At 39.6% G+C, this 138985-nt stretch overlaps 2 protein-coding genes across 3 annotated transcripts; both read right to left on the bottom strand.

Moving 5' to 3' along the window:
- Positions 1-1032: 1032 nt before the first annotated feature.
- On the bottom strand, positions 1033-35024 carry LOC101174684 (solute carrier organic anion transporter family member 1C1). 2 transcript variants are annotated; one of them, XM_020708308.2, is made up of 15 exons: positions 34584-35024; positions 28018-28190; positions 18027-18168; positions 16121-16253; positions 15218-15339; positions 14991-15137; positions 14296-14394; positions 12031-12279; positions 11613-11777; positions 10531-10726; positions 8761-8926; positions 6898-7070; positions 3948-4012; positions 3692-3809; positions 1033-3266 (listed from the first exon to the last, which is right to left on the bottom strand). In XM_020708308.2, the coding sequence occupies exons 2-15, from the start codon at positions 28111-28113 to the stop codon at positions 3032-3034; spliced, it is 2106 nt and encodes a 701-aa protein (XP_020563967.1). In that variant the 5' UTR covers positions 28114-28190; positions 34584-35024; the 3' UTR covers positions 1033-3031. The 2 variants fall into 2 exon arrangements, with proteins under 2 accessions (XP_020563967.1, XP_011480919.1); XM_011482617.3 differs by having other exon boundaries at positions 34635-35023.
- Positions 35025-46941: 11917 nt separating this feature from the next.
- On the bottom strand, positions 46942-131539 carry LOC101174445 (cGMP-inhibited 3',5'-cyclic phosphodiesterase A). Its single transcript, XM_011482616.3, has 15 exons — positions 130557-131539; positions 68929-69174; positions 66026-66171; positions 65829-65944; positions 65325-65568; positions 65045-65121; positions 64728-64924; positions 64450-64587; positions 64095-64206; positions 63707-63814; positions 63230-63429; positions 61593-61796; positions 61307-61468; positions 54023-54284; positions 46942-51127 (listed from the first exon to the last, which is right to left on the bottom strand). Exons 1-15 carry the CDS (start codon positions 131475-131477, stop codon positions 50847-50849), a joined length of 3414 nt encoding a protein of 1137 aa, XP_011480918.1. The 5' UTR covers positions 131478-131539; the 3' UTR covers positions 46942-50846.
- Positions 131540-138985: the final 7446 nt, after the last annotated feature.

The raw sequence follows: 138985 nt of genomic DNA, 5'->3' as shown, positions 1-138985 counted from the left end.
CTCATAAACACATGCATGTGTTCTGACCTTTGATAAGTGTTTTGTTTGGTGTCTTCACTGTTGCAGGTATAATCATGTGACTTTTCTTTTTAGAGCCAAACTGGGAATTTTCCCCTGCTCAATTCAAACCACCAAACTAATATACAGTGGGGGGAAAAAGGATTTAGTCAGTGACAGCTGCAAAACATCTCTGCTCTAGAGGAGATCTGCGTGGAAGAATGGGCCAAAATACCACCAACAGTTTGTGGAAACTATTTGAAGACTTCCAGAAAATGTTTGTCATTGCCAATGGGGTATATAACAAAGTATAGAGTTGAACTTTTGTTATTGACCAAAATTTATTTTCCACAATAATTTACAAATGCATTCTTTTAAAACAGTATGATTTTCTGGATTTTGTCTTTCATAGTTGAGGTATATCTACGAAGACCTCTCATCTTTTTAAGTGGAAAACCTACACAATTGGTGGCTGACTAAATACTTTTCTGCCCCACGTTAACTAAATGAACAGTTACTGACGAAGCTCACAATTATTTTTCCTTTGCAAACTCTCTTCTTAATGGTTTCTTCTTTTGGTAACATTCACTTTTCATTACTGTGATTGATTAAAACATTGCAGGAAATTTTTTTTTAGGATTTGTCATTAATTCTTGTTTACTTGTTTGCTTGTACACATGTTTAATTTACACTTTATTAATTTGTAAGAAATACAAAAAATCTGGAAAACGTCACTGTTCATTACCCAGGTAACCCTTGTGCTATCCTAGGCACTTTAACATTGGGAGTTGGGTCATCTAGACCCACTAGACAGTGCTCTGAACCTTTTTTCTTCAATGATTTGTGATCTTCACTGGTGTCCCTGGATTACATGAAATCTTTCCACCTTTATCCACCTTTGTCATGGTAGGGAGAACATGTCAATGTAAGGGTGGGGTCATAGGATAGCACAAGGGTTAACATGGTTTTTTCAGATTTATGTTAATGTATCTTTAAAGTATCTTTCACATATTTACACACAAAATGGCTCTTATAGTATTTCTTTTAAATTTATTTGATATAAAGACCTTAAATACCCCACCAAAAAAGATACAATTCCAGATCAATCACAGTCTTTGCAGTTACATATTAAGAACAAGTAACACTTAACTGTTGTCACTTTTTTTTCTTTCCAAAAGTTGACAGCTTCCTGAGGTATTAATGAAAAGTGTGTGACATATTTTTGAAGACCCACATAAAAACAGTAAAAAAGCACCTTTTACAACCACATTTTTACACTTCTGTTCACAGCAACACTTCAGCAGGGTGCCCCAAGAGAAATGACAGCGGATTTGAATATGTGGCAAAATTTAAAGTGTAAACTGTACCCAGTGACGTATTGATAAAGGTTTTTGCATTCTTTTGAACTGTCAAATATAGCATTACAAGCACATGATCTCGACATGTCCCCTTTAATGTAAATATGTTTGCATTAAAAAAAAAAATTGCACTAGCAAAGCTGGATCAACATTTTACTGCTTTGTCTTCGAGTGTTTCTGAAACTGAAGTGAATGGATTAATAAAAACTGCATTTACAAGTTTTAATCAAACAAGATTAAGTGTCAGGGATTGATTGGATTCAGATTTACATACAAGAGTTAAGCAAGACAATCAGGATTTTTACATTTTCCCTCTAGTTCAACATGTTACCCTGAATCATGTCTTAAAAAATTAAGATTTAATTCTTTTTTGTTCTGTCACTTATTTCAAATTAATGATTTGATAATAGGGCAATTCTAATTTGGTACCAATCTTCACATGAGAATCAAGATGACAGCAAAACGGGAAGGAAAAACAAAGTGATTGTGAATTTTGGCACCACTGACTTCTATCACGTAAGAAAAACATAACATTGCAAAAAAGCCTCCCAAAAACAACTGACAGGCAACGTAAAACACTAGTGGAAGCAGATTGTACAGACTTACTTACAAAGCAGCAACAGCGCTTCCTGTGCAACACTTCACAAAGAATGACATCTTTCCAAGGACTCATAGAGATGTTACAACAACTTGCATTGTGGCAAAAACACAAACGGTGCACCTTGAAAGGCACAACAATAGTAAGTAACCAATGATGGGTAACAAACATGTCTGAATATCAATTGAATGCAAAAGCTTAACATTCTGTGTTCTTATAAGACATTTCTTTCAATATCATTTCAAGATAATAAATTTGTGCGACCGGTGATTATTTTTTATTTTTCAATTGTGATGCCTCATTTGAGATTACATCAGCCTACTCATGTGTAACACTTAATCACAGCTCTCTTTTTTTTTAAAAGTTATGCCAAAATTCACATCCAGAACCACGTGACATAAATAGTAACACAATCAGGCCCAGATTTTGACTTCCAGGCAAATTTAAGATCATAGATTGATTTTTTTCATCACACTATTACAAGGAATAACAGTGAGAGATCAGAAAATGGAAAAAAATATATTTGAAAAAAAAAAAAACTCATGTCAGCAAACATGGGTTGCACACAGAAATGGTTGTGGGTCCTTTAAAACTCTTTGAGCACATATTTGGGCATGTGACCCATGAAAAAAAAAAAAAACAACAAATAAAACTAGTTCTACAAAAACCCAACCTTCTCATTTTTTTTTTCCTGTAGTGCCTCTGCTTTATAAGGCCACTTTTCCTCAGTTATGCAGAGGCAGATGAATGAATGCTGGTGTTTATAAATGTAACCTTTTGTAGAAGGTTGCCTAATCTCTTAGCCACAGTTACAGCTATAAAGCATTACAAATAAAGGAAAATAAACAGAGCATATACATTCTTGAAATATATCAAATTTGTATACTGTGAGAAAACCTCTACACACCCAGTAGTACAAATATAAATTTTCTGTCTTACACAAGACAACTTTGATTCCCTGCAATTTTCATTAGTGTTTGAGCATCTGCACAGTGTCACTTTGTACATACTTTGGGTGTAGATCTGTAAGTGATAAGCACATGCCGGCCCAACAGGGGGAGCCAGTTCTGCTGGCTGGTCACAGCCGGGTGTGCCGATCTGTGCTGTTTTCAGGTGTATGCAGTGGTTGGTCCGAGTTCAAAATCACACACTCTTCCTTCCTGAGTGCCTCCAGTTCAGTTCCGCCGTTAGACAAAGCATGAATGGCGTCCTGTTCCTCTTTCTTTAGCTGTCGACCTAGCAGGATGAAGCCAGGGATGCAGATGATAAATGAAACTGTTCGCAGGCTCAGAGTCAGTCCCAGGTATGCTATCCTGAGAGGAAAGAAGATGGGGGGAAAAAAAGAATTCATTTAAATAAATCCAATTTAAAATCAAATTTTGACTTTTTTCTTGATCATTCAAAGGATAAATCTGTTACCAACATCTGGTCATGAAAGGGTCTTTGAGTTAATTAATGAGCTTTATAACCAGCTTCAATATTGGCTTTGTTTTTTTAAATCAGCAACTGCTACCTTTGAAAAAAATGATTACATCCAACTCCTATGTTATTCCACCAAAAATAAAAAAAAAGGATCAGCAATTCTGTGTCCAGTAAGTTTGGTACACAAGACAACAAGGGAACTAGGTTCCCCTTTCCCCCCGAACATAAACTCTGTAGATCTCACTGAGTGATAAAAAACGTGAAGAAATCAAACAAGAAATGCTGCAGGACCACCGAATTGGGATGCAATTATTACCTGTAGGCGGTGGTGTTGTAGATTCTGCAGGCTCCTATGCCTCCACACTTTTTCTGACCCCATTTAAGACACGTAGTGTCAATGATTGCTCCAAAGTAGATAGGTGCTGGGATTCCCGCTGTTCAGCCAAAGCATAATTGCACAATTATACATCATTGGAAAAAAAAAACATATTTGGAGCAGTCAGAATAAATGTAGCAATTTAAAAAACAATGAAACTGAGGGTAAGATGACAGACAAGATTATGGGAACTTACCAAGGGTGCGCGTTGCCAAAGCATGAAAACCCAACGCCAAAGACTTCAACTCTGGTTTAATACACCTGCGTGAAGAACAGTTGAAAAGAATTATAAAAAAGAAAAATAAATGCAAATACAGACCTATAGGTCTTATGTATGTGTGGCAGATGGAAAGCTCAGTGGGCTGCATGTAGGACTGGCGCATGGCAAGCCAGGGTTAGTTTCCCAGGGGGTGAGATGAGATTAATGGGTACTTGGGCAATACCATTCACGCTACTGCCTAACTATGTAGCCACAAGGTGCCCAAGTCTGGGTCTTCCTGTGCCAGTCCCGAGCCTGGATAAAACACAGGACTGTGTAAGGAAGGGCATCCGGCGTAAAAATCTCTGCCAAACCAAATGTGTCAATCGGTGGAAGCTGATTCGCTGGGGAGACCCCTGAAGAGATGTGTTGTGTAATATAAAGTCAAATGAGAGATGAGTGGTCTTAAAGTAAAAAGCTGGCAATGAATAAAATAACACAAGTAAATCTGTACAAAGGATGTCTAAAACTGGAAAACAAGGATTGTTGAAATTTTTTGTTCAATGTTTGGATCTCAAGCCAATTGAAATGCCTTTCTAATTTTTGCACTACAAAAACTCAGATTTACTGTGGTTAAAGCTAAGGCACTAGCCTCGAAGTAATATTCTGGACTGATGAACAATAAAGTTAGAACTACAAAGTACTATGATAACAAACAGAAAGTATAAACTGTTTCCAAAGTTAGTTTGGAAAGCACATCTCAGAGCCTCTTTTTTTGTGAAACTTAACTACATTAAGTAGTTTTTCATCTTTTTTAGTTCATTATTATTTATAGACTGCAGCATAAATGTTAAAATCTGACACCCCTAAATAAATAGTTCTTGCTCAGTGAGCAAAGTCTTTTAAATTGTAGAGTTCACCACCAGAGTGCACTGGACTGCACAATAACTGCTATCTATATGCAGACAAGGCCAGTCGGTTGTAAATTCTGTTTGCTTTTTAATGCACACATAAAGTCAAAACATTATTTAGCTCTGATAAAACCCTTTAATGAATGAATATCTTCTGCTAAAAGCTATAAATGATAGGTTCTATGAATTTTGTCGTCAAAAAACCGCTCGCTAAACATTTTCAGCTTCAGCTGGTAAGTCTTAATACCCTCTAACTAAATTCTAAACAGCCAAATTAGGCCACTTCCAGGTGGATTTCCTGCTTTGCTCTGTACGTTTTCCTTTAGGAAACTCATATTAATGCCTCAGTGAGTCATGCAGAATACTCAGCCTTGCGGCCATTCATCTAATTCTTATCTCCAACTCGTCCTGCAACTCAAGCACCAACTATAATGAATGCTGTATTTGTTATAATGAATTACTGTTTTACTATATGCAGATTTTATTTGATTTTTTTTTACATCTGTGATGAATACTGTACATTACCATCAAAAGGTTTTTGTAAAAAAAATGTGTCAATAAAGACCATGTAGACCTCAATCATCTGAAGTTCCACTTCAATCATCTTTTGATCTATTGTAAAAGTGTTCCCAGTGGTCTTTTAATTATCAGAAAACCTGTGTCATTTTATAGGACAAAGCTTGTCCAGAGTGGTAGGAGTAAGCCTCCACTGATGTCCCATTATCCCTGTGTTTGCACCCTTGTCTCCTAACGCCTCACAGCTCTAAGCAAACATTAGCGATGCAAAATGGCGAGTGATATTTGAGGTATCCAGCCGTACAATTATGAGCCAGATGGCAGCTCAGACGAGGAAAATTAAGACGTTAATGGATCTATATGTCTGCAAGTGCATCAGAATAGAGCAGAGCGAGGAGACTTTGGCCTGCCCATTTCAGTTGGTGCGTCACAAAAGAGAGCTTTCTCAAATTACATTGTTTCATCTGCTCCTGATATGTCCCGATTTGAATACAGAAAAAGTTACTACCGGTATGCAAATTGTATTTATGTGCCAAAAAAAGATACAAATTTTTATTTTTCAGATAAACTCATGGATGATATTGTGTTTCACGGATCTTTGGATCACTGGCTTCAATCTCAGACACCTGTGATAATTAGTTTGCCAGGTATGTTCAATTAAAGGAAAAACTACTAAAGAAGGACGTTCCACATTTTTAATCAGACCAACATTTTCAAGCAATATAGAAAATAAAAAAAGGATCTCTCTGCTGAAAAGTGTGAAATATTTAAATGCCTCGGAGAAGTTATGAAAACTTTGGATATTTCACGAAAACTTAAGCGTGATCATCGTACCAATAAGAGATTTGTGGCTGATTCAGAGCACACAAGTTCTTGCAGATAAAGGTAGAATGAGGAAGGTTTCTGTCAGACAAATACATCAGATTAAGAGAGCAGCTTCTATAATTCCATTACAAAGCAAAAAGCACATATTGGAAGCTGCTGGTGTCTCTGGATTCCCACGAACATCAAGGTGTAGGATCCTCCAGAGGCTTGCAATTATACATAAACCTTCCATTCAACAACACTCTCAAGCAGAAACAGCTGCAAGGGGCCCAGAAATGCACGAAGACTCATTTTTAAACAGTCTTCTTCACTGAAGAGTGCCGTGCAACCCCGGATGGTCCAGATAGAGAAATGGGTTGGTTGAATACCATGTCCCAACAAGGCTCCAATGTCAGCATGGAGCTGGCGGAGTCATGTTTTGGGCCGAAATTAAGGATAGAGAGCCGTTCGGCCCCTTCAGGGTCCCTGAAGATGTGCAAATCTCCCCATCTCCTTTCCTTGCATTGTAAGTGTGATGGGTAAAGACCCAAGGACATGAGTCAAGGGTGTATCGATTGGGAAACTTGAGGGAATTGTGTATAATGTCAGGACAGTTCTATTCTGTCCAAGCAACACTTGATGGGCCACCAGAAACTAATGTGGAAATAATGAGTTTCAAGCAAAGATTCTCTTAGTTAAACATCCTTTAAACCCACCTGATGAGAAGCATGTAGCCTGGAGTTCCCCCAAGAGAGATGATGAAAGAGGAGATGACAGAGAGAGCGAGGAAGTAAGGAAACATTGAGTCGCAGTCGTCTTTCTCGTGGCATTGACCGGTGTTGGCTGTAAGGTTACCGCCCACCCCAATGCAGCTGCAGTTAGAGAAGACCTACACAGACAAGAACAGATCTTGACAAATTTTGGCATAACTGAATATTGTAATGGTTCCCATTCAGCTGCCAAGTTGTCCTGACCAATCAAGGGATGAACTCCAGTTGACCCCTGAAGGTGTGTTGTGATATCTGCAACTAGTATCCAACACTTCAGGACATTCCACAGACACAAACACAAATCTGAAAATCCATCTGAAATCCATTTTGCTCTGAGGCAGGGGGTATTATAGTGCTAAAAGAGGCCACAACCACCAGAGAACATGGCCTGAAACAATGCTCCAGTGTGTGGTACAGTAACATCTAAAAGCACGGCTGGCCCAAAGGTTTCCGAGTAGAACATTACCAACTCAAAATATTAGCTACACTGGCTTGACTTCCCGGTGCCTCTAGCTGCTGTGCATAAGACACACATCCAGCCATTTAAGAAATTAGTAAGAACCAACTTGATCAGATCACCTCCTTCTGTTACTACATGTGATGCTATTTGTTCGAGCTTTGCAGGTAGGGGCTGTATGGGCAGCACGAATGTTCTACAACTATGTGCTACAGTGGCTTTTCTTTTAGAGTGGACCACGTAGCCCTGCCTTCTCTTCCAACAAGCCTCCCTTACTTCATGACCATAGTGCTGGTTCAACACTGCTCACTCTTTTTGCTCTTTATGACCAAGAACATCTCAAATGGGTTGCAGTTTTGGAGATGCTACCTAGTCATTAAGCTTTCACTGTTTGAGTCATGCCAAACTCACCAAAATCTGTTAACATGCCAATTTTCCCTGCTATTAACATGTCACATTTGAAGATTATATTTACAGATATTGTTTAAGCATATTCCACCCACTAAAAGGTGCTTTGATAAAGAGGTAGTCATACATGTTTTTTTCTTGTCACAATGGCATGCCTGATCACAATAAATGTAAATAGAAAATGGAAATGATTTATTTCTGTGTAAATGTGAACTTGGTGCAGGGATTTATAATTCAATTAAGGCAGAAACTCAAATACTGCAGCAAAGTAGGATATTTTCATCTTTTTGCATGAACTAAATAGATTCCTTCCTGTCTTTTACAATTTTCAAGTAAAAAAATATAGCATTAATGATTAAAACACTACTTTATCAATGATTTTCTATCACCCATGACATAAATAATAGATGGAACTAACTTTGTGGACCAGAGGAAAACATAGCCTGATTTAAGTCTTTGAGCCACATCTGGTTTCCTGTTTTCTTCATCCGTTTCATATCCAGTTAACCCTTGTGCTATCCTATGACCCCACCCTTACATCGACATGTTATCCCTACCATGACAAAGGTGGATAAAGGTGAAGAGGATTTCATGTAATCCATGGACACCAGTGAAGATCACAAATCATTGAAGAAAAAAGGTTTAGAGCACTGTCTAGTGGGTCTAGATGACCCAACTCCCAATGTTAAAGTGCCTAGGATAGCACAAGGGTTACAAACATCTAAGTGTTTACAAGTAATGATACCTTGTTGGAATGTACTTCTTTTATCCTCCTTAACATTAGTGGTTCTTAGTGGCCCTCCTTTCTTTACAGTTATCTGACATTTCTTTATTTCTATTGAATAATATGATTTGGGTTTTACCTGGGGGTTACACCTAAAACATAAACTAAACACTGGCAACAATTGAATGTGCTTCTTTGATTGCTTCTCATGCCAACTTACTGTGTTTTTTCTCAATCCTGCAGAGGTGCTGCAGCCAGCAAGACATGGGGAAAGATATGTGATGCCATTCTCCCCACAAACTGGGTCCCACTCGTTTGAAGAACAAACACAGTCTCTGTTGCAGGCCGTGAACAACGAGTGTTTATCATAGGAGATCTCATCAATTCTGAAAAAATAAAAAAAAAGGTGTGACTTAAAGACATTTTTTTTCTGCTAACATCTACTGATATATTAATTTAATACGGTCAAAGAATAAAAAAATAGAATTATCTTTATTGGCTTTATTTTCAGTCATCAACTACATGAACAAATAAAGAGAAAAGGAATAACAACACATTTGAACGAAAAAACAACAAAATAAACATTTACTTTCAAGGTTAACACAAGTGAACAGTTACAATTCTGTATTTGACCTTTGTTTTTTAAATCAAGAAAAATTACAGAAAATTTTTTGATAGGAATGTAACTTTCGCCAACTCTTCAAAAATTAAATTCAACAGTAGATTTTTCTAATAAAACATAAAAGATTTTCTCATCACTGAGTGTTCACCATCTGTTCAGCTAATACTTTTTTTTGGTCAAATGTATTGTTTGGATTAGCATCTAATTGCCCCAAAACAGTGGAGGAGCTAGAACATTTGATTTGGGGGGTGACTTCCAAAGGACTTTGGAAGGGTGGCAAATAAGAACCACTAGAGTGGAAGGCCCTTGCAAATGAAAGGATTAAAACATAATTATTTCAAACATTTTCTTATTGTTATAAATATTGAACAGCTGAGGTACTATTACTAATGTAAAGCAGTAGCAAAAAAAAAAAAAAAAAAAAAGTGTAAAAGTTCTTGAAAGCCCAGATGGGTAAGAAGACACCTTACAGGGGCATGGCTTTTATTTTGAAGGGCTTGAGATTTCATCTAAAAATATTGTGTTATATGTTATTATTGCAATGCATTGAGAAGCTTGTATTGATGAGTTCTTAATCTTTGTCACTAATGACACTAATATTAACTCAAAAATTGGGGAGGCAGTTGCCCCCTACCCCAAAATAGATGTCAGTAAAATGCTTTATAACAACGTCACTTCTTTAATAAGCATTTTGAAGAGGTTAAAAGACAGTAAAACAAGTTTAGGCGAATGTACCTGATATGAGAGAAAAGCTGTAGATGTTTAAAGTGATGTGAGAGGTGTGAAACAGTTAAGTCCATACAACAAAACGAGTTCAAGTACACTCAAAGAAAACGCACAATTCTCCATTAACTTATAAGGAGTATGCTTCATTTGTGCTTTTTTATGTTTGTTGTTTTTTTATTTTATTTACCTTGATGCTTCATTAATGTTCTTGTCATACACAGTGAAACTTTATTTTTTTCTCCCAGCCACAAATGAATGAAAACACAAAAAGAATCGTGAGGGAATTGCTGGTGAAGATGTATGTATAGAGTCTAAAGTTTGAGGTCTTTTAGTTGAGTTTTCTTTGTGCCTATTCCTCAGGTTATATAGGTCATGTCCTCGGGTTATGTTCAGTTTTTAGGATTTGTCTTTTAGATTCTCCCTGTAAACACCCGTTTTCTATTTTTGAGCTAATCAACTCCTTTATAGCTTAATAACCTAAGTGTTTTTCATTTTGTCTTTTTTTCCCCCTACTTTTTTGTTGATTTCTGCTTCAAGTTAATGTAAGAAGCTTTAACTGTTTTGAACTGTTCTCAGATTCTGTTCTCTGCATTTGGACTATTCCAACACCAACATTCAAGACATACGCTCTTGATCACTCACTTGTCGTATGAAAGCGTCACCCCGGCCACCTTGGCGTTCTCGCAGCTCATAGCAAAGAAGAACATTGACAGGACGTAACCGATCAGGGAAGTGCTGAAGGCAAACTTGGCTGCTCCCATGATGTTTAGTTTAAACCTCTTCATCAGCAACCCACCGGAAAACATGCCCAGTGCCACAGCTGGAATATTGATCACTCCTAAAAAATAAATTAAAAAACCAGCAAAATCAATTATTTAAAATCAACTTCTCCATTAGGATGACAAGTTAACTGGATTTTCAACAGTTGAGAACAAATTAACGAAATAAACTGCTAATTGTTTTAAAAAAAACCTTTTCACCTTTATCTATTTTTTGTTTCAACAGTTCTAATTAGCATCAATGTGGACCCTGTCTTTGATCCATACGTGCATCATCAACTCTGGTCGCTAATATTGTATTCTCTTTCATATGCAGCAAGAGCAGGAATCTTGCTTAATGAGACCACATGATTCTGCACTGTTAACATCATTCCATATTTCACTTCATGTGCAAAACGGCTCTAAAATTCACAAAGCCTCTTCAGTCTTGGCATGTAAGGGAATGATTAGACTAAACTCAAACAATTCGTTGACAACATTCGTTCTCTCAAGCTTTTGTTTTAATTGCAGCTGCAAAAAAAACAAAACTTTTGGGATTTAAAGAAACTATAAAAAAACTATTTCTGAGCATAACACAAAGGTAACTTTATGCTGTGTTTAAAAGCAGAAATGTTTTCTTTCCATCAGACTGTCAGTTGATGAAACTATTTTTACATTTTTGTAGAAAAAAAAAACATTTCTATTGATATATTTTTACATAGTTTGACCTTTTTAAATAATTCAATTGATTTTCAATTAAGATCCGGAGACTCCCTCACTGTCATTAGTTTGAATATTAATGCTGGAGTGTGAACAAACCGAGCAGGCATAGGAAATCCTTCTGCAGCTCGGATGGAGATGGGGAAGAGAGCTTCCTGTGGTCTTTCCTTCCTGGTGATTTCCCTTAATGTACCGTACAAATAATTCATGGGATACAGGGAAATAATTGTGAAACATGCAGCATACCCATAAGAAAGTTAGCCTTGGAGGCAGATTGCCTGAAGTGCTGCTCTATGTACTTGGGTTTGTAAGTGACCATGCCGATGAGAGAGTTCAGCTGGATGACAGTCACACACAGGTAGATCAGATACACGGGGTGCGCCAGCAGAGTTCGCAAAGTTGGAATAAAGTCTGTGGAGGGACAAGGGCAGTTTGAAAGCCACCAGAATTAATTAATGTCCAAATTCAGCAGCAGCTACATTACAGCTAAAAGATACAAAGTTGATGTACAAAGGAGGAAACTCAAATATTTAGCTTGTTTGTTCTTCACACCTCCATTAGACAGGCTTAATAGACCGACTTTATCGTGCTTGAATACAAACTAATATGAGTTTAAAAATATTAGTATTAATCATGCAATGATTAATACTTCATCAAACCTTACCTTTAGCCATCTCTATAAAACTAGTATGTTCATCTGCTGTATATTTGTTTTTCATATGAGGGTGGTCCTTAATGAAGCCTTTCTGCTCATCACTGTCCTTCCGTTGAAATTGGGGCCCAGGGACGGGAAGAGAACGAGGCAAAAACCAGAAAGGGATGGCAGAAAGCAGAGTGATGACTCCAGCTATGAGATAACCCAGCCACCATGCACCCACCCAGCGGGAATCAGCTGGAGTGATGGTGATGGTCTCTGCACCAGGGATACAAGTGACACAGTTTCTAGTTAGCCATGTCGATAAAACTGACTTTGTTACAAATATCAAGCACATGAACATTCAAAAAGTTTTTCCCAAATTAAATACTTTTAACTAGAATAGTGATCTAAATCATCCATCCTGCTTTCTTCTAAATCTGCACATCTTTAATTTTTTAAAAGATTCCACCTACATGGTTGCATATTTTGAGTTCTTTTTTCCTATTTATTTCTCCCTCTTTTCTCTCTCCCACTGCACCTTATTTGATTATAGCTGTCAGATAGCTTTGTCCTTCATCTGTCTCAGCTGGTCTTCTTCATTAGCTGATGGATGTTAATCCTTTGCAGCTGTCTGGAGGACTGAGTAGGCACCTGCTAACTGTGATCCACTTGCAAATGAAAAAACACACTGTTTTCCTCCCATTTTGATCTGGTGATGGTAGTAAAATAGATACATGATGTGTTTTGAGGGTTCTCAAGATACACACCACCAAGCATGCAGGGCACACATGTATAAAATTCTTTGGGCAAAGAGTTTCCCCAGAAAATTGCAGTAATTCATAGCTAAGATAAAAGTAATTTGAAAAGTCCAGCTGGTGCTATGAGGCAACAAACACTTTAAATAAAGTGCAATGAAGACTCTGTTTCTCTAGAGCAAAGATGAAGCTGGATGGAAATCGCACCGATTCATCATGTGCAAGTTTTACATGTTGTAACTTATTTAATCACAAACATGTTCAGGTCTCTAACATTATTTCAAATAATGTCGAAGTAACAGAAATTAAGGTAACCATAACACCAGCTGCGTCTCTGCTGTCCAGATGATGTGGGTCTGTCATAGCGTTAGTGTAGGGAAACCACATAAACAATCAGATCCCCTATAAAACCCCAAATTTGATCACAATTAGTTTACTTCCCACCTTACACATTCAGAGACCATTTACAACAGCAGTAGGTCCTGTTGATGTGAAAGCATTTCTCCTACATCTATATTTACCAAATCTGAATTACAGCTAATTTCTTTCTTCTTCATTTTTGTTTTACAAGGCAATTTAATCTAAAATCCCAGCATAGGTTACATCAATCAATATCTCTGTTAAATGTCAAAATATGATAAAACAAAAGAAAAAAATACTGTCAGTTTTCAGGCAGTAAAGGCCATGTCACACAGCCACTATGTACATTCTGCTGAAAATTGGTTATACATTAATATACCTGATAAAAGTGAGAAACGTTGTGGTCTTTTATATGAAACTTTCACAGATGTATCATGAACCACATATGTTGAAACCAAGCAAGAAGTACAAATAAACTACGTAAAGAACACGTGGCACATGAACCATGTGGGATCATATATCAATTGTATTTGCAATTTCTTAGTGATTTGTGCTGCAATTACGTCATTTGAACATGATATGTGTGCTGTATACACGATATTAAAGTTATACATTGGTGGTACATTCGTGAAAAGTCCGTTAGACATACAGTACAGACCAAAAGTTTGGACAAACCTTCCCATTCATTTGAATGAGAAGGTGTGTCCAAACTTTGGTCTGTACTGTACATGAACATACATTAAACGATCGTGGAAAGACACAAAATTGTGTACACATGTTGCAACACTTAAGCACAATTGTGTAAGACTTACGTAATTATTGGGTATAAACTACACAAAATACGCATTAACTGGGTAATTCTCAACTGACCAAAGTTTTTGGATAGCTCAAAACCAAATTCACGTGAAGACCCATCGGCCGAAACTCTTGACAGACATTTGGACACGTCGATGAATGACAAACTCAAGAGACACTTATGAATTACGTATATCACGCATCTTTCATGAAAGACTGAAATCTACGTGGAAAATGCAAAAAATGTACAAAGTGGCTGTGTGACACCGGCCTTAACATCTTCCTAAAAGTTTCAGCCATGTCTCCAAACAAATCATTTTCAGCAAGGATTGAAATGAATTTAAGATTGCTTATGTATGTTAACAAAGCGCAGCAAACATACCCATTTTCACAAATCCAATGTCCACATAGATCTTGGCACAGAGGGAACCAAGTAGATATCCAAACACGGGGCCAACAACAGAGATAGTCTGGACACAGCCTTGGGTTTAAACAACACAGAAAAATACATTAGCAAAACAAAAAAGTCTGTTTTTTCAATAATAGTCAATATTAAACCCTCAGTTATTACTTAATATTAAAGCTCTAGCAAGCAGAGCAAAATTCAAGGGAAAACTGACTCATTAAATGAGGTCAAAAGTTTTTTATTGTATGCATTTATGTCTACATATCATTGTGTGCGCATCCTGGAGTTTATGGGAAAAGAGCTGGAATCATAGATGAGATGAAAGTCCATTCCATTAAAAAACAGCTGTTGGTTTAGGGTCACTAAAGGACAGAAAACCCCAGCTATAGACTTTAAAGGTTTTTAGAACATTACACACTCCATATACATCTCACAGACAAAATCTACTGACCTATAGCAGCATGGCGACGGGCCATGAATAGTACTCGCTACCATGACAACCTTTGTGATGCTTAACAGCTTCAACTTCCCTTACGTTTTGTAAGATTATTTTTATTATTTATGCCATGCAGACTGGATCTGTCCACATCTACATGCGAGAAAAATAACATCCATAATACACACTGTTTTATTTTAAAAATCATTTAGATATACAATGGGTTGGTTCTTACCAATGTACAGTGCAGCATTCTCCTCAGTAGTAAAGTCATCTATGTAGGAGATCCCCAAAGGCTGAACAGGTGTCTCTCCAATCCCCCTCAAGACATTTCCCAGGAGTACATATATCCACATTGACAGATTAGACTCACTTTCACAGTCTGCAGGGGAGAGTGTGAAGAATCATCTTTCCATCCGAGTGCAAAGACTCGGAATTTGTTGCCTGTGTGCAAACAGTCACCTGTGGATTGTTCTTGAGGCCGTTTGCCGTCTTGTGTCAGCTCTGCTGGCAAACCCGCCCGACAAGGAGCAGGGCTAAGTGTTGAATTCTCAACCCACCGCACTGACGTTTCATATTCATAGCTGCACAACAACAACACAAAAGGTTTATAGCCAAAGAAGTGAAAGTAATAACCCTATGAGGCTATGTAATGACCTCCGTGGAGCCTTTCCTGAAGTCATCTGTCAGCTTTAAGTTCTGGATGAGGCCACATAAGCATCTATCACAAGAGTAGGCAAACTTTTGACTTGTGGGCCACAAAAAGTTCTAAAATTTGACAGAAGAGCTGGACCAGGAGCAGATGAATGGATTGCTTTTTTTAAACAACTCATAAGATAAAAAACATCTAGGGAATCTGGATGAAAACATGCCTTTATTTAGATTAAAAATTAATATACAGTATATATTTTGAAACAGAACATTTTGGAGTTTTTATTACAAAATTGTGGGTTTTGTTATCATTTTAGAGCCAATTGCACCAATGACATTAAATCAGAGAAATGTTGCGTTCAGGTGGTGGTGAAATAATTGGAAAAAATTTCTATTGGAAAACACACAAACATCAGAAAATCTTTCGACACCACATCACCACACCAAAAATAACTTTCTTCACCTAAACAAAGGTTTAGTATTTGTAGTGCATAATTTATGGGTAGACGCCAGAACTACAGGGAAAATTTTATATTAAAAAGGATTATCAAAAATGATTTTTTCCAGTTTGGTGGGCCAGATTAAATTGTTTAACGGGCCGCTGACGGCCTTCAGTTTACCCACCCCTGATCTCTCATGATCCTCAAACCTACTGTGCATGTACAATATACTTACTATGTTTATGAAGAATTAAAAACTAGACAATTTACTCACCGTCCAATCATAAAGTGGGGCAGAGCGATGATGAAGGTTCCAATCGACATCAGTACACAACCCATAGCAATGATCTTTGGTCTGTGGAGTTTGGCGCCAAAATAACTCACAAAAGCTATCACCAGCAGATTGCCTGCAGGGATGAAACCACCAAAAGTTTTCATTAAATATGTTTCTGATCTTTTATCATTGCTAATGGAGAAACTCACAGCAAATAAGCAAAATAAAAAAAATTGGCCTTGGTAAAAGACTTTGTTTATCATGAAATTTCACCGTGTTCCATTCATATTATGTGCTTTTTTCAATGGAATGACATCAAACCTTCCCAAAATCCTTCAACAAACAAAGGCATGTGCGTAAGCACTATTGAGCAGGAAACCGGCAGACAACTCTATGTGATCACATATGTACATGTGAGATTGAAGCTGGCTTCCAGCAGCTGTTTAAATATTTAAAAAACTGATATTCTGGCTTTGATTTTTGCTTTGCAGTGGAATGTCTACTCCTCTAAACCCAGACAGCCTTCCCTCTATTTAAGCAAACACCCTCTATAATCACAAGTACATCGAGGGCAGTGTCTGCTAGATGTCATGTTAGGAACTGAGGATCCACCCGACCTTCTGATCCACAGCCGCCGCCGTTTCGTCCGACAGACGTAATCTCTTTAATGTTAAGCATACGTCTTTGTAACTCCTCCCACTTCATTATCTCTCATTTCTCTCGTCGCCTATCCTTTTCTTCTCCAATTTCTTACACTTTCCTTTCCCTCTTCGTGCTGCCCTGTGCTGCCTCTATGTTACCCTGGCAACAGTCCTATGGAAAAAGCTTGTTGCCTAGGCCACGTGAGAGAAACAGTCTTCACAAGGGATGAAGTGATGGAGCTACAGAGGCTCACCACATTCAGCTGAGCCAAGGCATCACCTCCATATTGTCCTCTAGCACATAACACCGAAACATAAAACATGAAAGGCTATTGAGACTGATAGTAGATGATTGCTTCCATAAACCATGAGTCTAATCTCATCTTGAAACCTGAAAATGATTAGTGTCAGGAGAAAAATCCCTGCTCTACAAAGTCAACAGAGAACATTGGATTACAAACCCTTGGCTCAGTAACAGTAGTAATACTGACTGCAAGATCAACAGACAAACAAAGGATTTATTCAAATTAGTTTCTATGGAGCATTTTTTACCCTTTTCACCACACTTTCAACATCCTGTTACAATACCTGAACACTGATTTGTTCAGCTGCTTGAGTGGTCTATAAAAAGAAATCCTCCATTAATCCTCCTTTACTTTCATGGTCAATGTTCAAGCTGCAACCCTGCTACAAAATTCCATCAGTGGATCAACATTTATGTAAATGTCTGGACTAAGTCTGGGATAAATTAAAATTATTTTGTAAGAATGGGAAAAAAACACAGATAGTCCTAACACATTTTCACTATGTTTTGTTCTTACCAGTTATGTAGTACACTAAACAAGTCCAGAATAAAACCCTTAAGACAGGAGGACAAACTTAGACTTAGTTGCCCAAGGAATTTGAAAGTTGTTTTTAGGCAATTTGCTTATGAAGACAAAAGCATGTCAGATGACAGACACAGATATATTATTGGGGAAAGCAGGGATTAAGGTAATATGAAGAATAAAGTCTGGGGTCTGACTGCCCACAGATTTTAGGCTTCTGTGTGTCCTTTCTCAACATTGTGACTCATCTCATCTCAACACAAACACACCCCTCTGTCCTCTTCTTTGAAGCCTGGTGAGTCCTTTATCCGTATCCTGACCACCGTATCAATGACCCATTCATGTTTTCTCCCAAAGATAGAAAGAAAAAATGAAGGCAGGCTCAGAGGCAACAAACAGAACAAGAGAATGACACCGGTGATTGGTGGGTCTCCTCACCTATCTCGAAGCTACCGTCAATGACTCCTATAAGGTAACTGGGGATGTCAAAGCGTCTCTCCAGCTGAGTTATTGTGCTCTTCATGTAGCTTCCTGACAAAGCCTTTGCAAAATAAGCAAAGGACAACGCTACCAGAAATATCTGGAAAAAGACAGACATAAAAAGAAAGAGATTAACAGATTTAACATCAACATAGAAACAAGCCATAAAAACGATTAATTTATACAGCAGTATTCATTTTAAGTTTCATTTAAAACCATCGTCTGACACTGTTTCGCTAATTTCTCAGGACTTCAAACAAGTAAAAATCTGAGAGTAAAAATATTACTAGCCTCCTCTATTCTTTTGAAAGACTAGATCAAATAAGGAAGCTCATCTGCTCATGTCGGACAGTAAGATATCAAATGAGTTGTCCTGAGGCCCCCTTTAGGTTTTTTTGGTGGATTGGGTAGACACAAGCTAAATATATAAATGTAGTATACATTTCTCCTTTGCAGAAGTTCTCAACTGACTTGACCCGTTTTGCCCCAAGACTCACGGTATGTTTAAAAAAAATCAGTTCTATAATTAATCAGGGTAAACATGTTGTTCGTTTATAAAATTCTGCCGAACCTTTTTACCAAGAAAACACTTCAACACTTCTTTTAATATTTCATCCTTCCTGATAACATTTTAGAGTTTCCTATCACAAACCTGTGAAAAAAGAACAACTGTTATTTTAAAATAATCTCATGCCGAAGTATAACCAGATATTTTATAGATCCCTCAACATTTTCAAGGTTTGCCTTTTCATATTTATTTTGTAAGTAACAGCAAAAATATATTTGACAAGTCTGGGATGGTTAGTTATTGTGTCATTCACTTGATTGAATGTTAGCAGAGGCTTGCATTATTTACATTTTGCTGTTACTCTGCTGATCCCTCTTTTGTTTGACGCAGCAGGCAGAACCATAACAGCTTGTGCATGGACAAATTAGTGGTTAGCATCTCGAGAGTTGAAACTGCTGATCAACAAACACAAAATGTAAAAAAAAAAAGTTCAGTTTTGATGGTAAACTCAGTTTTTTATGTTTTTAATGAATAGTACATCAGCTAATCAACTATTTGTACTGCATCTCAAATGGGCGTTGGCCTCTATCCCTACATATTAAATGAACTAGACTTTTTGCCTTACACAGGACACGGATGGGTAGTATTCTTAAAACCCACAAATGCAGGATTTCAGAAAATTAGCTATCATGGAACTAAATACACTTGACTGTGATTATAATTTTTTGGAAAGGTTCTGTAAATCATTCCATTTATCGAAGAAAAATGTTTCTTGTTTCTTTTGAACAAGGTTGGAAATGTTCTTTCTGCTAGTTTTATTGTAACTATTTATATCAGCTTGCCCCATTCATATCACTTTTGCAATTTCTTAGCGAAAAGTTTAAAATAAATGAAAAATGTGATAAAACCCTAAAGTTATGAGAAACATCTCCACATACATTTTACATCTGAAATCTTCAAAGAAATATGACCTCTGTGTACACGCATGCACACACACACACACACACAAAAGGCAGTTGAACACCCATTCACACACACACAAACACACACCCACCCACATATACACAGCACTATCCTGCCTCTAACTGAGACCTTCTCCTCAGCAGACTGATTGCAGCATGAGACAAGTAAGTCACATGAGAGTCACGTAACACACACATGATCAGAAATACATGCTTTCCTCAAAGACAGACTGATATCTGAGATAAACATAAGTCCATGCAACAACACAGTGATGTCTTATTCTGTCAAATGGTAAAAGAAAAGATCCTTCCTTCTTCCAGTTCTAAGTTGTCACATTTCTGATTTGCTCTTTGGGCACTAACTTTTCAAATACAACTTTATTTAAGTTCACCTGTCAGAGCAAAAGAAAAAAATGAATGAACACAGCGAGGATAAACTTTCAGGGCACGGTTTAAATACTGCCACATGGAGACTTAGCTGCGCGTCTAGAAAACTCTGGCCTGCATGCAAAGTATTTGCTAAGCTCTGCAGTAAGAAATATTCCACAATGTTAAACTTGTGGATTTATTACATTGGGTTCCAACAGTCAAGAAAAGATGAAGGAGTAATTTAGCAAATTAACAGACTAAATGTTTCATATACACTCACTAGCCACTTTATTTGGCACACCTGTCCAGCTCGTTAACACAATTTTCCAATCAGCCAATCACATGGTAGCAACTCAATGCATTTAGGCATGTAGACATGGTCAAGACGATCTGCTGCAGTTTAAACCGTGTATCAGAATGGAGAAGAAAGGAGATTTAAGTGACTTTGAACGTGGTATGGTTGTTAGTGCCAGACGGGCTGGTCTGAGAATTTCAGAAACTGCTGATCTACTGGGATTTTCACCCACAGCAAACTCTAGAGTTGACAGAGAATGGTCTGAAAAAGAGAAAATATTCAGTGGGGGGCAGTTGTGTGGGAAGAAATGCCTTGTTGATGCCAGAGGTCAGAGGTCATCTTAGATGACCCCACCCTTACATTGACGTGTTCTCCCTACCATGACAAAGGCGGATAAAGGTGGAAAGATTTCATGTAATCCATGGACACCAGTGAAGATCACAAATCATTGATGAAAAAAGGTTCAGCGCACTGTCTAGTGGGTCTAGATGACCCAACTCCCAACCTTAAAGTGCCTAGGATAGCACAAGGGTTAAGTTACTGGAGAGTGTATATTGACTTGATAAACAAACTTTGAGGTTAAAATGTAACTCAAGTTCCATTGACTCAAGAATGCCTCATGACCAAATTGTCAAATTCCCGTGACTGAGTCCAAATAACTTTTATAATTGAAAATGATTAATCTTGTTTCATCAAAACCTAATAAAAAAGCCTCACATTTTTTTGCATTGTCTGACTTAACTAAATGAAAAGTAGTTTGAGGTCCATTCCATAATGTTTTAAGATACGTAAAGCAACTTTGTGACTATTTTGAGTGGAAAACTTCTCAAAATAGTAATAGGTAATAATTATGTTATTCCTAATTCCAGCAGCACAAACATCTTCAAAAAGACAATTTGAAAGTTAGCTGACTTGGAAGTTAATTTCTTGCCATATCTCATTATAACTGTTCATATAAATGTCTACTACTGTAAACACAAAAAGCATGATTATCCTGGATAGCTTTGTAGCCTTAGGATCCAAGCATCTTGCTGTCATTGAAAGATGGTTCATTTGATCTGGATCTAACTAACAAGTACAATCACTTTCTTTATTCATGTCAGAAATTACAGTAACAGCAAGTCTTTGTCCTCTGGTTCAAGCACGAGGTTCTTTTCCTCTTCAATAACCTTGCAGTCATTCTACCCATTATTGGCATCTTGTTATAGTGATTATTGATGTATTCTTTCAATGAGGATTTAACAGAAGATCTGTGTTCCGAGCTTTTGTTGGCTTTGAAATGTTCTGACAAAGATAATTTGGTGTTGTACAAGCAGTCTTAGATCCAACATTTGTCTTTTAAACAAAGTAGTGGTTGGAGAATCAAAAGCAGCTCACTGTTCTGTTGGTTTTGGTGAGACCACATTAACCAGGACAAGTGACTTGTGTCAGGATTTTTCTCACTACATTAAATAAAATAACAAGGGTTTGATGTTCTAAAACATGAACAGCGTTTCCAATATATACACATGGCAGAAGACATTCTTTTGTGATCCAACAACACAGGCTCCATTAGTGCAAAGAGGGCTTTGTTTGCATCGTTCCGACCATTAGTACTGGTTCTGGGGCTTTAACAATAGCAGCTCATCCCATGTGCATATCCCAGGGTGATTAAATTGCAAAAAATCATGCATACGCAACAGTTTTCCTGCTTTTTCGAAGCAAGGCTCCTTAGATTTGAGCAGATGCAGTTGGTCTTTATTCATGGCCTGTGGAAACTAATTACCAAATAGCCCTGCTAGTTCAGTTACAAAACTATATTTAATTACACCTCTAAATTGACAGGTTCATTCAGAGAGAATAAACCAAACCCTAATCTACAAATGAGAAATAACTTAATGGGTTAATTGGTTGTGCTTTTGTTTATGAAGAGGTAAGTTGACTGCTAGGACTACCACAGCTAACCTTCATAAAACCCAGTGAATCATTGTGAAGAACACAACTAATTGGATTAAAAGTTTGATTAAATACACAAAAGGGTAGAGGAAAACCTTTTCACCATATTTATGAGAACCTGCATAAAGGTACTTGCTACTGTATAATATATATATCTGTATATATAGATTTTTTTTTTTTTTTGAATGAAGCATTTAACCCTTTCAAATTCAGGGGCTTGATAGGCTGCAGTCGTCACAGTTGTCACTGTGCAAGAAAATCTCCAGGTCTCCTGTCAATCACAGAGTGAGACAACTTTTCAATCAACAACTGTGAAAAAAGAAACAACAAAAACACAAAAACCAAGCAGCCAGATGGAAGTACATGCAAAGTCAACATCCAACAACCCTCAACCAGAACTCAAACAGGGACGTCTTTGCTCTCAGTCATCAGCTTGAACCACATCATCAATTGTTTCAATCTTTAGAGGTCACATTTTTTTCTTTGCAATATGTAGAATAAAGCCCATAGAGGAATTATCTCTTAAATAATTAATTATTAAAAAAAATTCTTAACAAGAAATTGTAAAAAAAAGCTCTAGGATGATGATAAAAATATGTATTGATTTAATTGTTAAAATGACATAAATCTGTTTTTCAAGCAACCTTGACGGTTTAATTTCATGACAGAGTTCTTACCTGTCTAAATCTTGAACTTGCTTTTGTAATGCTGTTTAATTTTCACTTCTAAACCTGTCACCCTCTTCAGTGTGGATCAATGTAATGAAAACATAGCCGTTTTTGTGGCAGGGTTCTTGGGGGAGCCTTTAATTTTTTAACACATATTTTCTCTGTTATTGATCACTTTTGGTAAAAAAAGACAGAACAAAAATAAATTCTATTTTACATCGCTCTAAGGGTGATTTGGATTGTTAAAGACAAGAAGAAAAAAGTGAAATCCAGAACACAAACACACAGTGGAACCGGCGTTTTGCTGTTATTGCTAGAATTAACAAACAGCTGAGAATAATACTGAGCACCGGATTAGAGTCCAGACTGTGCCATATCCTACCAAACCACTCAAGGAAGCAAACAATTCTGAGAAAGAGTAAGTCTGTCCTGGCTCAGCAGTCTCTATTATGATAAGCTACTTGAACACCATTGTCTCACATTACTTTCATGTAGAAAAAAGCATGACAGCAAAACATTTGTATTTATTTTCTCTTTCAAAAGGTTGTTAAAAGAACCATAAGGAAAACCTAAGAACTTGAATAGATTTACAAAATGTTCTGCCCTGTTTTCAATCTTTCTTCAGATTTAAGTGAACATTCCTGCTTATTTTAGGTACGTAATAGAATGTTAGTAGTGCATTGTTTGTATTCATTATATAAGTTATCAGTGTATTACAACACTTTGAGACCGCCAATTCAATTACAGTTAAAAACAGAAATTTAGAAACTTTACATTTCTTGAAAAAACTAAGTCAGAGAGAAAGTATGAACCATGTATGTTTTACTGGGTGAACAGTTTTTTAAACCTACAAATCTTAATATTGTATGTCAGTGTTGGATGCATTTCATAGTTTGACTATTTAAATGGTTTCACTATTATTGTAAATAATTTATCAATTTACATTTAGGTTGTTTGTTTTTTAGTAAAATGTGTAGACTACTCTATTTACAGTCAAACTCTCACTTCTTTTTGTATTACCTGTCATTTCCCCTGTTGATGTTTTGTTTTTGGTGTTTGTTGTTGGCAAACCTGTATCTTGCCCACTAGGGACTACGGTTAGCTTTGCAGCTTCATGCAGCACATACACAGAAATGTTCATTAATGCACTGCCCTATTCAAATACATTAAAAAAATAGATAAACAAAATGAATAAAAGGTGGGTTTTCTCTAAGTTATGGCAAAACTGTATCTTATAAAGCGATCTTCCACTTGCCTTCTTGGTGCAGTTGTTAATAGCATAGGACATGCTGCATTTGAGAGTCTTGAGACCTGAGTTTTAACAGGACAAGGAAGTTTATCCCTTTGAAGACGGTAGAAACTTGTTTTAAAACTGGTGGCAACTTCTAACTGACGTGGTCTTTTACTTGACAGTTAAATGTCAAATCCTCACCCCTATCACACTTGTTTACCATGCCAACTTGCCCATTTTCTGAAAGACAGAGTTTTGAGAAGGCATTTTGTGTCACATTTGCCAGGACAATGTCATGATTTGAACTTGTCTTGTTTTTGGTCCTTGTTCTGTCTTGTTTCTGTTTCCTGTTTTATTTTGAAAGTCTCCTGTCTTGTCTGTTTTCTTGAGTTTTACTTCCTTTGGTCCCCATCAGCCCTGATCATGTCCACCTGTGTCTTGTCTGCCCTGTCTGTATTTAAGTCTTGTCTCTGCCTTCCTCCTGTGTTGGTCCATTAGTTATTCCTGTCCTGGTTGTCCTTGTCATGCCATGTTCCTCGTTTCTTGTTCCACGCCACAGTGAGTTTTGTTTAGTTTTGTCATCCTGCTCTGCAGCGCCTTTTGTTTGTTCATTAAACCCTCTAGACTCTGATCCTCATGCCTCCACCTCTGCGTCTGGGTCCAACCGGCTCTCGAGCCACCCTGCACCATGACAGACAATGGACCAAAAAAACCCCAACACAAAATGAGCTTTAAATGGTGTCAATACACACCAAAAGTTCATGTGACCACTTTCAAAACAGATGTTTTTCTCATCCTGATAATTCTTAAAGCATAGTCCCAACAGATGTAGACCCATTAAGGAAGATAGTGTTATTTAAAATGTACATTTTTTCCCTTACAGTAAATGGCATATACTTATATAGTGCTGTACTACCTTCTTAGGAAGGCCCAAAGCACTTTACAGTCACAGTCCCACTCACTCATGCATACACTGTAAAAGCTTTAACAAATTAATAATCGTAGTTTGAACCCAGCCAGAAATATATTGTAACACCCAGCATTAAATGAGAGTATTTACAAAAATGAATCACTGTTCTACTTTCTTTCTTAACTGTATGTGTTTGTTTCTTTTTATCGATTCACACCAAACAACTTCAACACAACAGAATGATGTTTCCCAGTTTCGTTGTTATTTTTGAAATGAAACATATATACAAAAAAACCTCACCCTTAGTTGAAACCACCACCCAAATACACCCAGTCTTTTTCTTGTTTACACAGTACTTTAAAGTTTCTTTGGCGTCTTTTGTCCCTTTGGACAAAGCAGTCTCAAAGTTGACAGGGCCTGTGATGGAGGACAATGGCCCTAAGACATGCATATCATGGATGATGGACATCTGGTCTTCCCTCTGATTCTTGGTCTGGATTTTCTCACAAAGACTGGAGCCATTCTTAATCTTGCCAAATCTAGCCTGAAACGGGCCGTGGATATGTATTTTATGCATTCATTCCTCTGAAAGACTCCCCCTTCTGAACATACCAACGCTAATCTTCATTCATTTCTGCCGGTAGTTCATCTTCACTATGCTTTGCAGCCTGATGGACTTCCTCCGTGTTGGACTGCTGCTAGTAATGCTGCAGCATCATCATTTGAAACAGAATATCCTGAATCACTCCAACAGTTAACCACAAAATGGTCAACAGTTTCTGGTAAAGTTTCCTCAGACTTGCCAGGAAACTTGTCTGATATTGCACAAGAACAAAACAAAGACCCTACAGTATGTGGCCTACGCCAGTCCCACCTTTATGTTTCTCCTCCAGACCGCAAAGGTTTCGAGTTCCATCAAGGAGTGTTGTATCGGAGAGCTCCACTGAAAGACCAAGTACCAGTTGGTGGTTCCAAAGTCCCTGAGAGCGGAGTTCCTCAGATACTTCCACGACAACCCTCTAGGGGGCCATCTGGGACTGTTAAAACCCCTGTTGCGAGTCTTGGAGGTCGCGTGGTGGCCTAGCATAAGGAAGCATGTGTGGGACTATACCAAGTCGTGTCACATGTGTAAAAGAATGTAGGCTGATAACACCAAACCAGCAGAATTATTGCAGTCCACATCGGTGCACAGTCCATGGGAGATGCTGGGAATCAACATCATGGATTTACCAAAAGCAAGAACTCCAATACTGTGTTGTTGGTGGTGGACTATTACACCAAATGGGTGGAAATTTTACCCTTGAAAGATGCTTAAAAACCTCGTCTAATCAAAATCCTGAGGGAGTAGATTTTTACCCACTGGGGGGTCCCGGAATATCTGGTCTCAGACCGGGGTCCCCAGTTCACAAATCATATCGTTAAAGAACTTTGTAACATCTGGGGGGTCATTCCTAAGTTGACCAATCACCCTCAAACCAATATCACATAACATTGCAATAAAAGCCATAAAGAGAATGATTGCCTCATTTGTCCGTCAGTATCACAACAGGTGGGACCATTGGATTCCAGAATTCCGATTTGCCATCAACACCGCACGTCAAGAAACCACCGGAAAAACACCTGCGGAGCTGGCATTAGGAAGAACTATTTATGTACCACTGGAGACTCATCCACAAGCCACCATTACCTGACCAGAGGTCAGCATACGCTCTGGTATGACTACAGTAGAAGATGGTGGAAGAGGTTAAAAGGAGAAGGAAGGAGAAACAAACTGGCTGGGGTGACACTTGACTGCCGCATGAAGGATGGATTAAAGCAACGGATGGTTTGATGGATTAAAAAGATGAGGAAAAACTGGAATTTTCTGCCACCCTTCCTAAGGTCCTCCTTTACCAGAAAGTTGCACAATTTCTGACACCGCTGATCCGGTAAGAAGTCGTTGACCACCGGAACGCGAACGGAGTGTCACAGGCCCCACTATCTTTGGGAATGCTTTGTCCAGAGAGACAAAAGACGCCAAAGAAACTTTAAAGTAAACTGTGTAAAAAATATTTAGTTTTGGTGTATTTTGGTGGTGGTTTCAACTAAGGGTGGTGTTTTTTTTGTATATATGTGTATATTTCATAATAACAAAGTAACTGGAAAACATCATTGATATGTGTTGGAGTTGTTGTATAAATAGAGATAAAGAAACAAGCACAGTAAAAGAAAGTAGAACCCTGATTATTTTTTGTAAATATAATATATCATTTAATGCTGAGTGCTACAATATGACACTAATTCTTTCATATATCGGAATAGAACTGCGAAAGGAAAAGTCTAGAGCAATATTCACAAGATTCGTACCGCTTCAACATTTCGCACCAAGCCTCTTCCAACTGTAGGTACATGCACTAGTATGGGGTAGTGACAGACCTGTATGAACACCGTACGCTACAAACCCACATACAGCATGTTCTTGAAAGCCCCACGCATACCTGGTGTGTAAGTAGCATAACACAGTAAAAGATATTGGTTTTGCCATTGCGTTATTTTTTTTATTCTGTTTTTATTGATAATAACCTTTGTTGAATTTCATACTTTATGTCCAGCACACTGAGACGACTTTATTTCCAAATATTAAAAAACATATCCATCAGCGTTTGTAGACTACAGGCTATTTTTTTTGCAAGAAATTAATATGTGGTGGGAAAGTGAATATTGTTTAATGCAAGTAATTCCCACAATATATTAAAGTTAATAATACAATATTTAGCTAATCTGTTATGAATAGGGTTTTATATGTTTTTTAATGACTTTTACTCATCTTTTGAGCATTTTAAACCTGTCATCCCTATAATTCCTTTTCCACTTTCAAAAGCGGCAGACTATCAGCTATGACAGGAAGACACAAAACAGTCTAAAGTAGATCAAATAGAAAGAAACCCACTAAACTGCTTCTGCAGTGAGGCTATAGTGCGACACACTCAACTGCACTCAGAAAATAAAGCATGTGACTCTTAAACCACAAGCACATACGCCAGAAGTGTTAGCTATGTAATCTTAGCATTCATGAAGAATGATTTGTGTACCCTCAGACTTGTGCAGGGAGTGGTGTGACTTTGCCTGTCTGTGCCATCACAGCCTCTGTTCTGCCGCGTGCGATCCTCTTCAGCTCGGTCCTCCATCCTCCAGATATGTCTTTGGGTTTCCTTCGCAGACGTCTCCTTCTGAATGCAGTTTCTTGGCACTGAGGCATGCAACCCTGCAAATGGATAATTCAAGCATGTGACCCAATTCTCATCCTTAGCAAAAAAAAAAGAAAATTTGAGAGAAGGAAAGAAACATGTTGTACAGGGAAGACAAACTGGAAAAAAAATTAAAACACCGGATTTGTTTGTGTTAAGACCACAGAATCAAAGAATTTCAAAGTCTGCATGGAGACAAAAGGAGTTTGTCTTAAGTAAACTATTCTAAGCTACGATACTGAACAGTGAACCGGGCTACACATACTCAGAAATCAAGCTCAATACCTTCTTGTGTTGTTTTGGCAGTGGCTGACATCATGAGACCAAATATAATGAAGCTTAAAGCATGGCTGTGAAGTCCGTCAAAACCCTAATCTTAAGAGCTTTACAGCACTCAAAAATACAAACAACGAGATTGATAAGGTGAGCTTTAATCAATTTAAATTAAACAAATATTGCTGTGAAAAAAATTGATCTTTAATAGTGTTTTTTAAAAAAGTTTCCAAATGTAGAAAAATAAAATACAGTATACCAAGTTTTTTGTTTACATAACGGGTATCAATTACCTACATCCAAACAGAAACAGAGATATTGGGTGTTTTTGTGCAAGAAGTTGCAGGAGTCTGAAATGCTACTATTAATTTTCATTTTTAAAACAGGCCTGTTTGTGAAAAAGAAAGCAACATAAGCACTAAACATTGACCCACTTTAAGTCTGTCATCCTGTTTAAACACAAATTAAATGCAGGAACTTTTTAAATATCCCATGCGGTGTTCATTAGATGGAAAAAGCATTAGTACTAGATGGATCAAACAAGAAAAAACAAGGTAAGAAAAAAATGATATGCAGTGTAGTGTTTGATGCCAACCTATGTCAAAGTGTGAATGAGTTGTTTTAGTTATGAAAAATATAAAGCAAGTCTAACATCTATTTTGATCTCTTTTTTTTATTTGTTTTTTGTATTTGTTCAGGTGTCCAAAATGAACATATGACTACACCTGATGTTTTCCATTAAATAAGATGACCTAACTCTGCTTCAACCGCCCGGCTTGTTTTCCAGGTATCCCTCTGATTAACACTGAACTAGCTGGATCAGGTGAGTTCAGTCAATCAAAACATAAAGAACCAAGTAGTACAGTTTGACCTGAACAAAAAGGCAGGTTAATAGGTATTGAGTGTTGGGCCACCCTGCCACATAGAGTCAAATACAAATAAATGTTGAAGTAGAACAGAGAAGCAGTTAGAGAGTCCACTGTAACAACACAAATCTGAATTTGAGAACTTTCTTGAGAGGGTTCTTACCTTTACTTGCTTCTGTACCTTAGGATCCACTATTTTAGAAAAGCGCATTTGCCACATTGTAAAGATGGCGGCCATGAACTGAATTGTTGCAAAAATATTCAATGTCTATTAACCCCTGTCTCAACAAAATGGGCAGTTCAAGCCCAAAATGCAGTCTTAAAATCTGAGGAATACCTACAGAAGACCATCATAAATCTTGAATTTTCTCATGGCTGATGTGCTTTTCAGAAAAAGGGGATTCTAAGGTAAATCCAAGCCAAATTTGGTGCTTCTCCCACAAAATGCACAATTATTTTTATAACCGGCTCAGTTTATAAACTGAATGCTGTAATGTCTTGCTTTATAAATTGAAAACAAAAAAAAAATAGTGATTTATACACAGTTTAGCTCCATTTACTTTTTACTGATGCCAACTCCAGTTGGCAAAGCATAAAAAAAGGGAATAAATACTTTTTCCAGGTCAACAAACAAACTGTGGCCCAGCAGCTGTAATGCAGTCACAAACACTTAAGTTGTTTGGAGTCAGCATAGCCAGCAGCAAAGTATGGGCTTTGGAGTCTTCATGCTTTGAGCATGCCTCTGGTCAGAATGGATCAATCCGCTAAATACATAGAACTTGAGGACAAGTGGATGGAAGTTTAACTTAAAGTTATCAAGAACAGGCTAGTGAGGTTTTTCTTTAAAATATTTACAACACTGCATTTTATTTTGAGTCAAACATTTGAACTCTTCCTTAACTCACTAAAGAGAAAGTTCTATAAAGACAGATACATGTCCTCTATTTAAAAAAAAAAAAAGTTGCTATACAAATGTCTTCATTTCTAAACCTGGTCCAGTCTTGTTTTTTCATTAAAATGCAGAGAATATATAAATGTGTATGCATTGCTAATTTAACACTTCTTCCCCTTCTCTTACTCATTTAAAAAAGTGAGTGTAACTAGAAAAAAGAGAAAATATTCGCACTTTCTGTCAGTCATACCCATAAGGCTACAAATATGAATGTAGACAGAAGCACAACAAAAAGATAAAGATTCATACAGCTCTCCTCATCGCCCTTTAAATGGCAAAACCAGATTATAATCTGTTTTTACAGATCATGTTAAAAAAACCTATTAGAGAAAGAGTGACTATTCTGATAAATAGAATGACTAATACAAAGTAATAACTACAAGACTGTGGGATTTTGACGTCTTGGAGGCAGCGGTTACTTCCTATATGGAATGAGACGGGGGAGGGGTCACTTAGTCCAGTTCTCTTATACAGTCAATGGTCACAACCACTGATGTCAACAGATGAAACTCAATTTATCATCCACACTTCATATTATATAAGCCAGTTACATAATCACTTTGTAAATAATAGATTAAAATAAATTGCTAATAATTCAATTTTGTTTTTCTGTCTCTTCGTATGCATTTAAAAGTCCCTTTTAAGATAAGATAATTAGTTAGGGTGGTATTTCTGCTCCAGCAAGTTCATTAAATTGTGAGGACTTAATTGTAACTTTTTTTTGGTTTCCGTTCTATCAACTAAAAACACAAATATCCATTGAGAAAGTCGGACAAGAATGTGAAGCAGAAAGTGAATCTGTTAGTACGTATCAATGAAAGAAAGCTAGGATATCAAATAGATGCTAGGATGATGCCCAATGATTGTTTACTTTCCTCTTTGTTTACTTTAGCTAGTTCCTGATAAAAAAAAGCAAAAAGTTGAGGAATTAAGAGTTGTTTCTGATATTTTTACTGGAGGGAGGGGGTAAAACATTTATTAAAGACATAAACCATATGCAGGCACACTAAACTATACTAACCATAAAAACCATCAACATGGAAAATGCAGGGGGACCTGTTGCACCAATTAATTTACAAAACTATGTTTAAAATAAGTAAAAATTTAGAGATCTTTTTATGATGTGTTGTGATGTAATTGAAAAAAAAAACATTTTAAAAATAATCTCGTCAAAAAAATTACCAATTGATGAGTGGAGAGCTAAATTGATCATTGCTGCTGCCCTATGCCTAGTTGCCTAGTTTAGCAGCAGCTTGTGACCAGAGGAGCTTCAATGACCTGTTCACAGGAAGATGAAACTTTAGAAGGGGTTTGCAGTAACCTCTGTGAGGGTAGAACCACATCCCCCTCCAGGACAATAAGGTGTTTACCTTACAATAATCCCTGGCCACTAATCGTCTGAAAGAGGTGACTTTTGTCAGAGAGAGAAGTTATAAGCAGTATGCAGAAAGTGTTCCAAAAGAAATACAAACAGCCAAACGAGGTCAACAGGAAAAGGCTGGACCTCTGACTTCAGCAGAACAACATGAAGGATGTTGTATGGAGTTTAAAAACAAACATCAAAAGCGTGGAGATCGTACTGCCAGAAGCCTCTGATCTCTGCATGCTTTTCAGGAAGTTACAGTACACGCTATTGTCCTATTTTTTCCCCCACTTACAGCGTTCTTCTGGACAAACACTTCACTATAACTGATTTACACCATTGTCCAATATTGTATCTCTCTAGGAATTATATCAGACACCTTCAGTCTTTCTTTTTTTTGCCTGAATCAGTGGCAAAAGGTAGAATATTTTATAGGTTTTCAAACCAGGTCCACTCTTACCAGCCATTAGCCCTCCGATTGAGCATCTTTTTATCGATTGTGTGGGCCCCTTGCCGCCCTCTAAGTCAGGTGCTTGTTATCTGTTGACAGTGATGTTTCTGAACACTCTGTACCCAGCTGCATATCCTTTGTGGAGTATTATGGATATATCTGTGGTACGTGCGTTGTCTCAGTTCCTCTCTGTTTTTGGTGTTCCATGGGTGATTCAGTCGGATACCTTATGCGGGATTCTGTGTCTGAGCCCGATCCACTTGTTGGATTATGTGAATGGTTTTAGACACATGTGGCTAGGGCCTTGGCTAGGGGGCGGCTGGGGGACACTCAGTCTAAAATGAAATCTAGTTTTGATCGGACAGCTGAGTACCGGGAATTTCTTCCTGGTGACCAGGTCTTGGCTTTATTACCTCTGGTTGGTTCTCCTGGGCCTCATTCTGTCGTTAAGAAACTTTCAGAGCTCGACTATTTGATCTCTGCACCTGACCGCAAGTTGAAGAATCAATGGTGTTGTCTGTTTTTATTTCTTTTTCTTATGCCTATTAAAGGTGCTAAGACCAGTTTTGTCTCCCCTCTCATTTGTTACGTTCCAGAGCAAATCTTAACAGGGGGGGCAAGAGGGGGGCAGAATACTTTAAAGGGTGGCAATTGAGATCAGCAGAGTGGACGACCATTACAAATAAAATAATCAAAAATGCATATTTCAAACAGCTTTATTATTGCTACTGTTTGTAGTCCCTAAACAGCAGTTCTTTTGGCTGAGGTGCTATTACTAATGTTTAAAGAAGCTTGTATTGATGATTTATTAATCTTTGTCAATATTTATACAAATATTTACTCAAAAATTGGGGGCAAGAGGGGAGGGCAAAGCTTTTTTTAAAGGGCAGCTGCCCTTCATTGCCCCCCTCTTAGCTCCGCCACTGGCCTGAACACATATTTGAAAACACCAAACATCTACACCCCGATCGTGTTTTGATTTATATTCAAAGTGTTTCCAGTGGTCTTTTAATCACGATGATGTCATTTTTAGCCAAAATCTCGTTTTTTAGGAAATAGTTTCAACAGAGCGGCAGGAGTTCATCGGAAATTTGCTTCTGCGTTGTGGGCGCCACTGATGGTGTGGAGTTTATACTCTCTCCTGCTATCTTACAGCCCCTTGTAACCCTTACATATCATTAGCAGTCCAATGAAAATGGCGAGCAGTATTGGAGCTTATCCATTCTTACATTTTTGAGCCGGACGCCAGCTCAAAAACAAATGCGTACATGGATCTATTTGTCTGCAAGGGAATGCATCAGAATGGAGCAGAGCAGGGAACTTGTGGCTTGCCAACTACAAGCTTTTTCAGACAGCATTTTAATGTCTGCTCCTAATTTATCTTAATTTGAATAAAGAAATACTCAGAAACGCAGTTTTTATCTTAATTTTGTTCAAGAACATGTTAAAAGCACCAAAAGAAATTAATTTTCATTGGAGTAGCTCTTTAAGGTCTCATGACAAACAACACCTGGCTGCAACTTAGCCCTAAATCAGAGCTATCCAGTTATGTTCATTTTTTTCCAAAGTAATAACATTGACATTGTAATATATATATATATATATATATATATATATATATATATATATATATATATATATATATATATATATATATATATATATATAGTCCTTCTTTGCCTTATGCTCAGCACAGCAAGGAACCAGTGACATTTACCCCATCCCCAAAACAGCAACAACATCAAACACATCATTAATATTGCAATGACAGCCAGGTGATAAAGAGTTGACAAACGTTTGACTCTACATAAAAAACAGACTGAGTGGAAAATGCCATGCTGTAAGCTGGCAGTGCCAGCAGTCAGTTACCTGATTGGTTAATTTTTATCTGAATACTTTCCTTTAGGTAATTATCACCATTGTGTCATCTTGGATGTTAATAATTCTTTGGATTCATTCAGTGTTTTTTTATTCCAATTTACAAATTAGTTGGTGAATGACCGGATTATTTGCTCTATCTCTTTGCCTTTGAGCTAATTTAAAAACCAGGGGCATGCGTTTCCTCCTGCAACATGCTCCATAGTCGCTGCATGTGATTGACCCAGTACATGCAAACACATGCTTACTCTTTTAAAATGTGTCATGTAAACACAAAGAGAGAGAGTTTTAAGTAAATTTAACATCATATCTCTTTCAACAATGGAAATAAAAGAAAAACTTTGTAGACGACAGAATATTGTGTTTCACTCTATGCTCACGTTTAGTAAGAAAAAGAATATAGGACTTAAAAAAGGTTTATATATTTATATAACAAGCCTAGGCTGTTTAACCCCTTTTCAAATATGATTTGTCCGAGATTAAATGAGCGCGACATGGTCAGACTGTGAAATGGCTCTATTTGAACCAAAGTATAGCAGACAACCCAAGAAGATGATGTGTAGTTTCATGTCATGATTTCTCTTTAATGTATGGATGTAGGCGCCCCGGCGCACTGATTTTTTTTACCTCCAGCTTGAATTCTTGCAAAGAGGCGAGTGGCGCTGATGGGGAACTCACCTCAGCCTCCGTCACAACAGCCGTGGAGTTGAACGAACCCGGCGGTTTCAGCAGCAGATCGGTCGGAACCTTAGCCAGCTCCTGACAAACTTCTCATGAGACGCCGAGTCTTTTACAGTGAATACGCTAAGCCCGACATGTCTCATCAGAGTTCATCTCCAGCTGACAAAACCTTTGAGGTTGAGTAGTCCAAACCGAATGGGGACTTTGGTCTCGTGACTCATGTCTGCTCGCGCGCAGCCCTGCGTTTTTGCGCAGCTTGGAGACGAGGAGCGTCTGATGCGCCGGCGGATGAGACTCCACACAGCCTCCCGATGACTGAGTGACTCCGCACGCAGACTGCCTTCGGTGCATCACAAGTAATAGAAGAGGCGGGCATTTCTCTCTCCATCGCTCTCTTTCTCTCTCTCCCTCCTGCCCTGTAATCCTTCCCTCCCTCCCCCTTCCACTATTTCAAATCTAAATCGTGTCACATTCATGCGTTTATCAGCCAGATGTCACAGGGCAGGCTGACATTTAGCAGACACAAAGCAACCCGGATTGAGACGTCAAGGGAATATGATTTTTATTATCATGGTTATGACGTATAATTTTCAAGATAACTTTATGATTGCATAGAAAGATTGTCATCGCAAAATATATATTTATCTCATATTGTAATACAGAAGAGGAGGGCTCTCACCAGGTTTATTTAGCCAGCTCCACTATGCGGTGCAGGTAGAAGGTCAAGAAGAACAGCCTTAGATTTTGGGGTGTCATATCCCTCCAAGGCCCGAAAATGCTTAGAAAACCATCCATGCCATCATCATGTGAGTTGATCTCTCCATATATTTATCTTCTCCTTTGTTGTATTTGATATTTCTTATAAATGTTATGTTTGAAAACTCTTATTGACACTACCCTCTGCATAAACTGAGCTTGGGACCACTGTGATGGCTTGGGTTTCTTTGCATTGGTTTTTGCTTTCCGTTTTGGTCACTGTCATGTTTGATTTTTGTTTCCTGTTTTATTTTGAAAGGTTTCCAGTTTTTTCATGTTCTTGAGTTTTACTTCCGCTGTCCCAATCTGCCCTGATAATGTTCACCTGTGTCTTGTCACTCCTTTTTGTATTTAAGTCTTGTCTCTGCCTTCCTCTTGTGCTGGTCCATTAACGTCTCTAACGTCCTAGCGTCTTATGTATTTCATGTCTCTTCGTCCCTACTGACATGTCCATGTTTCTTGCCACGCCACAGTAAGTTTTGTTCTTGTTTTGTTATTCCTGCTCAGGCAGCGCCTTTTGTTTTGCAATAAACCCTCTTGCCTCGGAACCGTTTGCCTCCCGCCTCTGCGTCTGGGTCCTACCTGCTCTCAAGCCCCCTCACCCTGACAACCACAGCATTTTTCTTCATGTTTTATTTTTCTTTTTTAATTTTCTTTTTTTAAAGATTTTTTTTCTCTTTAGTCAATAGTGAATTTTGTGACTAATCCCTCTTTTTCCCTTTTGGGTGTGTGTATGTGTGTTTGTGTGTGTGTCACAACATTTGCCCATGTTTTCAAACATACCGTGCTCTGGCATGTTCTAATTGGTTGGACACACCTGAACCAGGTAATCAGTCATAAGTAGGGCTTGGATATCTGGAAATCATGCGGGCACACTGACCCTCAAGGACTGGAGTTGCCCGTCCCTGAATGGGTAAATGGGGTATACATATACGGCGCTTTACCACCTTCTTAGAAGGCCTAAAGCTCTTTACAGTCACAGTCTCATCACATTCACACTGATCTGGCTCTGCTGCCTAACATTGGTGCCAACCTATAACCACCAGGAGCAATGTGGGGTTCAATGCCTTGCCCAAGGACATTTTGCAGAAATCAAACCTGCAACCTTCTGATCAGCAGTCAACCACTCTACCTCTACACCATGGCTGCCCCATCACTGATTTCCAACAAAAGTGTTTTTGTTGGATTTTTATGAATGCATTCTTTTAATGTATTATAAGAAATTAAACAACCTGCACAGACATTTATTTGTTCAGACTACTTTTGACAGGGAAATGTGAACAGTATAAATACCACATTGTTCAGTTAACCTCCTTGATCCTTGACTTTAAAATCACATATGCTTTTAAGTACAATTTGGGGGTCACATCTTTGTGTGATTGTCCTGTGTTTTCTGTTTTTAATAATTTTCATTTTTTTGACTATTTCATCTGTTTTTATGTTAAGCGCTTTTTTTTTTAACTGAAATGAAAGGCGCTAAAGTTTGAGTTTGTAAATATACTTTTTGTATATATATCCCAGCTGCTACATACTGTATATGTGTGTGCGTGCAGCCTAACAGCATTTTTTTTTTTTCACCAAGAAGACATCTGGTAAAAAAACTCATTTTTTTAAGCTATTCTCTGTAAAGTACCCAACTGAAAAAAAACCAACATTCACTGTTTCCCGGTATAAAAATCCATGGGAGCAACGTTACCATCCTCTGCAGCCTAAAGCAAACTTTTTTGGCATTTTGATAAATCAATCATGGTCTTTCTTCATTTACAAAGGATAACAGAAAAACTTACAAATGTCATTGTTTGAATCCTGAAATAATTCACCCGGTAGCATGCTTCTATATCACCCCCCTGTGGCAACTGATACAAAGCCCTACTAAAGAGAAACAGAAATTAATATGTAGAAAAATTAGAAACAGTTTACTGTAAATATAGAGATATTGAGCAGGATATTTGGTTAAAAATACAACAAATTTGTGATTGCTCTTTTTTTCAGTATCATGTCATATATTAGTTGGTGACATGTAACAAAGACTAAATTTGTTTTAAAACAAAAAAGTTGGCATAAGATCTTTTTTGTCAAGGATCCTCATCAGGCATGTCCAAAGTCTGGCCCATAGGAAAACTGAATTGAATTGAATTTAACTATATTTCACAGGGAGAAATTCACTCTTCAAGGCAGCTCAAAAAATACACAAAAAACAAGTGACAGCATAATTACAGCTCACTAAATATTAGATCAAACAAATAAGTAAACAGAAAACTAAATAATTTACATTCAAAATCCTACTGCCCACAGACTTTTGTCATAAAAGTAATAATATGCCGGCCCCAGCATTTTTGAACTACTATTTCTTCATTGTGACAGGATAAATTCAGTTTCAAGTTGGAAAAATTAAGGGCTGATTTTTTTTATTGTATTTCTACTCTTTAAATATGAAATTCACAGTAATTTTGTTAAAATATATTAAGATATATTTCTGTCCTCTGTGAAGTAATGGAAATTATTCCATTGGCAAAAATGTTTATAAAAACAGTTCATTTGCATTTAATTATACTACAAGAGATCAAAGACTGCAGGCTGATTGGTTGACCCAATTGCAAATATTCACATCATCAAATCTGGCCCTCTTTGCAAAACATGTGCACACCCCTGATTTTATATTATATAGACCATGCAGATAAAGACGCCATGGGCTTGATCCGTCTGTGTGCAGTTCATCTCTGTTTAAACTGTGCGTGTTTAAGGACAAATCAGGCACCCTAGACAGCAATGATGATGACACGAGTCAGATATTTTTAATTCAGAAAGAGAAAATTCTACCCCAATGAGATAAACAAACTAGAGTGTGAATGAAAAATATTCTTAATCGTATTAAAAACCGTTAAATTGTGATAGAAAATAAGATGCAATCCTTTCCTTTTTCCTTCTACCAAATGTTTGATTCAACTATACTTTCTCTGTACAAGGAGGTCAAGGAAAATAAGGAATTTTTATCTTACTTGTATTCTGTTACACATAATTTTCCATCTTTATTGGATTTCATAGAATTTACTTAACTTTACTGAATAAAGCTTACTATTACTTCAAATGGGGTGACCAACCCATACTTGGCAATAATTCAATACATCTCTTTCTGCAAGACATCACTTATTCAGCCAATTTTTATCTGCTACATTTTTCATCAGGGTGAGAGGGGTCTGCTAAAATCTATTCTACTGATAATAAGGCGAGAAGGTTTGTCACCAATATTGACTTTGATACTGGTCCCATCTGTCCTCGGGTCATTGAACAGTTTTCATTGTGTAATTCTTGTCTGTTTCCTCGCCTTTCTCAAGATCATTTGAACCCCACCTGGTGAGATCTTGCATGGAAACCCAGGTTAAGGGAGACTGTCAGTGGTCTTGTATTTAATCCATTTTCTAATAATTGCTCCAACAGTTTATCTTCTTACCAAAATACTTGCTTTATTGGATATTTGCTTATCACAGTCTGTTTCAGGTGTACAATCTTGTCCCTGGTGTCCGTAGATAACTTTTTGGTCAAGGCTATGGTGGGGACATTGTAGTCTGTCTGTTTAACCCTTGTGCTATCCTAGGCACTTTACCATTGGGAGTTGGGTCATCTAGACCCACTAGACAGTGCGCTGAACCTTTTTTCTTCAATGATTTGTGATCTTCACTGGTGTCCATGGATTACATGAAATCTTTCCACCTTTATCCACCTTTGTCATGTTAGGGACAACACGTCAATGTCAGGATGGGGTTATCTAAGATAGCACAAGGGTTAAAATACAACAAATACCCTTGTACCTTATTTTGAAACTTCTCTGTGTTCTTGGTTTCTTGTGAACAAAGTCCATGTCTGTCAGGAGTTCAGCCCTCCCTTGCATGAGGATAGATCCGGGTTGTTACATAAGCACTCAGAATGTGAACTGTAGGATATTTCCGTCCTGCTCTTCAAACACCTGCTCTGTCGTGTTAGGATTGCATTAACACTCTCAACTTTCAAATGGTGTGCATTACAAAAAGGATACAGACCAAAAGTGATGCCCTTGATTGTTCCGAAACTTTTGTTTTACACCTTGTGTTATGGCTGGCCGGTAGAAGAAAACCCCAGGGCAGGAAAGATTCAAACACATCCAGAGAATTCCAAATATTTGATAACATTAGAAGAAAATTAGTGAATCCTAATGAATGAATTCAAGGAAGCTGGGATTATCTCCAGGAGAACCAAAGAGTGGTGCTGCAAGGCTAGACACATAGGCATGTTTACACCCCTCAAACAAAGAAACAACAAAAAAAATAAAAATACAAAAAAAACCTTAAGGATGGACAGACAGATGGACAAATAGACAGACATAAAAATAAAAAATAAAGATAAGTGCAGCCACATGACACAAACCCTAGTCAAGCTTGTGCCTGTCCCAAGCCCCATAATGTTGGGAAGGGCGTTCAATATGAACCTTCAAAGCATAGAAATATGGATCATTGAATTGCTACGATGATATCAAAAACAAAAGAAAACCCCAAAGCCAAAACACAAGGGGCAATCCATAACAGGTTGGTAGATAATGTTATGCATAGTCAGTTTATTTCAATTTTTTTTAAAGCAAAAACAATCATGTGGTATGGTATTTACTGACATGCAACCAGTTCTCATGTCACCAAATTAAGACATGTATGAATGTCTCATCAAAGCATTCATGAAATGCCAATGCAACTTCTGCTGCAGATATGTCATTTCCAAGAACAATAACATAGAAAAAACTTTTTTCTTTCATCCAAGTGTCATTTATAGTTCAAGTATTAACGAGTTTACACAACAAGTAACACAAATTGAGCAATTAAAATGAACTTTTTAAACCTTGTAGAGGCAGTGGATCCCAGCAGTCCCTTGACAGTCAGTTTAGTATGACAGTAATGTGTATATGAAATGCTATGATCATGGTGAACTGCTTTAAGTGTATAAGAATTTTTCTTCTTTTCAGAAAAGAACTCAGATTAAAAAACATAATCTTTGACGTATGTGTTTGTGATTAAGCAGGACTTACAAAGGATCAATGCAATTCTGAGCAGCTTGGACTGCTTTTGCAATCCCTCTCAGAAATTGTAATGACCACACATGAGTAATGATATTATGGAGTTAGGAGGATTAAAACAAAGTTTATACAAACCTGTTATTTCCCCCCCCCCCCCCCCCCCCCCCCCCCTCAAGTTCACTGATATTTTGTATTAGGATGAATAGCTGCTCTGATATTTACATGTGACACATTTTTAGATGGACTGTGTCATTTTTACATGATGCAGTCACTTCGGTTCTCTGTGAATGTTTGCAAAAGCATAAAACGTGTTCTGGAAACTGCGATTTTCCTGGTCATAGGCGAGATCAGAATAAGCTTGATAGACTTACAAAATACTGCTTTAGTGGGTATTGTGCCTTAGGGCAATTATGCTCTTTTGACTATGCTGCTACTATACAAACTCAATAGTGTTTCACTGGTGATTCTGTGACACATTTTCAATCTGTGAATTTGCCAGATTTTAAGCTTCATCTAATCTTTGGCAGATAGGTTGACACATTTCCATGCCTATTTTTTTGACAGTTTCAAGCTCACATTAAAAATGTTGTACATTTTTTGTGTTAAAAATGTACAATACTTTTATTTTATGTAGCGTCATGTGTTCTTTAAAACATTTAAAAACTACAATATCATAGTTTTTTAGGGCATAAACTCATACGTCAAGCCTTTTAAAATACTATTTCTCTAATTCCCATATTGTCAATTGGCACATTTCAAAGGCTCACATAAAAGCCATCATACAGGAAGGATATAAAGAAAGGGGAGCACAAGTGAAAAACCAAATTATAAAAACAAACTGTGTTTTTTGGAATGAACAAAAACTCCATATTTCCAGAACAATTTACATCTGAAATAAAGCTCAAAACTGAAAGAGAGGTTTGATCGATTGCATTCAAAAGAGACAGCAAACACATAAAAATGTACCAGTATTTATTCCGTAGAATCATTCTGTCACTTGGTAAATTCATATTTTTCTACATTCAGAATCAAACTCTTAAGTCTGAGTTGACACTATTATTTTTTTCTTAGAATACATAACATGTTTAAAATTATTTTGTACTTCTGCAGAAGAGCATCTCTGAAGGAACAACACGTCCAACCTTCAGGCAGATGGGCTACAGCAGCAGAAGAAGACCACACCGGGTGTCACACCTGTTAGCTAAGAACAGGAAACTGAGGCTACATTTCCACAGACTCACCAAAATTGTAAAATAGAAGATTGGTAAAATGTTGCCTGGTCTGATAAATCTAGATTTCTGCTTTGGATTGTATAGGATCAGAATTTGGTGTCAGCAACATGAAAGCATGGATCCCTCCCGCCTTGTATAAACAGTTCAGGCTGGTGGTGGTGGTGTAATGATGTGGGGGATGTTTTCTTGGCAGACTTTGGGTCCCTTAGTGCCAACTAAGCATTGTTACAATGCCACAGCCTACCTGAGTATTGCTGCTGACCCCGTCCATCCCTTTTATGACCACAGTGCACCATCTTCTGATGGCTACTTCCAGCAGGATTTGGTACCATGTCATAAGGCTGGAATCATCTCAGACCAGTTTCTTGAGTTCACTGGACTCAAACTGCCTCCACAGTCACCAGATCTCAACCCAATAGATCACCTTTTGGATGTAGTGGAACGAGAGATTGACATCATGGATGTGCAGCTGACAAATCTGCAGCAACTGTGTGATGCTGTCATGTCAATATAGACCAAAGTCTGAGGAATGTTTCTAGTACCTTGTTGAATCTATGCCACAAAACATTAAGGCAGTTCTGAAGGCAAACGGAGTTGAAAGCAATATGTGTACCTAACAAAGTGACAGTTGAGTGTACATTAATGTTTTACTTGTGACTGTACTTTAGTGGGTGTTGCACTGGGTGCACCGCAAATCATCAGTTGCTTTTACTATCTGGCTGCCTTAGAATGGAGAGCTGATGTTGAATCAACTTAGCTCTGGAAACCCCCTAAAAATGGAAGGGGAAAAAAATCACTGCAAAAACAGCTGTTTATAAGAAACTTTGAATAAATTGCAAATATGAAGGTAAGATAATTTACTGTTGCAAACATGTCACCTTTATTTAAATTTGATGGCAGAAAATTACCTCTTAACAGGATGAGTTAATGTGAAGGGTTATGTAGCATCCCTTTACCTTTGATACCAGTCCTTCCACTTTCGGCTTCTCCCATCAGGGGTCGCCACAGCGAATAAGTCGCATGGTAAATTTGGCAATGTTTTACGCCGGATGCCCTTCCTGACGCAACCTTCTCAAACCGGGCTTGGAACCAGCAGAGGTAGAGAAGGGAACAGGGAGCAGCCCGGAGTCGAACCCTGGTTTCACGGACGGAAGGCGCCGCAAACCAGCACGAGCTAAACTGGCTCCTACCTTTGATACCAGTCCAAAGGAAGAAAAAAACACGCTTGACAGCTTTGGATCCTCTTTATTCATATGATGCTGCTGCCATAACAAGAATTTTTTTGATTGTTGAACTTTATATGGTGGCCCTAAAGTGAAAATCACTCCATCGAATCATTCAACACAAAAACATGTTAAAGATCACAACAATTGAAAAAGCAAAACAGTTGCCAAAAAAAAGCAGCATTACAGTTAAGAAATGAAAACAAAATTCCTGAAACCAAAACACAAGTCGAAAAAACAAAACAACAATAAATTCTTTTGGAAAACAAAAGCAATTTCTAGAAATCAAAATGAAATATTAAAAAACAAAACACACTAAGGAACCGTAAAATGTAGGTACTACGAGACATCACTGATTGGATGATGACATTTGAGTTTTTTCAAATGCGTCTTCAATGTCTGCAAACCTATAAAAGTTTAAGTATATATCCATATACTACATATGAAAAAACCTTGGTTTGAATGATGAACAAACATCATCATCCAATCACTGATGTCTCATCTTTTGTTTCATTTTTTTGTTTTCTGGAAATTACTTTTGTTTTCCCAAACAAACACATTTTCTTTCATTTTCTGTATTTTGGTTTCATTGAATTTTAATTTGGTTTCAAAAATTTTGTTTTCTATTATACTACTTGTTTATTATTATTTTTTTAATTTTCATTGTGACATTTGACATTTTTTCGTTGAATGATTTGTACCTCAGGGCCATCGTAGCTCTTCTATGACAAAGCGTTGCCTTTATTTTGCTCTTAAATCCAGATGTACTATTTTTCTTTACCATTGATGTTTACAGACTTCCCTCCTCTGCAAAGAAACTATTGCAATGTTTTCTGCTTATATTTGTTTAAATTCAACTGCTAACATTTAATAAATTGGACACTCTCTCTGGTGTAATGGTCATCTGACATCAAGAGTTTTTTAACTCTGCTCAGTGAGGAGACCACATAAGGCTGCTTTGCTATACAGCAGAGCTTTAATCTGCATGTTTGATTGTTCAGATCTGATTTGACCTAAAGGGCATTACTTGGACAAGCAACTGAATATACTGAAGGGTAGTTTTCATATGGAGAATACTGTTTGGGTTTCCTGGAAACCATGCAGTCATTTTCATTGTGGAATAAATACCAAGCCTGATTTAGCATCTTTCCTTCTTTGATATTTTCCTTCATATGCTGATTTAACTTACAACTAACATGCTAAAAAGGTACAATTGTGTGAAGAAAAAAAAAAGCTAAAGAACAAGCAGAACACAAACAGCATTTGGAAATCTTGTTATTCAACAAAGTTCACATTACAACATCAATAATGCTTTACTAGTGACAGGTTCTATAATCCCATATATTGTATAGTTACTTTGTAATATGTCATTGAGAGGCACTTCCAGTAAATCTGGCAATATAGGAGCTACAGTATTGTGTCTAAATTACAAAACAGTAAAAATAAATATTTTTCTAAAATGGTATTTTTTTCCGTCATAATATACTTTTAAATCTGTACAGCATATAATTTTTTTTATACAAATTCAAACAAAATCAAGAAATAAAATGTCAAATTACACTAAAATACTGGTGAATCGCACAATTTCCCCATTCCGTACGTATTGCTACATATGTTAAGTGCAAGATACTGGAGAGAACGGAAGAGCCCAGTTTGTGAAATCACTGCAACTGTGGTTAAAAAAGCACAAGCCTTGTATCTTAGAATGTGGTCCTAATTGTATTTGGTTTTCTTTAAAGAAAACAAGGAAAGCTGGCAGAAGAAGCATTCAGAAAGAGGTGCATACATAATAACATGCGGAAATGGCACAGCACATGAGCAAAGCTCCCTTAAACTGGTTAAAACAAAAAAGCAAAGCGCAGATAAAAGTATTTTTTAAAAGTAAACTATAAAGAAAACATCTTGAGAAGAATAGAGTGAATTATCCTGTAGTGCTACTGGTGCCTATTGACATGGCAGTGAAAGTATTTTGGACCTTGAAGCTGTGGACAATGCTGTGTACTATTATTTTCTACATAATATTTGCAGCAACCAATCTTGTTTGCAAAGCAATAAACAAAAGTGATGCATATGCAAGAATCTTCTGAGTCTGGAATCACAAGGGTTCATTTTGGACCAAACATGTAAAGGTAAAAAACGTCTTTGGTTTGCATAAGCAATTCCAGTGTGTAGTAGGTCCCTTCTTCTCATGGTTTTTAAGAAAGACTGAGTTTCACTGACTATTGTTTTGTGGCAACATAGAGTCTAAGTGAGGAACAGCAGATTTCATGAACTGTTTCCTCATTAAGTCCAAATTTGATGGTTGAGACAGAAAGTACTACTCAGGTTAGACAGTACTTTTTTTCATTTCCAAGTTTTCTCAAAATGTATGTGAGAAAAATCAACTACCTACTTTGGTCTTCTACAGTTGTATACAAATTGAAGTTATGTTATTTCAATACTTTAACAACAATTTATCTGACAAATTTCTACTCCTTTATAAAAAAATGTATTTGACTAAAATCCACATCAATTGTAAATTCTCTGCTGACTCCTCCCCCAATAAAAACTGAAGGATAGTTTTTTCCAATCATTTTTCTACATATGTTCAGCTTCTCTGAAGAAGATCGTCTGATCGTCTAGGTCAGTCTTGTTTCATACTGGATTGTGACAGCTTACTGGCAATTCAGATACTACAATATATATATATATAATGTCAATTATTCATGCAGCAAACATTTCAATTCAGATTTGCAGTAGTTTCAAAGATGAAAGTAACTAAAGTCATGAAACCTCTATTTTTTGTTCTATATTGTTTGTTTCTGCACATTTCTTGGATTATTAGAGGCATGATTTTATTTTATTAGCAGATCGCTGGGCCCATTAGTACTTCATTTTGTTCAACCTAATGTACCACTTTCAGCAAGCTGATGAGATGGGTGGAGCAAACTCTAATTAATATGGCTGTCCTATTCGTGGACTCATGTAAACAGTTCAGCATCCTTTTGAATGTTGAATGTGTTCAGAGATTGGAGTCAGTTCTGTTAAACTGACGGTGGCTAGTAATTTGTTATGGTAACCACCAAAGTACGAGCAAGCCAGCCTGGTTACAAAATTCTTAAAAAACTTTCTCTACTGTGGTTGACGTTCACATGTGAAGATAAATACTTGGTGATGTTTAAACCAAAAGAAAAAAGAATCATAATTTTATTTTTCTGGATTTTTCAAAACTTTTTCCTTTTTTTCAGAGGATACTTCTGTGATCTTTACACAGACCAGTGTAGGTACCACAACCAATCAGCCTGCAACAACCGTTCGGGGGCCTTCGACTAGTCACATTATGTGATTGGCTGTCAGTTGGTCCGATAATGTATCAGATAGTGATTGTTCTGGACAAATTACTATACTAGATATTATGCGGTCCGTTGTAAACAATAAGAGCTCCGACACAGAGAGAGATTATCTTCTAAACGTGCCTTTTTTTATTATGATCATTATTAAGTGCATTTGCAGCCAAACGGACTGCGGTCCAAACCCTTCTCTGGACCGCACACTATAACAAAGCACCTTCCCTGCCTGCGAACACAAAACTGCGAGACTCCAGCTGCTCTGATCAGAGACACGGTTCGCTTGTGTGGAGCAGCCGGTTCATTCTAACAGCCACAGATCTTTTTACAAAGTGGGTTGTGGCAAAATCTCTATAAACATTACAATCATTAATGTCAGACACAACTTATGAAGGAAAAGAACTTTAGGTTACAAAAGGAAACGTGAAATGAAAATATGTAGAGCCAGAGCAAATCTCCATGCTACGTAGCTTGTCCAAGTGGGAATACCGTAGTGTGACGTCATCCTCAGTCGAAAAAGACTCCGAACGATTATTGCAGGCCGAATGGTTATGGTACCTACACTGGCTGCTCAACAACTAATGATTTCTATTAAATGTGTTTCCATGATTTTTAAAAATGTGCTTAAACGGGGCTCAAAATAAACACGACACATCAGGTAGCTGTCCTTATCTAAAAATAAAAAAATATTTCTGCTCAGATGTGTTTTGCAGTTTCAGATCGTTTTTAATAGGAGCTGTGACTTTGCTCTGATCACAGCTTAGATTACTTCAAGTGTTTGAGCTGCAGAAAAGCTTTGAGGGAGGCGGGAAACTAATATAATCTAGTTTGATAGAGTTGATTCCACTCAGAGGTTTTCAAGGATTTTCTAGTCTGCTTTGTTTGAGCAGGTGGGAGGTACAGAACAGTGTGAATGCAAACAGAGAGAACCTAAGAACAGAAGAGAACGAAATAGAATGATGTGCATTTCCAAAATGAATACAGAAACAATTAAAACAGGCCACATTGCAAATCAAAAACCGGTATCGCAGAAAAAAAATAGAAAAATGTTTCATAGCTACACATGGTGTAGTGAGGAGGTTAAAGCAGTGATTATAATAAAAACAAAGGACGTAGCAATCTTCATGTTTTTCCTTATACCTGGAAGTTTATGCTTCTTTTGGATCGCTCTGAATAAATGTGCGACATTTTATGGCAGTCAGAACCAAGGCCAATGCACTATCCTTGTTTTGAATTTTCTAAAGTGAAGTTTAGAATGTGGCTGGAATTGAAATAGGGGATAAAAAAAATCCCAGAAGAGTAAGAAAACTCACAGTCGTGAAAGTGTGAGACATAAATTTGTATTTATCTAACAATTCAGTACTTAAAAACGTTGTAGTGCTGTACGGAGTGTATTTATAGGGCAGGGATTTTCCTTTTTTAATGAATAATTTCCGTTAAAAAGTTGTTTGTACAAAGGTTTAAAAATTTCTGACCAACAAACCTCAGTGAATTTCCTGACACTCTCCTGTATCAGAGCATTTTTACCTGCAACAGACAGAATTACCCTTAAAGACATCATGACGGAGGAAGGCGAGAAGAAGCCGCTGGAGAACCACAAGTACAAGCATGCATTTGCTTTTAGTCTGATTGGAATCTAGCTAAGATCATAAAACATGAATTATCATGTGTATTAGTCACATGAGACTGCTGTCTTTATTAAATACCTTAGATTTCCTTCTTTGACAATCTGAAGTTGCAACCAAGAGCTTGAAATTAAAACATGAATGTGGTTAGATGTTTTTGCAGCTCCACATGCATTGTCGAATGTTGCATCATTTTGTAAAACAGAAAAAAAGCAGTTAGCAGTCAAAGGCAATTATATGCAGCACAGCAGCTTAGCCCCACCAAAAGTCTATAAAAGTGAAACTAATGCAGCTGAGGATTGATATATCATCACAGCGGTAGTTATAAAATAGAGAAAATTGGCTACAGTGTTGCGGGTCCTGTTGTAGAACACAACTAACTTTTTTTTATTGGAAAATCCTGTTTTAATAAGACGTTTCAGAATAATCTTTTCTTGCATGGGGGTAGGATTGTGAGTCAACCCCATATTCATTTGTGTATTTGTATGTTAATTTCCTCAAATATTACCAACTTGTCTGCTTAATCAAACGGATTTCGCTACAACAGGCACACACATGAGTGTGACTACGACTACCGGTACAATGTTTTGCACTATGCCAACTTCAGTCATCCACAAGTCCTCTTAACTCAAATTTCTTCATTTCTAAAGAAATTCTAACAACTAAAACTGACTAAATCCTATAGAACTAAATCTGAAAGCCTTTCTTTTCAAATGTCAGATCAAAAACACCATCCATCTCTCTAATGTGTTGTGCAGGGTGGCAACATGGATCATTATATCCTTTTTGACTCCAAAAAAAGAAAAAGAAAAACTGGCTCATCATCAAAGAATGCTTTCTGACAGAATCTACAGGAACAAGAGAAAGATCTGACACTCCTCTGACCTTTCATGAGCCACGTTCTTCCTTCATTACTTTGCCCAATTTCTCTGTTTCACTTTATCTACAATCACCATCAATCTGAATGTGGAGGACATCAAAGCAGAGCGTCTGTTGAGCCGCATCTAAAGCGCCTCCAACCTATTCTGTTCGATATCACTAGGTACTGAATACACACATGAAATCAACAACAACTTCATATTAATGTTGTAGGAGATGGCAAACGTTAACCTGCAAGGAAACTGCGGATCTACTATTTAAATCCCAAATCATTGTCTTTGCGTTTCTATTGATGTTTTGTGGTCCCTTACATTTCTTCTTGCATGATCTGGAGCTGGGAGTCAGTTTTCGCCTTGTGGACTGATTCACTTTCAACAATGTTCCAACTTCAGATTTTATGTTAAATGACCCAATAAACAAAACAAAAAAAAATGAAACTTTAAAGTACATTTACTGTGGAAAAATACACATCTAAGACTGAGATAATACCACCTGAACAACACTGTCTCCCACCATGTTTTGGTATCAAGGTTGGCTCTAGGCATTAATTACAGGCAGGGGTCTGCAACCTTTAGCGCTAAAAGAACCACTTGGTCCAGTTTCTTACAGACCAAAACCCAGTGAGAGCCATAAAATCCCACTTTACTGTTTAGAAATATACCATTTATGTATATTTTTGTGGCCATTCATTCATAAAATGTAGCCTTCAAAATGTTTTTCTATTACTCACTTATAACAGTTTTACATTTGTAATGCTTTACTTTTCACAGCAGCACATGCAAGTCCTTTTTTCAAAATAAAATGCATCAGTGTCAAATAAGATCCTGCTGCAATATTACTAAAAGATCTTTGTCTCTGAACATCAACTAGATACTAGGTAAGAAGATTAGTTTAAGTTCTAATAATAAGCCACTTTGACATTGGATCAAACCGTCATTTTGGCAGGTATCTGACATGTATGCTTTTTGGACGATTGGTAAAGCTCTCAATGCCTCTTGCTCTAGTGTAATATCAGCAATAGTTGGAAAAATACAGTTAATTTGAATCTATTTTAATATTACTTCTATTTAAAAATACATAACAAAACCTAACTAACAAACATAATATTTATTCAAATCGTTGGTATTTTTCTTCAAAGCTAAAGAGCCACAATGAAGGGAGCCTCAGGTTGCAGACCCCTGATCATAGGGTACCCCCCCCCCCCTTCCTTTCATTATAGTTAAACAAATCAAAATTATTTGGGAACTAAAAAGAGGCCTATGACCAAAAAGCAAAAGCAGCTAAATGAAGAACGCAGATTAATTTGTGGTTTTGTTTTGCTACAGGATTTTATCTTCCTGAGTTGTGCAGCCTGGAAACATATAGGTTCATCTTTCTCACTGGCAAAGTGTCAGTGTGCAGACCACTAACTTTGTTTGATATATGGACAAAAGTAGTTTGCATTACTTTAGCTAGAATAAAGCTTTGTGGGAACAAAGTACATTAATCAACTTCTGATTACCTTAAGCTCAAATGCATGTGTGTAATAAACGGAACAACAGCTGTTTCTTTCAACAATCTCCTTCTAAACGCTACATGACTGAGACCATGTGGACTCATTTTTTTTCCCTGGTTGTCATCCATCGTCTTCAAGAAGAAGCTTGTTGCACATCCGTGGTCAGAATTGCAGCTTCTCAAAGAATGGATAGCGATTAAACAAAGTGAGGTCGAGGGGTGACGGAGTGCTACTCACTGGTGCAGCTAATCTGTAAATCAACATGTTTGGCCCAAAGTGCAAGATGGGCAATCTGGGAGAGGGCAGTGCACCAGATCGATCCTAAAACAAGAATAAAAACTGTCCATACTCAGGATTTGTATCTACTTTTTTCCCTCTTCTTCTGCTCATCCCGTGTTTCTCTTCTTGTTAGCTGGTTGTGTGTCGTCCCAGTCTTCAACCCTGTGTTTGTTAGGCACATTTTACCCAAAACGTCTTCTACAGTGTTGTGTCAAAGTGATGTGCTGGCTACAATATCAAGAGTTTAGTTAGGAAAGAAAAACTTTTTTTTGAAACAATGTTCAGATTCCTGGCATAAGAGTAACTTGAAGTTCATAATCTCATTTTGGTTCTTCCTCTGATTCTCCTAAAGGCTCCTATTGCGGAAGGATTTCCTCCTCCTCTTCCTCTATAGTCAGCACCTCTTCCCTTTCATCGCCTTCAGCAGCAGACTCCTCTTCCTTGCTCACTTGCTCCTCTTCTTCCTCGCATATTGCCGTGATCGGGTCAGTCGGACTGCTGATACAAATCGGCACCTCTGCTTGGGTTTCCTCTGGAGTTTCTGCAGCTATCAAACGTTTCCACATTTCATGGTTTTCCAAAAGATGCTGAGTGATCTGACAGAACACTTTCCTTTTGCTTTTAGCTTCATGTTGCTCTACAAAACAAAACAAACATAGTTAGACACAAGTAAGTACACGTTTGTTCAGACTTTAGTTTAGGAGCAGGAAAAAAAGCAGTCATTTGTGTTTTTTCCTTTAAAATACTCAGAATTGATTTAAAGTTTCATTTGTCCATGTGTTATTTTAGACACAGTTGTCGTCCAGCCCTTATCAATTCTTAAACGAGTTTATTAAACTTTTAGGTAAATAGCAACCAACAGTTGGTGAAAATAAGAAATCAATTAATTAAGCCCTTGACGCCTGAATTTATTTCACCTTTGAACAAAAAAATGTGACTCATGTTTTCGCTTTTAAGTAGATGCTAAATTTAGATAAAAAGGCATAAGGGGTTGAAAAAGAGAAGTAATAAGATTATTTCAATTTGGATTAACTACAGGCAGTAAATTTTAGCCCTTTATGCAAATTGACCCTGAGATTAGACTGGTGCTAACAACCCAGGAGAGTGTACAGAAAAGATGGAAGGAGTATTTTGAGGAGCTGATGAACGAGGAAAATGACAGGGAAAGAAGGGAGGAAGATGTGGTTGTTGTGGAGCAGGAAGTAGCAGAGATTGGAAAGGATGAGGTTAGGAAGGCTCTGAAAAGGATGAAGAGCGGAAAGGCCGTTGGTCCTGATGACGTACCTGTGGAGGTATGGAAGTGCCTAGGAGAGACAGCAGTGGAATTTCTAACAAGGTTGTTCAATAGGATTTTAGAGAGTGAGAAGATGCCTGAGGAATGGAGGAAAGCGTTCTGATCTCGATCTTTAAGAACAAGGGTGACACGCAGAACTGCAGCAACTATAGAGGAATAAAGTTGATGAGCCACACAATGAAGCTGTGGGAAAGAGTAGTGGAAGCCAGGCTTAGGAAGAAGGTGGAGATTTGTGAGCAGCAGTATGGTTTCATGCCCCGTAAGAGCACCACTGATGCCATTTTTGCTTTGAGAATGTTGATGGAAAAGTACAGAGAAGGTCAGAAGGAGCTGCATTGTGTGTTCGTAGATTTAGAGAAGGCGTATGACAGGGTGCCGAGGGAGGAGCTGTGGTACTGTATGAGGTCGTCTGGAGTGGCAGAGAAGTATGTCAGAGTAGTTCAGGACATGTATGAGAGAAGTATGACGGTGGTGAGATGTGCTGTAGGTCAGACAGAGGAGTTCAAGGTGGAGGTGGGACTACACCAAGGATCAGCTTTGAGTCCTTTTTTGTTTGCTATGCTGATGGACAGGCTGACAGACGAGGTAAGACAGGAATCTCCCTGGACAATGATGTTTGCGGATGACATTGTAATTTGCAGTGAGAGTAGAGAGCAGGTGGAGGAACAGCTAGAGAGGTGGAGGTTTGCTCTGGAAAGAAGAGGTATGAAGGTCAGTCGTAGTAAGACAGAATACATGTGTCTGAACGAGAGGGATCAAGGTGGAAGCATTAGGTTACAGAGGGCTGAGGTGAAGAAGGTGCAGGAGTTTAAGTACTTGGGGTCAACAGTTCAGTGTGATGGGGATTGTGGAAAAGAGGTGAAGAGGCGAGTGCAGGCAGGTTGGAGCGGTTGGAGGAAAGTGTCAGGAGTGTTGTGTGACAGAAAAGTGCCAGCAAGACTCAAAGGAAAGGTGTACAAGACAGTGGTGAGACCAGCTCTGCTCTATGGGTTAGAGACGGTAGCAGTGAGACAGAGACAAGAGGCTGAGATGGAGGTAGCAGAGATGAAGATGTTGAGGTTCTCCTTAGGAGTGACCAGGTTAGACAGGATAAGGAACGAATACATCAGAGGGACGGCTCATGTTGCCTGTGTTAGCGACAAAGTCAGAGAAGCCAGACTGAGATGGTTTGGACATGTTCAGAGGAGGGATAGTGGATATATTGGTAGAAGGATGTTGGAGATGGAGCTGCCTGGCCGGAGGGCAAGAGGACGGCCAAAGAGGAGATATATGGATGTCTTAACAGAGGACATGAAGTTGGCTAACGTTAGGGTAGAAGATGTTCATGATAGAGTGAGGTGGAAAAGGATGATTCGCTGTGGCGACCCCTGATGGGAAAAGCCGAAAGAGAAAGACCCTGAGATTAGGCTGTAAAAGGTTCTAAGTTAACATCAAACAACTCTGGAGCCTCAGCTCAAACCCTAAAGGCTGCTGTGGGTTTATAATTCAAGCAACAACTAAGTCCGGGAAGATTTCCTGAAGCATTATAAAAAAAATGTTGCCAATGGATTTTTAAATCAAAAGAGTTGGTAATATCTTTTTTTAGTCAACTCCAAAGAAAAGTATTTTGAAATATTAAGCCATTTTAGTAGAAGCTGCTGCCAAACGGTGACTCCCAAAAAAACTATATATATATTTTTTGGACTGGCAGTTTAATGGAAGTTTTAGGTTAATGCGTACCAGGATAGGTGCTCAATTTCACTTTGGGAAACAAACCATAACCCCTCAGTTCTGATGAACACTAATGGAATGCACCACCATCAAATCCCTTGACTAAAATGCTCTTGATTATTGCTGACTTTGTAGCAGCCTTGCCTGGTTGAGCATTTCATTTTGTCAGCTGCACAGAGACCCCACATCATGCACTTTACTGAGGAAGATTTAAGCTCTTGGTTAACCACCTGTAAAGGTTAGCATGTTGCCATCTTTGTGCGTTGAACCCACAGACAGATTAAAACAAACCAAATTTCAGTCATTTCTGTAGCTGTAGTTTCATTCAAAAATTTTATTGTTGTGTTTTTCCTTGTGATGTCTAACACACCCACACCTCAGAACTTTTATTTTTTTTACAAAATCTCCAAACATTTACTGAGAAATTGAGACAGGAATTGTGGGTAAGTCGTGACTGATGGAAAAAAAGCTACCCATATTAATGAACAAGATACTCTTTAAAGTACAGCTTCTAAGAGGTTGACGTACGGGACGTGTCGGAACCTGTTGACGCATCTTCGTCTGCTGTGTCCTCCTCCTCTGTGCCTTGGCCTTCCTTCACCATATCTATCTCCAAACCTCCTTCAGCCAGGTCCACCCATCTTCCTGGCATAAGCGCAGCATTGTCGTACGAGTGGCAAAGAGGTCCCACTATGTGTGTGATGAAAGACTCCTGCAGCTGGGCGAGCTGTGGGGCGGATCGGTCCATGAAGGGGCTGATGGGAAGACCAAGACTTGCTTCTTCATCTCCCTGGATAAGCAAAATTGCAGATGAGAATACATTTAAGATGTATTCCTCAGCTGAATCACAGGAATAATTTGGGTATTTCCTATGTTCATATTTAGGTCAGTGGCACCTGGGTCTAAAAAAGTGCTTCACCTTTCCTCCACCTTGCTTCTGAGTTACCATCAGGTGTTTTGTGACAATTTGACCAGACTTCCTAGCTTAAATCTTTTTGTTCAAAGAGTCTTCTGCCATTTAAAATTAATAAACTTACATGCCACCATTTTAACTTAGTTTTTCAACTCTCCCAAAAAGTGCCAGCTCGCCTTCCTGGAGGCAGGCATAGTGGGCGCCTGCCCTGTGACAGACTGGCAACCTGTCCTGGTTGTACTCCACCTTTGCCCAACAGAAAGGGAAGCGCTCCAGCAACCCCAGTGCCCCAAAAGGGATACAGTGGGTTAATAAATGGATGGATGGATGAACGGACGGACAGATGGAAGTTCAGGACGAGAACTTTTTCATTGATCCACCCTATTGGATGTGTATTTTACTCGCTGATCGAGTTACTTGTTACGGCTGTGGCCGTATTTGGTTTTGTTTTGTTTCTTCTGTGTTTTGTGTATTTGAATTTGTATCAGAATGGGACTTCTGTGTTTTTGTGCATCTTTGTCTGTCTGTTTGTCTGATTATTTTCAGGTGTGCTGGAAAGGGTGTGGCCTCCCATTGGACAAGCTGATGGAGGCAACCTTTAAAAGCACCACATGGACCTCTAGACTGTGAGAAGGGAGCCTTGCAGCAACAAGTCGCCACTGCAGCAACAAGTCGCCACTGCAGCAACAAGTCGCCACTGCAGCAAACAAGTCGCCACTGCAGCAAACAAGTCGCCACTGCAGCAACAAGTCGCCACTGCAGCAACAAGTCGCCACTGCAGCAACAAGTCGCCACTGCAGCAACAAGTCGCCACTGCAGCAAACAAGTCGCCACTGCAGCAACAAGTCGCCACTGCAGCAACAAGTCGCCACTGCAGCAACAAGTCGCCACTGCAGCAACAAGTCGCCACTGCAGCAACAAGTCGCCACTGCAGCAACAAGTCGCCACTGCAGCTTGGCCCTATTCTCCATTTCTTTTAGTTTGTGTTGCACTTTAGTGTTGTGTTTTAGTATTTTGTAGTTTTTGTGGTTTTGTGCCCACTCTGTTTTATTTCATTTATTTATTTATTTTTTTCTTAACCTGTTCTGGCCAACAGCAAACAGATTAGAGCTGAAGGCCTTTTGTGTTGGACAGGTTTTACTTTCACAAAAAGAGGTTATAGAACTTTAAAAATCAGAGTGTAGATATTTATAAACCCCTTTTTGTTGTATTATTTCTTATTTATTAGTTACATTGAGTGTGTGTGAGGAGGGAGAGTGGAAGAATGTAAGAGGGGGGGTGGAAGGGAGTAAAGGGAAGAGAGGTGAGAAAGTGGGGGATATAAGTACTGATTTGAATAAGTTATTATTTTGAGCTGTAACAGCTGTTTTCCCTTTTCCTTTGTACAGGTAAGAAAACAAGGTTTCAGTTAGGTGGGCTTTTGTTTGTTATTTTGGCTGTGGTTCACCCTGAAGCATTTTTGCTTCACTTTTAGTTATTGTTGGTTGTTGTTTGTTTATTTGTAAATAAATTTGTGTCATTTTTGTATGGAGACATTCTTCTGGTGTATTTGTTAATTTTAAATTAGTGGCCAAATCTTTACTTTTTTATGTTATGGCCCCCTAGGTACCCCTAGATGCAGAAGGGGGCGTAACATAATTGGGGGCTCGTCCGGGATTTAAATCCGCGACCTCTCACACCCCAAGCGAGAATCATACCCCTAGAAGAGGGCGAAACATTACTGAAAATGTCACATCCCCAAAGCTGAGTCCCTGATTGTTTGACGCGACTTGGCGACCAAAGTTCAGATATTTGAACTCTGGTCGTGCCGCCCAAATCATCGCGTTCCCAGTGAACGCAGCTTTAGTCTGAATTCAATAAGATGCTTAAAGAATTTCAGAAGTTCTGATTAAAGATTTTTTTTAAAAACAATTCTACACATTGTCTTTTGAATCTGTTTTAGTATTTTGTTGTTTGTTACTTGACAGAAACATGGTTTTGAAGGGTAATAGAGCAAAATACTAGTTAACACTGCAAACTAAAGTAAAGCATTTGCTTTATATATTATACTATTCTGGTCTTGAAATTACATTAAAAATGTAGTTATATGTTTGAGGCAAGTTTCCCACGTGAAGATAAACGTGGTATACTTTTCATATACATTTACTCTTTTCCATCTGCAGAAACATCTCAGGAAGGACAGAATTTCTAAATGAGTTCATGCACCCTCGTTCATTTTCCCGCAGACAGACTTCCCCACTTTGTCAATGCAAGGTTATGCTTTGGTTTGTGTAGTGCATTAGCAACAACCAAAACGGTTACGTTTTTCTTTCCAACAGCCAGAGGTTCTGTTTGTTGTCTGATGTTGGGGCTTTCAAAGCAGCTCAAAAAGAGGACAGAGGGGCAAGAGCTCTAATTGCCATGGCAACCAGAAACCTGGTTGGCGTCAATGTGGCGCATGAGTAGTTGGTGTGAGTTGTGTGTGTATGTATGTAAATTAACATCTTGATTTGACACATAAAATCCCTCTTTTTTCTAATGTTAAGGATGTGAAAGTGGTGCATTGCAGAGCATAACGTAAATGCGCATATGTGTGTGTGTTTGGTGTGTGTGTGCACTGACGGTTTCCCACTGAGAGCCTTTTCTGTGATCTTCCTCAGTGACTGTGAATGAGTGCTGTCAAGGATGGCATATTTAGGTCATCTGTCTCCCCTCTGAACAAGGAAACCACAAGCACACCCTCTGTGTCTTCACACCCCCCACTCTGCAGTCAGATTAGAGCACCACAGAGGAGTATTTTGATATCTTTGCTATGCCACTCGCCTTCGTTGGAAGTTGCAAAACGCAGATCTTGTGTGCTGAGAGAACCATTTCTGTAAATGTGAACAACAACACCGACTTATACCAACATAGGTCTTCATTTTTTTTCCAACAGGAAAAAAAACTAAGCTGGACTGCAAGTGAGGAAAGGCATATCATGCCAGTTTATGAGTTTTAGAATGAGGTGGATTCTTTTTACAATTTCAGTTGCCAGGCAAATAATTCTGTCATTGCGGCTAATCTGTCTTTATCTGCATGTTCCTGGTAGTGCAGAGCAGGATTTGTTGCCAGGCATCCATCTGCGGCGGTCTCTGACATATTCATGAGAGAAGAGGTGTTTTTTATTCTGTTTCAGTCAGAGGAAAAACGCATGAAGTTACAGATAAATCTTTGCTGAGGGGAACTTAGGCACATAACTACCTCAGCTCCCCACTGAGCTTTTGCAGATCCCCCTTCTTTGTGATCATTTGAGTAAGGAAGGTGGGCAAAAAGAGGAATGGCCTCATGAGATAAGTAAAGAAATAAAATAATTAAACTTTACCTTGTTAATTTTTTTAACAGGTTGCTCCTTAGCTCATTGGTGAAAAGCTACAGAAGACTTTGAAGTTATTTCATGTAAATTAGATCAAAAAAGTCATGGCTGGTGGCTTTTATGGTCTGCAATGGTTTAAAGTAGAAGTCGAAATTGTGTTTTTGCTCAGCATCTAAATTTTAGTGCAGTCATTTATCAGGGGCATTATTAGTTTATTAAATATATACTTATGGAAGCGTATTGCATAAAATAAAATAAGTGTGTTTGTTCTCATTTCTTTGTGTTTAAAAAAAAAGTTCATCGTTTCAATTTTTTGTGTTTGAATTTCTTTTTCATGCTAATTTTTTAAGAGCCATGAATTAAAGAGGCTGGGAACTAACCTCATATACTACTAAAAACTATAAAATGAGCTGCATCTGTTTTGTAATTCTTACTTACTTTATCCACAAAACATTACAGATCAAAACATTGGGGAAGTATTAAATATTGACCAGTATGAACTGTTTATTTTTGTTTGTCAGTCATTCCTGAGACAACATTGGGTACAAAGCAGCAAAGTCTATTCAGTCTGTTTTTCGAGATATAATTTTTTTTTCTTTCTAATTTTTAGAAATATTTATTTTGCTTCTCAAGACATTCTATTTATTTTTCAATATCATGTTTTTCAGTTTTTTAAGAAAAATTCTTAACAGGATTTTCTATACTGTATATTACTTTTTGTTTTTTAAGATTTTATTTTTATTGATTTTCTTTATAATTCTTTTCCTTTCTTAATAAATTTTTTCTAACTTTTTGATATAATTTGATATAATTAAAAAGAGACTGGCATTTCGTGACGAGCACATGAACAGGACAGAAAATCGTAGAACGAACAACTTTTTTTAATACATGAAAAAATTTACAACAAAGATGGCCTTTCTTTATTGAGTGCAATACGTTTCCTATATTCATCCATTTATCTTCTAAACCTGTTTTGTCCCTTCGGGGTCATGTAGCTGAAAGTTCCATAAATACTTATTACAATAATTTCCAGAATTTCTTTTTGCAACAAAAGTTCCAGTTGTAGTTTGTTCATTTCTTTGTACACTGATAAAAGATTAACACAGTTGAATTGATTTTTGTCTTTAGTTTCATTCATGTTTGTTTCAAATATTTAATTGTTACAACTCAAATTTGTCACATTAAAAGTCAGTGGGAATAAAAAAGAACAAGAAGTTTGACTACATTTTAAGAAGCAATTCTGTCTGGAGAGGGTGCAAGGATTGGGTATAAAAGGAACCTTTGCAAAGATGCTTTACTACACTTCAGATGGGGGTTTCTGGTCACACACTGCTGCTCACACAAACATCCACAGCATTTTGCTCGGGCACTCAAGCCTCTTCGGTGACTTCAGAGACTTCTGCTCCTGCATTTTTCATTCTCACTCCCAACCTTTTGCAAAGCCTGTACTGTCAGATGCGTTGGTGATATCATTGTTGTTGTTTTTTTGTGTAGAGGTGCATTGTTGAATTGGCAAAGATCACTCCAAATTAAAAGGCAAATGTTTTACCATGACTGGTTAGAACCTTTTTAACATGATCAATATAGAAGCATGCAACAAATGATTTCAAATGACTTTTTACTCTGAAGTCACAGTGCATCAGTCCTCACAGTCCCTCGAATATAAAAGTCTTGTTATTCTCTGTGTTTTATTCTTATTTGTTGTGGTTTGATGTGCTCAGATAACAGTTTTTTTTTTTATTTGTTCTGTCCAACAACTGAGCAAACAGATGAACGCTGAAGGCCTTCTGTGTTGGACAGGTTTTACTTTTACAAAAAGGGGTTATGAATCATTTGTATAAACCCCTTTCTATTTTGTATTTATTTATTATTTTTTATTTATTTGTTACATGTATTTGTTACATTGCATGTTCTTTTTATTAAAGGGGAGGGAGAGGGGGGAAAGTGTGTGTGTGTGTGTGTGTGTGTGGGGGTTGAAGAAAAAAAATAAAGAGGGAGGGGGAGAAAGTGAGGGGATACAAGCGCCAAGTTGCTAATTTGAATACATTATGATTTTAAGATGTGAAACATTTATGCTAGATCTGCAGAAAGGCAAATATTGCATCCAAATGTGAAGTTCTGACACTAAGTTTAGAGCAAGATATCTGTCCATCAATACACTGTGGGTTAGGATAAAGCAGACCCCCAGGCCACAGGACAGGCGCGCTCCGCTGCACCGGGCGGCAACCATTGGGGCCACTGGGCGCTGGATACCGAGACGCGGGCCAAGGACGAAGCCAGGACCCAGAGGGCCCAGGAGCAGCCCACCACCCAGCCGGAACCTCGTCACTGCAGGCCAGACCCAAGCAGTCCAGAGATCACAACGCACCCACAGCTCCACCCCTACCTCCCCCACACTAGACTTACCTCTACAGCCCCCCTCCCCCAACACGTTCCTTAACCCTTCCTTCCTTATCCTCCCCCTGCTGCCCTTCCGACTCTGCAAAAGGGAAGATGAGCCCCAGCGAGTATTGGCGAGGTAACCCCCAGGCCTGTCCCCACCCATGCACTCTCACACAAACACATTCTTCTGGTTGCCCCCCGACGCTACACAGTAACCCCCTCCAACCCACCGACGCCCTAGCACCACACGCCCGGCCACCGTCTCGGCTAACAGGGTCCCCACACGCCAGGCCGCCCTGAGAGGACCAGGCAGGTGAAGACCGGCCGCCCCTCCCCGATCCCACCTGTGTATTGTGGTGTGGGTGTGCGGTGTGTGTGCTGCAGGTAAAATAACAGATATTTAATGTAAATTCGTATCAATTTACCCAATTTTGCAAGGCATGTTTGTAGTTTTTTTAATGGTGTCTCTAAACCAACAAAGTGGCTGGTCTCTCCACTATGTTGTACGCCTTTCCTTTTAGTCTTTTAACACCATTTGTCACATATCACACCTGAAACCTTCCTCAACCTCCTTCCACACACCGCGTTACCTCATTTTCACACTGTGTTGCTCTGAACTGTTGACCCTATGTACTTAAAGCCTTCTTCAATTCTTCCTAGATTTTCCTCCACCTGTTCTCACTGCAGATAATGTTATCTGCAAACGTCACGCCCCATGGAGATTCCTGTCTAACTCTCATTATAATGAGAGTTGCACTGCTCATGAGGAGCGATGCAATTTTTTGACCCCTGGTCGTGTTTATGTCGAGGGTGTAAATACTTGAGAAATGTGGGTGTGGCTAAGGCATCAACCAGTAATAAATATGTTCATTTTTATGATTTGGTTTATTTCGTACAAACAAATACAAGGTAGGAGATTAAACAAATAGATACATAAACCTGTGTGTGTTTGTGTGTGTGGATACATATAGATTTGTTACTCAGGATATTTTTGTATTTCAGTGAGCATGTTTACAGCTTTATCAGAAGTACCATTTACAGTATATCATCTTTGATGGATGAATCAAGTGAGTAGCATAAAACACAGATTAATTGTGGCCTAGATGTCTTTCAAAATGACTTGAAAAAGCAAGGTGTTTTTTGTGTCTCCTGTGAACAGCTGCAGGTCTGATTCTGATGAAAATACCTGCTCATAGAACTCATTGATGATCCCCTCTGTCCACTGCAGGTGCAGCTCCTTACACTTCAACGGACCATTGACATCTGCTAGTTTGATGCACATCTGGCACACCAACAATCGATCGTTCTCATTGGTCCAATCAATACCAGACACTCCTTCATCACCCACCTGAGGAAAAAAAGGACGTTACAGTAAATGTTCACTGGTTACGGTATTGTGAAAGAAAAGCTTCCTGTTTTTAATCTTGTCTGAAAAAAGAACATGTCTGAATGTGTAAGACGTGAATGTTTACCTTTGCATTGAATTCTGTGAGGAAGTCAAAATGTTTTTTGAGGTCAGTGGCCAGGATAGCTTCAATAACGAGGAAGCGAAAGCGTTTGAATTCCACATGTTCAAGATTCATCAGGAAGTTATACTCAGGTTGAGACATGAAGAGGTTCCAAGCTGAAGCTGCATGATGGTTTTCCAAGACCGATCTGTCGTTGTACAGAAGAGCCTGTAAACAGGGCAAAGTGAAATCAGCATGCAATAATAATAGTATTTCGAGTACATTTTCAGGAAATTCTTATTAATTACAGACACATTCTCACATTATTTTTTAAATCTCATTAATCTCTAGATATAAAAAAGGGTCCAACTGTTTACTTTTAATTTTGAATGAACTCTTTCTACGCTATGAAGTCAACAATGTTGTTGTAATTCTAAACAGAATTAACCCAAAAAAATGCCATAACTCTATAACTACTCTCTCTATAGTAGTAGAATTTCTTCCTTTATGTAAGGATAAACCTTGATGAGGTGTTTGTTATCATAAATTAATGGAGCAAATTATTCTTCGTAAACTGTAGAATAAGGTGTGTCAAGATATATTTTAGGGTTTTAATATGACGTTTGTGGTCAATATTTTTTGGATTGGTCAGAAAATTGTTCCTACTGTTTTTGATATGTTGAATTAGAGCACTCTGGACCCGATGGTTTATTTTATTTCTTTCTTTTTTTTGTCGTAATTTTTTTAGATTAAAAAAAAAAAACCTCTTTGTGGTGTAAAAGTCTGTTATATAAGGTAAAACTTCGTAAATCCAGTTTTTTAGTTGTATTTTGATCTTTTACTTTGCCACAGTGTCAAAATTTAAAAAGATATACCTAAAAATCAGACTTTTCACATCAATTATTAGATTAGATTAAAAGTAAAGTTCTTAGATAAATCAACTACAGGTTGTGAATAATGAATTGCAAAATAAAATTAATCGCATGACAGCACATTGAACAAGTGTCATTGAATCATTGAAACTAAAAGAAAATTGTTTAATTTGTTTAAACACAAGCAAACCTCTTTAGAGAGCAAAACAAATAAAAAATGTGAACTCACATACAGATTTATCCATATGTGCAGAACACACCAGAATAAATTAAGACAATTTGTCTCCATTTCACCACCATATTGTAGTTGAAACTGATTGTTCTTTGTACTTTCAACATAATCCTTCAGGCATTGTTACCACTGGTTTACTTTGAGATCTTTTTGCTCCTTTTGTTACTTGTCAAATTACAGAAACATATTGTTTTACAAGTGATTTACTCATGAGTTTCACAAGAATTACATTTCCAAAGCATAGAAAGGAATCAGATTTATATGGTGTAAATCCACTTCTAAGTAAGAGAGGTCTAATCTTTGGATTCTTTGAAAGAAAGAAAATTCGGGCCTAAATCTTTTATTTGGAAATCTCCATTTAAAGCGTTTAAAGGAATTTTGATCAGAGCCTCCTAACTTAATTCAAATTATAACTAATGTATTTTAATAAAACTAAAAATTAAACATGATAAAAATCCAACAATAAAATGAATTTTTTTGGTATTGAAGTTAACATTTTTGATTTGTTTTTAATACACTTGTTAATAAAAAAAAAAACTAAATCAAACTTTGTTTACCTGTGGTGCACTGGTGGCAACCAAAAAAGCGTTGGTTCTTCCAGGGTGGTCATAGTCATGCATTGCTGCGGCTACATAAAGAGCCATGAGCTCCAGACCAGGGATGAGCCCAGCCAGGGAACCATACTCCTCCTCCAGCTCCAGGTTTATCCTTGATGCCAGAAAGCTTGTGGCTCGAGGGGTAATGCCATTCGCTGAGTCTGTAGAGATAAAATGTTGGCCATTAGTAAAATACTTTCAATGAGTTGGACACATAAGCCTTTTCTCTCTCTGAACTGAAGCAAAGACACATGCCACTTTAAGAGATTTTCTGTGAGAACAAGAATCTAATTTCTTAGGAACACTGGCCCTGTTTAACCATAGTAGCTGAAATGCCCACTTGTTGCTAAGAATAATACTTTTTTTATATTAAAAAAACTGAGATTGATGCTTAAAAAAATGGAAATAAAATATCTTGCACAGAAGAAAAGTTCGCACCAGTGTGAATTCCATTTTCAGTTCGCAGGGTGGGGAGGCCTGGAACAGGCTGCGTGGTGAGGTACCAGACAGCATGAAGCACATCAGTAGCATGGATCCGGTTGTGATCTGGGCAGAGATTGAGTGTTAGTGTCAAGCAAAGTACCTTCAGAAATGTTCAGCTGCCATGCAACCTTACTGTTATACCTTACAGTACACATAATGGGTTTCACACCTTTACAAAGTCATTTTTTGTTGTTCTGCAAATGTAAAACTTATTTCCATCAGCTAACAACCACAAAATACACAAGGAATGCAACGCTACACATCATTTTTATTTAATGCAAAAGTCTCCCCCTTGTGGTAGGTTAGAGTAATGCTGCACACTTCTTAAAAATGTACTACTCACAAGGAATATCCCTGTATCCATTCTCCAAAGCATGGAAGTAGTTCATAAACTCTTTAATGGGGATCTTAAAGGTTTCAAACAGGCCAGAATCTTCAAAGAGTCTATAAGAAACCTACAAGAAAAGAAAACAATATCATAAACAAACAAAAACAACTTCTCTGTTTATCCTTACAATATGTTGCTCTACTACAATTTTATTTAAACATTGAAAAACAGTTTAGCAAATGTTGGATATGAGACTGAATTATGTAGTTATAATAAATGATAGTAGGCTTAATCAAACATCTTTAGTTGCTATTTTCGTAAATCTTAAAGTCAGTCTTGCAGAAACCTTTTCATATTAGCTAGTCATTACCTGACTGAGGATGCAGCCAGTCTTTCCGTGGGTTCTCTCCACTAGACTGAAAATGGGGAAGTTCCAGTTGTTGAGTTGACTCATGAGAGGCTCCAGCTCTGGCATCATCGGAGTCTTCGATACAGAGATGACTGTGTCCTTTCATGTAAAAGTTGATAAAATTGAGCAAGGTCTATAATCAGATATTATCCCCATAAATATTTTTGATGCCTAAAAGGAACCATTAACATTCGGTTTCATTTTTTTACCCTAACCCTGGTAGAAGTCCCATTGGCTACCTCTGGGGATGGAAGAAGTGGGTGAAGAACAATGTCCTCTGCTGGACACTCCCTGCAACTTTCCCTCAGTACAGAGGGCTTCTTCCCTCCTTCTCCATCTTCCTCATTCTGTGCAAAGTCACTGCTGTCACTGTGGTTGGTCTCATAGGTGCTGTCGTAGGTGCTGTCATAGTCTGATAAAGCTACTGCACGCTCATCTGAAAGGAAAACCCGAGTTAAGAAAATGCAACACCTTGTTGTCCCACCAAACTGGCAAAGTTAGCATAGTATAACTTAAACTTGTGAGAAAATGCTGCTTTTGTGTGGCAATGGTTTACCTGGAGGGACCATTCTATGTCCTTTGCCCCCAGTTTCTCCTCCATGGTTGAGCTGACTGTTGAATGGCCTGCCACAGCTGACAAAAGAGCAGAGACCAAAACAATTCCTTTTCTCTCAGCTCACATGAGTAAAGTGACTCATCTCCACAAGCACAGCCTGCATGCAACAGCTGTCAGCTAATTCTCAGCAGGTTTCCAGCCTGTTCACTGCCAGATCTTTAAAAGTGTTTGTGGCTTAAAAATGTCTGAGTGCAATAGTGTGACTGCATCAGTGTGTTACCTGCCGCAGAGGGATGGAGGTCGCCAGTGAATGGTGGTGGAGTTTGGGGCGCTCTGGCTGTGAGTTAAGGCTCTGTGATGACTTTTGGGGGCCACAGAAACAGGTGTCCGCTCGGTCTGTGGTCCAGCCGGCTCAGGAAGTTGCACTGGACACATCTTTATCGTAGGGCTGGGGACAGGAGTTCCCTGGATGGGAGGTGATGGGCATGGAGAGCCCAGAGGTGATATGTTGGAGGGAGGAAGACCTAAACAAAAAAAGAGAAACACTGAATTTTTTTGAAGAATCCAGATTTACGATAATATTTCTGTCCTTTTTTGTCCCCTATTTTTTCATGTAACAGTGCCCTGACACATTTTTTTAATTCATGATCTTTATGTCAGACTTATTTTAGAAATAATGGATCAGGTTCAACATCAATCTAAAGAATCTGAACAGTTTCTTCTCCCAACTGTCACCGATGCCATGCTGAGCTCACAGAAGAGATGAAAACTCAAAAACACACACCTGATCTTCCTAGTGGTTTGCTGTAAAGGTGGTTGGAAGTCATGGAGGCAGCACAGGAAGCAGACATGGAGCGGCTCTTTGAGATGGTCATCATCAACGAGTGGTTCCATGAATCACTGCTTTGACAAAAGTGTGGGTCAGGAAGACAAATCCGACATCATCTATAGTGTGAGAGGGTGGGGGGTGAGTCGGATAACCTGTCTGGAGTGTGTTTGACGCTGGCGGAGCGATCCCTGCATACTGGGCCTGGCTCGATGGTGGGCAGCCCTGTAGCCGAGGTGGTTGTTGTCCAAGTTGATGAAATTCTCCTCAGCAGTCCAGGGGGCAGACTCCTCCTGAGACGCTGCAGTGTAAATGAGAAACAGTGTCTGACTTTTCTATGCGACTTCAGCAGTGTTTGGGCTGAATATCTTGCTATGATGTTTCATATTTATAAAGGCCAAAGATGAAAATCTTAGTTTTTGTTGTTTGATTTTGGAGCTTTGCAACAGTTTCTCTTCCCCCTCCCGACTGATGTCAGGAAATCTCAAACTGTAAAAGTCCAAGTCTCAGCATGTACCTGGTGAACTATGTTTCTCTACTCTGCTGCTGGTTTCTTGAATTGCTAAGGTGCTTATTAAATGTTTTCTGCCAGGAAAAGTATTTTTTCAATACCTAAAGACATTTAAAAAAAGGGGAGCAGTGGATGTAGCGGTTTCCCCCCCTAGACAGAAACACAGCAGTGGGGGTTTTGAGTCCCAACTCCTCCAATAAAGACAGTCTCATGACCAAAACACAGTATTGGACCAGCAGACGTCCTGCCAGAACGAATATTGAGCATTTCAAAACACAATTTAAATATTTCTAGAATTTCTATTTTTTTTTATTCCAATTAAAAAAAAAAAAAAGAAAAATGATAAAGTTTTGTGTTTAAAGTCATTCTACATTTGCTGAAACATGTTTTAACTGGCGTTAAAATACCAAAAACGTTTATCTTTGCACCTATCTTTGTAACTAAGATTTGTTTGCACTGCAAGTTAAATTGTGCACATTATAAAAAAAAATGTCAAACTAAAAGTCGTACCATCCAGACTTTTAGAATTGGATGCAACAGTTCCCCACCTTTTAACCAAATATGCTTGTGTATAAAACCTCACCAACTAATCTGAGGGCCTGATCTGTTTTATGTTGTCAGTCATGCAATAAACTGATTTCCCTTTAAGGGAAACATCATAAAATAATTTTCCCATGACTTTTATCTAATATTTGCATGATAGTGACCACTCCTAAATGCTTTATATTGTACATCGCACACACTAAAAAAAGTTACACAGGGCTAAAAAAAAAAAAGACCAGCAAAAAACTGCTATCCCTCTATCTACATGCCAACATTTTTTAAAAGATGTGTGCTTTGTAAAAAAGAGTGACCACCCTCAAGCCACATCTGACTTTGCTAATGATCAAGAAAAAATAAATACAAGGGGTAGTAACACTAATTACAGGACGTTTATCTCATTTCCAGATTACATATGTTTTCTTAATTTTTCCAATTTTCCTCCCAAAGAGTCTGGCTGATAATTGGAATAATATCTCAATTATTGAAGTGATAAATTAACGTAAAAGTTAAATATAAAAAAGATGCCATGTCTTTTCCTCAAACATCCGAGGATGCCAGCTTCCCATGTTTACGTAACATCTATTATTCTCTTTACTTCAAAGTCCTACATTAGGGCAGTGGCAGTGAGATGAACCACTCACGGCGTCTATGAACACTCATGCAGAATAAAAAAATCCCCCCAATGAGTTAGAGTTATGCAGAATCTTATTGAGACTCAGTACATGCGTCAAACATTTAAGTGCTGTGGAGCAGTGAATCTCTTTCCAGGTAGACTATCCTGCACCGCGTTACACGCTTTATTTAATTTCTCTGCTGCTTTGAGTGCCTGCATACATTTTAAAGCACACGCCTTGTAAAACATTGAAAAGCCCTCTGCAAGCGTTTGCGTCAGCAGAGAGGGAGGAGATGAAGGTCATATATGCAAAGAGGGCATACACATAAACATGAAAACCATGAAAATCTGGTTATTATCTTGTTAAGAAATTACAACCCCACATTATACAGCCAGCTAAAATGTGTGTCGATTTAGAAAAGAATGACCATTGATGGTACACAACTGCAACTGCAATACATTTATGGCATCCATACATTGTTGAACCATAGATGTAAATAAATGTCAGTGGTGGTACTATCTTATATGCTCAGTTAGAAATGTTTCAACCCCTCCCCAAGAAAGGTTTGTCATCCAAAGTCTCACTTTTTTTTTAATAGATGTTTAGCTTGATAACAAGAAAATTCTTTTGATTTACAAAATTGCAAAAAACGTTATAATGGTTGATTTTAGAACAGGATACTGGGATTAACTGTGTAGACTTGAGAAGGGAATAATGGCAGATGTGACACGCTCATTTGTTTTGGTTTGCTATCACATTTTTGAGACCCAAATATCCAAACACCAATAATTTACCAACAAGGTCATACAGGTGTGTTGCTCCATTAGAGGTAGGGTGAGAAGCTGCTCAGTCACCCAGAAAGAGCTCAGAGTGGAGAAGCTAGTTGAGGTGGTTGAGGCATCTGGTCCGGATGCCTCCTGGACGCCTCCCTGGGGAGGTGTTCCGGGCATGCCTCACTGATCGGAAACTCCAGGGAAGACCCAGGACATTCTGGAGAGACTCCAAGTAAGCTCAGTATAACTGAGTGGGTAGTTTGCTTCCCCTTATATGACTGTGAACTTGTGAGTTTATTTAAAAGTGAAACCAGCCCCTCCTTTTAAAATGAACTATGTTTTGCACATTTCCACACCTGAACTCAGTCTTAAACAGTGTGAATGGGCTCGGCCATGAATTCCTGCTGTTTAGGTTTTCCGATCTATATGAAGATGTCAGGAATACATATGTATAGCATTTTACATGTTAGACACGCATCAACAAAACAAAGCAGCACACACAGACTCTAAATACATGCATTAGATTGACTCCTTTCTAGTGAGTCATAACACTGTCGAGTATCACATAGACCAGAGGCACATGAATGAAAACAGATACTAAAATAGACAGTAATAACCTTTGGAAGGGCCAGTCTTTCTGGCTTTTCAGGTCCATCCTCAGAGTCAGAGCAGGGGCGTGTGTCTGGTGGGATGCGGGGTCGGTGAAGTGGCTGGAGGCTGATCTGGGTGCTGAGGAGGTTGCTGACCGCCTTTAAAGAGCTACAGGTGTTGGGAGGCAGCGAGGGGTCAGCCAACAGGTCTGAGATCAAACCATGGGCCTCTCCCATCACCGCAATGTCCACCACCACACTGGTCCCAGAAGACTGGAAGACAAGAAATTTGTAAAGACATCGCGGGTGAGCATTTTTTTGGCCAATGACAATGACGAAAGAGAATTGCCCCATTATTCATACATAAATACATATGTGAGTCTGTGAATTGGAAAAATAAAAGTTTTATCTATTTTCTTTCTTGTTTTACAAACTGTTTACAGTCTAAAAGGAACAAGATCCTGTCAGTAACAATAGGGACCATCCTCAAGTTTCCAGATAAAGAGCACTTTGCTCCAGTCCAACACTGTTGCCCACTATATTAGGATGATACTGATTAAACATGTTGACTGATAAGGCCACAACCATACGCATGTCAAAGGTAGACCACTGGTTGTTTCAAAAATGGTATCCTTAATTAATATAAGGACAGGTGAACCTGCCTTTCATCCTTTTTCACTGAAAAGTATGTAGGAGGAAAGAGCAGAAACTTGAAGACACTAATAAAAAGACTATACGACAATCCTAAAGCCAAGTAAGTTAGAGTCAAGGAAATGATTTGCTTTTCTTCTCAATTAAAGGCCCAATTAAAAATTTATGGTTTAAAAAATGTAGATTACAAAGATAGAAAATCATTTTTTTTAAAGAATAACCTGTTTTAATGTCTTATGTAGAAATATTTATTAAGGAGTCAAAATTCCTTAATGAATGTAAAATCCTTTTTTCTTCTCTATCAAAATTCTTGTCTATTTCTTTGAATTACTTTTAAAGTGCAACTCACTGCTTTTATACAAACTTTAAAAACACTTATTTCGCTTTACAAATTGGACACTGTTATTTTATTAATTGTAAAAAAAATCATTGAAACATGTGAATGTTTGGTTCAAACTCTGATATTAAATCACACAAAGTTCCTAGAACATAGTCTGTTTATTAGAAATTTTACATTTCAGGTTCATCTGTAGGCAATGATGGGAAATTAGGTATTATTAAGAAAACTGTGTACTACAGTAACTATTTAAAAAGCATTTGAAAGAAAATCAACCACTTTACCTCTGCACCACTGCAGAGGTATATCTAAGGGCGTACTAGTAAGGCTGTACTAACAGCACAACGGGGGTTGGATAGCTCGCAATTACTGTCTCTACTCATAAAGTCATTTTACAGTCAGTGCTCGGGCATGGCTAGCACATATGTAGTGGGAGGTGTTTAGTCCAACCGGCCACTAGATCTGCTCCCACTAACAGCAGTTAGTACACACCTCTGCAAGGCGGGCCAGCAGCCAGTGATAGCACCAGAGCGATCACACAGCTGCCGAAGAGCCGTACTCTGGGGCCAGGTGGACTCTGTCTTTGTCCACCTGGTGTGCTAAGACAAGGCCCTATACGTCAAAGACTGATGTTTTCTTCCCCCCACTCTGCTCTTCTCTCCCAGTCTTTCTGTGTCAGTAGCTGAAGCAGCATTTGAAGCTTACACGATCAGTGAATCCATAAGCCTCCATGATCTCCCATCTGTCCTCCTCTCCTGGGGCTACAAGCTCTGATGGCTGGCAGCGACCTCTTCCTTTGCCGCTTTGCTTTGCTAACATGCCAAACTTTTTTATATAGTTGAAACTGCATCATGGATTGTGTTTATTCTAGGCAAGCATATACCTTTCTAGATATTTGTTGATGTAAATCTCAGGAAGCAGCACAGTGTGTATTCACAATTTCAACACCAGTTGATTTCTCTACTTCAGCTGTATGAGATCTCTGAACGTATCATGGTTCTGGGATTTAGTGACTAAATAAATAAAGCTGAAAAAAAGTATTTCCTGGAAGAGCATGTCTCTTTCTGTGTGCACATAAAGGGGGCATGTATCACCTCAACCTGAACAAAACCCATTAGAGCACTCCAGAGCTTTATGACATCCTGCTATTGTGACATTCACCTATTACCTGGCAGTAATTGGCTCTGTTCAGCTAATGTCAGGGAGAGAGCGGGAAACTATGAGTTCAGATTTCTGTGTGTGCCTCCAATCCCCCACCTCATGCCCCCTCTCCCACAGACTCGCAAAGATAAGCAGTTTATGGCCCAATCCTCACTATTATCTGGTCTCTTCCTGGATTTTTAAAAACTTTTTTATTTAAAAACACTAACAGCTGTATGTGTGTGTGCATTTGTAAATTCTTTCAGCACAACAAATGGCTGACGAAGGGCCACTGCTGCTGCTCTGGCTGAGACACAGGGGATAAGCAAGGTGAGTAAGAAGGTTATTGATCCCCCCCAGCACAAAGACCAACAGGATACTGCAAAGAGAGTGATGGTCAATGAGTAAATCAACAATGGGCATGAGCGTGTGTGTGTGTATGTTGCAAGTAACACAGTACATGCTGGACATAGAAAGTTTTGAACTAAAGAGGAAGCGATGATGAGTCTTAGATGAACAGATGATTAACACAGAGGTCTTAAAAACAGAAAAGCTGACCACTTCCCAATCCAAAACAAAAATCTCCAATGATAAACGGATAAAAATGTAGAACCGAATAAGGCTTGATTTTAAAACTAATAGACAGGGTGGTAAAACAATACAGATAATATTTGTGAAGATGATCAAAAGTGACAAAAATTCCCAGGCTTTGGGGAAAAGTTTAAAGTATGTAGTCAATCAAATTATCTGGTCACCTCAGAAGCTGTTTATGTTTGGTATAAAACATAGACATGTACACAGTAGAGCCCTGCGCGGGACTATTTTCTTCATCCCGCTCCCGCCGAATTTCTGACCAATCCCGCCCGCTCCCGCAACGTATGCGTTACACTCCCGCCCGCACCCGCAATATGTATGTCCACTCCCGCCCGCACCCGCAAAACTCTGAGAATATATTCCCGCACAGTAATAGAGATGCATTGATTTTGTATCTTCTCCCATCCCGCAGAAAAAAAAAGTATTTGGCACTTTGAAATTGGGAGTGAGGTCATCTAGACCCCACAAGACAGTGCGCTAAACTTTTTTCTTCAATGATTTGTGATATTCATTGGTTTCCATGGATTACATAAAATCCTCTCCACCTTTATCGACCTTTGTCATGGTAGGGATAACACATCAATGGTCATCTTGACCCCAAATAGTAGGGGTGTAACTATAAATGTAGTTGAACCGAGCAATTTTGGTACAGCAGTTTCGTTTCGGTTTACTTCTGTATCGTTTCGGTACATTTTTTCTTTTTTTCCTGCACATGCATTGTAACGACTGAACTGCTTTGTCACTTGTAGCGGGGAAATGAGAGCCGAGCTGCTAATTAACTAGCTTTGTTGACTGTCCTTGCCTCATATTTAACTCTCCATCAAACAGTCTCAGAGTCGACAGAAAAATAGATTGCTCCATCTCCTTTCCGGCAGTGAACATGAACGTCACTTCTCTTCATAGCTCTCTCAGGGATGGTGGAGGATTCAACACACAAGATTTCACACTTCCCATGAGTCTTAGTGGCTATAGGCAGGGCTATCCCCCAGGTTGCCACTGTATTAACTAGGGATGGGTACCGAGCCCCGGTATCGAACGAGCCCCGGGGCAACATTCTTCAAGACCGCAGTATTGTTAATATCTGACCTCAACGGTTCTGTTATCGGTACTGGAGAAGTCGCTTTTTTTGTGTCCCACAAGATATTCAAGTTATCTGCAAATTTTAACCCACAGAGTCTGTCAGTTTTCAGTTAATTAATGATTTTATTAATTTCGCTATTCTTGCTGAAGAGGACAGGTCTGTCTGGCTATTTGTGTGTATGGGGAGCGGGGTTGTTGTGCAGACCGCACGCGGCGCGCGCGCGCACACTAACCAAAGCTATACGTTGGCGGAAAGAGGTAAACGGTCCAAAATGCGGCTCTTTCCTTCTTGTGCTTCGGCTCTCTGTGGTTTTTGTAAAATAACTATCATGTTTTCAGATTGTCGTGGTGCCTTTAACACCGACAGTTAGAGCCAGGAGGCAGGAGGAAGACGGCAGCGTGAAAGCGCGGAGGGGGCGTGTGGGGGAGGAGAGCTGCTAGAGGCAACATGACACAGCAGATGCAAATTTGAAGCATGGATCACGTTTGGCGACTGTTTTCATAAATGTTGGACTTTTCTCTTAAAGGTGCGACTTTTCCTCCGAAAAATACAGTAATTTCTGATTGTGGCCATCTTGACGAGATATTATGTCACTGGAACCATGAACTTTTCAAAGATGGGCAAATAAATGAGAAAAACAAGCCTGTTTTTAGACTGTGCTCATTAAAGGTGTTGTATGCCACAGGATAAAACTGTTATGTATTAATCAAAAATCTGTTAACATGTTTGATAACATACATGGGGTTAAAAGTAAATGAAAATTAATGGGGCACATAAGAATTCATACTGACCGTAGTTATCGTAAATATTAAAAATAGCCTCAGACAAAAAAAAGGGCAAAGGAACATAATATAGATGGACTGACCAAGAAGCAACACTTTAGCTTCCTGTTAGAGACAGATTTGAAGATAAAAGTAACTTAAACATAATCAGCTCACAGGGTAACCACTAGAATCGTAAGTCAGTCCGCATTTAAATGTCTAAAGGTGTATTCAGACTGCAAAAGTCCATTATTACGGACTGCGTCCGCTTAATTTGGTCCGGATCTTGTCCTGAACCTTGCGCTTGGTCTGTATTCAGACTGCCTTCAACCGGACTATTTTGTTTAAAACCAAAGATTGTAAACAAAAGCATGTGACTAAAGATTTCTTCAGTCATTGGCCAGAAATTATGAGGGTGTGCAAAGAAACAAAAAAAGGAATGATGGAAGTCCTCCACTTTGTAATCCTTGTTGAGATAGTTAACTTATTCAAACTTCATATTTCGCTGACTGAGGAAACGACATCTAAAAAGGGAAGCTGATAACTGTTTACGATATATAGATCGGGAAAACTGTGTGAGAAGTAATGTGTGTCACATTAAAATTATTTTTAATAAAAATTGTATTATTATTATTAAAAGTTGTTTCAATGAGCCTGCTTTTGGTTAGATTTTACTCCAAGACAATTGTAAGGGGTTCATGTTCGGAACGACATCCTTTTAACTTCATATTATACATGAAAATTGTGTTAAAAATAGGGCATAATTTTTAAATTGTGTAACGGTTTCAGTTCATTTGTGTTTTGTTCCTGGCTCCTGGAGGCATATTGCCAGGAGGCAGAGAGGACCAGATGCCCCTGGTCCCAGGTCTCCGGTTCCATTTTCGAGGGGAGTCGCCTAGCCTCAAGAGGAGGTCGCCGTCACCGCCGCCCTCACCGTAAGTCCTCCCTTGACTCCTGGATGGCGCTGGACAGTCTCCGGCCACGGGCCTTCCTGGAGCCTCTGGGCCAGGACCTGTGGCTGTGGGAGGACCCTTACCTGGAGGAGGAGGGGGTCGAGTCCCAGTGGACTTTGGAGGGTCAGCTCCCCGCCTCCTTCTTCGACGGGCCTCGTTTGGCTGTGCGAAGGGGCCGTCGTCGTCGCCACCGTCCCTCTCGACGCCCCGTTTTGGTTCCGGAGGTGGAACTGGAGGCGTCCCAACCCGGTCCTGCGTCCAGGAGGGAGTCGGACCCACCACGACCCGTTCCGGCTCCCAGGAGGGTCCCGGACGCACCACGACCCGTTCCGGCTCCAAGGAGGTTGCTGGACCCAACTCCTCCCGTTCCGGCTCCGAGGAGGTTCCCGGACGCACCACGACCCGTTACGGCTCCGAGGAAGTCGCTGGACGCACCTCGACCCGTTCCGGCTCCGAGGAGGTTGCTGGACACAACTCCTCCAGTTCCTGCTCCGAGGAGGGTGTCGGACCGTCCACGACCGGTTCCGGTTCCGAGGAGGTTGTCGGACGCCACCCCTTCCGTTCCTGCCGCGGATCCCGAACCCGAGCCGCCTGCCGCGGACCCCGAACCCGAGCCGCCTGCCGCGGACCCCGAGCCGCCTGCCGCGGACCCCGAACCCGAGCCGCCTGCCGCGGACCCCGAGCCCCGACCGCCTGCCGCGGACCCCGAGCCCCAGCCGCCTGCCGCGGACCCCGAGCCCCAGCCGCCTGCCGCGGACCCCGAGCCCCAGCCGCCTTCCCCGGACCCCGAGCCGCCAGCCGTTTGCTGGTTAGACTGTAGATACCGGACGGCGCTGCCTCCCGGCCGCCCTCCGGATCCGCCTCGCCGGACAGAGCGGTCTCCGGGCCGTCCTCCGGACCCGCTTCGCCAGACAGAGCGGCCTCCCGGTCGTCCTCCGGAGCCGACTCACCGGACTGCTATTGGCCCTTGGATTGGCCTTTCGGGCCCCCTCCTCCTGGACTCTTGGAGGAACCTCGGTGCGGTTCCTTGAGGGGGGGGTTATGTAACGGTTTCAGTTCATTTGTGTTTTGTTGCTGGATTTCCTGTTTTATTTTGTAGTATTTCCTGTTTCGTTGTTGTTTTGAGTTTTACCTTGACCCATTCAGTCCTGAGTGTTTCCACCTGTGTCTTGTTGCCTTGTATGTATTTAAGTCCTGTCTTTCCCTTCCTCCTGTGCTGATCCATAGTTTGTAATTGTCTCGCTCCCCCGTTTTCAGAGTTTTTCGAGTCTCGAGTTTTGCCTGCCTGTTGCAGTGGTTTTGTTTTGTAGTTTCCAGTTTTGTTATTAAACCTCCATTCCCTGCATCCTCCTGCCTCCTCTCCTCTCTGCGCCTGGGTACCTCCCATTCCCCCCGTAACAAATTGACAGCCGATGGCTAAATGAATAGCCCCATCACAGCTTTATTGGGCATATTCCAACAAAGCATGATGAGTTGGTTTGTTCCACCTATTCAACTATTTACTGAAAAGGTAGAGAATCAGTGCTGTCATATATCAGTGAGAGCCATAAATAGCTTTGATTAGGCCCAACATAAATGTATATGTCACATGACCACAGCATGTGTAAATATGTATGTTTATGTGACATACTGCCTAGTAGTTTCTTGGTAAATTTACTTGGTTCCAGTTACTTCTGTTTTCAAATAAAGCCAAATGCCTAATACACTGGTTTGGCACAGGAACAGAAACTTGTTTTCTGGAATCTAACGCCCCTTAAAATACTAGGCAAACACACACCAGACACAAACATTCATTGAAGCTATGCTATTGCAAATCAGACCAAAAAAAGGGCCTACATGGAGTTTATCTATCTCGAGTGAAAACCATTTAAAACAGCAGTCAATTTTTCCAAGAATTTCGTTCCATCATTGACAGACTACACTGGACATAGTAATACAATAAAAAGAGAAACATTTCAAACTGCAATGTCTTCAGTGGACATGCTCACTATTAAAGTCCAGGAGAGTTAGAAGAGAACTAAAGAAGCATGGTTTGTGTGCAAAGGTATAAAAAAGAAGAAAATTACGCTGTTGGGCATGTGAAACCATTTGGAATAGTTATGCTTAACTGTCAAATGTGAATCTCTGTGTTTGTTTGAAAAGGGCAGTGTAGCAGTATAGTGATCTACCGCGGAACAGAAATCCATGACAATGGATTATGGTTAACCCTTGTGCTATTCTAGGCACTTTAACTTGGGGGTTGGGTCATCTAGACCCACTAGACAGTACGCTGAACTTTTTCTCTTCAATGATTGACCTGGCATGGTTTTCTAAATGACCTCACTGGTTCCATGGATTACATGAAATCTTTCCACCTTTATCCACCTTTGTCATGGTAGGGAGAACACATCAATGTGAGGGTGGGGTCATCTAAGATAGCACAAGGGTTAAAGAACATTTCTTAAATGTTATATTTTACAACATTTTGTTTTGATACTGACAGTGGCAAAAAAAACAAAAACAATATGCTGAATACACAAGTTGTCTAAGATTAGCTTTGAAAAGATTCTCTTTGTATTTTTTCCACTGAAACAGTTCTGAGTATAAAGTTGTACTGTACACTGGAGTGTAAAGGAGCTCAGCTGGTTTGCCGGAGTGAGCTGTTCTCTTTTTCACTCCAGTGGCCGTGGTCTGCCTGTGGAATCAGCTCCTTCTCATGTGTCTGTCACTACTTTTATCTCTTCATCTCTGTTCTCACCATCTGCCTTCATGCCTGATCTGCCATAACATTTTCCAACTGTCTCTCAGAAGAGGGCTGTAGTAAAAATATAAAACAGAGACAAGACAGGACAGCAAATCATATAGATTTTTAACTGGATTATTTATGGATTTAAAGATGGGTGTAGAAGCAATTTTCTGAGTTATTTCAACCAAATTTCTATGATTATGATTCAATATGATTTACAGCTTGATCCAATAGGACATGATCTTAATTTTTCTTTTCAAATTTTGTTTCAAAAACTAGTTCATTATAAAAGAGAACTTTTTGGAGTCAAAACCTGAATACATCACTAAAGGTTCTCCTTGTGAATAAAATGAAAAATACATAAATGTCCTATTGAGTTTCATAAAAAGAATATATATGCATTAGAGAATAATCTATCAGTTGACTTAATGAATTAAAATTGCATCTTGAAAATAATCTTTAGTTAGAGAAAATACAATATAGCTTAATCAAGACTGAGATGGTAGGACCAAAGCAATAGATTAGTACAAGCTTTATGGTTTAAACCATGGAACACTGCATAAGTATAAGCGTTAACCATGGTTGCTTTTGTAGCTCTTTTCATCACATTAAACTGTTTTCTAACACTAAAGTAATAAATATATACATTATCAATGCAGAAGTTTAGCATGATTAATGCAATAATTTTGACTAAGAAAGTTTTATAATATTTAAAAAGAAGGTTTTCAAAGATAATTACTTCTGTCATTAAATCAGTTGTATTGAAACTTTAAAAGGTGATTTTACTGTGGCGTTTCAGGGACCAGGTTAACAGCTTGTATCTACTTACAGAATTGTAGAATGGGGTCATTGCAACTCTAAAAAACCTGAAGAAATAAATAATAATTTCAGCTGAGAAAGTACAGAAGCAGCATTTCTAAGATAAGACGTGTCTTCAAAGAGGTTGAGTTAAACAACATTAAACAAACACTTTCATTTGCAGCTGTAATATTGCACTAGGCTCCATGCAAAAACTTATAATTTAACTTTAAATCGAAGATGAAAATATGCAAACCACCGTCTTAAACAATATAACCAAGGTATCACTCTCAGCTATGTACTTATCTGCAAACAATGGCCTGCTCACCTAAGCACAATAGTTACAGTGACACTTTCAACACTGTCGTCAAGTCTCATAGATGTGTAACTGACCTAAAAACTAGAAGCCTAATTTAGACATTGCTTCAAGTTGCCCTAGTTAAGCCATCTCATCATTACTGATTTAATGGCTCCTTATTTTTGCCTGGTTATGCACATGCAACGGCCCATACTGAACCTGTTTGAGCAGATGGGCATTGTCCTGATGTCGTCCAGTAACATAAGCGGCATTCCTCCTCTGCATCATTTGTTCTCAAGCGCAACCCTTGCAGACTGGATTCCTGTAGAAGTGTAAAGTCTTTCTTTCCTTTCAACCTGCTTGAAAAGGTAACAAAGTCTCAACCAAAAGCCAATGACATGAAGTGTAACACTTCCTCTCCTCTTCTTTCCTTTCCTCTCCTATCTCTTGAACCTCCCTTTGTCCTTACACCCGCCCCTGATGCTGCATCTACCAATTGCATGTGCTTGGACGTGGCTTAAGGATGAGAGATCTGCAGTATTTCAGATAGCAGTTGTATTGAAAATACCTGGTTGCCAGGATGCAGCTGCACAAAGATCAAGATGACTCATCTGTAGACCATAAAATAGGTGTTCGGGTCTCAGATGGCCACAAATATCCTACACTCTCTGCTCGTCAAGTGTTTTCTGTAATAGCAGCTGATGGTGTAACCAAGCAGTGAATGAGATGCTTTATGGGAAAAGTCCATTTCACATCCAAAAAATGGAATGAACATTGATTCATTTAAAGTCTGTTTGTCCCGTTCAGAAAATAGGCTTTCTGTTGACTGAAGAGTTCAAATAAGATGGGCCAAAAACACAATAGAACTGATATCTAACTAACTTTAGGTTAAAAAATCCATAAAAGAGCAGCTTCCAGCTTGTCTGCATGTAGACAATCATTAATTTACCTTTGAAAAAGAAGTAAAACATTTTCTGCCCCCAAATCTTTTTTTTTTCCCTTTTTAAACACAGAGTAGATAGTAATAAATAGTTTGAATAGTTTGAATGTTGATACATTTTTCTTGTTTTTCATTTAACTCTAGGTATTTTAAATATCTTAGTTAGTTTGTCACTTGATATAGAATGTCACACCAAAAAATCAAAAAATAACAATATAAAGTTGCACTTTGCTAGCTGGGTATCACCACTAATTTCCAGAATAGATTCGATTAGATTTGTTTTTTTTTTCTATTCTTCCGATCCACTCGATTCCGTTTCATTTTAATTTTGAATTTACACAGTTCAGACATAGCTGTATAGAAATACATTAATAATCTATATATGTTTTGAAGATATTCGTATTTAGTCAGCAATTTGTATTTAGATAGACCGAGCATTAGCATTAGCCGTCCTATGGGAGATTCCATTATACGTTAGCATCAAGCTAGTGGACTTTGGCTTTACTGCAGTTATGCGTTAGGTCACCGAAAAGGAAAGACATAAAAGATCAATCTCTACTTTTATAGAACAATTAATCGATTTTATCATTAATCATTTTGTACCCAGCCCTATTTTGCAGATATAATCAAGTTTCAATCTTGTAACACAATTTTGTATGAGTTTTGTAGACGTCACATATGGTTATCAAAGGTTTGAAGAAGAAAAAGAAATGAGGTAAAGAACAATCAAGTTTTCTCAATTTCCATATGTGCAGCAATAAAACAAAGTTAAAGTTAAAAGTTAAATTCCCACTATCTGTCACACACCTAGGTGTGTGATATTTGTTCTATGCATTTGACCTATCCCCTGGGGGAGCAGTGAGCTGCAGACACAGCTCAGGCACCTATTGGTGGTTTCACCCCCAAATCCAACCCCTTAATGCTGAGTGTCTAGCAGGGAGGCATCGGATCCCATTTTTAGAGTCTTTGGTATGACTCGGCCTGGATTTGAACTAAAAAAACTTTTATCTGATCATTCTTTGATGCTTGCTGTGTATATTGCATGAGCGGAGTTCATTTAAGTCAGGGTTCTTGGGTGTTAAAAATAGTAATTAATTAAATAATTAATGTGTAATCACACAACCTTGGGAATACTAAGTCATTTCCAATTCCATTTTTTAAGTTCTGCGATTATTAACTTCAAAGCATCACACCTTTGCTCCCCTGCTGTTTTTTGTGCCTTTGAAGAATATAGTACCACAAAGGTATTTTTAAAAAAGTGTATAGTCTAGTGGTTTCTAGGGACAAAAAACATAACAAACCTTTACACAATGAGTTTAATAGAAAAGCAATGGAAGCAAATCTAAAAAAATGAAAGATTTAATATTTTTTGTCAGTTGTTTTCAAAATCCATGTCTTAAATTCAGAAGAAAAAATTTGCCTTTTCCTTACATGCTTCTGTTTTGAGCTGGGCTAAACATAGTAACCACAGACATCAGAAATATGAAGTTTTTATTAGCTGAACTGCACAAAACCTAAAAAAGTACAATAAGGCTGCTTTACACTGAAGAGATCCCATAGACTTGGTTTAAAAAACACAATAAATACGCAAAAAATAACAAAAAGCCGGCATTCTGGAGCAGCGCGAGCAAACACGTCCGCCTCGGGGGGCGCCACTCGACATCTTGTGTTTTTGTGGGTATGATGTGAGTGAATTGTTTTGTTTCCTCTATACTTTTGGCATTAGGAGCAGACAGCAAAGAAAGAATTTCGTTGTGCAGGGAAACCCGTTTCTTTACTGTGCATATGATAATAAACCCTTTGAATCTTGAATCTAGACTTGGTTTAAATAGGTCAGGAATGCTGATAAATGTGACCCCTTTATCTGGTTTGGTTTTCTGTCACACACACAACCCTGAAGAGGACCAAACTGCCTGGAGAAATCACACAGTTCCAAGAGCAGCTCATTCGGGAGAACTATTACCAGGAAGGAGGAAGAGGAAGCAAAAAAACTGGTTAGTACTGCCAGTCTTCTGACTATAGTGTATTTATTGGTACCTGTAAATCCTCACTACACTATATCTACCCACAAGACATTTTCCAACTGTTCATGACTCAGAATTATTCTGGTTCTTTTTCTTTGCAACTCAAAATGAACAGTGCTTATGTCCCTTATTCCCTTTATATTGTTTGATTTACAGATGCAGCAAACAACTAGTGTGCTGAAACAAGGTAACCCTCAATGCTACTGATGCTTGAAGATAGAGAAGAACTAATGCAATGTGACAAGAGAACTGTAAAGTGCACTCCTGACCTACATTTCATGATGTTAACAGCTGTTGTAGAGATGGGGACCTGAAAATTGCTGTCATATTGTAGCTCAAGTTTATATTTCACTGCACTGGACAAACAGTAAAAAAAAAAAAAAAAAAAACCTTTACATTACATCAAGAATAATCTGTGATGAATGATTTATTGCTCACTTAGTTTGTGCAGACACTTGTTTTAGATCAAGGTCACTGTGAGGGTGCAGGCTGTGCCAGCTGTCATCAGGCTAAAGGGTGTTAAATCCTGGGCAGGATACAAATCATTACAGGCCAACACAAAATAAACAAATAAAACCAGCATCTCTACTCAATCCCATAAAATTATTTATATAAATAATTAAAGTTCCACTCTAACTTTATTTTATCTATTCTAGAATCATTCCCAATGGTCTTTGAATTAGGATTATGCAATGTTTAGCCAAAATAAAAAAACCTGCGTCGTATTTTCACCTTGTACTGCATTTTCTGCAGAGCAGAAATCAGAAAATAGCCCCTTAGTTGTGGACGGGACTGTTGGTGCATAAGTAACACCACGCTGATATCCCATCCCTTTGCTTACTCTCTCCCACTAACTTACAGCCCCCCACAACCCCACGCTAACATTAGCGTAGCAAAGACAGAATGGCGAGCAATATCAGAGCTTTGCACCCATACAGTTTTGAGCCAGATGCCAGATCAGACGAGGAAAATCAAGACGTTTGTCTGCAAGTGGATGCATCGGAATTGGAGCAGAGCAGTAGGACTTTGGCCCGCCCATTTGAGTTGCTTCATTGCAAACCCAAGCTTTTTCAAACCCTGGGTTTTCACCTTCTCCTGATCCAATACAATTTTAATAAAGAAATAGTCAGAAACGCTATTTTTATTTTGAATTATTTAATGCATGTCCTTCATCATGAGAAAATGTTACAAAAACATCTTTAAAACACCATCATTGGACTCTGTCTTTAATCACTCGTGCATAATAGAGGAATGTAGGACAGTGCAGCACACAAAACCAAGAAAAGGCTATACTATCAAGATTTCTTTCATTAAAGTATTAAATATTAGGACTCTGAAGCCTCTTTTCTGAATCTCAGGTCATTTCACAGTTCTGGAGCCTGTATGTCAGCCCAAATGTTCTGCAGATCTGAGGGCACAAACAGGAGTTTAAAAGGTGGGAAGGTTGATGATGTCACTGATTCAGAAACAAACATTGAAATTTTAACAAAACCGAAAATCACAAGTAAAAAAGGAAAAAACGAAAAGTGGTCATTTCGAGCCAAGCTGCCCAACATAGGGATTTGCACGGGCAAACAACTTTCCATTACACTTGTGGAACCTGTTTAGTGGCATATAAGAGGGAAGGGAGAAACACATACAGTATGTTGATTGCAGCTTGTGCAGACAATGTAACCTGGGGTTACTGAGATCACAGTCTGCAAACTCGTGGCTGGGGAGAGCGAAGCCAGACAACATGGGGTGGTGGTGTGTAGGATAACTGGTTGTAAGGAAGATGAAGAGGACAAGGGCAGGACAAAGGACTAAGTGTGGGAAGCTGGAAAGGGAGAAGAGTTAAGTGGATTTTAAAAAGAAGTTGAAACAGGTTTTGGGAGATCAGGAGGTTCTGGATAGCTACAGCTAAAAGGGTTAGGGAGACTAGCAGGAAGGTATTTGGCGTGTCATCTGGGATATGGAAAGCAGATAAAGAAGACTTAGTGGTTGGATGAAAAAGTTCAGGAGTGTGTAATGAAGAAAAGTCACCAAAAAAGTAACACCCAGAGGATGGAAAAAAACAGGGAAATGCAGTACAAGGTGAAGGTTGTGGCAACTACAGAACAATAGAGCTGATGAGTCACACAATAAAAAATAGTGGAAGCTAGGCTGATGTCCAAAGTGAGCATTTATGAGCAACAGAATGGATCCATGTCAACAAAGAGTTCCACAGATGGAATATTTGCTTTGGGAATTCTTCTGGAAATGTACAGAGAAGGTTAGAAGAAGCTGCATTGTGTCTTTGTAGATCTAGAGAAAGTCTACAACATGGTACAGAGACAGGACATGGTTTTTATGAGGAAGTCTTGAGTGGCAAAGAAGTTTGTTAGAATTGTGCAGAACATACATGTACATGAGAGCTTTAAGACACTGACGAGGAGAGCAATGGTGTGACAGAAGAGTTCATGGTAGAGGGGAGACTACCTAAAGTGTACAAAGATATAGAAGATTGTGGTAAGAGCAGCCATGTTTGTCAAGAGACAGCTGTACCAAAAAAAGACAAGAGGCAGAACTGAAGATAGTTGGACATGGGAAGGATGGATAGGGTCAGGAGTAAAACATGCTTGTGTTAAATGTTTCAAAGATGAAGTCAGGGACGGCAGATTGATATGATTTTCACACATTCGGGGGGGGCAGAGATTCTTTCTTGCAAATAGATTACAATATATCTTAAAATGGTTAAAAAAATAATCCAGAAACCAACTCATGGTTAGACCTGGAACAGGCGTTATGTGGAAAGATCAACCTGTCACAGCTACCATTTATTAGCCAAACAGTTAAAAAACAGGATTGTTTCAAAAGCATTAATATAAATGCCACTTTAACAGCCTGGTGGGAATTTCTCAAAATATCAAAATCATCAATTCAACCGTGCAAAATGACACCCATCTGGAACAACCCAGACATCCTTATTAACAAAAAAATGATTCACTTCCCAGCTTGGCAAGCAGGGGGCATAAAACAACTAGAGCACGTAATTATTGATAGAAGATTCATAACTCCCCAGGAACTTCAAGACAAACATGGAATAAATAACTTCTTGGAATATCAGCAACTTAAATCAAGTATTAATAAAAAGTATAAATATAAAGACGACTATTTAAAGTTACCAGATGTAGTTACCACTCTGATTAATTTTTCAATGAATAGAACTCTCTCCAAAATATACAAACTTTTATGTAATTTAGATAACAATATTGCCCTTCCAACAAAAAAATGGGATGCAGATTTGAGCATCAGCACAGATGAAAGCTTCTGGTCAGAACTCTGTCTAAACACCTTTAAACTGACAAAAAGTCCAAATCTGCAGCTAATCCATCTCAAAACTCTTCACAGAATTTACTACGATATAGAAGAAGGATTAGCATCTATCATTTTCATAACTCTTTGTATTGCCAAAAAAACTATTTTAATGAATTGGAAAAACAAGAAAAATATAAACATAAGTCAACACAGAAATCTGCTGTTTGATCATATCAGCTTGGAAAAAGTGTCAGCCCAAAGCTCAAGTAACTTTGAAAGAATTCAGTCTCTGTGGTCTCCTGTGGTTGACTCCATGACTTAGGGGGTGGGGGGCTTGGTCGTCGCTGCTCCTTGCCCTTCTGCCGTGGTTTGGGGTGGGGGTCGGGGCCTCCGGTGCCTGGCGGGGGCGGTGGGGGCTCCGTTGGTCGGGTCCGGTGCCTGGGTGGGGCGGGCTGGGGCGCTGCGTGGTCCTCTGGGCTTGGGTGTGGGGGTGCCTGATGGGGGGGGTGGGGTGGTGGTCTGGCTTGGCTTGGGGGGGTGGTCCCTTTGCCTGTGCTGGGGGGGGTTGGCGGGGGGCCCTGCTCGGGGGGGCAGCGGCGCTGGATGGGCTGCCCATCTGCACCTGGGGCTGGGATCGGCCCTTCCCTGGCTCTGGGACGGGACGGGACAACCCTCTCGGGGCCCCCGGTCGCTCTGGGTGTCATCCGCTTCGGCTGCGGGGTCTGGGGTGGGGTGGGGTGGGGGGCTTGTCGGCCCTGTCCTGTGGGGGGGCGTTCTGGGGGGGAGGGGGGGCCCATTTTTGGTACGGGTCGGGGGTGCTAACGGGTTGGGGTCTCAGGCCCCGCCCTTTATGTACTACATTTGAACCGTACCGTAATGATAAACAACCAGTAAACCTGTCTGCTCTATGCTGCTTCATGGTCTTACCCCCCCCCCCCCCCCCCCCCTCTCACTATCACCCCCTCCCCCCCTCTCTAACATCCCTCTCTCTTCTTCCCTTCTTTTCTTTTCTGTCCGGTCCAACACCAAAGATTTTCAATCATGGTTGAAATGAATAAAGTTTGGCCTCAATTACAAAAGGGGTTTATTCAGTCATACCTTTGGTTTGTCTGAAGATTAATAACCCCTCTTGTTAAAGTAAAATATGTCCAACACAAGAGGCCCTCAGCTCTCATCTGCCTGCCTAGCTGTTGGACGGGACAAGTTAAAAAAAAAAAAGATGCTTTTAAAACAACCAGTTTATTTCTAAAAAAGACATTCTTTTTTTCTGCCATCCAGTCCAGCTTCACTGGGGAGCTGGAGCCTTCCCCACCTGCAGTTATGAGAGGGACAAGGTACACCTTGGACAGGTCTGCACTGCAAATAAATCATCCATTCTTATGCTCATTGCTGCAGACAATTTAAAGTCATACATCAACCTGCGTCAACATACTGGTTTTCAAGCCTGTGGGAGAAAATCGAAGGAAAGCCAACACAAGCAGAGGTGGAGCCATGACTGAACACAGGCAGGCCTTTGATTTGTAGAGGATTTACTATCTAGGGTAAACCATTTCCTCTTTTTCTGATAAAACAGATCCGTCTTGCAAAAAATCTGTCTTATCAAATGCCAAATAATTTGTTCAAATTAAACATCAGCAAAATACAAAGAAATAAGTAAACCGATCTATACTTACTGTGCTGACATTGGACTGAAATAGCTTCAGAGCCTTTGAAAAGTTGCTGTGGCTTCAGATTGCCACCAAATCTCTCTTTTTTGTCGTCAAAAACCAAAGACTGAAATGTTTTAAATGTTTTTATGCAACATTTACAGAAAAAAACTATACTTTCATAAAGTAATCGGCTGCTTCCTTTTCTGTTTCTTTCTAAATTTCTTTCACCGTGTAGCTTATTTTTCTATACTGCTGGACTTTGTTTCACCTGATTGCAAAAAGTGACAAACGTGACTTTATTGCGGGATGAGTGCAATGACACATCTGCAACGGCTGTACCCTTTTTATGTTAAAAGGTGACACAAAGAAGCACTTTCAGAGCTACACACATCCTGTGGTAACACAAATGATGGTTGCATACATATTTAAACTCTTTTACTTAAATTCCATCCATCCATCTTCTATACCCACTTTTACCTTTGCAAATCATCGGGATGCTTGAAACTACCCAGCAACTGTCGGATGAAGGCAGGGCACACCCTGGACTTTGCGAGTCGATTGTACTAAGAAAGACAACTACATTCCTGCATTCACACCTAGGGGAAAATTTTGTCATCGATTAACCTTAGAAGCATAATTTTGGACTGTGTAGGAAGCCGGAGTAACCGGAGAAAATGCACCAAGAGAACATAAAAACTCTAAGTAGAAAGGACCTCGGCAGGATTTGAACCAGGGCCATCTCGCTGTTAGTGTGTGCAGTGCCTTACGTGAACTATATATATTTTTTATTTTGCATGAATAGTTTGTAAGTTGACCCCTCCTCCTAAACCCAGAAAAACGGAAGTCATTATTCTAGGTCCTAAAAACCGGAGAGATGCTCTATCTGATCAGATAGTCTCCCTGGATGTTGTAAGTACAGTAGTGGACAAATTTGTTGGTACCCCTCAGTTAAAGAAAGAAAGTCCACAATGTTCCCTGAAATGACTTTAAACGTTAAAAGGTAACAATAAAATAAAATTTATTGAAAATGAAATAACCAAAATCAGCCATTCCTTTTGAGTTGTTGATTAACAGAATTATTAAAAAAAAAAACTAATGAAATAGGGCTGGACAAAAAGGTTGGTACCTCCATAAAAGACTGAGAACTAATTGTCCAGGGGGTCATGATGAGCTCAGGTATGTCCTTTAATTGACATCACAGCTGTTTTCAAACCCATAATCAGTCAGTCTGCCAATTAAAAAGGGGGGAAAAAATTGTCACGTTGCTATTTGGTGAAAAGGTGAGTACCACACTGAACATGGACAACAGAAAGCGAAGGAGAGAATTGTCCCAGGACATTAGAAACAAAATTATAGACAAACATCGTAAACGTAAAGGCTATAAAACCATCTCTAAGCAGCTTCGACAGTGGCACATATTATTCAGAAGTTTAAGACCCACGGGACAGTAGCAAACCTTCCTGGACGGGGCCGGAAGAGGAAAATTAATGACAAATTCAGGAGACGGATAGTCGGAACTGTATCTAAAGAGCCCAGAACAAACTCCAAAGACATTAAAGGTGAACTCCTAGATCAATGTACATCAGTGTCAGATCGCACCCTTCGTCGTTGTTTGAGCTAGAGCTGACATCATGGGAGACGACCAAGGATGACACCACTGTTGAAAGGAATTTATGTTTGTTTTAGGACCTTTCTTGGTGCAGTGGTAGGGCGGTCAGCCTCCGATCTCAAAATTGCGGGTTCAATTCTCGCCTTGCCCGCCCATTTGGCAAAGTGTCTTTAGGCAAGACACTGAACCCCACTTTGCCTCTGGTAGAGGGTTGGCGCCAGTGTTCGGCAGCGGAGCCGCCACCTGTGTGTGAATGGGTGAATGGGACAGTGACTGTAAAGCGCTTTGGGCCTTCAAAGAAGGCAGAAAAGTGCTATACAAGTGTACGCCATTTACCTTTCCTTACAGAGAAAGAGGGTCTAAGGGCAGGGATGCCCAGTTTAGCTTAGTCTGTTTGGTTAAGTTTAGCAATCAGCTATTGTATTTTAAAACTGATTTCATGTTTTTATGTGAAGCCCATTGAGACAACTGTGTTGTAATATTGCCCTATTTAAATAAAATTGAATTAAATTAAATCCTACCACTACCGATTCTTGTTGACAAATGTTTATTGGCGACATAATCAACTATGTTGATGAGTCATTGCAGCCCTAGTGTCATAATCTGCTTAAGCCTCATGAGAAGACCGCCCATGACACCTAGTTTTTCACAGTTTCATTTTAAGAAAAGGTTTTCTTTAAAAGAAGGCATTAAATGTGAGTCTGTGGTTGATTCTTTGCATGTCTATGAAATGCCCTTTTGTTAGTTTGTAGGCTAATGTCAGTGGATGACCTAATAGTACCATGGTTGTCCAGGGGAGATGACTTCACATCTTGAATGGCATGAGAGAAAATCTGTCTAATAGAAAGAATTTACTTTTGTGTTGTGAGCCTCGAGGGTACAGAGGAGACTCACAAAGAGAAATTAAAGCAAAAAAAACCAACAACACTCCATTGTACTTTAATTAAAAACTAAAATTGTAAATATGTATAATGTAACCTGAAAGTAATTTGAGTATTGTTTTCCACAGTGACAGATATCTCACCAGTTTGCTTTATCACAAACATTTCAACTTCCACCTCTCACTTGTGCTATTAATCATTCTCTGTCCTGCATTCTCCCATGACAGGCTCCATTACTGCCAAACACATTTCTCCTGTCAAGTCTAAATATGGCTGGAAAAATGGGAGCCTAATGTACTTCTTAGCCACATAATCCTTGACAGCTCAGTCATTCACTCTTATTTCAACTACCACTTAAAAAAGTTCTACTACAAAAAAGCCTAAATCACATTTAAGTAAAGAGCCTTGTTTTACCCAGCCTTAAATACACTAGAGCTATACCCTTTGACATCGGAAGAGCAAAATTGAACCCTCGCGTGGGTTTGGCTTTTTGACAAGAGTTTACACTGTCCAAGTTCTGAAAATAGAGGATTGGGCAAAGTACAGAGTTTCGTGGAATCCACTCACCTCCTATTTCAAAGGACACACCCCTAATTATGAACATTTTCAAGCTCTAAAAAAAGAATAAAGGAGAAAAAAACAACACATCCACTCCATTAGCAATAAACATAAAAACATTTTTGACTTCAGGATGTAAATAAGTTTATTCTTGAGGTAAATAGTATCCTATGAAACATAGGAATGGTAAGTAGTAAAAGGGGGTGTTGCCTTTGAACAAGCTCACTCCTGACAGTAGTTGCCATAGAAATATATACTCGAACCAATCACTGCTTACTGTTGTCGTCTGGCTCCAAATGGTGGAAAAAAGCAACTGAATTGACTTCATTTTATTGGAGCTGGAAGGAAGCTGTTTTCTTTGGATGACGTCATACTCGCTCAGTCCAGTTCTCTTTGTGCAATCAATAGTTTAGAACAAAGAACGGAGGAGTGCATCATCATCTTGTGCCCTGGAGGGGGAGCGACAGAGCATTACATGCTTCTCCTTGTTAAAAGACAGACTGTGTGAGGAGATTTTTTTCTTTTTATAACTTTGAGTTATGAAAAGAGAAAAGAATCCTAACTTATTGTGAATTCAGACAAATTGGAGCACAGTAACTCACAGAGAATCACCTAATTTTTTTTACAGTATCCATTTGAAAATGAGATGCCTTAAATAAGCATTTAAAGTTGACAAGATCACATTCTAAAATAAAGAGGATGCTTGCTAAACAAAGGTGAGATGCTCTAATGCATAAATATGACCTGAAATTGTTTGTTTTTTTGCCAAATCCTTATTTTGTTTGTTTTTAAATCCAAATTTATTTTATGGTTGTACATGAATTGTTGACTAAGCAAAGTATCATGAAAAACATGCTTTACCAATCTTAGAATAATTTTTAAGAACAATAATATGCTTTTAGATGACGTGATTGTCAATTTAGTCTAATTAGCCAAAGCACTGCATACAATTTGGTCTGTTGCTCTATCCTCAGGTTCCCACCCACACACTTAAACACCCACAAAAGCATATGGGTGCCACACATACACAGACAGACATATTAACACACATAGTCTGTGTCACGACTCAGACATACCAGTCCCGAAAAAGCCAGCATGACTGACCGAAACCCCCTACTGGCAAGCAACTGTTCTTACAAAATCCCATGAAGCAGATGAAAAAGAAGAGGGAGAGGTTTGGAACATAGATGTAAACTTAGTAGATGAAAGCATAAAGAATTCCATTATCTAAATATTCCAACGGACATATCTACTGTATAATGTGAGTGTCTTTGTCGTAAAAGAAAATATTGCAGTAAAGGCATTTATAGTTTGAAAAAAATAATGATTTAAACAGTAAATTTCACTCAAATATTATGCTTTAAATCTACATGGTAATACGATGGAATTTGCCTGTGGTTCAAATGTATTATGTCTTGAAAAAGGTTTAATACTTCCTACAGCAAGTGTGTTAGCAAACTGTAAGAGACACACAGGTTCATACATTGTACTGGCAGTTAATGCATAACTGCAGCTCCAACTCAAACTCATTTTTTGCAATTCATTCAAGTTACATTGTTTCATATTTGGACTGGCTGATATCCCCATATGACCTTTTGTCCCATAAAGTTAGCAACAAATGAAGCCTTTACACACATATTAACACAAGTACACACACACAATGTTGAATTCCCTGAAATTAGGCACAAAATATTTATTACATCTCAAAATAATGAAGATGTCAAATTGAAGAAGACTTCAAAATTCTAAATATTAAATAAATGGCTACCTAGAAAAACAAACATTTCACACTAACTTTTTTTCTCTTGAAAGAAACAGAAAATAAAATTAAAAAAATGTCCTTAATCAAACTTTCTTTTTGCTAATTCAACATGCAAAGTTCTTTTGCTTTGGTTCAACTCTACTACATAGTCTTTGTGCATTCTGTAAGCTGCACTAGAATTCAGTAGCAGCTGCCCTTTGCATTCAACATTCTCTTAGCTCTAAATGATCTATCAAGCCTGCACACCTTTATTTTTTACAAACACAAATAAATACATAATATTGTTAATAAATATTTAAAAATGGTAAAGCCCTTTACAGTCCCAGTCCCAATAGACACACATTCACACACTGATGGCGGAACCCTGCCGCAAACCTCTAACCACCAGGAGCAGTATGGGGTTCAGTGTCTTGCCAAAGACACGTTGACACATAGGTAGGCAAAACGGGAATCGAACCGACAATTTTCAAAGCCGAGGTCGACCAATCTATCTCAGCATCATGGCCCCGTATACACCAGCTCTCCCTAAAAACATCATAATCAAGAGCTGGATGAAGGTATGATAAAGGTGGAACCCAAACTGTAACTCAATGTAATACATCCTTCTCCATTGATGCTTGAGAATGTCTGCTTCATAACCCTTGTGCTATCCTATGACCCCACCCTTACATTGACGTGTTCTCCCTACCATGACAAAGGTGGATAAAGGTGGAAAGATTTCATGTAATCCATGGACACCAGTGAAGATCATAAATCATTGAAGAAAAAAGGCCTCAGAGCACTGTCTAGTGGGTCTAGATGACCCAACTCCCAATGTTAAAGTGCCTTGGATACCACATCTATAGCCCTGTCCCAATGTTTTCCTAAATAATCAGGCAGTGCTGAATTCAAAATAAACATTACTTTCTCTTCCCAGAAAAAAACATTTAACTTTGGTGCAGCTTTGAAAAAAGTCTATCCAACATTTTGGACTTTTCTGTTGTTTATTTACCAGTTTCACTACATTGCACATGTTGTAGTTAAAGCAGATGGTATTTTCAGCACAGGCTGGTTGATTTAGACTCAGAGGATCCCAGTCTACCCACTCAACACGGCGAGCTTGCCAGGTGGATACGGTGCATGCGTGCCTGCATGATTTATGTGTGTGCGTTCATAGTATGAAGTGTGTGGGTGAAGTAGAGGGATTTAACTCCTGTGGCTGAATGGTGATGACTCACCCACCACACATGTGAGTGCTGATACTCAGTCATTACACTCATCATTCAAAAGCCTGTTAGGGCTGCTTAGTGATGCTAATTGTTTCCAGTCAGCACATCAGGGATCTTGTCAATGCACTGTGAAACCAGACCACACCAGCAATTGCTTATCGATCTCATTACAGCCTCACATCACGCCACCAAATGCTTACAGTATGTGCTGATGTAACAGTGTTCAATGAACTGAAATAAAAACTCTTTGGGACTCATTGATACAACAGTTTGTAGGAAAAGGAGGTTGAATGAAAGCATCAAACATGTTTTGGTGGCAGAAACCTAATTTAAGAACAAAACTTGAACAAATATGTCAAAAAGTCAAAAGGAAAACCGCATGAACCCTTGTGACCTTGACAGGGAGGTAAAAACAGGAGAACCTGGTCACAACAAACAGAAAACCTTGAACTTAAATGTTAATGGAAGTAGCTAGCGCAAGCAGAAACACTAGGTTGATTGCAAACTGAAACCTGCTGTGCTGTGACTTAGAGGAAACAAAATCTGAGAACAATAAAAGTGAAAACAAAACAGGATAAACTTTATAGTGACATTTTTATGACATTTTTATGGATACCAGCTATCATAGGACTTGCAGGAGATGAATGCGTTGATAAAAGCAAAAAAGCAAAACTGACTTCTAAAAACAGCGTTTTGACATAAATGTAAGACTCTAAAGTTGCATAAAAAAAGTTTAATCAAATGAAAAGTAAAACTATTACGGCAAAAAGATGGGAGGAAGAAAAGAAGGGGAGGTGGTTATATGGAATACAGAAGACAGTGGGGGGTATACAGGTAGGAACAGTTAGGAAGATCATGTAATATCCATATTTAGACTGGGCCGTACCTTTCTAAACCTGTGAGTGGGAACAGTGACTACAATAGAACATGTAATAATGAAGTGTGACAAGTATGCAGGACAACGAAAAATACACAAAGAAAAAATAAGAAAAACTGAAATAAACACAGTGTACTCAGTAAAATAAGTGCTTCTGAATTTTTACATTTTTTTTACATTTGTTTCTCTGGTGAATTTTTGTAGCCAAAAACAGTAATATCTTCTGAAATAACTTCTGGTTGAAAAGGTGAACAAACCCTCGTCATGTAATCAGTGATGTCCCATTATGTCTACCTTTTCCAATTTCTTATTTTGTTTCATTTTGATTCCTGGAAATGACTTTTGTTTTCCAAAATGTTCCATTTTTATTTCGATTCTTCTTTTATTGTGTTTTTGAATTACATTTTGATTTCTAAAGTGTAATAATGTTTTTTTTTTATTTGCCTTATTTTTTTAAGGGTCGTTGTGATCTTTAATATGTTGCATTGCTTGATATGTTGATGTGATTTTCACATTAGGGCCAATCTAGGATTGAGTTGTGAAATTTGTACTCAAATGGACCAAAACAACTACAGTATTTAAGAATCACATCTAATGCATTTTATTTATTTTTAGTTTTTTTTTGCAAAAAGTGTCTGATGTGAAATCAAATATGAGACACAAAAGTACCATGTGTGGCCTAAAAGTGCCATTTCTTTGGGATCAATTTGACCTGTGACAAGCTAAAGCTGTAGAGTAGGGCTGCCTGATATGAGGAAAACTCTCGATTTGCGATATTAGTGATAAATATTGCGATTTATTTTATTTATTTTATTTGCAGTGAGAGTAGAGAGCAGGTGGAGGAACAGCTAGAGAGGTGGAGGTTTGCTCTGGAAAGAAGAGGCATGAAGGTCAGTCGTAGTAAGACAGAATACATGTGTCTGAACGAGAGGGATCAAGGTGGAAGCATTAGGTTACAGGGGACTGAGGTGAAGAAGGTGCAGGAGTTTAAGTACTTGGGGTCAACAGTTCAGTGTGATGGGGATTGTGGAAAAGAGGTGAAGAGGCGAGTGCAGGCAGGTTGGAGCGGTTGGAGGAAAGTGTCAGGAGTGTTGTGTGACAGAAGAGTGCCAGCAAGACTCAAAGGAAAGGTGTACAAGACAGTGGTGAGACCAGCTCTGCTCTATGGGTTAGAGACGGTAGCAGTGAGACAGAGACAAGAGGCGGAGATGGAGGTAGCGGAGATGAAGATGTTGAGGTTCTCCTTAGGAGTGACCAGGTTAGACAGGATAAGGAACGAGTACATCAGAGGGACGGCTCATGTTGCCTGTGTTAGCGACAAAGTCAGAGAAGCCAGACTGAGATGGTTTGGACATGTTCAGAGGAGGGATAGTGGATATATTGGTAGAAGGATGTTGGAGATGGAGCTGCCTGGCCGGAGGGCAAGAGGACGGCCAAAGAGGAGATACATGGATGTCTTAACAGAGGACATGAAGTTGGCTAACGTTAGGGTAGAAGATGCCCATGATAGAGTGAGGTGGAAAAGGATGATTCGCTGTGGCGACCCCTGATGGGAAAAGCCGAAAGAGAAAGAAGAAGTGATAAATATTGCGATGACAATATAACTTGCAATACATAAACAATTACTAAAACATCTAAATACATCATTTCCGTTTCACTGCAACAGTTTAATTTAAATGAAAGTCACATACCTTAAATTATACTTAAAATGACCCTCGTCTCACATCATAGGGTTCCATCTGATTGGTCAAATGCATAAAGGATTTATTTGTTAAGTACTGAAAGCACCATAAGATTGTTTCAGGACATTTAAGGTTACAATTTATCGCAAATTTTCCAGACTTTAGCAATTTGCATATTGCACAACTTGATATCGCGATAACAACAAATTTGCGATTTATTGTGCAGGCCTACTGTAGACTATTGTGCTCGCACAAATCACTATATGTTGACCTATTTACAGTTGTCTTAATTAAGTAAACATTTAAATGGCAGAGGGAGCACTGTTTATGTGCACTTACCTAAATAGAAACCGTTCATGCTGACTGTGTATGAAGACAGGCTTCAAATAATCAGCAATACTTACCAGTTCATTCAAACATTCTCCCTTTGTGTGTAGCATTTGCGGACGGTAGCAACTGACATCGCCTCAGGCTGTAAACTGCAGTTGCATGACTAAGTCTTTGCATGTGCTGTCAAGTGAAAGCTCTGCATGTATCAGTCAGCAAGTTTAAATGTGTAATATCTGTATTCTCCTTTCATGTTTGATGCATGAACTGTCACGTGTGGTTCCCTCGTTGCATGTGACTGTGAACACTGCAGAAGAAGGGTTTTTATGCAGTTTTGGCTTTGATGGATGATGTAAGTCACCATGGGGAAGAAGCACAACACAATGCTGCAAGTGGGCATTTGAAGAATTGTCTTATCAGTCTAAATGATTTTCTCATCAAAAGCCAAAGGGAGTATCAGTGCTGAAATATTTTTAGAGAACTCCAAATTAAAAAGATGAGCTAAGATAGTATGAAAACACACAAAAAAAGTTTGCTAGTATTCCAAGGCCAAATCCAAATTGCTCATCTGGTTCCTCCCTACTGCTCCAACTGTAGGGGTATTTGAAGCAATAGTTGGTGACCGAAACGGTTTTTAAGGAGAAGCCGTAGCGACTTAGGGCTGGCTATCGCACTGCTGTTCTGAAGAACAAAAGTTTACACTTACAGTGCGCCTTGTAGGAGTATTCACCTTGGATGTTTGTCCCTTTTGTTGCTTTCATAGATCACTAATGGTCAATAAAATGTGTCTTTCCTCACACAACAATTTACTAAAAATAAAACTTCAATATCAACGTGAAAACAGATTTCTACAAAGTCATGTCAATGAAACAAAAATATGAAATGAAATAGGGCTGCACGATATGAAGAAAACTCACGATATGCGATATCAGTGATTATTATTGCGATAACGATATAATTTGCGGTATATAAACAATTAGCAAAACAACCAAAAATATTATTCCCATTCCATTACAACAGCTTAAAAATTATACTACAAATGACCCTTGTTGACGTAGGAGGCGAACATACAACATAATAGGGCGCAATCCGATTAGTTCCCAACGTGAAGGGGTCCATCTGATTGGTCAAATACAGAAAGGGATTCTTTCAATCCATTAAACACTTCAAGCTGCTATAAGATTGTTTGGCCACATCTAAGGTAACCATTTATTGCAAATTTCCTGTCTTTTGCGATATGAATATTGCACAGCTTGATATTGCGATAACGATAAATTTGCGGTATATTGTGCAGGCCTAAAATGAAATATAAGTGTTTGCATAATTATTCACCCCCCTTCAAGTTACTATTTAGTAAAAAGCACTTTTGGCTGCAATCACAGCACTGAGTCTGTGTGGATAAGTCTCAATCAGTCGCGTACATCTGCACACTGGAATTTTGATCCATTCGTCTTTGCAAAACTCCTCAAATTCTGTCAGGTTGCATGGATGAACAGCCCTTTTCAAGTCCAGCCACAAATTCTCCATTCTGGTCTGGGCTTTGACTCGGCCACTCCAGAACATTTACCTGGTTCTTTTTAAACGATTCATCGGTAGCTTTTGCAGAATGCTTTGGATCATTGTCTTGCGGAAAAATAAATCTCCTCCCAAGCTGTAGTTTTCTTGCAGACCGAAAAAGATTGCCCTTCAAGATTTCAGTGTATTTTGCAGCATTCAATCTGCCCTCTATCTTTGCAAGCCTTCCAGGGCCTGGTGCTGAGAAACATCCCCACAGGATGATGTTGTCACCATCATGCTTCACAGTGGGGATGGTGTATTTTTGATGATGTGCAATGTTTGGTTTCTGACAAACTTATCACCTTGTCTGATGGCCAAAAACTACATTTTGGTCTCATCAGAGTGTGGAGTGTCCCTCATGGGGAAATGGTGGCCAGGAATACCGCTCCACCAGAGTCTGAACACCAGAGACTGGTGTTTTATAACTCAGTCACTTGGGACACACCCACAAAGGTGATCTTCAATTTTAGTAATGAGTGATTCATGAAAGCAACAAAAGGAACAAACGTAGAAGGGGGTGAATACTTTTGCAAGGCACTGTAATTGTAAGTATTGAGTTTTTGTTTTTGCATGACACTTTAAAGGGCCTATATCATGCAAAATCAACTTTTTGAGCTTTTAAGTGTATTATAATATTTATTCTTCAAAAAACACCCCCAAAACGGTATTTGCTCCATTCACGCATCTCTGCGCATAGCTCTAAAAACCTGTGCTCTGAGCACCATCCCCACCCAATTCACAAAACAAGTGCATTCTCGTTTTTTGAAATTAACAAATGGAGGAATAGCTGCTTCCAGGAAGTGTCTGTGCTGCCAGCTCCGCCCCCAGGCTAACACACACCCACTTTCTCCAAGAACCTAGCGGTGTTCGGCTAAACGCCTTTCTTTTATATTCACAATATGCACATTCATCTTTGAAAAAGTTTGGATGTTGTTTGTTTTACTGGATGAAACACAGACATGCTGTCGAGGCCGGCTATAGGTTGACATCGTGAAATAGGCGGCACCCACAAGGAGCGAAAGCCGGTGCCTCAGAGATCAAGTTGTCTTACTTCCGGGGAGGATAATTACACTACCCAAAAATATAAACGCAACACTTTTGTTATTGCTCCCATTTTTTATGGTATGAACTCAAAGATGTGAAACATTTTCTACATACACAAAATAACCAGTTCTCTGAAATATTGTTCACAAATCTGTCTAATCTGTGATAGTGAGCACTTCTCCTTTGCCAAGACAATCCATCCCACCTCGCAGGTGTGCCATATCAAGATGCTGATTAGACAGCATGATTATTGCACAGGTGTGCCTTAGACTGGCCACAAGAAAGGGCCACTCTGAAATCTTCAGTTGTATCACACAGCACAATGCCACAGATGTCGCAAGTTTTGAGGGAGCGTGCAATTGGCATGCTGATAACAGGAATGTCCACCAGAGCTGTTGCTAGGGAATTGAATGTCCATTTCTCCGCCATAAGCCGTCTCCAAAGGCGTTTCCAAGAATTTGGCAGCACATTCAACCGGCCTCACAACCGCAGACCACGTGTAACCACACCAGCCCAAGACCTCCACATCCAGCATGTCCACTTCCAAGCTGTCTGCCATCTGCCCTGAACAGTGTAAACCGGGATTCATCCGTGAAGAGAACACCTCTACAACGTGCCAGACGCCATCGCATGTGAGCATTTGCCCACTCAAGTCGGTAACGACGACGAATTGGAGTGAGATCGAGACCTCGATGAGGACGACGAGATGAGCTTCCCTGAGATGGTTTCTGACAGTTTGTGCAGAAATACTGTGGTTATGCAAACCGATTGTTTCAACAGCTGTCCGAGTGGCTGGGCTCAGACGATCTTGGACAAACGGGTTTGGAAAAGCCGGTCTGCTGCGTGACGGAGAGGACAGCGCAAGTTAAGGAGTGAATTTGCCTCAGATTGACACTGACGACTACAACGAAAGAGACACTGAGAGAGTGTGTGGCCAGGAATGTCTGATGCTATTCCAATCCGACACTGAGCAGGAAGACAAAGACAAAGATGAAGACAGCTCTCAGTGACTTTTACATTCATGTTTTTTAAACCAGCCCTGTTAGCGCTTTGTTACGGTGTGTCACTGTTGTGGAAGAAAACTTCCAGCACACGCGCTGCGCAGCGCCTTTATCTTACTACTGCTCTCAGTGACTTTTACCGGTATGTTTGTTTAACCAGTCCTGTTACTACCATTTTGCTGCCGTGTTACTGCCGTGTCACAGGCACTGTTTGGAAAGGAAAGCTCAGGTATATTATTACAAACTCTTTCTGTGTACCGTCTTTCTTTGTAAATATATCATGCGTTGAACCTTTCCTGCGATTACTTTTTTTCTTTCTGATGGTGGTCGGAAAAGGCCGTAAGCGAATCTTCCTTCGGGGTTCACTTCCCTGTTTGGACCCTCAGAGCCTCCAGAGTAGGAATCATTCACCGTTCTTCTGGGGGAAACCTTCTTTTATTACAGTTCTCTTTCACTCTGTATAACAAACACAAACGCACCCCCCAACAGTCCCTTAGACTTTTCTGATAAATTCCATAAAATCTTCTGCCCATATTTTGTGAAAAAAGATGGAGAAATGGGTGAGGAATTATGAGAAAATGTGTGTAGAAAAAGAAGTTACCTACTAGGGTTGTGCCGATGGACAATATCATCGTCCATCGTGATGGGTGACTGACATCCCGATGGAGACCACCATCGTGATGCCACGCCCCCGCCACGTTGCGCGTCGACACCATAAGCCGCGGTTACATGTACAAAATATCCTGATGGGATCAATGGTCGGATTAGAATCCAACCGTGTACATGGGCCCAGAAAAATGTTTTCAGAATATAAAAACGTTCACTAAGGTCACAATTTCGGTCGGAATAAATCATTCGCACACGCGCAGTATTCGCACATGCGCAGTTTGAAAACCGGAAGAGGATACAACTTCCGCCGAGCGGCTTTTTTTCCAAACTTTATTGAAGGTAACAATTCAATACAAAACGATAACAGCGCCGAGCGGCTATATGCATTGACATGTCAGCTCGGTAAAATACGAGACAATCTTCTAAACGTGCTTTTAATAATGTTACGGTTATTATGAAACACCTGTTCGCTCATCATTTGAATTTTAATCCGTGTGGTCAGTGCTTTTTCTGAACGAAGCCAGGATTAGCAGTATGCTAACACGGGCTAACAACATTAGCTTTGGGTGGCGCTGCATCCTGTGAATAACATCAGCCTTTATTTAGTCGGGACACGACTGGAAACACAAATCCACGTGATTGATTGAATGTTTTCTAAGGACTGAGCGACATTTCTGCTTTGAAGCTCAAACCGCTGTGTGTGCTGACGATCCGAACTGTGCTCAGACACACGTTTAGACCCGGTTCTGAGTTCGGTTGCTTGTACCCCTAGAGCTGCGGGACGGATCGCAGTCTTAAATCTCCCACACATAGCGCTCATGTAACAAAGCACCCCCCCCTTCCCCTCAAACACAAAGCTGTAAGTCCGCGCTCCGCCGGTCCACTTCGCTAGTTAAGTGCGGGAGCGGACTACTACTTTTCTATTTTGCTTCTTACTTTTTCTGTTAAAGTCACTTCCCTCAGTTTATACTGGATCATCGCGGATTAACCATTAGTTGGGAAATAAAATGAAAAAAGCAAAATAATGAATAGCAGTTATATAAGAACGAAAAATGTAAAAATACCCCCCCCGACGATGTCATCGTCCATCCCGATGGTTGACAGCAAACATCGTCAACGGCCAAATTAGGGGACATCGCCCAACCCTATTACCTACTTAGCTATTTACAAAACAAGCCAAATCCTGATTATGCGAGCCTGTCCAAGTTAGTAGAAGGAAAAGCCATCGCTCATGTCAGCCCTTCACATGTTTCTATGAGTGGTTCTGCAGCAGAGGAAAAGCTCTGCAGGGATAGCTCTTAAGGGATGAGCAGATTATAAAGCGCCATACAAGATTGTACAAAGTAACCTTCCTACTAGAAAAAAATTTCCACTAATTAAAGGTTAATTAGGAAATACAAGTTTTATTTATTCCTTTATTTTTAAGAGCTTTTTTAATTTTGTATTTTGGCTTTTGTCCTATCCCATCAATCACAGCAGATAGCTGCCTTTGTCATTTGTAGTTCTGGTAAAGGTCCTTACAGTCCCAGGTCCATCATATTTTGATCTATTTTAAGTCTTCCCAGTGGTCTTTCAATTTTGATTAGGCCTGTGTGGTTTTCTAGGACATAATTTCCGTACAGTAGAGCAGCAGGAGTTCATCAGAAATTTACATCTGAGTTGTGGGCGAGACTGTGGGCGCAGAAGGAAGTCCCCACTGATATCACATCATCCTTTATTTACACTCTCTCCCGCTAGCTTACAGCCCCTCACAACCCCAATCTAACATGGGCGGTGGAAAAAAATGGGGATCAATATTGGAGCTATCCAGCTGTACAGCTTTGAGCCAGATGTACAGCATTAATAAGGAAAACAAAGACATTAATGTATCTATTTGTCTGCAAGTGGATGTATCCGAATTGGAGCGGACCAGGGAGCTTGTGGCCTGCTGACTGCCGTTCGTAACAACTACAACCTTTTTCAAACAGGATTTTTTCATCTGCTCCTAAATCATCGCGGTTTGAGTAATAACATACTCAGAAATGCAGTTTTAATCTTAAATTATTTTATATATGTCCCTAATCACGAAAAAAATGCTACAAGAAAATGTTAAAAACGCTAAAAACATGGTTTTCATTGGAGTGGGTCTTTAACTTCATTAGTGTATTTATCCCCTCTGTTGCCTTCACTCCTGGATGCTCAACACAGAGGATTGATTAAAAAAAAGACTCAAAGCGATCTACTGGGCTACGTTTGATGCCCCTTCAAATACATTCTTTACCACCAAAATGTGCATTTCATGAATAGCAGACGTACACTTGCAAACATCATTTTAGCCTCCACTTAACAACAGTCTGTTAATCTTATGAACTGAAAAAAAATGTATTCTGTATGAGCGGTATAAGAAGCAAATAGCAAAACATTTTCAAACTCTTCATGGTGACCCTGAGATAAAGCTGAATACCACTCCTCTCTACTTTTTAACAGATTTTTTATCCTACAGATTTTTTGAATAAATATTTTTTTCAGCAAAGGGGCCAAAAGAAATGAAGGGCACAAAGTGGGAGATACATTGAAGAAAAGAGTCAAATAAAAACAAAAGGATGCAAGCTGCATTAAGCATGAAGGAACTGAAAGGCTACTGGGACACTGAATGTTTCTATATATGCTTGTGGGTTTGTGTGATTTGGATATTGAGGCCTTGGGAAAAGAGAAAAAGAGAGCAAGCAAATGTAGCTCATGTGATACATACACATCACAGCCCGAGGCGAACTCCGTCTGCTCTAAGAAAGGAACCACACGCACAGTTGGAGATGCTTTGTACAGCTCCTGCACAACAGAACAGCCTGCCAATTCTAGAAGGAATTCCAGCTCCATTAAAATAAATACATAACAATACTTATTTGTGTTCAACTTAACATGAAAGACAAGAGATGTCATCCAAACGTACATATCTATTCGTATAACATGTATAAAAAAACGCATGGAAAAAGAGGATGGTTATGGTGGAATTAAGATTTATACTGGAAATGTCACATGTGTCATTCCTCATCAGCAACTAAAAACAGTAAATGATTTACTTTATAAACCTCCTTTCAACCTTTATCTAGACTTTACAAAAGCTCTTGGCATGGTGTTTTCTACTCATCTCTCCAGAGACACAATACTGATGAAGCAACTGCCAAGAAGGACGCCAGAAGTCAGGAGCTTTGAAGTCCTTTCCAATGTGCCACAAAAAAGTTTGAGCAAGTGGTCCAGTTGGAAGAAAATCGACTCTCGACTCTTATGGCATTAGTTAATCTGTTCAATCTGTAAAAATGTTCAGTGTGTACACTGCCAGGAAAAAGGCAGATTGTTACAGCCTTTGAATGACACTAAATTTAAGCAAAGCTGGCTCCTGGATAACTTGCTCCTGTAACTTTTCTGAAGCGAAAAACATACTTTAAAGGTCAAAAGCAAACTCTAATTAATTATTTTTTTCTGTTGAGGTATATTAAGTTTTCCTTATTTTCCACTGTCCTAGTTTATTTTGTCAGTGTTGTAAAGCCACTTCCTCCAGCTCCTCTGGGGGGACCCCGAGGCGTTCCCAGGCCAGCCGAGAGACGTAGTCTCTCCAGCGTGTCCTGGGTCTTCCCCGGGGCCTTCGCCCAGTGGGACATGCCCGGAACACCTCTCCAGGGAGGCGTCCAGGGGGCATCCGGACTAGATGCCTGAGCCACCTCAGCTGGCTCCCTTGAATGTGCAGGAGAAGCGGTTCTACTCTGAGCTCCCCGCGGGTGACCGAGCTTCTCACCCTATCTCTAAGGGAGCGCCCAGCCACCCTACGGAGGAAGCTCATTTCAGCCGCTTGTATTCGGGACCTCATTCTTTCGGTCATGACCCATAGCTCATGACCATAGGTGAGTACTGGAACGTAGATTGACCAATAAATTGAGAGCTTTGCTTTTCGGCTCAGCTCTCTCTTCACCACGACGGACCGATAGAGCGACCGCATAATTATGGACGCCGCTCTGATCCGCCTGTCAATCTCACGCTCCGATCTTCCCTCACTCGTGAACAAGACCCCGAGGTATTTAAACTCCTCCACCTGGGGCAAGGACACTCCACCCACCGACAGATGGCAAGCTACCTTTCTCCGGTCAAGGACCATGGCCTCAGATTTAGCGGTGCTGACCCTCATCCCAGCCGCTTCACACTCGGCCGCAAACCGCCCCAATGCACGCTGGAGGTCCCAGTTCGATGAAGCCAACAGGACAACATCATCTGCAAAAAGCAGAGAGGAGATCCTGTGGTCCCCAAACCAGATCCCTTCCGGCCCCTGGCTGCGCCTAGAAATTCTGTCCATAAAAACTATGAACAGAACCGGTGATAAAGGGCAGCCCTGCCGGAGTCCAACGTGGACCGGGAACAGGTCTGACTTACTGCCGGCTATGCGAACCAAGCTCCTACTCCGGTCATACAGAGACCGGACAGCCCTCAGTAAGGCTCCCCGGACCCCATACTCCCAGAGCACCCCCCACAGGATGCCACGGGGGACGCGGTCGAACGCCTTCTCCAAATCCACAAAACACATATGGACTGGATGAGCGAACTCCCACAATCCCTCCAGCACCCTAGATAGGGTGTAGAGCTGGTCCACTGTTCCACAACCAGGACGGAAACCGCACTGTTGTTCCTGAATCCGAGGTTCGACTATCGGACGGACTCTCCACTCCAGTACCCTGGCATAGACTTTCCCAGGGAGGCTGAGGAGTGTAATTCCCCTATGGTTGGAACACACCCTCCGGTCCCCCTTCTTAAAGAGGGGAACCACCACCCCTGTCTGCCAGTCCAGTGATACGGTTCCCGACCGCCACGTGACGCTGCAGAGACGTGTCAGCCAAGACACTCCCACAGCATCCAGAGACTTGAGGTGTTCAGGGCGGACTTCATCCACCCCCAGGGCCTTGCCACCGAGGAGCTCGTTGACTACCTCAGTGACTTCAGCCCGGGTAATAGACAGCCCCACCCCAAAGTCCTCACCCTCCGCTTCTTCAAAAGAAGGCGTGTCAGTGGGATTGAGGAGATCCTCGAAGTATTCCTTCCACCGCCCGACAATGTCCCCAGTCGAAGTCAACAGCTCCCCACCTGCACTGAAAACGGTGCCTGTGGAGAACTGCTTTCCCCTCCTGAGTCGCCGGATGGTTTGCCAGAATGTCTTCGAGGCCAACCGATAGTCCTTCTCCATGGCCTCACCGAACTCCTCCCAGGACCGAGTTTTCGCCTCCGCAACAGTCCGGGCCGCAGCTCGCTTAGACTGCCGGTATCTGTCAGCTACCTCTGGAGTCCCGCAGGCCAGCCAGGCCTGGTAGGACTCCTTCTTCAGCTTGACGGCATCCGTTACTTCCGGTGTCCACCACCGGGTTCGGGGGTTACCGCCGCGCACCAGAGACAGGCACCAGAGACCTTGCGACCACAGCTCCGAGCAGCAGCAGAGACAATGGAGGTGGAAAACATGGTCCACTCGGACTCAATGTCCCCAACCTCCCTCGGTACCTGTTTGAAGTTCTCCCGGATGTGGGAGTTAAAGACTTCCCTGACGGAGGGCTCAGCCAGACGTTCCCAGCAGACCCTCACAGTACGTTTGGGTCTTCCAAGTCTTTCCGGCCTCCTTCCCCGCCAGCGAATCCAACTCACCACCAGGTAGTAATCGGTGGACAGCTCCGCCCCTCTCTTCACCCGAGTGTCCAAGACACAGGGCCGAAGGTCGCCTGAAACAACTACAAAGTCGATCATTGACCTCCTGCCTAGGGTGTCCTGATGCCAGGTGTATTGATGGACACCCTTGTGCTCGAACATGGTGTTCGTTATGGACAAACTATGACGAGCACAGAAGTCCAATAACAAAACACCACTCGGGTTCAGATCAGGGGGGGCGTTCCTTCCAATCACACCCCTCCAGGTGCCACTGTCATTGCCCACGTGGGCATTGAAGTCCCCCAGGAAGACAATGGAGTCCCCCGTTTGGGCACTTTCCAGTACCCCTTCGAGAGACACCAAGAAGGCCTGGTACTCCGAACTGCTGTTCGGCCCGTAAGCCGAAACCACAGTTAGAGACCTGTCCCCCACCCGGAGGCGGAGGGACATGACCCTCTCGTCCACCGGGGTGAACTCCAACACTTGGCGGCTGAGCTGGGGGCTCACGAGTAAGCCCACGCCAGCCCGCCGCCTCTCACCTTGGGCAACTCCAGAGTGGTAGAGAGTCCAACCCCTCTCTAAGGACTGAGTTTCAGAGCCCAGGCTATGTGTGGAGGTGAGCATTATGGTTCAAAAATAAAATAATTACAAGAAAAATATTTCTTTTATTTATCAAGCAAAGTGGTGATGGTGAGATGATCTGGGCTTAAGAAGCCACCACAGGACCTACAGTATAGTCCTTTTTCGTTTTTTTGTAAGGTTGTCCGGTGCTTAAACCTCCATTGAAATTGTGCCATTACAAGGGCAATAAACACCATCAAGTTTGTTCGTAAATTAGATGTTCACTTTCAGGAGGACCCTGTTTGGTCCCTTGCAGATGAACTTCAATGCCTGCTACATGAAGATATATAGCAGAGGAGTTTGAGTTAGAGTTTGATTTTATTTAAGTGTCATGCACTATGTGCCCAGCCCGCATGGCTTATATCAGTGTTTTTCAACCTTTTTTGAGCCACGGCACACTTTAACCTTGACAAAAATCCCGCAGCACACCAGCATCCCAAAAAAAAAAAAAAAAAAGCAGAAACTCATAGTCTGTTTTGATCTACAGCCCCCCCCCCGGCAATCTGACGTGCATTTTTGTGATAATTGTGGAAAAAAAAAGCAGGAAGTTGCAGATGTTTTTTCTAAAAGATGTGATAAAAGTTAAGTTACATACAAACTGTATGTTCGTTGTGGTTTCTATCCGTGTAACGAGGACGACTCATTGTACGCTGAGGCGCTGTCCCTTTAAGCCAATGCATCATGGGAGATGTAGTGTGAATACGGCGAGAAAACGGCAGAAAGACTTGCGTCTCTGAGCTTCATGGTTTTGTTCACTTGTTCCACGGTCTGATACCGGATTCTGTGGAAAGCTAAACCGCTAAAGACGAGCTTTAGCTGGTGTTTTTGTTGGAACTGAGAGAGTTATGAGCTAAATTGGAACAAGGAAGTGAAGACTTTTAACACTTCTGATTGGTCAGACTGATGACGTGTGATTAAGCCTTCAAGAATGATTGGTGGAGTCGTGGAGACAGTAAAAGCTGCGGGACTTTTCAGAAAACAGTTATAGCTGCAGCTAAATCGCGGTGTCGTCATTTTTATCAAAATGTCTTTAATAGAATCAATTAAACGCAAAGAAAAAAGTATTTTATGATCTTTTATATTCCTAACTACTCAGTGTTTTATCAGGACCTGTTTGGATGAACAAAAAGCTGATTTCCTGGAGATGGTTAATGTTTTTAGATCAGTTAATGAGGGCAATTTTCCACGGCACACTGGACCATCTTCCACGGCACACTGGACCATCTTCCACGGCACACTAGTGTGCCGCGGCACACTGGTTGAAAAACACTGGCTTATATGACACTGGAAGACAAAATACAGAAAAACTATTATCACAAAAATACAATAACCCACCCAATCAGAGTCTAACAGAGTACAAAGTGTCCATTCTTATTGTCGATGCCTTTGCCACAAAAATTGCCAAACAAAAAAATTCATTTTCAAAAAGCCAACGTAATATTTTATCTTCAGATAACAAAAACAAATAAGGACATTTCTTTTCTATCACCTTATACAAACAAAGTCTGTGTTTTTCATACAAAGGACAATAAAACAAAAAATTATATTCATCCTCCACCACTTGCAGCTCACAGACCTCAAACGCCTTTAAAGCGCCCTACTTCCACCTATAGGGGGAGAACTCCTGCTCTGAGTTGAGCACAAGGATATTTGTCCTCTTTTCTATCCCTTGTGCTCTTCTAGGCACGATAACATTGGGAGTGGGGTCATCTGGACCCCACACAACAGTGAGCTGACCCTTCTTCTTTAATGATTTGTGATCTTCACTGGTGTCTATGGATTATCTAAATCCACGCCACCTTTATCCACCTTTTTCATTGTAGGGAGAACACGTCAATGGTCATCTTGACCCCATAGGATAGCACAAGGGTTAAATTGTAAATAACATATGGTTCAGTAGAAAAATTGTCCTTGATTCGCAATTAAGTTCGTAATTTTGGTTCAGGAAGCAGTTTCATTTTCCAGTCTTTTTCATAATAATCAACTAAAGTTTCTTTAACATTAACAATCTTATATTTCAAAAAATTAAAAAATAATGATTGTAGGTAGAGGACACCAGCGATAAATATAAGCTCTATCCCAATCAAATATTTTACGTGCAAGTCTCTCTTCAGGTAAAGACACCTGCAAGTTCCATAATCTGAGAACTTCTGCTTTTTGTTTGATCACATAAGGAAATGTATCTTGATGTAAATCAGCCCTCCATTGTGGATGAATCCAAAGAGAGCAGTCTCCAAATCAACGGAAGCTATAGTACTGTAGTTGTTACTAATAAATCATTTTTAATGAACTAATAAACATTGGGTTTGCTTACTTTTTCCACAAATAGCATTTGCATCTCCATTCATTCTTTGTTTTACATATGCATCAGCTTAGTGCAACATGTTAGTTTAACTGAGGCTGACTTTATCTGACCTTTAGACCTCGTAAGGGAAAACCTATAAGAAAAGATGCCATAAAATGCTATTATTTGCAAAAAAGTCTGAAATAAAGTGAAGTCAATCCTGGTTGTTTCCAGTGAAGCTCTGGTACTTTCCTTATATATAAAATTGCTGTAAATAATTCATTAAATACAGCGCAGAACACAGTCATGAGGGAAAAGTTGGGTTTATATGAACGCTTTTCATTTTCTTCTAGTTCAACTAGGTTTGCTAAGGCATAGCAACAGAACATGAGTTAATGGTCCTAACAGGAAGCGCATCTGTAATCCTGAAACAGGTTTATTTATACAGTTTGACTGCACTGAGAAATACTGCATAAGGATTTGGAGTGAACGCAATGAACACTTACTAGGCCAGAGCCCAAGAAACAAGAATGCATTTACACACTTCAGTAGTGTCTTAAAGGATGATGGCAGGTAAAGGCACGAAAATCGACTGTGGCATTTGTGTGCAAGTTGGGTAGATTGGTTTTTATGGAGAGAAAAAAAAAGCCAGGCAGACCTTGAAACAACAGATAGATTAAAGTAAAGGTGGCAAAAAAGTTGGATGGGAGACAAGAGTTTATAAGGGAAAAGATGTTTTTAAAGCAGATCAAACTTTATAAGTTTTGACCCAACTTTTTCCTCATGACTCTATACTGTGCTGTATTTTTATGAATGATACCTTATGAAGGATTTATATACAAACATTAAAATCCTTTACTAGATGCACCAACACATATTGATGTTATAAATATATCAACACCTAAAAGTAAACAGATGGTCAAAAACATATGCATTTTTTGGAAGCTGTGGCTTATTTTTGACACAGGTTTAGTGCTAAATTGAAAAACAAATGAGCTCACAGTCCTGTCAGCAGAAACCCAAGCCAGTTCCCAATCTGAGCTGCACAATAAAGCAGAAACACAGCTCTGAAAAGCTGTTACGCTGTGAACCTAAACTGTTAAACCATGCACCTGGAAAGTTGTGACCGCACTTTTTACTAAAGGAATGGTCACTTCAATTAAGTCTCTATTTGAGTTTTTCCTAATGGAAGTAATATTTACTGCTTTTTCCATGGCTGTGAAAGCCATAACCTTCATGTTTATCCTTTTTTTTTTCTTTTGGCTTTTATCTACTTCATGTCAACAGCTCTGCAGAGCTGGCAGGCCAACAAAACAGTGAGTGGATTCTTTTATTCCCCTTTCAGACAAGTTTGTAAAAGTAAAAAGCAAAGAAGCAGAAAATAGATATAAAAATTATAAAAATAAATTGGTGAATATAATAAGAAATTCTAAAAAACAGTATTATCATAAGTTGATTGAGCAACACAAAATACACATGCAAGAGAAATGGAAAATAATTAACAAATTAACCATAAAAACCAATAAGAAACAAGAGTATCCAAGTTATTTTAAAAAAGATGATATCATATTAGAAACCCAATGCTTATTGCAAATGAATTAAATGAATACTTTGCTAATGTTGGAAATAAACTTGCAATGGAAATAAAAGAGCCAATAAAGAAGTTGAAAGAACTTAGTATCCAACCAAACAAGTTTTCAATGTTTCTGTCTGAGGTTAGTACAAATGAAATTGTAAGAACATTTCAAAATAAAAGATCCAAAGATTGGAATGACGTTGATATGTCATTAATTAAAAACACAGTTGAGTTCATTGTTGAACCACTAACTCATATATTTAATATTTCTTTTAGGGAGGGAATTTTTTTACAAATAACATGAAAATGGCAAAAATTATTCCAATTTTTAAAAATGGAGATCGCCATATATTTTCAAATTACAGACCAATTTCACTATTATCTCAATTCTCCAAGATATTAGAAAAACTTTTTGTTAAAAGAATGAATAATTTTATTGGAAATTTTAATTTATTGCATGAGGATCAATATGGTTTTAGGGCTGGCAGATCTACTTCAATGGCGATAATGCAGCTAGTTGATCATATTTCTTCCTCGATTGGGAGAAGAAGAAATTTACGGTAGGCGTTTTGTTGATTTTCATTAAATCACACTATGTTACTTAGTAGGCCACAGAAATATGGTTTTAGAGGAATAGCATATTCCTGGTTAGAAAGTTATCTTACTAACAGATGTCAGTATGTTTATTTCAATAAAGAAAAATCTGATATGTGTCCTGTAACATGTGGAGTACCTCAGGGGTCCCTATTGGGTCCTATATTATTTATTTTATACATGAACGACCTTTGTAACGTTTCTGATTTGTTAAATTGTGTTTTATATGCTGACGACACTACTTTGTATTTATCAGGAGATAATCTGGAAAAGCTTCTTTCAGACATAACAAAATAATTATCCATAATCAAACAATAGTTTGATTCAAATATACTTTCTTTAAATAAAAATAAAACCAAGTACATTATATTTGGCTATAGAAAACTAGAAAACATTTCTGAGTTAAAAATTGAGGATGTTGTTCTTGAAAGAGTAAATGAAATACAATTTCATGGAGTCATTTTGAATCATACATTATCATGGAAACCACACATAACTCATGTTCTCTCTAAATTGTCCAAATCATTAGCCATTCTACATAGTCAAGTACTTTTTAAACACAGCTACATTGTATATTCTATATTTTTCCCTCATAAATCCTTATTTGACTTATTGTTTAGAAATCTGGGGGCATAGTTACAAGTCAAACACAATACCTATTTTTATCCTGCAAAAAAAAGCTATTAGAATTGTAAATCACTCTTCAATCCACAAAACAAATATTTCCAAAATAAAGGACAATTAAATTTTTGGATTTAGTTGATATTAGTACTGGAATTTTTATGTGTAATGTAAATTTAAAAAACAATGTGTACCTGCTAAAATACTGAGTTTGTTTGAAATAAAAGTTAATAATTATGATTTTTGGGGTAAAGATATGTTTAAAAAGAAAATGGTCAGAACTAATGCATTAAGGAATAGTATTTTTGTTCAGGGGGTCAACATATGGAATTTATTATCCAATGATCTGAAGAATACAAACTCCATATTTCAGTTTAAGAAAATGTATAAATTAAAAATATTTCAAAAATACCTTCTGGACTGAGAGACTCTGGTGGTTGTGAGGTAATTTTGAGAAGTGTTTGTGTATGTTTGTTTGTTTTTTCCTCTTCTTTTTTCTTTTCTTATTTATCTTATTTATTTAACACCTTTTTCGGTTAATTTTGTTCAATGTTTATGCTTTTTCAATGTTTATGCTGACATTGATCAGTGTCAATGCTTATGTTGATGTTTTTTATGTTTGTTTAACATAACCAAAATAAATGTCTCTCTATCCAATCTGTCCTTTCTTTGTCTACTGGTCCATTTTCTATCATCTGTTTTTTTTCATGAAAAAATTTTAGTGTGAATCCATAATCTGACGGTACTCTGACTTTCATTGATAATTTCTTTTCAGAAGAGTGAAAATATGAAGTTTCTGCATTTTTATGTCTATATGAAACTACATCGCAACTTTTAATCTCTTCAAAACAGCATTTAGCATTTTGGCATTTAGCTGCTGCATGAACGTCATCACTGTGTCTGCAGCATGTGGCTGGGTCTGTACAAGTGTGTGTGTTAGACATGTATGTGTGCATTATGAGGGATAATGGAAGGGAAAAACACTCCCAGATGCATGTGATGCAATTATGTCCTTGATTATCTGATTGGGTAATCTACAGGCGTCCAAAACAAACACAGTGTTGGCAGACTGTTGACCGAGCATAAACCACAGGGAGGGACACACATACACCGCTGTATTTGAACATGTGCTCAACGATGCATAGGATGGTATAGTTAACACCAAGTAGAAAGGGTGTGATGGAAGCACCAGTTGGGGGCTGGTGGTTGCAAAGGAAGTGGAAGAGTTGTCTACCAACTGTCAACCAAGGTCAGTGGCTCGGTCCCATGCCTTTTCATTCAACATCTTAAGCCGCCTTTAGCAGGGTGCTGAACCCCACAGTGTGCCTTTAAAGAAGTTATGCAACCTATTTAGCTCCAGTACAAATACTACACTGTAGGAGCATTTGTGAAGTAGGAAAGAAAACACTTAGTAGTAATAGTAGATGAAAGAGAAAAAACTGTTTGATTGTATTGTAAAAGCTGAGCCAAGTCGCAATGAAGTCGCTGGTGAAAAGCAGTTTATCAAACACTTTAAATTGTGACTTAAAGTCCCACTATGATCATCTTTTGATCTATTTTGAAGCGTTCTCAGTGGTCTATTATTTATGATTATGCCGTTTTCTAAGGCAATTTTTCTGCAAAGCAACAGTAATTCATCAGGAATTTGCCTGAGTTGTGGGCAGGATCATTGGAGCGGAGTAAGCCCCCCTCATCCATCTGTTTAAACTCTCTCCAGCTAGCATACAGGCCCTCACAACCCCAAGCTACATTACTGATCCAACAAAAATGGCAAGCAATATTGGAGCTATCCAGCCGTACAGTTTTTAGTCAGATCCCAGATGAAATAAGGACGTACATGGATCTAGTGGACTACAAGCAAATGCATCAGAATAGAGCGGAGCAGGGAGCTTGTGGCTTGCTGTTGTTACTTCTATGTCAAAACTACAAGCTTTTCCAACTGCATTTTTCATTCTGCTTCTGATTAACTACAATTTAAAGAAAGAACTACTAAGCTTCTTAAGGATTTCACTGATTGTGGGTTATTTTTTTGATGTAACTCCCACAATAGACAAGTGACCACTGTAAATGCATTTGCCAAGGAAATTAGGAAAATGAACACAAGTACTGTAGATGTCCATCCTGCTTAGATCATGTTGTTCATTACATTTTCCAACATTCAGCCTACCCCCACACATCAAGGTGGTTTCTGCTTTAACCAGCCTCCTTTATATGTTTGACCAATCAGACATTTTCTAAGGACAGAAAAAAAAAGTCAACTAAGAAAATGTATTGCTAGAACTTTAAATTTAAGACTGTGAGGCAGAATTGGTCATATCAATAAAGCTGTTACAATTCTTCCTGAAGTTAAACAAAAAAGGCTAACTGTAATTTTATCCAATAGAGATTACTCCAATCTAAAGTACAACAATTTACAATGGAAAAAAACAAAAATTAAACACTTGACAGCTTTAACATTTGTGCCATTGGTGGTGTACTGGGGTCACCAACCTGTGAGGCTTTTTTGTCTGGTCATTTTCTAACTTCCAGAATTGCCAGACCTTTGTGACACACTTCCCTAACAAGATAACCAACTAACTAACCAGATCTAGATCTGTTCATATTAAAAAGTTATTTAAACACTTGTAGTATCCATCTTTTGTACACTCAGGTAAGACAAAACAGTACTGTAAGTGATAGAAAGCCAAAAACGTGTGTATAATTGACATTAATGCAAAGACAACATTATCACAGCTGAGAAAACTTCTCAGATAGCTTTAAGCTAATGTGCACACATCAACATTTCAATATTTTGGAGAATGAACAAATATAACTGAACTTTTCTTGACGATAACTCTGTGTTTTACTTTATAAATCCATTTACACAAAAATAATTTATTACCCCTGATTCAGGGGTTCTAAAACTACCAAAACAATGGAGATCGCAGAATCCATAATCATGCTGTCTGAAAAGGATTGTGTACGTTTCAGATTCTTGAACTGACAAATGCTCCAAAGAAAAACACATCAAACTTGCAGAACTGTTTATAACTCTCCTCTGCTGACAGTCTGTCAAAGGCTGTTTACAGAAGACAGCAGACATAAAGGCAGAGGTATAGACACATCTAGAGTCAGCTCCTCAATGCTAGCCCCTAACCAAGCTCACCACTCTCCCCCTCTCACCTCACACCAAGCATATTTTAGAGCAAAAACACACCATTGAATCATGAGACAAGGCAACCCTTGTTCAAGGCCACCAAACCTCATCTGGACGGCCAGCAGGGAAGCCACTGTATACGTGTGTTTGGATGTCTGAGCACATGTACAGTATACAGTAGTCATCAGACTAGATTAAAATGATTTTCTTTTTCCTTTTAGCAGCAGGCTGTGGAGGCCAGTTCCACCGTCATTATTTTTTGCCTTCTAACTCAGTCTGGCCGATCTGCAGGGATGAAGACGGCACATAGCCATTTTTTTGCATTACTCAGAAGCGAGCTCGCAAAACAACTCGCATGCAAAATCTGCCGGGCAAACCAGAGTCAATCAGCGCAAACCTGCCTCGACAGCACATCTGTGTCTCCATGTGAAGTGAAGTGTTTGGAACGGTAGCACAAAGGCTGAGTGCAAGGATCAGATAGTTTGCTTCCACCATCAATACTTTGTGCTTGGCAGCCAGCCTCTTCTCATTCCCCCTTTTTTTCTTCACCCTTCTCAGCTAATCTTTCAACACTTGCTTTACAACCCTCTCACCCTTTTCAGTCAAGTTGCTACGCCATAAAAGTATTTATCCCGCACTCCTATACCCCATGCACATACAGAGTAACTATTTTAACTGTTTAAGCATTAAATTCAACCTCATTTGCCTCTTATTTCAGTCTAACACTGCTAAACTACTCTGTCTGGTGTGGATATGACTCCATCTGTTTTCCATAGTAACTTCTGAATGAAAATATCCTTTCACCAAGACTGCAGCTCCACCTCTGGCAGCACAGCTAAAAATACAAAATATCAAAGATATGCACCTCAGGCTAGACTTCATGCTTTCAAAACTATTAAAACTTTTAATACGTGGAAAAAGGAAAATATGTCAGTATTTTATCTTTTGTGAAATGTTGCAACCGGCCAAGTACCAAATAATGCTAATTTTTAAATCAGTTTGTAACTTCAAAAAATTTCCCATCAGTTCAATTCTTTTTTTGCATTTCTACCAATTAATTTAGTTTTTTAAAACAAATTTAAATTCATTCCAAAAGAAAATTATAACAGGCAAATTTGGCAAATGCACCAATTACATCTATAATTCGCCCTCACCATGATGGGGAATTCAGGTACAATTCTATTGTTAGAGTCAGTGCTGTTTCAGTATATCTCGTCTAAGCAAAGAGAAAATGTTTGGATGTGTCAGCTTGATTTAAAATAAAAATATGAGGGAGCACGTGATGCTGTAGTATCGCGAGAGCCGACGAGAGGAGTGTGGTGAGTTTACTTGGCGGCGCGTAAGTCGTGAACAAACATTTTTGATTTATTTAATTACACCGCCATATTTAAATAATCCAGAAAGTTTAAAAAATAAAAATCTGAAAAAGTTTGTCAAGCATTTGCCAGCCTGGATGACCTGGAGGACCTGGAGGATCTGGAGAATTACATCGACGAGTGTTTCAATACCTGCCTCATGAAGAAATCCAACACCGCCACTCCGTCCACCAAACGCAACCGTCCCGAAGACTCCCCGGGGGCTGCCTCCTCCCCAGGCAGCAACATGAGTGATATCCTGGATTCAATTGATAAAAGGCTCTCCAGCCTTGATTGCCGTTTAAATCTGCTGGAGATCCTCCATAAGGAATTCCAAGGTCTGCGAGAGTCTCTGGAGTTCAGCCAACAGCAGGTGCAGGAGCTCGCAGCGGAGAACCAGGCCCTCAGAGAGACCGTGAAGATCTTGGGCCACGACACCGCCCGTCTCTCTGAGGAAAACCGATCCATCAAGGAAACCCTCCTGGATCTTCAGGCGAGGAGCATGAGGGACAATCTAGTGTTCGCAGGGATTCCAGAAGAGGCAGGGGAAGTCCCGGAGAACATTGTTAAGTCCTTTATAGAGGTCCACCTGAAACTCCCCAAGGAAGAAGTCCAGAAGATCTCCTTCCACAGGGTTCACCGGTTTGGAGGAAAAAGGCCGGACAATCAGCGTCCCCGTCCTATTGTTGCTAAATTTGAACATTATAAACAAAAGATGCAGGTAAAAAGCAGAGGGCGAGAGCTGAAAGACACACATTATAGCGTGAATGATCAGTTTCCAGGCGAGATCCTCCGCCGGCGGAAAATCCTCTTCCCGCTGAGGAGGAAGCACCTGTCTGCTGGAGCACGCGCGGTGGTTGCCGTTGATAAACTTTTTGTGAATGGCAAGCTGTTCCGGGACCCAGAGGTAACACCCTGGCTGTGATGAAGGCTTTCAGAGGCGCACTGACATCTGCGCTGCCCAGAAGAAACCCGCAAACTTATTTAACTAGGAAATAATCGGATCATCAATAATCCACACCTCTCAGGAAAAGTGTTTTTTCTTTCTCTCACATTCATGTTTCTGTTGTTGTTTCGTTGTTTTTGTTTTTTGTTCTTTCTCTTTCCCTCTCTCTTTTCTCTTGTCCCCCCCCCTTCCCATGTCCTCATATGTGAATCAGGTAAAGTCAACGCAACCACGGTGAGTATTTATTTATGCACGGAACGGGCGCGCGCGCATACTAGCGCGCATAAGAGCATGCACACGCGATCCCGCACACACACGTTGATAAACTGCAAAAACCTCACTTAGGCTCACACAGGACGCACATAACATGCAGCTCATAGCCAAGACACGTTCACCCACAACGCATAGCGCTTGTCAGTGTAGCAGGTACGCACAGCGGGCACGCGCACACGGACGGGCACACGCACTATTTAGCCTTGCACTCTCCCGGTTAGAACAGCTATGAACAGTCTTAACATCGTTAGCTGTAATGTGCGTGGACTTGGTTCTGGGCCAAAGAGATTGAAAGTGTTAAATCACCTGAATGATCTTAAAGCAGATATAGCTCTGCTGCAGGAGACCCATTTATCATTATCAGCTGGTCATCTCCTGTGCTGTTCCCAGTATCCAGCTATGTATTCTGCCAGTTTCAACTCCAAACAAAGAGGGGTTGCAGTTTTGATTAATAAAAATGTTACATTTACTCATAAGGATACAGTTACTGACCCAGAAGGCAGATTTGTAATCATTAATATATCCATTCAGAATAAAGACTTTTGCATCGCCAGCATCTATGGTCCTAATGTTGACGACTCTTCCTTCTTTCACAGATTCTTCACCTCACTCTCAGTTCACTCTGACTCCACAATCATTATAGGAGGAGACGTCAACCTTGTTTTGGACCCTGAACTTGACAGACTCAGCACAGCAGCAAACCAGCGTACATGGCAGTCTGCAAGTATTCTAAAGCAGTACATGAATGATCTGGGTCTCTGCGACGCTTGGCGCTCATGTCATCCAAGCACTAAGGGGTTCACCTTTTTTTCTCCAGTTCACCATTCACAATCTCGTTTAGATTATTTATTAGTCAGTAACTCCCTTTTGAAAGAAATTAAAAGTTCCAACATTCATCCAATTATTATCAGTGACCATGCACCAGTTTCTGTTACTATTTCAAGGGAAGTACCCAGACCCTCGGGTTCAACCTGGAGGTTTAATACGTCTCTGTTAAAAGACCAGGAATTTATTGAATTCTTTAAAAAAGAGTGGGCAACCTTCTTAGAATTCAACGATACTTCTGAAATATCACCAAGTATTCTTTGGGAAGCAGCAAAAGCAGTCATGAGAGGGAAAATCATCTCTTATTCAACGCATAAAAAACGCAAGGAGAAAGCAGATTTATTAGAATTAGGAAATAAAATAAAAACTCTGGAGACTGCTTATGCTGCTTCTGCACAGGAACACATACTGGGGGACCTGAAAAATTTAAAGCTGCAGTTAAATGACATCATCAATAAACAAACACAATTCCAGATACAAAGGCTTCGACTGGAAAGATATGAAAACTCAAATAAATCTGGCAAATTTCTAGCTAATCAGCTTAAAATTAATAAAGAAAAATCAACAATCACTTCGATTATGGACCAAACAGGGAATGTCACCCATGACCCGGTAAAAATTAATAATGCGTTTAAAGACTTTTATCAAAACTTATACACTCCACAGATCAATCCATCAGAACAAAGCATCAACTCATTTCTCAACAATATAAACCTGCCCAAGTTAAACGAAGATCAAATCACAAATTTAGACTCTCCGCTCTCGTTGTCTGAGCTTCATGAAGCTCTGTTACTTATGCCTAATGGTAAAGCACCAGGGCCTGACGGCTTTCCTGCAGAGTTTTATAAGGAATTCTGGGAACAACTGGCACCAACGTTTTATAAAACGGTAAAATTTATCAATGAAAGCCAATCTCTACCACCTAACATGAACTCTGCCAACATTATCCTTCTTCTAAAACCAGACAAAGACCCCACGAGTCCTTCAAGCTATCGCCCCATTTCTTTAATTAATGCAGATGTAAAAATTATCTGCAAAGCACTAGCACAGAGAATAGAAAAAGTCACTCCTCACATAATTGACTTTGATCAAACTGGATTCATCAAAGGCAGACACTCGGATGACAATGTCCGCAGACTCGTTAACATAATAGACTTTGCCACCATCAAAAACCAGGAAATGACTATACTATCACTGGATGCTGAAAAAGCCTTTGATAGAGTAAATTGGAAGTTCCTCATTGCTGCCCTCCATAAGTTTGGGTTTGGAGAATCATTCATCAATTGGATCAAAATATTATATCACAACCCCAATGCATCAGTTAGAACTAATAAACAGACTTCCAACAGGTTTTTTCTTGGAAGAGGAACTAGACAGGGTTGCCCACTCTCCCCCTCGCTTTTTGCAATATTTATCGAGCCTCTAGCTGCAGCAATAAGACAGAATGAGAGTATTAAAGGAATTAAAACCAAACACAGCCATCATAAAATTAGTCTCTATGCAGATGACATATTACTGTTTTTAAGTAATATACATTCTGTAAATGAAACGGCAACAATCATTAATGAATTCTCTTCTATATCAGACTATTCCATTAATTGGAATAAATCTGTTTTATTACCACTGAACAGTAATGCGGAGCAAGGACTCACAATACCAGTTAAATCAGGCAATATAAAATATCTAGGTATTTATTTTTCCCCCAAAATATCAGAACTGGTGCTGCTAAACTACACCCCATTACTGAAAAACATACAGGACGACCTAACACGCTGGACCAACCTGCCTTTGTCCCTTATGGGCAAGGTAGCCACGGTTAAAATGAAAATCTTACCCAAAGTTAATTATCTCTTCTCAATGATTCCCACACAACCGCCATTAAAATGGTTCAAAACATTAGACTCATCCATATCAAGCTTTCTATGGAACAATAAACCTGCAAGAATTAGTCTAAAAACTTTAAAATCTGCAAAAAGCTGTGGAGGATTAGAATTACCTAACTTCCACAATTACTTTCTTGCAAATAGATTACAATACATCTTAAAATGGTTAAAAAATAATCCAGAAACCAACTCATGGTTAGACTTGGAACAGGCGTTATGTGGAAAGATCAACCTGTCAGATCTTCCATTTATTAGTCAAATAGTTAAAAAACAGGATTGTTTCAAAAGTATTAATATAAATGCCACTTTAACAGCCTGGTGGGAATTTCTCAAAATATCAAAATCATCAATTCAACCGTGCAAAATGACACCCATCTGGAACAACCCAGACATCCTCATAAACAAAAAAATTATCCACTTCCCAGCTTGGCAAGCAGGGGGCATAAAACAACTAGAGCACATAATTATTGATATAAGATTCATAACTCCCCAGGAACTTCAAGACAAACATGGAATATATAACTTCTTGGAATATCAGCAACTTAAATCAATTATTACTAAAAAGTTTAAATACAGAGACAACGATTTAAAGCTACCAGATGTAGTTACCACTCTGATCAATTTCTCAATGAATAAAACTCTCTCCAAAATATACAAACTTTTATGTAATTTAGATAACAATATTTCACTTCCGACAACAAAATGGGATGCGGATTTGAGCATCAGCACAGATGAAAGTTTTTGGTCAGAACTTTGTCTAAACACCTTTAAAATGACAAAAAATCCAAATCTGCAGCTAATCCATTTCAAAACTCTTCACAGAATTTACTACACTGGACAGAGGATGTTCAAGATGGGTCTCAGTAACTCAGACATTTGTCAGCACTGTGACAGTAATCTACCCGACAATTACATGCATGCACTATGGTTCTGCACGCCTGTCCAGGCTCTCTGGCAGCAGGTATGTGCCGATCTATCAGTCTGGCTTAAGGTTTCAATCACAGCTTCACCGTCACTTTGTGTGCTTGGTGACATGAGTGCCATCGATGTAGAAGGAGGATTAGGCTCTATCATTTTCATAACTCTTTGCATTGCTAAAAAAACTATTTTAATAAATTGGAAAAGCAAAAAAAATATAAATATAAGTCAACACAGAAATCTGCTGCTTGATCATATCAGCTTGGAAAAAATGTCAGCCCAAAGTTCAAGTAACTTTGAAAGAATTCGGTCTCTCTGGTCTCCCATAGCTAACTCCGTGACTTAGGGGGTGGGGGGGGCATGGTCGTCGCTGCTCCTTGCCCTTCTGCCGTGGGCCGGGGTGGGGGTCGGGGCCTCCGGTGCCTGGCCGGGGGTGGTGGGGGCTCCGTTGGTCGGGGGGTCGGGTCCGGCGCCTGGGTGGGGCGGCCTGGGGCGCTGCGTGGTCCTCTGGGCTTGGGTGTGGGGGTGCGTGGTGGGGGGGGTGGGGTGGTGGTCTGGCTTGGCTTGGGGGGGTGGTCCCTTTGCCTGTGCTGGGGGGGGTTGGCGGGGGGCGCTGCTCGGGGGGGGGGCCCAGCGGCGCTGGATGGGCTTCCCGTCTACACCTGGGGCTGGGATCGGCCCTTCCCTGGCTCTGGGGCGGGACGGGACAACCCTCTTGGGGCCCCCGGTCGCTCTGGGTGTCATCCGCTTCGGCTGCGGGGTCTGGGGGTGGGGTGGGGTGGGGGTCTTGTCGGCCCTGTCCTGTGGGGGGGCATTTTGGGGGAGGGGGGGGCCACTATTGGTACGGGGCAGGGGGGGTTGACGGGTCGGGGTCTCCGCTGAGGCCATCGGCGGTTTCCCCGGCCGGTTGGCTGCCTCGGTCCCGTCGAGGCCTGACCAGAGCTCTTCTAGGGCCGGCGTTTGGGGGTGGGGGCCTGGGCTTGCTCCGGGGGGGGCCGGCGCTTTCTGGCTCCCCTCTCTCTGTGTGGGGGTGGTGGTGCTGGGCCTGGGGTGTCTGCGCCTCCGGGGGTGGGGCCCCGGGGCTGGGTGGGCCTGGCCCCCTTGCTGGGGGGGGGGGGGGGGGCGGGGGACGGCTGTTTGACCACCGGGGGACAGTCTATCATCTGTCCCCAACTTACCCCCTTCCTCATATAACCTCATAATAGGGTGAGGGGGTGGGGGGCTTAGCCTGCGATGAGCCTTGGGGGGGGGGGCTTACTAGGCAGTGACTCCCCTCCTGTGGTTGCCGTATGGAGTGGCCCCCCCCTCTTTCGGTTTTATTTGCACCTTAGACATGTAGGGCCCTTGGTAGGGGGGGTGCTTGGACATCACTGCCAGCAAGCAGCGGATGTCCTCCTAGCACCCTACCCGCCAATTTTAACCGCACCTTAGACATTTAGGGCCCCTTGGTGGGGAGGGTGAGGGGACGTCACTGTGAGTAATCAGGAGACGTCCCCTTAGTGCCCTACCCGCCAATTTTAACCGCACCCCCCTTAGTACACACACCCCTCCCCCCTCAATATATACATCCCAACATAAACACACACACATGCACACACACACTCTCTCAAACACACATACACGCACACACATTTTGCAAGGAAGGTGGGACCTAGGACCATCTGTCCCCTGCCTCTTCCCTGGTGGGGGGTACGGGCCCCTTTGCAACGGCGGCTGTGTCCCCGGGGTGCTGGCTTCCTGGGCCCGGCGGTGCTCTCTCCGCGCGGTGGGGGGGTTCACATTACATCTGAGCCGGGGGTGTTCGTGTCCCTGGGGGGTGGGTTCTGGTCCTTGCTCCTGAGTGCTGGGCCCCGCCAAATTTCCAACTGTGGCCGAGCCTGGTCGGGCCATATTTACAACACCCCTTGTGGGCCCTCTTTTTTCCCCGGGGTTCCCCCCTCCTGGGCGGGGGCGGCGGGCCCCTGCCTCGCTCCTCCCTGGACCAACCGTGGGCCGGGCGGATGGCTGCCTGGAGTGCGGAGTGGGTCTCCCTTGGGGGGTCCTGGCCCGTACCTGGGGTTGGGGCGGGGGGATGCCCGGAACTCCTGGGTGGTGGTGGGGTGCTCGTCTGGGGCTGTGGGCGTCCTTCTCCGGTGGGGCCCTGCGTTGGGTTCTCCCGGCGCGGCGGGGGGGCTGCTCTCCTGGTTGGGCTGGGGCGGCGCCCTCTTTCCCTCCGTGCCTCCCTGCTCTCTGGGGGCCTTGCGGCGGCCCTGCTGGCCCTGGCCTGGGTGGCGGGCTTGGTCGCCCGGGCGGCGGTTGTTCCCTGCCGGTTCCCGTGTGGTGTTGGGGGGAATCCGGCTGCCGCTGCTGGTGCGGTGGGGGTCTTGGGGTGGGGATGGCTGGGCACTCTCCCTCCTTCTTTTCACGTTCCACCATCCATTTTAGAAGAACATAAACACTCACCTGAGCACAGGTGTTAGCTCAACAGACTGAATGACTGAAATATTTCACACTAGTTGGTTTTAAGGCATAAGTATGCGTGTGAACACTATCTGTTTTGTGTACATGTCGACAGGTGGACATTTTTGCAACTAAGAGGTGTGTTTATAACATTTGAGTGTGTGTGTGGACAGGCTCCGCCCTTTTTTTTTTTTTGTTTTTTTTTTTTACATTTGAACCTTACCATAATGATTAACAACCAGTAAACTTGTTGCTTTATGCTGCTTCATGGTCTTATCCCCCTTCCCCTCCTATTATCACCCCCTACCCCCCCTCTCTTTAACGTCCCTCTTTCTTCTTCCCCTCTTTCCTTTTCCGTCCGGTCCAACACCAAAGATTTTCAGACATGTTTGAAATTAATAAAGTTTGGCCTCAATTACAAAAGGGGTTTATTCAGACATACCTTTGGTTTGTCTGAAGATTAATAACCCCTCTTGTTAAAGTAAAATATGTCCAACCCAAGAGGCCCTCAGCTCTCATCTGTCTGCCTAGCTGTTGGACAGGACAAGTTAAAAAAAAAAAAAAAAAAAAAAAAAATATGTTTTGATTACCGGTACATGAATCAATCTTTACTACAATGGAATATAGATTTAAGAAATATTTTGATTTGATTTGAAATGGTTTATTTCAAGCAATTAAAGCAAGAATAATGCACAAAACAATACAATCAGCAGTTACACATTCATACAAAGACGTATCGAACTACTTTCTGTGTGGAGTTTGCATGTTCTCCCTGTGTATGCGTGGGTTTCCTCCAGTGACTCCGGCTTCCTCCAACCATCCAAAAACATGCGTCATAGGTTAATTGATTATTCTAAATTCCCCCTAGGTGTGAATGTAAGTGTGCATGGGTGTGTGATTTGCGGTCCTGCAACCTGTCCAGGATCTCCCCTGCCTTTGCCCACGAGGGGCCAAGATACGCTCCAGCTGCCCCTTGACCCCAAAAGGGACAAAATGGGTTTAAAAGATGAGTGGATGATGAATGAGCATGCTATTGCATTCAACAGGAGTAGTAAGTTTAGTTTTCCACAGTTTGACCAATGTGTTGTGTTTTACAAACATATATAATTCTGCAAAAAACATTTGAATCCTTGGTACTGGTGCTGAAAAACATGCTGCATCCATGTAAGAAAACCCTCCATTATCTTACATTAGGATATATTAAGCATGGACTTCATTCAAAGTGAGATAGCTTTGCCGGCTGGGACAGGTTGCATGCCTCCCTGGAAAACTATGTGCGTCAGTAAGAGAATGTGGGCCCTCCCTCAAATAGATTTCAGAGCACATATTTTTGCTTAAAAATCTTTTTTTTTTCTTCCTCTCCCACCAGTAGGACACAGATAGCTTGTGTGCTGATGAGCAGATGAGTATGCTTTCCATCACAACTTAGCTTCACCCTTAGTCAGAGATAGACAGTATAACTTAGAGTCATTTCCTATTACTAAAAAAACGACCCAAAACAAACGACTGTTTGTGTCATTTAACTTTTTTGCAACAAAGAAAAAGGAAACAGTACTAGGGAAGCCATCAAAAACCATAAAGCGCTGTGAAGTGTTGCTGCTTTTTTTAGATTTGCTATTTAAAGCTGTTGTTATCTTGTATACAGAGAGTGCTTGTCAGTAGCACATGACTCAAAAAAAAAAAAACAACTCCCTCAAATACCCATTTAGCTGAGGTCCTGGCTAAAACACAAACACATTCTTTTCAAACACAAGCAGAGCTACAGTCAATAAGGAGGAAAAATTGAAGTAAAAGCCTAAAAATGTGAGAAGTCTTAACTGCATCTGATTTTGTGCAGACATTTCTCATTACAACTGCAAGGATGTCATAGAACAGTGAATCAAGACATCACGTCATCCTTCTCACATATGAGAAAACGTGCATACAGCCATGCAGTGGAGCCAATACTATTTTCTAGCCTCCTGATCAACAGAGTGCCTGTCTTACCTCTGGCTTGGCAGGATGCACCAGCCTCCTTCATAAATACTGCACAACCAACGCTTGATGAAAATCCCCTCTTTCTCTCAGGTACAACTGCACTCTGGAGAGCTTCATTATGTACAGTAAGGATAAACTGTACTGCCAAACCATGTGCATCTCTGTCAAAGACAGACTGAGGTAACAGATGAGTGTAAAACATTGAACTCAACAAAAATAATTCTTCTCTAAATAAAAATGTATCAACACAGATATTTATGTTGACTTGTAATTATAAAACAAAGTTACATGACAGAATTTGTTAAAGACCCACTCTGATAAAAATGTTTATTCTGTTCTTGTGACACCTTCTGATGAAGGAGGACATATATATAGAAAATCAAACTTTAAATTGCATTGTGTTATTTAAATTATTGTGAATCAGGAGCAGACAAAAAAATGGTGCTTGATAATGATTGTATTTGTTACGTTGAAAATACACTCAGGAGGTCACAAGCTCCCTACTCCTTTCCAATCCCATGCATCCACTTGTAGAAGACTATAATCAATGTACATTTTTGTTTTCCTCGTCTGAGCTGACACCTGGCGCAAAACTGTACAGTTCCAATTTCGCTCACCATTTTTATGTTGCACCGGTAATCCTAGGTTGGGGGTGTGAAGGGCTGTAAACTGTCAGTTATGAGTGACAGGAAGAGGTGGCAGGATTGCTTCACACCACAACTCCGAGGTAAATTTCTAACTACTGCTACTCAGCTGAAATTATGTCTTAAAAAAATGACACAGTTTTTCTGCTAAGGGCTAAGAACGGCATAATCACAATTTAAAAAGTACTAGAAAGGCTTTTACAACAGAGTGAGTCTTAAAATGACAAATTTCTGTCATTTTTACCGCAGCAAATTCTTAGTGCTGTAATAAGCATACCTGCCACAAGGGGTTTTGTGCAATACTGAAGAAGATGAAGAGCTTGAGAAATGACGAAGTACTTTGGCAAGACATGGATTGACACCAAATTGACACCAGAAAAACAGTTATGGACAGACAAAGCCTTTTGATAATGTTATACTTTTGTTCCAAAGGCTTTAGTCAAACACAAAGCAGATAAACATGGTGGCCAATTTAACCTCTTAAAAACAAGACTAAAACAAAGAAACGTTTCAATCGTCATTCCTATACTGACAAAACCGGTCAGGCGGGCAGTAACTTTTGGGAAGGTAAATGTATTTTCTCCAATGCTTCAGTTCGAAGGACTTATCAATCAATATATCCTTCAGCATCTGTTACTATCCCAAAGTTTGCTAACTTTCTAGTCGAGCAGAATGCTCATTGAGTACATTAGATCGTGTTTCAGTCCAGCACTGGTAGAATTGAATGCAAAAACAAAAGGAAAAAGAAAACAAATCTACAGTTTGTAATTTCCTTTGATCATTTCATTTGGAAGTTATAAAAATTAGATATCCTAAGCAGGACTGTGCCCCTTGTTTTGGTCTGGTATTTCAGCTATGTTTTTTTGGTTATGCCATGTTCTGTTTTCAGGTTTTGTGTGTTCTCACTGTCACAGTCACACCAGGTTCAAGTTTTCAACTATCCACAGCTGTCTTGATTTAAGTATGTCCTCGGAAAAGTAAAGATGCTGGTTTTTCATTTATCCTTGTCAGGTCATCTACATTGCCACCCTTATTGTTTTTCTCCTTGTTTGGAGTTTTTTCACATTTTGAGTTAACTTATCCAAACTTTAAGTGAATCTTTGGTCACTCACTCTACACGCCACTCATCAATTAAGCTTTCACGTTAAAGCGGGGTGTCAAACTCTAGACCTCGAGGGCTGGTCTTCTGCTGGTTTTCTAGAAATCCTGCCTTATTTAGTGCTGATTATCAGAATCAGGTGTGTTTGGCCCATAAGGAGCTTCAATGGCAGGTTAGTTGAAAAAAATATTGGACACCCCTGTTCTAAACCAATAGCAAAATGTCCTTCTTTTTCTTCTCAGCCAATCACAATCATATTTCTGCTTTTAAACTGATGGACGTTTATCTCTCTACATTCTAGATGATTTCGCCAGCCCTCCAACACCCAATTCTCCACCTGGATCAATACTAAGTTGTGGACCTGCCTCAACCACCATCAGTGTACCAGTTTATCCCAGCAGGATATAGATGTCATCTGTCCCCAGCCTAACCGCCAGAGGATTATGGACTATTTCATGGACATTTTTGTATCACAAATAAATCTTTATTATTTGCATTCATAAAATCTCTCCTTATTGAATTTCCTGCCATCAAGCCTTGTCTTACACTTTGGGTCCTTCAGCTTTGTTTCCTAACATATCATGTACCTTACATAAAATCAAAACTTACATAACAAATGTTTATTGGAATGAACTACGTAGCTTTTTTAAATAATTTCTTTAACTAAAGGGTATCCTGCATGTGTCTGTACTCCACAACATCATTCTCTCTGTTCAGTTCAGTGGTGACAAATGAAGAGGATGAGCTGCAGGACATGCTGTCCTTAGCATCAGGTCAGCTGATTGTGTTTTTTTTTTCTTTTTAAGTTTTGAAGTTCAATTTGTCATCATGCCTGAAATGGGCATGATGAAGCAGAATGGGTAATGGAGCTCCTCTAATAGTACAGATAGTGCACTAACTCAGCGTTCCCTAGATACCAATTAGCAATGAACAACCAAGCTGATGGGTGAACAGCTCCAGCTTCCAGATGAGAGACTAAAACTTGGGACACTATATGATCCCACGTCAGAATATACTTTGAAATGTGCATGTTTTCTGTTCTAATGGGAGTTTTGGCAGCTCACCATAACATCAAATAATGTGCCTCTTGCTATAAATTTTGCATCACGTCTTGTTTACAGCACTTCTGAAATTCATAAAAAATCAATCCCAGAACAAAAAATTCCATCTTAACAGAAACTATCTTAAAACTGAATTGGGAAACATAACCTCAATGACTAGCCCTGCAGTTACATGTAAACTTTTTCTGTCTTTGCCATTTTCAATAGTTTCCTAGCTATACAGATCACCTCTGATTATGTCCCTGTAGTGATCAGCTAAAATCAGTAAAACACTTTTAAATAAAACCCACCTGCATATCATCTTACCCATTAAACATTGGACGTCTGATGGATATGGAGATCATGTCTGTTTTGCGCCCATCAGTCAAAAAGCAATTATGAACATCTGCATAAAGTGCCAACCAGGTCTGTTGTTTGGATGTCGGCCCATGACTTCTCTTGGACGTATAAAGTTTAACATTTGAAGGTCTGATTAGGTTATTTGTTTGAAAGTCATAAAGATATTTAAAACAAGTACAAGAAAAGGACATGGATTTCTTAAAAAAATTAAATTACATTATATTAAATACTACTTTTATGATGTATTGGTGTAGTGAGTGCATTAAGTTTTGTTATTTTATTTATTTTAATGATTTTTCTCTACTGATTGATTAAAATAAATACCATTTTGGCAGTGTGGAAACTAATGGTTGTGATTTGAACCAGTGCTACTCTAACTGGTTGAGGCAGTATGCAATCATAGTCCAACCAGCCATTTCTCTACTGCAACTACTTAAACTTTTCAGTTCTTAGGTTGTTTCCTCTTCCGATCAATTTTGTGTAAAACAATATCCACATAATAACACATACAGGTTTAAATACAACTTTGAAAAGTCCACAAATATTACTGAGTACTGTATCGACTCTACCGGCTCCGTGCATTCAGTTGACCAGGTAAAATGTGGGAATTCACTTTTTTCTTTTGTTCTTACATTTTTGGTTAACATGTCAGCTTCCCAAGACTACATCATAAATGGACCTGTCTCCTTCTGCACCTGAATAAAGTGAAATAAAGAGTTTCGAAAAAATTGCTCGACCTTGTATGTACCATGAATGTCTATCAGTGTCTTTGCGTATTACTATTACACTTTGTGTACCTTGTGGAACATAAGTATCAACTGGGATATGATCCCATTCCCATTTAAGTGTTACACTGGACTGCGGCACCAGTCAACGTCAGCGTAAAGAATGTCTATAAGGGGCTTAAATTTGATGTTGAAAAGACGTGCACAATAAACTTCTTCGAACTACAATCAGCCTTTACACTGAGGTTCCATGGATGTTACTACTACATGTTTGGAAGAGGTCAGGAAAGAGCTCATCATTTTGAGTAACAGCCTCCACTTTTGGAGAACCATTATGGGACGTCCAGCAAGACTAACAATATATGTTACTTGGATGTGTTCTCGTACACAATAGAAAGTAAAACTAGAGGAAAAAAGGCAGCATGTAAGAAGCTAACGCAGTATACCAATCTGAAATGGACCCATCTTTAAAGTACAGATCTGTAAGGCCAGTAACTCAAACACATTGCAAACTACTCTTAATGAGGAAAATGTGATGCATTTGTTAAGTAAGAAATATTGTTTAGCTAAGAGATTCTTGACACAGCAATGTAGGCTACAAAGAAACGTCAAAGGACTGATGAGTTTCATAAATACGGAGCTAAAATGGAAATAAACAATAAAAGGTTTTAAACTTTAATTACAGTGTTTATGCTTTGCTTGAGAAATATTTAATTTAAAACCCCATCTCTCTTTTTTCAATTAAACTGATTCTTTTATTCTTTATTTTTTTAAAGAACATATTTACCTTTTCCTGCTTTCCAGGGATAAAATCTCACAAAATGTTATCTTGTTTTTAAGTACTTTATATCAGAGCAAAATTGTCTGCTTATAGAACAAGAGCCTTTTTCTTTATGAATGCATATTTAACTTTACAATAAGATGATCCAAAATTTAACAGATCCATCTTCCTTATTTATATTTTTACATATGCATTCAATGGTAACATAATTCACATTTCCCTGTGTGTGGTTTGATACTTTTCCATCTTCTGGGTATCCTCCATATAATTATTCTATTGTGTATCAATGTTTATTGATTTAAAAAAAAAACATAAACAACATTGCTGCTTGAAAAACCTCTGCTGGGAATAGCATTGGTTTTGATGGTGAGAAAAAAGATTTAAAAAAATGTCTAAGAAAAATCAAAGTGGAAAAGCAAATGTAAAAATGTGACAAACCCATTATAGCGGAGCCAGTTAAGTTGATATTTCAGACACATCGTGCATTTTTTGGTACAAGCACCAAGTTTGGTATGGATGTACCTTAGGATAACCTCTTTCAGGAAAGCACATTAACCACAAGAATAATCCAAATTGGCGGCCATTTTTAGAGATGGCGGCTATACACTCCATTGTTACAAAAATATTAAATATCTTTTTGCACCAGTCTCAACAATATAAGCCCTTCATGCATAAAATCCAGTCTTTAAACTTGAGGGGTACCAACAGAATATTATTATACGTATATTATATAAATATAATTTAAAATATCGGATCTTCTCATGGCTAACATGCTTTTACGAAAGAGGGGATCCTAAGGTACATCCAAACCAAATTTGGTTTGGATGTACCACAAAATGCAGGATTATTTTAAAGACCCACGCTAAAATGGTGTGTTTAACATGTTCTTAAAGCATTTTTTTTTCATGATGGAGGACACACATATGAAAGAGTTGTGTTGCACCGGTAATGTTGGCTTGAGGTTGTGAGGGGCTGAGTGTAAAGAAAGAGATGATGGGAAATCAGTGGAGGCTTACTTCCACACCAACAGTCCCTCCCACAACTTAGAGGCAAATTTCTGATGAACTGCTGCTAATCTGCATAAAATATGGCCTAAAAAGTGACACAGGGTTTTTAGGAATTTGGCTAAAAACTACACAATCATTATTAGAAGACAACTGGGAACACTTGAAATAAATCAAAATGTAGTTGGAGTGTGTTTTTAATGACCAGCTCCACTACTACTAGGCCCAGATTTTGCATCTTTCCATTCACTTGGCATGAAATGCATCATTCATTTGGTCGCACACTGGTGATAACAGAACGGCTGGATATAGGGACTGGTGTCCCAGAAAATCAGGAACAAGCGTCAGTGGCCTGTGAAGGCCTGTAAAGAGACCAAACATCAGGGGGACAGCTTTGTTGCTGCTGATGATAACAGATGCCCCGGAATGAAGGGAGCAGCCACACACATGCTTCACAGCGAACAGCCAAAGAGAAGACCGGCCTGCATTTGTTTAGAGGTCATGAGCGGAAAGAGAGCAGCAGCTGGTACAGTCCAGGTGTTCAAAGTTGGCCTTACCTGGTCCCGCGGAATGCAGGGCAGCGAAGTCCTGCGGTGGGACTTGCTGTTGCTCTGACTGTGAGCCATCATTTCCGAGGCCGCTATGGAGCTGGACCTCCGTCTCCTCTTGAAGACAGGGATGTCCTCCTCCTTCGCCCCGGTCACAGAGCCACAGCACCCCGTCCCGCTGGTCCCTGAGGCCGGCAGGAGCCGGTCCGCATACCGCGCAAGCAAAACCCCCAGCAGCCCCAGCAGGTAGGCCAGGTGGGGTCTCCAACTGGCCCAGACCCCGCTCAGAGAGACGAGAGAGGCGGTCCGGATGGCGCTTATGAAGACGAGGACGGAGAGTCCCTGTCCGAGCCGAGCGACCAGCAGAGCCCCGCAGCCCAGGCAGCCGAGGACGACCAGGGTTGCGGCTGAGGACAGCAGCTGCTCCTCGGCGCCGCGCAGGAGGGACTGCGCCGCGGCTTCGCCTAGGTGGCACGCCGCTAGCAAAAACACGGCGCTTCCGATGAGCAGCCCGCAGCGAATCAGACAGAGCCAGAGCCAGAAGAAGGCACATGCGAGAGTCAAGCCGGGAGAGACGCAGTGAGACGCAGTGAAAAGCAGCTCCGCTGCGCAGCCCGCCGCTGACTGAAGACGAGAGCCGGAGCTATTTCCGCTGCTGCTGCTGCTGCTGCTGCTGCTGCTGCCTGCATCCCAGTCGACCAATCTGAACAGATGAGCGAGAATAACTGAGATGGAGGCAAGGCAGACTGCAGACGGCACTCTTTGACACGTCCATGTCACAGCGACTCTGAGCCACGACTGGCTCCGTCGGTCCCGGTGCAGCGGGGTGACACATGTCCTCACGTAGCCGTTTCGCTCCAGCACCGCCCCGGGGTGTTTTTCATACGCGCCTCTTGATGAACCTCTGCCGCTGTCTGCATCCACGGCCATCGCCTTCACTCAGGCGGAATGACACGCTGACCGTCCGGGATGCAATAGATGGACTTTCTGCGTCTGCATGTTTTTACCCATGATGCGTGTGAACTCTGCAAATACTGTGCACAAAAGTTTCCATTTCTTGACCAAAAAGCTAATTATATATTAAAAAAAAAACAAGTTCGGTTTGCAGAACTTTACTGTCAGTTTTCTGGGTCAGAACTTTTTTTTATTTGGTCGAATATTGAGCTGTAGCGGATAGTCAACCAGTGAACCAAAAAAGCAACCTCCAGCGTTTCACACATGTAGCCCAGCTCCTCTCCACGTTCTCTCTCCCGGCCCATCTCTCCTCCTCTCCCCTCCCATTAAACATTATCCTCGTTTTGTGCCGCTCCAGTGATTCCTCCATCACGTTTAAACCCCGCTCAGTCTGCAGGCAGCAGGCTGCCCTGAATCCGACTCAGTTAGCAGGGAAATCTTGAAACTGTGCATACCAAGATTCTCTGACTTGTCTGGGCGGCTGGAGCAATTTATCATAATAGCTGACTGTAGTTATCCAGAAATCATCAAGTCACAGTAGAAACCTTTGAGCAGGGGCGGACTTATCAGTTTAAGGGGCCCAGACAAACAAAATAGTGGGGCCCTCTGCAGCAGATTATGATTATTATTATAATTATAATAATTATTAGATAACATAAATATCTAGAATCTAAATGTTTTAATATGCCCAAAAATTTAAATCACATTTAAATGTTAAACAAATGTATTTAATAAACATTACGCTATTCTGTTGGGAAAAAAATACCCAGACACTTTCTAGTAGGATTTTTTTTCAGATTTTACTGAGAAACTTAAATGATGAAGCGAAATAGTTTGCTATGGAGTGGCATCAATTTAAAAAATGAATATTTTTAAAAATGACCCATCTCCTCCCCTCCCATTGCATTTTGTTTCATTTTCTGTCTCTTTTCTACGGTGGCCGAGAATCGCCATTGCAGCAACAAAAAAAAAAAAGAGCAAAAAAAAAATAGCAACTGCAAACAAGAAAAAATAGAAAAGCAAATAAAAAATAAACGCTGCAAATAATTACCACCATCACAGCAAAAAAGAAAAAAAAGCAATGTAAAAAAAAAAAAGAAATGCAATCACAAAAAAGCATCTAAGAAAATGGCTGCAAATAAACGGAAAGCCAGAACGGAAGTGACATCACCACGAAAGTGAAATCACCCCGAAAGTGACATCACCACGAAAGTGACGCCACAACAGATCGGGGATCAGTTTGCCGAAGGTACACCAGAAGTGGATTGGGATTTTGCTATACACACCGTTGCGAAAAGAAGGAGGAACACAGGAGTAGGAATCGGATAATGACCGAGAAAGTGAAGTAAGTGAATATTTTGGTGATAATGTTACTATGTGTAATTTGATGTTATTTGGTTTGGCCACAGGTTTTATTCCGGTTATTGTACTGGATTGCTCAAACCTGGATTCAATTTTGATTTAGATAGTAAAAAATAAAGTAAACACATTTTCTGATTTGTGAAACCTTTACCTGATTTATGAAAATGTGAAATAGTATCATAAAAGCATAAATTGCGATAAAAATCATCCTAAATCTTAATATAGGTGGTTTTTATTGTCAATTTTATCTATCTACTTTTAGAAGATGACAGCGGAGGAGGTGTTAATGTTTGCTGCTGGTGTGCCATGTGTGCCTCCTGCTGGTACTCCACTAACCAGAACAGTGGAGTTAGTGGGGAAAATACATTTTTTCTAAGTCTCATAGAAATTAATGACATTTCTATTACACCTTCTACTCCACAGGAGGTTTCTGTCCTCCCAGAGCTCGCCTTAGGACACCTGCGTTACCGTTTGATATGTGTACTGCCCCAGTCAAACTTCCCACCTGCCACTGGCCGATAAATCTGAATTATTTGAACCATCTTGACTTTATTTCTTTAGGGTCTTTCACTTTAGTATTTAATCTATGTCTCTTTGAGATTGCACAATCTGTGGGCCAAAGCTCCCTGATCCGCTCAATTCTGATTAATCCAATTGCAGACAAATAGATCAATGAACACTTGGCTCCCTGTGCGTTTCAGGGTTGACTTTAAAGTTCTTTTAATGGTTTATAAACGTTTTAATGGTCTTGTGCCTTCTTACTTAACCGATCTGCTTTTAAGACATGAACCCTGGTGGAGCCTGCTGTCCTCTGATACTGGCCTCTTAGTTGTTCCTAAGGTGAGGACTAAAACAGACAGTGAGGCCTCGTTCCACCGTAATGGTCCTCGCCTGTGAAACAGCCTACCGGAGAGCCTCAGGGCCGCAGAGACTGTAGAGGTTTTTAAGAAGAGGCTCAAGACCCACCTTTTTAATCTGGCTTTTACATGATTTTTGTAATTGCTTAATTTTTTTATTCATTATCTATTTATAATTTATTTTCCCTAAATAATACATTTTTCCCTCATATAAAGACTATTATTATTATTATTTAATATACTACCCTTTTTAATTATTATTTCATTCATGATATTTAAGGTTATGTTTGAATAATTTCTAATACCTTTTAAAAAAGTCTTTATTTATTTTATTTTGTAATTACCATTATTGTTACATCTTATTTATTTATTTGATTTTCATTATTATTGTAAAAATTAATATTCTTATGTTGTTTCCTACTCCAGTGTTTCATCTTGGGGGATCCATTGTTCTGGGGCACTACCAGCTTCGCCTGTAGGGGGTGCTGTTGCTGAGGTGCTCATTCTTGTCAAATGTGGTCTAATAGGGGTAGAGTGGGCCGTGAGCTGCTGTGTTGGGCAGGCGCTATGGGAATGAACCCTGTGGTCGGGCTGAGCCTTGGAATAAATGGATCCCCATTTTATCGTTTCTGCACAGCAGTACCAAGACTGTTTCTTTAAGCTTCAGTTCTTACGTCTTACGTTTTTGTCCAGGGTTATAATGGGGGAACTGGGTGGATGGAGGGAGGAATCTGGTGAGGGAGTGGTGCCAACTGTGCGTAATTATCCTGTGTTTTCTGCATTAATTAATTTTCATATTTTTTGACTTTTATTTGCTTTTATGCAAGGCGCTTTATGTTTTCGACTGGAATCAAAGGTGTCATACAAATAAAATTTAAGTTAGTGTTTGAACGCCTTCATTTTCCTCGTCTAAACTGGCATCTGCATCAAAACTGTGCAACTGGATGGCTCCAATATTGTTTGCAATTTTTGCTGCTCCACTACTCTTATGTTGGGAGGACTGTAAGCTATCAGGATGGTGTGTAAACAGATGGATTATGGGAAATGGGGACAGGCTTACTCTGCACCAACAGTCCTCACAATTTCTAATGAACTGCCACTCTGCAGAAACTACAGTATGTCCTAGAAAACAAGTTTTTTTGATTTAGCCTAAAAACAGCACAAACATTATTAGAAGACAACTGTAAATGCTTTTAAAATAGATCAAAAGAAGTTTGACTTTACAATCTTATTTTTCCAGTGCAGAGCAATCTGCCTGTGCTTTTTAACCTAAATGCAATTGTAACTCTTTATTTGTGCTTTTCTCCAAACTGGTTGCAATCTGATCAGAACATTTGTCTGCTCACAGATAGGGCAGAATTCCATATCACCCCATTAGAATTTCTTCATATGGCCCTCTGTCAGTTTTAGTCAGATTTTTACATTGTTGTGCACCCTTTGAAAAGTCTGAATGGTAAAATGCCCCATCTTGAAGCCTCTGGCCCGACCAGGTCTATCCACAGCTGAACGAACAGACAAAAGCCGAGAGCAGGTTTTTTTTTGTCTCAAGAGCAGTTATGTAACATACTCCTCGAATGGTACATTTACTCTATAACCCGTTTTGTTTTAAACTAAGTACTGCTCAAGACAAGAGAAAGAGAACTGGGTCTTTTTCCAGACAGGAATTTAAGCAAATAATTAGTCTGTTCCAGTTAACGTTGTTGGTGCTTGTAAAGTACATTTATTTATCAAGACAATTTATAGTTAATATCCTATTATTGTATTTCACGTTGTTAAAAATAACTTTGACAGGTTTTAGACAAAAACATATAGACTGATCTGAAGTTGTCGTCTTTTGACTTGTTAGATACAGACAATTTTGATAAATGTGTTTGACCCTTTTGGCAGACTTGGCTTGTATCTGCATGATTTCCCATGTAAATATCCATTATAGAATGCAGACTTTTTTGCCAGAGTAATGACCTTTTTTTTTCATTATCTTCGTCAAGTCTAGATTAAAAAACCTAAATCACATCATCCTCTCGCACAAGTGCAGTAGACTGCACTGCATCATTCTTTATGTGCTATAGCTTTATTTTATACAATAGGATTAAAAAAAAATCCAGTGCCATTTGATAATAAATGCACTTTTTTATCTCTTTCGGATGTATTTTTAATAAAATAAAGTCATATCAGCTGCTTGTAAGCAGTCTGCTAAGAAGGCATCAAAAACATCTGTCTGTAGGAATTTGATTCGATTTTTGTTAGAAAGGTATGAGAGGTCTCAGTTCTCCCGTTGCTTCATTGAGCAGTGCTGCAACATTGGAGCAGTGCATTTTCATCTGGTGCTGATACACAACAGATACCTGGCATGTTTTTACAGAAAACTGTATATAACTGTATATATACTAGTAAGTAAAAGTGAATTAGCTAAAAAAATAAAGTCATAGAAAAACAAATTTACATTGGCTAAAAGAAAAACAGAGCTTGTGCTATCCTATGACCCCACCCTTACATTGACATGTTATCCATACCATGACAAAGGTGGATAAAGGTGAAGAGGATTTCGTGTAATCCATGGACACCAGTGAAGATCACAATTCATTGAAGAAGAAGAAGAGCACTGTCTAGTGGGTCTAGATGACCCAACTCCCAATGTTAAAGTGCCTAGGATAGCACAAGAGTTACTAGCATGGAAAAAAACATCAGATAATTGATTAAGCATCTTCAAAATGACCTTTCTTTATTAGAAAATTTGATGGATGAAATAGAAATAAAGCATTTTAACCCAGGGAGTACGTTTTTTTTCTTTTTTCTGAGGTAAAATTGGTTTGTTTTGACTATCATAGGGTATATTCAGACTGGGAAAATCCTTTGTTCCTAGTCTATATTTGTTTAAAATAAGAAAACCATATTTCCTTGTGTTTCTTGTTTTGAGAGATGTAAAAAGAAAAAATAAATCACCAGGGGTTTTAATGTAATAACTATAAGGGTAAGAAATAGTACATTTTCTTCCTTTTGTTCCCGTTTCTATGTAACAAAAACCAAGCTTGACTGTTGTATTGCTTTCTTTTTTTCATAATTGTTTTGTGAGAATAAAATAAAACAAATTCAATGAGATGAAATGAGTGGATTCAAAAGTTTAACCTAATACATGGAAAATTCTATAAGTTTTTGTATAGATTTTTGTTCTTTTGTCTGTATCAATACTTTTTTTACTGCTTGTTTAAAATTTTATTTGGATTTACATTTTACCTTAACATGAATGATTTTTTTAATTTTTTTATTAAATGGACTTTAACCATAGTACATTTTGTGGGTATTTTGCCTGCCATTGAACTGAAGTTATTTCAACAAAAGTTCTTGTGTGTGAACTAACAGAACCTAAAATGAATACATTTGACTCCACATTATGGACAGTATGATGTCAGGTAAAAGTATCTTCAGAACAGATGAATAGAAAAGGCACATTTCCCAAAATAGTTGACAGCCTAACTCACAATTGTCACACTTTTGCTAATTTAGTGGAAGTAGAATCATATATTTGCATTTTTAACATACAGTAAATAAAGAAAGCTGCTGCAACTCTCTTGAGGGTCTAAAGAGCAGCTGCCCTAACCTTCTACACCTCTACCCAAATAAGTTCAAGCACGAACTGGCGTATTATGTATAATTTAAAGGCAGTGAAATCATTTTAAGACATGTTTTATTTTGAATCATTTTTAGCACAAGGAAACACTGGAGAGATGTTGTCTTTGGGATAACGCTTTAAGATACTCTTTTTAAAAATGCATTTGTTTAGGCTTAATACATTCTCCATCCTAAAAGATGGCGTTCTGGGTTAGCTTGATAATCTGTCATTTGTTCAAATGCCAGTTTTTATGCCAGTTTAAATGGAAGCTGCTTTGGTTTGAACAAATGTGTTCCCCTCGAGTCTGTGCAACTGTGGGGACACAAAAACTAAAGGACATCACAGAAAAGAGCTGCTTTCAACCCTATTCAATCCTGAAAAGAAGTAAAGCTTTTCAATATCTTCTGTAAAAAAAATGGGAAGTTGAAATTATCTTAGGGAGACAAAAGTATCAATTTCCCATTCGGCCATCTGTTTGGGTTACGCAAAGGTCAACCCTTAAATATAGCAAAATTGGATATTCCAGATGTCAGGCTTTCAAGCAGCATTTTTTTCATTTTCTAATGCAAGACGAGATCTATAATCCTTTTATTTGGAAGTATTGCTATGTAAATAAACCTAACAAAGCCGACCAAAAATAAAACCCCTTCATGGGTTCTTACTTGAGTCTTTCAAAACTCTCCATGTCATGAAGTACTTACTTCAAATAAATAATTTTCATGTTACAAAGCTAATCATCTGTTTGATGTTTGATAAATATAAGTTTGTTCATGATTTTAAACAACAGAATGTTATTATAGAAAAATAGAAATGTGATGTGATGTCTGAAATTTTTGTTTGTGCTCAGACCTTTAAAGGATTATCTTTGTTTTTTGATATCTACCAAAACTTTAGTGCATCACAAATAATATAAGAAGCTTATAGGGTCTGAGAGTTAAGCTTGCTGCGGGAATTCTGCATCCATGTCTGTTTTTATTGTTTAGGTCAGCTACACCTCTGTGTCAAGCTTGTGCAGCATACATCAGATACAGAGATGTTTTTTTGTTTGTTTTTTACATCTTTTCTCTTTGTTTTAAATTTCTTGTTTTTATTTAATGCGTGTATAAACAAACAAGTAAACAAGAATTAATGTCAAATCCATTCATATTTTAGTTTCATAAAGTTCAGCCCACTGTTGTTTCTCCACGTCAAAATAATACAAAGAGAACATTATTAGAACATTCTACCACACTGGATGGTCACGCCTTTGCAAAGTTTTTTTTTAAATTTATTTTGCATTTGTGTTTGAAATAAAAAAAGTGAAACTGTAACACTCAATGGACTGTAATGATGACTTGATCATTTTTTGCTGCATCGCGTGTGTCATCCGCTGTGATGCACTTGGTCTATTTTACGTTACAGTAAAATAAATCTACCATGCCTCAATCCAAATTGTATCTTCCAATCGATTATTGATTTATGTCATTTTGAAACCATTTTTTAATGGCACAGATTGAAGTTGGATCGTAGGACTCACTGGTTGGAATTACCGATTAATTGTTACACCTCTACTAATTTGAATTAACTGTGTACATGTGACTGAAAAGAACATAACTCAAAGGGAAAATTAATTACTCACTAAAAAGCTTATGGGTCTTTTAAAAACTTTAAGCAGG

Source organism: Oryzias latipes, chromosome 13 (genome assembly GCF_002234675.1).
Source record: "Oryzias latipes chromosome 13, ASM223467v1".
Lineage (NCBI taxonomy): Eukaryota > Metazoa > Chordata > Actinopteri > Beloniformes > Adrianichthyidae > Oryzias > Oryzias latipes.
Note: the sequence above shows the minus strand (reverse complement) of the source record. Positions and strands in the feature narration are given on the sequence as shown.

What these genes read in the sequence shown, in the direction of transcription:
- LOC101174445 (XM_011482616.3), bottom strand. Translation starts at nt 131,477, where the DNA reads ATGGCCGTGGATGCAGACAGCGGCAGAGGTTCATCAAGAGGCGCGTAT. An exon ending in AAAGACTGGCCCTTCCAAAG is followed by an intron (nt 66,172 to 68,928) that starts GTTATTACTGTC and finishes TTTACACTGCAG; the next exon opens with CGTCTCAGGAGGAGTCTGCC. An exon ending in CTGGCTGCATCCTCAGTCAG is followed by an intron (nt 64,207 to 64,449) that starts GTAATGACTAGC and finishes CTTTTCTTGTAG; the next exon opens with GTTTCTTATAGACTCTTTGA.
- LOC101174684 (XM_020708308.2), bottom strand. Translation starts at nt 28,113, where the DNA reads ATGGAGGACCGAGCTGAAGAGGATCGCACGCGGCAGAACAGAGGCTGT. An exon ending in GCCTCAAGAACAATCCACAG is followed by an intron (nt 15,138 to 15,217) that starts GTGACTGTTTGC and finishes TCTCCCCTGCAG; the next exon opens with ACTGTGAAAGTGAGTCTAAT. An exon ending in TACAACACCACCGCCTACAG is followed by an intron (nt 3,267 to 3,691) that starts GTAATAATTGCA and finishes CTTTCCTCTCAG; the next exon opens with GATAGCATACCTGGGACTGA.